Source organism: Hippoglossus hippoglossus, chromosome 3 (assembly GCF_009819705.1).
Source record: "Hippoglossus hippoglossus isolate fHipHip1 chromosome 3, fHipHip1.pri, whole genome shotgun sequence".
NCBI classification, from domain to species: domain Eukaryota; kingdom Metazoa; phylum Chordata; class Actinopteri; order Pleuronectiformes; family Pleuronectidae; genus Hippoglossus; species Hippoglossus hippoglossus.
Genome location: NC_047153.1, coordinates 25,936,975 through 26,081,153, shown reverse-complemented (window position 1 = coordinate 26,081,153; position 144,179 = coordinate 25,936,975). Strand labels below are relative to the sequence as shown.

Genomic DNA, 144,179 nt, shown 5'->3' with positions numbered 1-144,179 from the left:
CAAGTTCCCTCACATTCTGACAGTGTGAAGCGATTATCTTTTTGCCTCAAACTAAGAATTAGATCTTTTTTTATTTCAGGCTCCTTTCTCTCTATCATCCTCACTCTCACTCACAGTATTATCAGCAGCAGCAGCTGCAGAGTATCAGTGTATTTTATTTATTAATGACATGACTGCTGTCCCATTAAATCGCTCTTCACCTCCACCTCACTAACAAACACCTCGATGTCAGTGTCAGAAAGTTTTGCTTCCTCTTCTCATCGCTTCATGCCGTGACTCACGGTGGAAACCCATTGGTCAAAAGGATAATTTAATATACATGAGATGCTTTGCATTGACCATTCATGGTTGAAAGTGGGCCTGGAGAGGGGGCGGGATATGAGACAGATCCACGTACGAACGTTTCCAGGTGGACTGTGATATATATAAAGTGAACATTGTGTTTAGGTGTGCGTGCGCACGGTTTTATAAATCAGAATTTTCTTTTGCGTGCGCCATTTTTGGCTTTTATGCGCACGTACACTTTTAGTTTGAATCCCACGCACTGTTTTATAAATTAGGCCCCTGGTCTTTCCTGAGACTGAAGAGGACTAAGACATTCATAAAACCTGTTAATATCCAATAACAGCCTATAGCTTTAAGCTTTGACTTATAGGATGTCATATTACCCCAAAAATATCAAAGAATGAAAACTAAAAATGATAAGGAATTGACACCAAAAAGCAATTCATGCTTTTTGACCTTACAGAGCCACACCGTTGACATTTCCTCACAGGTCCTATATGTAAGGATGACCTGTATTATCTCTCCCTCATTATTTTTCAAACCACTTTTTGATGATTCAAACATCGCTTCGCTGTCGGTCATTCTTGTGAGCAGATGCTGCCCAGATCCCTCTATCTATTGCCATTTTCGTCTTTATTGCCAGCTGGCTTATCCGGCACTGATGGAATTGTTAAAAAGCAGATATGAGCAGAATCTAGGAGGACCAGCCTTTGTCAGAGCATGCGTTCCCATCAGATGAGAGCATGGCGATAAGAATCAGAGCAACGCCTGCAGGTCGTGTCACTCTATGCATAACAATCCCGGGCTGTGTGGCTGAAAGAAAAACACTCGGAGACAGGAGAGACGGCCGCCGAAAAGGGGTGCGTCAGTGATAAATATGTATAAGATGTCTCGACTCTCCTTTCTGGCAAACCTGAATGATCAATATTGCACAGCACTCTGTTTCAAACAAAGAGACAAATCAAGGTCTTGTTTGTACTGTCTGGAGCTATTTACACGTTGATAAGGTATTCATGTCTGCGTGTGTATCCTGTTTTAGGTCAGGGAAAACTTTCATAGCTAAGAGTATAAACCATAAATCATGTTTATTTACCTGTGAATTCATTGTATTTAAATACAATTACATGTTCTTAATCTCGTGTTTTTCTTCCCTCATTGTATATTTTTCAAAAACTAAATCTTATGTTAAACACTTCTGGGTACATATGTTCACAAGGAGCTATGAGCGTAATGACGATAAACAGAACAGAGGTCGATAAAGTCATAAGGATCTCTTTGAAATGAATATTTGAAAGTAAAAAACAGTACCTAACATTTATAAACAATAAAGTTGGTCATAGTTAACAAAAACTGTTAAGTCTCAGGTATTCAAAAAATCAAAACAACAAGCTGTATGAGGCTAGTTCTTCAAAGGGGTGGAACTATGAAGTCTCTGGGATTGTTACTGTGATCAGCCCGTGTGATCTTTTAGAATATAAAATAAAAACTTTGCTGCAGCTTCATGAACTTCAGTGACTATTTGAATTCAATAATTGCTCCTCTCAAACTTGAAGCTCAGACTTGTCAGATGGGCAATCCCCTGCAAAATTGCCTGTCAGTCTCAGACGGGGGAGGGACATGATGGAATGAAAGAATCTGAGTGGCTCATTAGGAGCCCTGTTGTCAAATTGAGAAAATATAAGTACCAAATTAAGAGACTGAGTCAGTATTCATTTTAGTTTTTTTAAGTGTCCACACCAGCATCAGACAGTGGCCCAACACATTATATTTTGGGCTGTTAGTCCATCCGTCTGTTTGGTACAGATACTCAGTTGGACTAAAGGATGAACTGTTTTTGTCTGTGGTGGTCAAAAGTCAAAGGTGGTCACTTTGACCTTCGAAAACAAGCTCTTGGTGTTTTGAATGCAATATCTCAAGAACGCCTTAAGGGACATTCTTGTGAATGTGATACATCTGGAACATACATAATGAAACAAATGTTCACTTGGACTCAAGGATGACCTGATTACAACCACAGGACATTAATTCTAGTTCTCATTCATCATTTATTTATTTGAACCCCATCTGTAAAGCTAGTTTACACCTACACTGTGAAGTTGTTACAATACACAGAGGTATTCTTCCAGAGAAAGAGATGGCTGTATTGTATTTAAAACAATTTTTTTTATAAAAATCGCATTGTTCACTCTCCAGATAACTGATGTATGTTTTCTAAATATGTTGAATAAATAAAACAAAGAGCTCTGTGATTCACTGACGACCTGTCCAGGGAGTACCCCATGTATGGCCACATGTCCGCTGGGATTGGCTCCACTCTATGACTTTCGAAGGATATGCTTTATAGATAATGGATTGGATGGAAGGAATAAAACAAAGGAATTGTTTAAGAAGTCAGCAGCAGTGTTTAAAAAGTATTTGGATTCCACTCGAGACTTCTTTACTGCTGAACACTTTGAAATGGCAGTAATGTCATTCTGACCTTTGGCTCAAGTCACCTCACAATCCTCCCTCATATGCAGGCGCTGCTATTTCTGGGAGGAAGATGCGAGCTGGCACGCCAAACACCTCTGAACAAACCGGGGCTTTAGCGCAGCGACAGGCCACACGCACGTGATCAATAGAGACAGTTGGCTGGAAAGGTCAGGTGGAGCTGTTGGTAAACACTGAAGTGAAACCTGTGATGAGCCTTGACTCTGCCTCTTGATCAGCGCCCGACACTCTGCTGGCCTGGTGCATTGTGCCTGGGGAGCAGTTTGCAGCGTTGCTGGATAGCTGTTGGCTCTTTTGTGCCGCTTGGTTGGAGGATGACTGCGGGGCAGATACAGACAATGCCAGGAAATAAAGACAAGATTGATTGGTTTTACTTTCGACACACCTCCACCAACCACTATCCCACACACACACACACACAGACCCCCCCCACAAACACACACGTTTGTACATACAGTATATCTTAATGAGGACATTCATTGGCATAATGAATATCATAGCACCTTACCCTAACCTTAACCATCAAAACTAAATGCCCAACCATAAGCCTTACCCAACCATACTAACCTAAACATATTTCTAACCCTAACCCTAAAACCAAGTCTTAACCCTGAAACAGCCCATTTAAAGGGGGTCAGACAGTCAGGACTGACCAAAATGTCCTAATTTTCCCCAAATGGTCCTCACAAAGATATCTGTACAAGTACTCTCACACACACACACACACACACACTGAGCAAACCTCCAGAAAAGTAGTCCATCTGAGTGGGATCACACACACACACAAGGGATCTTTGTTTCATATGAGTCTGTAATGTAGTTTCTGGCAGGAACAGTAGTGTTTACTAGATTGGGCTTACAATTGTTCTGTTCCTCGAATATCTTTTTTACTATCAGTGTAGAGTGACAATGCTTAGTGTGTGTGTGTGTGTGTGTGTGTGTGTGTGTGTGTGTGTGTGTGTGTGTGTGTGTGTGTGTGTGTGTATTTGTGTGTGTGTGTGTATTTGTGTGTAAGAGAGAAAGCAGGAGATTATGCTTTGTTTTTGTATATTTAAGCCTGGTTGTTCCAAACCTCACAAGGGATCGAAAGATAATTTTAGGGATCGTAATGACTAAATCAATAAGAAAAACTACAACATATTTTTTGCTGCACATATTTCAGTGTGGTTTATTTTCTTTTTTTAAATATGTGTATGTTGTCATACAGGTAAACCATTCTCACTGAATGTCATTAGTGATTTGTGTATGGCTATTTCTCCCCCTCTTAAAAATATGTTTTTCCATTGTGGGACTTTTGAAGTGATTATAGAGCTAAATAGCAAGAGAATAAATAGTGATATGAATTGTCATCAAGCTGCACATATTAAATTCACATATTCTTTTGTAACCAGATACTTTCTCAAGGGTCTGCTAACTGATTCATACGAGCACTGTTAAATACTATACAAGATGATCTGCCCCCAAAAGTATGTGGTATGTCATTCGATCCTTGGACTCTTAGGAATTTATTGTCATGGGATAAGATGTGTCATCTCATTTTCAAGGGGTTCCCAGACATTCAGAAATGGAAAGCAGAACAGTACAAGGGACAATATGGAACACAACAAACAACAAACAACAACCAACATCAAGAGAACAAAGTAAGTACAGAAAGAACAAAAGTTACAACCTAAGACTAGACAGAATCATTAAAAGGTGTATGTATAAATAAATAGGGAATGAAGGAAATTTTAACAATATTTGTTTTAACATGAGGAAACAAGATGAGAATAAATTAGATGGTAAAAGAGAACGGATATTTAAAGGTAACTTAGTCCAGAAGGATTTTTTACAGTTTTGTTTGCATCATTGACAAAACACAAGCTCCTAGTGGCGACTGGGGCCACATGCACAGGGAGGCAGCTGCACTGCTCACTGTTGAAACTGCAAGGACAACATGCGTCATCAAGCTTTTACATTTCATCCACACCTTGGAGCTACAGCCTGGCAGCCTCCAGCGCACACGCTCGTGGGACAATAACCGCCAACGTGTCCCCATAAACACATGAATGCATGTAGCAATGAGCAGTTTGTCAAGCTGTTTATTCGTTTTCCTTCCTTGTCAGGGCGCCGCGTGCCATGAGGCATCTTGCTGCAGGCAAGGCAGGCGAGCACTGGCTGGACCTATGTGCCTTTCGACATGGCAGCGCTGCACGCAGGTTAATATGATAGTCCCCTGCCTTATCTAATGTGACGAGGGGCCTTTCTTGGCCGTGCCACAAAGCTGCTTTGAAGCATCTGTCAATGCCCTCCCCTGGATAAATGTCATGTGTGGAATATCTCAGGTGGCAGCTGCTACACGGCAATGGCAACGGGAAGAAGCCAGAAAACAGCCCAAAGCCTCACACTCCCACACTTGGGACAACGGTGGAGCTTTCCTTTATTTTTCTGTCTTTTAGTCTGCAAGGTCACACATCAAGAGCAAGAAAATAAAAGATTTATTTGACCTCTATTTCTCTCAGACACAAAAACGTCTCGTGGATGTTTTCCAACTCCGCTACTCTCCGGTTTTTCAACCATTACTTTTTATTATCTTCTGGGAAAAAAATAAACTAAAAGATGTTTGTCTGCAAAACAAGACACTTTGGCATTTACAGATGTTCTTTCAAAATCACGGCATAGCAGGCATCTGTTTCTGCAGACATTTCTCAGAGGGCATTTTATTTGCAGAAAACCTTTTGTCCCCGCCATGATACCAATGGCTGCCAAGCCTTTAGCGGCATTGAGGCTCAGTGAGCTTTGCCTGCTCATTGTAATTCCTGCTTCCTACCATTTAGACTGAGGTGGAGACACAGAGGAAGCCTTGAGATTCTTGTCTGATTGCTTCACCCAAGGAGATGCTCCTCTTGCAGCTGGGCGACATGCACTTAGAGAACTTTCAGTTCTGCTCTCATTACATACTTAAATTGAGAACATCATTCATCTTCTGAGCCTGGAATACACTTTTTCCTCCCCGAAAGGAGAGACACATTCCTTGTATTGACACCATTAATACAATCTATGCAGCCTAGAATGTGGCCATGGCTGAAATGAAATCATCATGAATGGAGAATACCTGCTACTTTCCCTAGTACCAAACGTGTCCTTATAAACAGGTTGAGGGCTTTAGATCAATCATGACAAGAGAAAACATTTCACTGTAAACTCTTACATTAGCAGAATACTCCTAAGTTTCCAAGGTTACTTTATACTTACTGAACAGTGTATTGAATAATTCTAAAGGAAACTCAGTGTTGTGATGCAAGCTCCTTACACAGTCACCTCAGGTTACATAGAGAATGAAATACTTCTACCATCTACCTACTAATTCCACATACTGTACATCTGTCTGTATGTGGAACACTTATCTCTCAAACTGTTTATCATATTGGCTTCTCACTTGGCGTGTGTATTCAGTGCTGAGCAAGGTTGAATATTAAAGTGTCGATAAGCTAGTGACCAGCGCTCCACCACTCATTTTATGAAAAACATTGACTATACAATCTTCATTGCAAATAAACCAGGTAGGATGAACACAAAGTTTTCTAACTTCACTCTGCACCATAGACTGTTTATCAAAATCTCTGCACACAATGTCCAGCACATAAACAATAAAAAGGGACAGTAGATTGTAGAACTGTTTGAGGAGGACTCACTGGTGACATGGAATAAGAGGAGAGAGAGACCAGGAACACTTGTACAGCATCAGGTATCAGCTCTGACTATATTTATAATGAAAACAATAAGAGTATAAATATGTTATTAATGATAGCAGCAACAGTTCATATCATAATTAATTAATAATAATACTTATTGTAAATAATAATAATAATAATAATAATAATAATAATAATTGTTGTTATCCTGCAGCTCTGGAGTCAGAGATACCTGCTTATAAGAGAACTGATATGATTTCTTCCCCACGAGTCCTTGACTTGCATGTTTGAGGTTCACTGTGCAGAGTTTGACACCAGACGGCTGTTTTCACATTCGTCTACTGACGGAGGCCAGTTTCTCTGTTTTCATCTCAAGCTCATGGTCCAATATGTAACGTCCACTTGTTTGTCCTGTTAACTTTAAGTCCCCAGTGCACCAGCACCAGACATCTTGTGTCAAACTTTTGCATTGAATGTTTACACATTCACAGATTCTGATCTGTCAGCGGAGAAGAAGGGTCAGATGTAATTTTAAGATTAGATAAGATTAGGTAAATACGCTTTCTTGTGGAATAATTCCACACTGGTTATTGTTTTTAGCAGAATATCTGTTATTTGCCTTTAAACAGATGGAGTGAGGCATTGATCTGCAGCGCTTTATCCTCCAACACCTGCCTCTTGGCCTGCGCTGTAACACTGGGGCTGGGTTCTCCTCTTAAGGCTGAGCTAACCGGAGACACGGCCGTCTCTCCAGTTGGGTTTTCTCGCTTGTTTGCTTGTTTTTGGCAGAATTACATGCCAAGTAATTCAGCTACTTATAAAGACTGGCCAGCAATCACAGAAACTGATGAAAGCTGAGTCTTTTTAAATATCAAATAAATAAAACAACTATCAGCATGTGAACAGGCTGCTTAGCCTGTGTGTTTAAACATTTCAAAGTAGGGTTTAAAATGTATTCAAGAGAGATACTCATTACATTAAAGAGGCTGTTTACACCATGTCTTGATACAGACTAAATTCTACCACAAGGCCTATTGATTTCACTTTCATCTTCTCTATGCACATTATAATCATTTATATATATATATATATATATATAGGGATCAAATTACTTTTAAAAATAATGTGTTGTCCTAGCTACGGGGTCAACCACACCTCCTCACTCAGGAAAAAGTTTGTGTCACTTTCTTGCTTTTTCTACTTTTCATAAATCAATCCTAAGCTTGGACTCCTTGCTAGAATTTTTTTGCTGACTTGAATTTTACTTTTCATGCTAAGTTTGGAGCTTTCTAGGGCTTTTTCTCAGAGCGTTTGTGAATACGGCCCCGGGCTCCTCGGGTATGGCCTCTACCGAAAAGGGTTTCTAGCTCAGCAACATAGGATGCTAGAGATAGATAGCATGGAGATCCTCATCTGGCCAGACATCGTGTGGAACTTACCCACTGAAAAGGATAATGAATTGGATAATTTTATATTCAAGTTGAAACACGTGTTAGTATAAGTTAGTATAATGAACACATAATGAAGTAAGCTGCAGAGAAGACTGTTTCAGTGGAGGTAGTGGAGAGCAGTCAAATGATTTCAGCTCAGTGTCAATGTAGATTGGTGTTGTTCTACTCACCCAGTGAGGATGGAGGAGCCAATTCTTTCCACTCCAGTAAAGACTTGGATAATTGGAGTTTGGTATTAAGATTGACACCAGATGCAAGTTGGTTGTTAACACGGGGTGAAGCGTGGCAGATTGTTTATTAGAATCCTGTCACTATTTACAACCCAAAACGGCAGGGCCTTGACATTGAGAGTTCAATTGAAAGTGAGGCATCACATTGACATTCCAGCAAAGGCAAGTTTCGGCTGCAGACTTTGTTTCCCTGCTGCTTCTGAGATCGACTGACTCAAACTCAAAAGACCAGAATAAATACTATGAGATGTCAATTTTCAAAATCAAATTGCTATTATTTATCACAACAGAAGCTGCTGTGTTACGGCTCTGTGCGGGGAGGATAACGGTTTGTGTTGTAGATATTTACTTATTTTAAATTCAATCAAGGAGCTGGAACAGAGATGAATCAGCTGCCATCGCAAACAAACACCAGTGACATTTAAAGTAAGGTGAGGATGAAATAAAAGCTCCAGCCGCAAAACTGTGACATACACACAACAACAAAATACACATATAATGTAGCTCCGCCTTTGTTTTTGCAAAGAAATTACATTAGAACGCTTTGTTATAAAATACATGTCATCTTTCAGTTTTTAGGCATTTTTTCAGTCTGTGCTTTTATAGATGATTCTTAAAGGCAATAAAAAGAAACGGCATTTAAGACATTTTAATATTCTCCATCTATTTTTATACCAGTAATTTAACTTTGAGTTGTCCTCTGCAGTTTTCTGAATGTCACACAGTGTAAAAATGGAGGATAGAGCCCTCAAATCAGATATATGTGCTTCGGGGCTGTTGGGAGGTGTATAGGCTAAGCATACGTTTGCATGTATATGCACGCACCTGTGTGTGAAGCATATGTAGTTATGTATATGTAAATATACATGTATGTGTGTGCTGTATATTTTGTGAATACACGTGACTGTGAACAGTGTCTGTTCATAGTCTCTGCAAATCCCAGTGCTGTCTCACACAAGACAGGTTCCTTGGTGAAACTCAGAGCTGTCCTTTCTGTGGGGGGTTTGGAGAAGTAGTCAGTGTGTGTGTGTGTGTGTGTGTGTGTGTGTGTGTAGGTGTGTGTGTGTGTGTGTGTGTGTGAGGCAGGTGGTGTCTGGCTTAGTGGCTGAGCGTTGCTGCTTTACCATCCCAGTAAGTCAATGTGCAGCGATCTGCCACAGGTAAGCCAGGTCTGACTCAGTCTCTTTCAATTGCACCAGTACTGACTCCTTTTCTCATTCTTAATCTCTCTCTCTCTCTCTCTCTCTCTCTCTCTCTCTCTCTCCCTCCCTCCCTCACACACACACACACACACACACACGTGGAAATGTTAGAACAACCTTATCAGAAGCTCAGCAGCCTCCTAAAAACACCATGACATGCCTAATGAATCTGCATGGATTTGGCCGAGCAGAATCTGCCTCTACAGTATGAAATCACTTGATGTGTTTTGTACTCGCACTGTTAAATCTTGCACCATCCTGACTTGAGCCCAGCAGCTTCAGTTTCTAGTAACCGATGATGACATGAAGCTTGAGGTGCTGGCTGAGCGAACATACCAACAGAATTGGCTTATCTATCGAGCGATAGAGTAAAGATGTGCGAAAAAAAAAAATCTACGTTCTGCACCCCTTCCATCTCTCTCTCCATCTCTCTCTCCCTCCTTCACAACCACGTACAGCCGGGTTCCCTCTGATGACTGTTGAACAGAAATGGGAGCAGTGCTAAATTATGCACAATGGGGATATCTACTTTCCTGTTTTCTCACAAGATAGCGGCTTGTTGTTCCATCCTTTGTTATGGACGGTGCGTGCCCATGGGATGATTAGTAGAACAAAGAATGGGAGAAAGCAAACCTGCTTGTAGTTCAAAACAAGTTTCTCCGTGCCTTTGAAGAGGCGCGCTCACTTTGGGCAAAAGTGGGTTTGGAAAAGGAGATGTGTACGTTGTCAGATGTGCACAGGCGCACGTATTCCGACACATGTACGCAGCAAAGGGATAACCAGGACCTTTGACCGGCTCAATCCCGGGCCCGCCGCCTCACGACATGCACGGAGTAATTAAGGAAGTGCTGGAAAGGGAACGGATAGTGTGCTCCTTCAAGGTAAAGGTTGGGAGAGCGCTGTTTAGTGAGGATTGATCCATTATACATTGTTTGTGTCTACAGCTGGTACAACGAGAATAATAAATATTGTATTAGCCGTGGGACCTGCATCTCCGTCTCCCAGACAAGTTCATAACATTCTCGGCAGGGAGGGACGGGACCTCCTGTGGCTTTTTCCCCGTCCTCCTCTGATCTTTTCCCTCCTGCCCGCCGAGATCAGTGGCGGAAAAAGACTCCTTACAACAGGCAACATGTGCACCTCGTCGAGGCAATTGTCGCATTTTGGATTTGGCCAATGAGCGAGCGGAACAGCAGCATCAGCAGCTTGTTAAAAATGTTGATCACTTTGTCAGAAGTCAGACTGCTGCTTCCGTTGCCTCGCAATCCCTCTGAGGTTTCGCCATTCGGAGTGTTGGCTGTGCTGCAGAGTGAGCTGTGTGCTGAACGTTCAAATCACAATAAGCTGATTTTACCACAGTAAACTCTTACACTACATTGCATTACAAAGGGGTTTCTGTTGTTTTTTTTAAAACTTATTTTGTAAAGGACTAATTAGTGCTGTGATAAAGTTTGTGTAACTAGGTTCATTTTCACTTTCCAGTCTGTGTTCCAGTGACTGGAACTAGTGTGTCATTACAAAACTAGTGTGTCATTACAAAACATTACAAAACAGCTGGAGGTTAAGTTAACAGAAACCTAATGTTCGGTATTTGCAAGCTAGCATGCTTGTTCACTCGTGACTCAAAATGGAAATAAACAACTCTTTGGCTTAAATATTTTATGAATGTGTCAAAACTGACTGGCCATAGAAAAACGACACCATACGCTCCTATATTGATCCCCTATAAGCCTTGCTCTAACCCTGTTATTCTCTTCGCCACTAGGATGCAGGTCTTACTATAAAATGATTTACAGCACAAAAGGAACTACATCACCCATTGCGTAACCAAAACAAGGAAGGGAATAGCGTTCTCCTGAGATCGATCCCCAGCGATGGAAATGACAGACGGTGAAACAGTCAAATTGACAAAAACAATTCAACCTCACAAGAGAAAAAGATCCCTGTTGACGGAGGAACAAAAGACGGCGAAGAAGGAGAGTGATAGACAAAGAGATAAAACAAGAGTGAACCTCTGGCATTCGCTCCACTGAGAGAGCTCCAGGACTTGAGAGGCTTCAAAAACAACATGCAGTTTGCCTTCTTTCTACTAAATCACAACCAGTCTACTTATTATTACTAACGGACTTGAGGTTATTTTTTTCAAATTGGGACATTTATGTTTTTTGCTTTGGACAGAAGCAGACTTGCATGTTTTCACCTGCTTCTTCATTCGAAGGCCCCCCCGCTCCTCCTTATAGTCAACCCCTGCTTTTTTTACTCACTTGTGCAAAGCAATAATGTCACTCAAACTATGTTACTGCTATGTAATTCACTGTTTCGTTATAATAGCTATTGCCGGTTCGCACATTGCGTATAACATTGTGAAAACTTCAATGTACCTCTTCAGTGTCCTTCTTTCTTCTCCTCCATTATTTCCCAAGCAGTATATATAATTTCTGCAGTAGCCAGCTCTGAGGAAAAGTACGCTACCCGCATTCTTACTGGTGTCTTGTAACTGCAACGTCTTTATAACAGTGACCAAACAATGGTACCACCTGGACCCACTGGGTGCATACAAATTGTCTATTGCCTTCTAAACTACCAACTTCACCCAAGATTGTAAAATTACAGCAAAGACAAAACAAGTTCAAAATCTAACTTGATCCATGTGTCCCACAATATCCGAGTATCTGCATGTTCTAGACATTCAAATTAAATCACAGAAAAACAAATATTTCCGATATTTTACTTACTAGAATGTTGATATATTCACTCCAATAAAACAGAGTAATGCACCTTGAGGAGGGTCGGCAGGTTGTTTGAGTCCATGGCCTGATAACTAGTACACATTTAGTACACATTTACTACATTGTGAGCATAAACATTCGGATCTATTGACTATGTAAATGTGCTCTTTAAAAAACAACAATAGTCATGATATAATTATTTCAGCCAAACAGTCACAGTGAGATTGAGACAGATTTAATAGAAATAACATGTTCTGAGGAAGCCATTTGTAATGTCTTCATTTTTGACAGTAGGATTATGACAGCAGTAATCGTATGACTAAATATAAGCACCAATATATTAAATGCATGTATGTAGATGTGATTTAGTATTTTTTTAAGCCATGAGTAGTTTCTTCAAGGTTGGCAGGCCTGAAGTCACCCCGCGGAAACAACATGTAGAGTCGTCCACACAGTGTTTAATCACCTCCTCTACACCTACTAACCTGATTAGAAGAAAACAAAATCTATACCATTTAACTGATGAAACACAAATTCAGTTGATGCCAAAGTCAGACCTACTTACCACTTTATTTGTAAAACAGTGGTTTCAGGTTCAAACCGAGATACATTCTGAAAGAGTGTTTTTTAAGCCTCTGTAGGTTGGTCTTAGAAGTTGGCAAATGGTTTGAATTCAGCAGGAGTAATCCCCCACTCTGGGTGAAAAAGCTGAATGAGTCAGAAGATGTCAGAAAGTCAGTAATACCGCACTGGTATTTCCATCAAGTACAAAATGTGGCGCTCCAGTATCTGACCAAAACTGTGGAGAAATCTGTCACTGGGCAGGAGGAGAGGGAGAGAGGGAGAGAGAACGACAGAGATAGATTACACCAGTACTTACCTCCCTGTCACTTTGAGGGGAAAGCACCAGGTGAAGCTTTTTTATGCATGTATAATTGATTTGCATTCCTGTTGCTGTGATTTACAGTGATGATCACCACATTTTTTACCGTGCTTACCACCGCAGCAATAATTATACATCATTAATGCAGTAGTTGTTGTGCATATGCTCTGCTGTCGACCTGCATCTGTTGTCGGACGCGGCTCCTACATATGGTGGAGGGTGTTCACTATGTGCGTCGAGCAGGCTGCCGTGTTTACGGTGGAGTGCTAAGCCGTGATAAAGGTGTTGACACGGCTCCCTCGCTCTGTTCTCTCACCTATAAATGCCTTGTCGTCTAGGAGCAATTTCATATCTGAGCCCTTGAATAACTAGTCTGCTCTTATTAGCGTCAAGCCTCACACTGGACAGCGAGGAGGAAATTCGGCTGCAACCACTTATCATGCTGTTAAGAACAGCAGACTGGACGGTCACATTCAAGAAGTGTGAAGACTGTATAAAGAAAAGAAATGTCACTTTGTAAAGCAACTGTGAAATTTCCCATGAGGCACCCCTCAAAACAAAAAAAAAGAATATTTTCTGAAAAGTTTGCCAGAAAACCAAGCACCAAAGAAACGTGTTCATCAGCAACTCCTCAGTATATATGTGGTGAAGCAGCTTTCTGAAATCATGCACCAAAGATTTGGAACAAACTCCAACTACATATTAGAAATGCATCCTCTGCATACACATTTGAGAACTGCTCAAAACTTATTTTGAGAGTTTTGCATGTAATTCATTTTAACCATGTCATCCATGTCAATCTTTACAGTGCTTTAAGAGTTTATTGTTTATTCCTTTGTTTGAATAGGTTGTTTTTAACCTCCTGTTGTTCTGTTTTAACTAGCTTATTCATGTTAACCACCTTGAGCTGCATCATAATTATTATCATGATATTTATTATTATTATAAGTGATAATTGTTTTGGCCACTAACCACTGCAGAATGTAGGTTGTATTAATTTCTAATCTACTTTGCCAAATTAGCTCTTTTGCCAAAAAGTGCATTAAGGATTACATACACTGGATTTTATTATCATTATTATTATTATTATTAAATCTAGTCAAGTCTTTGTTTATACACAGCACACACAGTGTGTGAAATACCCAATGGCAATCGGGGTCCCCCTACCTAGTGCTCCAGTGTTAATCTGAACCCCTCAAAATATAACAATCAATAGTGACGATTATACTTTTATTATTCAATGAATGCACTAAGGCTTGTGTGGTGAAAAACTCTGATTATAGCCTTAAAAGTATCCAAGTGGCTCTGCTGGTAAACAAGTGACTCTGCTCCTCTGATGTTTTCTAATAACTCACACTTAGAACTGACCTTTTAAAAATCTGCTGAATTCATATTAATGTTCATGGATAAACATGGTGTCCCTTCTTCTGCAACAATGGAGTTAAAACACTGCATTGTGTTATAATCTGCGGGAAGAACTTCTCTGTCTGCAGTAGTGTGTGTGTGTGTGTGTGTGTGTGTGTGTGTGTGTGTGTGTGTGTGTGTGTGTGTGTATGCTCGTCTCTTTCGCTCTTCACACAAACTGACCATCACATTTATTTAGTTATTAATCGATGATGTCACATCATGAATCCGGATCGTTCCGGTCACTTTAACACTAATGTCTTGGCTGTGCACGTCACGTTCCGTCTTGTGTTGTGTGTTGTAGGTGACCTGCGTGTGCACGAAAATGTTTTTTTTTCAATGTGTTTAAATACGTGTCACATAAACTCTCGAGCGAATCATACAAACACAAAGTAAACTTCTGGGCTGTTCAGGTCCTAATATCTTCTGATTGGTGTTAGTGTTTATTGTGAGCATGTAAAGTGACTCCAGATCAGTGGGGGAGTGAGGAGGGAAGCTAGTGGCAGGGCAATACAGCACAGTACAAGAATCTGTGTCTGCCCCAATACTTCTAATAGAAACCCTGCCTACCTTATACTGGACATATTACTCTTTTAAAAAACATTTTAATGACAATTATTTAAAAAAATGTTGTTTTAGGATACAAGACCTGGATTTCACCCCATGTAGTGTAAGGTGTACACCCAGGCCACGCTGGAAACGTCAGGGTCACGTGTGCATCGCGGATTGTCTTGTTTTTCATTTCATTTCATCCCATGTGACCCATGCTGCTCTTCTAGAGAGTCTCGCCTATTTCCGTGATGCATCGCCGGGGTTTCACAGCAAAACAGACACTGAAAATGATCTTTCAGTTTCACCACAGTTTCAATGTTTAGATGTCAAATATGTCACAAACATAAATATTTGCAATTTTTCCAATATCAGTTTCAGTAGTCATACTAGAAACATCACGTAGCAGCGTCAGAGCAGACACACAGCAGACACACTCCCTGTGTTAACGACACAGATGCAAGCAAGATGCAAAAGAGCAGTGATGCAGCCATCACATGCTGCACACTCACCTAGACACGGACCTGTGGCCCAGGTGTTACTGAACCACCTGATAAATGATAATACATGATAAATCAGTATTTAGTCGAAGCACCTTAGGACCTGGTTTGTGATGCATTCCAGCCAAATGTTATAAAAGGTGAACATGTCTCCTTCAAGATGTTTTTAATAGTGTTATAGTTGAATCATGTCGGCAAGTTGTCAGTAACAATAGAGTCAGAAATGACACTGAACCAGGACTTATACTTTCACACCAGAAAAAAGAAGCATTAATCATTGGTTTAAACATTTAAGTGGATCTATGTTTTTCCCTGCAAGGATTTCTTGTGGTTGGACCAATAATGACTCTGGTCTGTCAGTAGTCTAAGCAGATGCAGTGTGACATTGTAGAGGAGTCGCAAAACCTCTTTTGGAGAATCCCACCTCCTACCAGCTGTCAACTTTGGCCATGATCTTTTCCTCACTTTCTGAAGGCACTGACAGTCTGTCATCCAAAACAGAAAACACTCTCACAAGTTATTTTGAAAGGCAATGACAAAACACTGCTGTAGTTTCTTTTAAGCTTGGAGCACTTGTTGTTTTATTTATACTTTCAGAAACACTAGCTAGAGTTTTATAAAAATCATTAGCAGTGTCAGTGACAACAGGAAATGGAAGGTTGAAAAAAAAAAAAAATTCTCCTAAAAGGTACTCTCCATATGTTGGTGCAAACTAGTGGCATATGAACGTTATGCAGAGATGTGGTTTAACTTGTTCTATTATAGTGGGTCAGTCTGTGTGAGCAGTGGACCTTTGAAAAGGATAGGAGCAAGTAAATGTCCTGGGTCATGTTCATGTTTCAGTATCCAAGAGAAAATCCAGGAATGTGGTATTTACCTGGGGTCCTCGTCTATATAAGATAAGTAAAATGTAATTTCCCTGTGCAAATATGTGTGAAATTAAATACACAAAAAAGGACAGCTTTACAGGCCCTGGATTTATCCTGACCATATTTATTTAGTACTTTATTGCATGTTCATTTCAAGAGAGGGAAATATCACAAATGATTTTATGACATTTCATGTCTGGGTGGTTCCGGATTTCTGTGGGGAGGCAGCTCGGAAGGAGATACGGCGTAAGTATTTCTCTATTGGCAGTGATATACTGCACCACTCCATCAGGCCGAAGGAGATTTGTGATTGAAACAAGCAAGAAATCCCCGTAAAGTACATTTTATATCGACGATAAGTTGAGTATGATAAACAGGTTGGATGCACTGCTTTTAAATCTCATCAGAGGTCGGGCGTGGAGCTTGCAGTCCCGCGCATGCCTCACAAGTCAAGCCACTTTACATGCCAACTTCTCCTGGTTTCCAATCCATTTTGAGAGTTTGTCACATTTCCAAGCCTGGGATCAGCTTGTTCTGCCCTGAGACTTTGCCAGCTACAATCAAACTGCCTCAAACTTTAACCAGTCCAACTATTTTCATAAGCTCCGTTTTCTATGTGAGGTAAAGAGTGCACTCATCACTTGAACCTTCTGGCGGAGTTTTTTTTTTCTCTCTCTCCATGTTTTTAACAATGCCTCTCAGCTTTCATAGCCAATTCAACTTCTTGAGTGTAACGGGCACCCGATTTCCAACCCTCACATGCTGAAGTCATGCTGTGGGTGGTTTAAAATGAGGAAATGTAAATCATTGGCTCCCATAAATACAAGCAGTTAAATGCTGCATAAATGGCGCATGGTGCTAGGCAGGCCTTCTCAAGTAAATCAAACACTTGCCTGGAGTGTTGGATAAAATCAATATACTCTGAAGAATCTTCCACATTACCAGTCTCTCAGACTTTTTCTGCCAATGAAATGTGTGTTTTCAGACATGTCTGTTTCCACCTCCTGAAGCCATTCTTGTTAGGGCAAAACCTTAAAGGATAAATAAGCAAAAAATATCTTAAGCATCAAGACACTGAGGGAAAGATGGTGCCGTAGAGCTCCAACAGGAAGACAGCTCAATAAGCACAACGTTGGCATCTATGTGTCTCATCCCCAAACAAAACAAAACTCCAAAGATTGAAATCACACATCTGCACTTCTTGGATTAATGCAGTGTAATAAAAAGTGATTACAGGCCCAATTTCCTCAGGGAACCCCATGTAGTGCAGTAAATATACAATTCACTAGATTGATCAGTCTGAATAAAAGGAAAAACTAATCAAACTGTGAATAATGTGGTATAACTCCCTGATGGAGCCATCAATTCAATCATTTTGTGTACTTCCCGACGTGCTTGACTTTATAGCATATACTTCTTCATAGGGAGCTGATGCAATACAATTACGCTGCTACAATCCTCCCTGTGCTCCACACAATGGCGTTGGCTTTGAAAATCAATTTCAACCAAGTTCATTTCACAAAGTTAACATCAGAGGTGCCAGAGATGGCAATACTCCAGCCTCTGAACCAACTGCTGGGCAGCCAATAAGGGTTAGCTCTGTATTAATGCATATATACATATATCAAACTATTTAGAATATGAATTGCCTTGATTCATTCTGGTTCCAAGCATATCTTAATTCCCTCAATACTCCCTGGTTCACGGTATTTTAGATAATAATCTGCAAAAGGAAGTATTAAGCACATGAAGAAAGATCCAAAGAGGTAACCCAAAGCTGGAAGCAGTTTTTCATTTTAATGTAGAATATACAATGTCAAGATCAACAAGGCAAAACTCTTTGGCTTGCTTTTCTTAGCTTACTCAACTGACTTACATCAAGTGCCAACAAAAGAGATTGTCTGTCTTTGAAATGTATTTTTTTTTGCTTGTTTTTCTGTACTAGTCAAGAAGCTTTGCAGGATTAAACCTAATGTCAACAAAGTCTCCACTGTACTGGAGCAGACAAAATCTACAGGAGACAGTGGCAATGTTGAGTCAACCAGATTCTTATAATTCGGATGTTTTCCTTTGATGCAGACGTAAACTTGTAAAGTTGTTAACTAAACTACAAACTACAAACTCCTCCCACAATAAAAACAGACTGGCAGGCTGTGATTAAAGAATTACATAGGACCAATAGGACAGCATCAGCAAAGTAATATATTACTTGTGACGGTTAAGTGTTAGTGTGTGTTATTGTGTGTGTGTATATGTGTGAGTGAGTGATTGAGGAAAAGCGGAAGAGAGACAGAGTGAGAGAATGGGAGGGGAAAAGGAGAAGGAAAGAGCAATTTGTACATCTCCGCCCACAGCAGTGCCAGCTCTGTGATGTGAGGGTCAGAGTGTGACTAACCTACTAGCTCTGGCTGGGCTGCCCTTTCTGTCTGGCTGCACCTGTTTCACCACATTAAACACTTCACATGTTCCTCGGGGTCCCAGCTCTATACTGTTCTTTACACTCATGCACACAGCCTCGGAACAAACGCTCTCACACACACACATAGAGGAGCGTAGGGCTACTATAAAATGGAGTGAGAATGAAGGTCGAGAATAATAAAGATGATGTATTGAGTAAAGGTTATCCTGTCTCCAAGATGCTAATTGTTCTGTCAAGAGTATTCATTTGCCAGGATTCCCAAAGGGCATTCATCCATTTTGTTTGTTCCAAGCAGATGGGTTCTCTTTCTCCCCTGTGTGTGTGTGTGTGTGTGTGTGTGTGTGTGTGTGTGTGCGTGTTAGCTCCTTGGTGATATGTGATTTTATTTACTCGTATGGTCTGTGTTTGTGGTGTGCACATATTAGCACGTGTCTGCGACCAAAGAGTGCAAGTTCACATCTGCATATGTTTGAATCCAGCAAACCATTTACACAACTCAAAAGAAAAAGGCGAGTCTGCAACACTGAGTGAAAAAGTTTGTCATGATGGACGGAAGTTTTTCAACGTAGACATGACAATGATGATACTGGAGCCTCCTGAGTACCTCGGCACTTAATGCTGTCCTTTTCAACAATCCAGTATGACCTCCAAAAATGGACAGAGCCAACATAAGAGTAATATTAGAAACTTAAAAAAAAAAGAAAAACAATGGCAAAGAAAATAAATTAAATGTTCCCTTTGAGGTTTCGGCAATTTATCGACACAATTTCAAAAACATTTTTATTATTGTAACCATGACAACAATGGTCCTCAAAGCGTGGCCCTTGTTGAGTTTTGGTGCCTGGACCTAACCAAACCATGACACATCCTGACCGCATGTTTATTGTTGGGAAAACAATGACAAATGTGTGGCGCTGGTATGTTCCTAGGGGTTGTACCATTATTCCTATGGCCTGGTCAAATGGTCCATATCCGAGAATAAGGAAATATTACCCATAGTGGTCACTTGGAAAAACAGCAGTTGAGGAAACATCAGATCTCTCGGGAGCGATGTGGAGACTATAAAGCTTCATAAAACAGAACAAATGCCACATAACCTAGGTTTATTTCCACAAAGTTGACGTCCTCCATTTGAGGTTTGACTGGTGCTTCTTCAACTATGTCAACTGGCTGCATCCTCGGCTTCTGCACCAGTTTATGTCACCCAACCAGAGAATAAGAGCCACCGAGCGTTTCTCTTGACATGACTCACTTCTAATATTTGCAAAACAGCAGTGGATGGAAATGTATTTTATTAAGTTCTTTTTATGGCTATTTTTCTGCAAACGGTTACAGTTTGCATCACATTTGGATGAAAACCTGCGTTTGACAGGGACTAAAGTTTGTGGCACTGACAACGTGTCGACATCCACGTAGAGGAAACTGAGGAAATCAGGTACAAGCGTGTCAGGTTCATTCATATTTTGCCAAAATGGTCTTAACTCAAAGTCCACAAACTAGGTTTCTGTTTTTACATTCACTGAGGTTTATAATAGAGCAGCTTTATCAATCGGATATAAAATGAGTGCTAATTCATATTTCTGCCTTCATTTATGCAGAGCTCTTGAGCTCGGTGACACCATCTGACCTGTTGAGTGGTGTAATTTAGAAATAGAAAACAACAGGTGCTTCATTGAAACATATTTGATTCACTCTTCTCTCACTTTTGCATGTTCATTGTTTTTCTTTTCTACATGAGTCTTAAAGGAAACTGGCTAACCTGTCAGCCTTGTCCATGAACTGAAAAAGACTCCAAGCATTATTCTGTAGCTTCATCAGTACAGCTTTCTCCTCTTTCTCCTAAACCGGCCATTATTGCTCAGGCTCTTTTTCACTGAACTTCTTGAAGATCACTTGCCAGTCAAACAGATAAATGCAATGACTTATTTGGACTGTGAGTTCAATTCTGTTGACTCTCACTACTTATTATATTCAATGATGAAAATATCCAAATACATGTCTTTTATTTCCTGAGCATCTTGAAGTTTGACCTAATCCCTTTCATGTGAAGTGAGATGATGTGTGGTAAAGAAAAACATTTGAAACCTGAATGCTGGAAGAAGAAAAAAACCCACTTCTCTCTTTAAAGGTCAATAGAATATATACATGTGCTCTACATGTATATAAATCTCATGGATACTTGAAGGAAAAGTGTGGAGATTAATGACAGTAAGACGTTAGGTTGAGTCTTCACGTTGACGGCCGAGCGTTCAGAGGCAGGGATGGAATAAATGGCTCTCGGTGGGAACAGTGGGTTAGTACCTTTGCCACAGGCTTGCTTTCAGTTAAAGAGGCTCCGCTGTCAGTGTGGCCAGTAATGAGGGGCACGCAGAGACACAGCTCACACTTACTCTCTACAGTCTTAAGGTTAAATGATATGACAGGCTCTAACTAAGTCTTTTTTGCCTTAAAGGTCAGCTGAATATTTTATTGCCAGCCAAGCCTGGCAGTGTATTGAAATGGTAATGTAAATACCACTACAGGACAGCTTCAGTGAGGGAGGTCCCCTGAAAGGTCAGCCAGTCTCCCAACTGCTGCCTCACACACAAACACACACACACACACACTTTGTTCACTACATGTAGATGCGCAGCACAAGGGCACATAAGGGAACACACAAACAAATTAACTTGTGCGTTTGTATGCGTGTACCCTTTTATCAGTTTGCTAATTTTCATTTCTATCACAATCTGTATTAAACTTCAGTGCGCTGGTTCATTTCTCGGCATCATTAGAGCACAAGATAATTTCCTGCCCAGAGTCCGGTCACGGACATGAAATGAAAATGAAAAAAAAGAAAAAATACTCTCATTGGCTGCTGCAAAAAGATGCGTAAGTTTAAGGCCAATATCTGAGGTGAGGCAGTCCTTTAATGCAAGTGTGGAGAGGGAGGGAGAGAGAGAGAGAAGGGGGGATGGGGTTTGCAGAAAGTAATCCTGAAGTAATTTTAAAAGCCACATTTCATCACAGTGGGAAGGTTTCAGTGGTTGGCAGGGCAAGGGTAAGGGGATGCAAATATAGGCTCAAATTACTTTTAGGTGTTCATGTGCTGTTGCATTATTTGCTGGAGCTGCTTGATCTTAGTGGTTCATTCAGTCTGACGGGAAGAAGCGATGACAGGCTCTAAATACTGGAGCAACAAGCTAGGCTATTAACTGGAGTCTGGAAAATGGAAAAAAAAACTTTTGGGTCCTGAACACACAATGGAGAGTGAGTTGTTGCCATACATGAATTCAATTTTGAGTTTGCAAATGTACAAAGATGTGCAAATTTATTCAGTAAACCTTCATTTTGCTTTTGCAGATAGTATTACATTTGCAATGATGCAATGATAAAATAATCAAAGTCCGTTGACCATATATGATATTCCATGAAATTGCATCACAAATGCATATATACTGTTTTTGGGGGGGAATGTAGGACAAGATGTTGAATATCTCTTCTGAATATGAATATGGTCTTCAGCACAATTTAGGATACCAACTACCAGTAGGTGTTAGTGGCCGCCAGCAGGTGTTAGGGACATACAGGTAACTGTGCACCTTAGCGTCATCAAGTGTTTTGGCCTTGTAATCATTGATACAGGCCGAACTTGAGGGCACACTGAGGCTAAAGGTAAATCTGACTGGCTACTGGCTTGTATGACAGTACTATGGAAGCCATGTGGCCGCTCAGTAGATCAGATCTCATTACCTCTATGCCTTTTTAAACTAAACGCTCATTTTAGAACATAGGACAAGATGGAGAATATTCCTTGTATGTTCTACTGCACTAGTTAATGCCTACCACCAGCTGATGTTATCGGATGTTAGTGAGCACCAGTGTATGTTAGGGTCATATCTACCTGGGAGTCATCAGGGGTTCCGGCCTTTTAATCACAAGACACTCTCTTCTAAGGCACACCCACCACAGGTTGATCAGACCTCCAAGTGCATGAGGAGACGTATACGACTGAGGGTTGGTTGGACAATAAGATGTTGATTTTTTTATTCCATGTATAAATACAAGTATACATGGATTCGAGTGATGAATGATTAGAAGAATTCTCACCCTGGCTTTAATATATTTATTTTGACATTAATTCATTCAGTCATAATTTGTTTACAGTGTATTGGATTTGCAAAGAAAAGACTATAAAACATTTTTTATACAGACTTACAGGTTTATATAATGACACAATCTCATAAACTGTACGTCTACATGCAGTGCAGCTCTGAGACTGTGATATATACATGAGGAGTGGATAAGTAGTAGACAGTAACGTGGTCGGTTTGTCAATAGACGGGGAATCATTAAAGTTTTACAGCCACATTTTAATCCTCTGAAAATGAAAGCCGCCACCTCCTCTACGCACACACACACACACACACACACACACACACACACACACAGAGAATTCTCCATTCTCCATCTTGCTCTTCATCCCTCACCTCCCTCCATTTGATTTTGTCTGGGGTCAGCAAAGCTTCCTTTGCTCTCTTCCTCATGGATGCATTCCAGACTGAGTTTCCACATATGCTAGGTGGAAGGGAAAGTTGCTGACGCTGGTGTAACAATGTGGAGCCCTGTAGAGCACATCTGTGATTTCAGCCCTCGCTGAGACCATGCAGTGCAGCAGAAATTAACCTCCTCTTGAACACACTGGTGGAAGGCTAGAATAACTGTATTTTTCAGTTACCACCAAGTTTGTCCGTCTTTTTTACATTAATCCTTGAAGCTACACTTGTAAAACTGCGTCACTGTGAAGGAGGGCTGCCGTGTTCCCTGTATGGATCCCTGGTGTCAGTTAAGGGCATCATTCACCTTCAGGAATCATTTAATTGAGTTTCAGAAGTAAAACTGTAACTGATTGCATTATAAACACAAACCTGAGCTTCCCAGCATGTCTGTTGTCTCTTTGGTATCTATTCACGTACAGCAGAATCACAGAGCAACTGGGAGGTGAGCCCGATTACACTGGCTTTATGGTCACACCACATTATTTTCTCTTCTTGTTTTTATACAGAAATTGTCGTTCTTAAAGATTCTGAGTGTAAGATTCAGGTGAAAGGGATCTATTGACAGAAATTGAATATAAAATAATCCTAGTGATGTTTTCACGAGTATGTTTAATCTAAATTATACAAATTGTTGTTTTATTTACCCTAGAATGGGCTCTTTATATTGAAATACTTTATATTTACATCAGGGGGGGTCCTCTCTATGGAGGCCGCCATGTTTCTTGTAGTAGTCCAGACTGGACAAACTAAACACCCTTTGAGTTTTTATGAAAACTGAAGGTTACCACAGGTTCTCTTTCATGTTTGGAAGAGGAGGGTGAGGTGAGAGGTGTTCAGCTGCAACATGAAACTTCACCACTTCATGTCACTAAATTCTACACACTGCAACTTTAAAATCTACCGGAAATGTTTGCTTTTTTAATCTTTTTTTGCCTCATAAATCTGCATGTGCACACAACTATGATAAACCAATAATCACCTATTCAAGAGCAAATGGTAATTTACAAAGGACAATTGATGTGGCATTGATCGCCTTTAGTTTCACCTTTAAATAAGTGCTTTGGATTGTATCTGAATTGTAATCTGTCAACCTGTCCGATTTATCTAAAACTGTTGAGCAGAGTAGCAGAATCCTCTTGTCCCTGCTTGTGTTTGATCACGAGTGGTGCTACGGAGCGATGCTTTCATGAATGATCCCTGATTTGTTACTTCTGCCAAGTAGGTGCGCTTCTTTGTTTGTCTGTTCATTTTTAGCAAGATTACGCAAAAACTACTGAGAGGATTACCTTGAAACTTGGTGGAAGGACGCAGTACGAAACCCTTTATATTTTCAGGCGGGTGTTTTGGGGTATTTTTCCCTCTCCAACCTTTTTTTCAATGTTTTCCTGTATTTCTCAGGTAATACTTAATATATCTTGATGAAAGAAATCAGGCAATTTGGTGCAGATCCAAATAAGAATCCGGATCTAGGGAATTTAAGCGTTATTTCACAAGGGTTGTTGGGCCTTGGTGGAGGTATGAGCTCTATTGGTTTGTTTCCTGGTTGCATATTCTCCCCATTTTCTTCAGATACTCGGTCTCCCTCCCACTGTCTTAACACATGCAGATTGGGGTTAGGTTGATATGAGACTCTGAATTGTCTGTAGAATGTGAGTGTGATTGGTTGTTTTTCTCTGTGAATTGGTCCTGCAATATGCTCCCAAACTGTCACCACGTACACACACTGTCACCACACACTGAAAAAATGCTGCTGTGGAAATGTTGCTGTTGATGGATCCACTGGATCACCACAAACTTCCTACGTTATTTGGTGTATGAAGGACACACTGGGTTCACCAGAGATTTTTCACCAGCTGCCTGCTGTGGTGAGAACAAACAGTAAAGCTGTGGAACAGAGCTGAGAGAAGTTTAAAAAACTGTGCAGGATGATGCTGTAGTCCTCTCTGCATTCATAAGTACAATAAACACTTTTTTATATTCATAATTTACAAGTAGTAGTAATAAATAAAAAAATAGTGATCAGCACGGCTTCATGGTAGTACAATTACACTAATACAGGTACAAAATTAACAACATTATTTACTTGTGATAACAATGAGTGTCCAAGTAACAACAGCTCCCAAACCTCTTCCCACTTGTGCCTCCAGACAGCAGCTCTCCTGCCACACATGTTCAGATCAAAAAGACAAATAGGAATGGGCTGAAAACAAAGAGTGTGCCGCCCAAGAACTTCATGAACCTATTTGTAACCAAGGCTTTGTCCATTGGAATAATGATCCCAGAGCGAGGCTGAGACATCTCCCCTGGCCGGGATCCATATCCCTGTTAAGGCCGCCACTGCCACAGCTAAACACATGCCAGGAGCAAGAAAATAACCCCCTGGCCTCTGTCACGTCTCGCACATTATTCAAACTCGCACCATGGGCTTCATCAATCTCCTGGGTGAGGGCGAGGTTGTTTGTTATTTTTAAACTCCCAAAACTTGACTTTATCAAATCTGATAAGTTCATTTAACTTTGGGGGAGACAGAGCACATGGCCGATCAGAGACAGCGATTTGGTTAATGTGGAAATAAATAGCACATATCTAATTCAAGCAGGAAAGTAAAAGTAAAAGAAGGAAGTACATTTTAGAGGAATGGCCTGATGCAAATGTTTCATTTATGCACATAGTAATGTGGTTTTCGGGAAAGACGAGGCACTTAAATATTAGCAAATTTGATAGATGGTCTCATCCGCTGGGGTCCCTATGAGAAACCAAACGCAGAAAATTGAATTACATACTGTAGGTTTTTGTCTTTATTTCCATAATATGGAACTTTAATGGAATTACTTCACTAAGAGCAGGATTTTCATTTATCATTTGAAAGTCAGATGGGTGCATTGTAGGGAAACTTGCTGACAAAATTGAAACACATAAAAGTGAAACACAAGGCTGCTTCACCCCATTTAATTAGAGGCAGCAGATGAGGACAGAACGAGAGAGGAAGCATAAAGACATTCACAGTGTGCTTACAGACGAATATTAATAATCACTCTTCTCTTTTTTTTTTTACAGTGCTGTGGAAAATTAAGACTAAATACTCTGCTTGATCTCTATTATGTCGCTATCATTTATGTTGGGGCAAACACACACTGGCAGACAAAGCTATTGGATTTATAATGCATCAAGCTAATATGGAAGCACAGTCTAGTCATTAAAGCCAAGGCCAAAGCTTTGACATATTGATCATGCAAGGATAGGTCATGGTTAATGCGTCTGCTTCCTCCTCCAGCATTCTCTGCGTGTATAAATTGGATCAGTTTTAATTGAATTGTTTGAGATTTAAGTGAATTTAGTTGTTTTCTGTCAGCACAACTTTGCTATGGGATGGTGCAAAAATGATTAGGGGGCGAGAGGTGATGTCAGAAGAAGGAGAGAGGGTTTGAGGAGGGTTTTAATATTTTAATTGCCCTTGGTTGAATTTGATCTCTTTCTGCATAGTTTACATTTACTGTACATGTATAACATAATATTTTCAACGCAATCATACAGAGTCAATAATGTAACACTAGTATGGCACTAATGGCCCAACTCTACAACCACATCGCAATAAACTCGATATGGATTTTACTTTTAGATCTGCACCAAATTACACTGATTTATAAATATCAATACTTTAAACATATCGGATTTTGTTTTTCATCAAGATCCATGAATTATTTTCTCTGTTGAAAATGTAGAAAAAACATCAAAGATGTTAAAAATGTTAGCAAAAGTGAAAGAAAAGTTCCTGGATCCACCCCCTGATCCCGATCTGCACCAACATGTAATGGGTTCTTTCCTGACCCATACCACCTCCTTCCAGATTTTGTGCTAATCCATCAAATGATTTTTGCATAATCCTGCAAACAAACAGACAAACAAACATATAAACTAACAAAGACGTAAACATAAGCTCCTTGGCGGGGGTAATAACCCACGTTTAGCACAAAAATGTTCCACTACTGTTATGTGAATGTTGTTAGGTGTGGGTTCATGGAGATTTACCATTGGTGACTCTAATTCTCTAGTGGATGGGAATGTACCTATAAATTTGAGATTATGGGGAGTTTTCTTATAAATCAAGAGAATATTACAGCCCTGGGGAGGGTTTCACAGTCACACACAATCAAACAGGAAATACTCAGCTCCCCCCTCATACACCTTGACTTGAGGACTGTGAGAAAATGATTTTGTTATGGTCAATAAGCCAATTTTTCTTTGCTTACATGTGGTAATGATGACTGCAGACACAAGCTCACCAGAACCACCGCTCTAAATGATGACTCTTTGGCATCTTTAATCATAGTTTTTGTCATAAAATGTATCCAGAACTTTGAAATGCACACATACACGGTGATGTATTAATTGCAGCGTGATAACTGCTCTATTCTGACAGGTACTTTGTATGTAGCAGCACTTTGCATACTTAGTCAGTTAGTAGATGTTCACTTCAGTTCTGCCCTGCCGCCTGCTGCAGCAATTCAGGGCACATCCTGCAGTCGTCAAAGTAATCATTTCATATTTCCACCCCCAACACACACACACACACACACACACACACACACACACACACACACACACACACACACACACACACACACACACACACACTCCTACCGCTGCATTTACAGACACTGTGCCATGTAGACCTGCAAGAACACAATTAGAATTTAATTGTGAGGCTAAACTCTTTGTGCTTCGGTATGTGTCACTTACCCTTGGACAATGATCACGGCGATGAGTGCTGTAATTCAGTCTAAAATCAGCGTTTGTTGGAGTTCTTCTTACACCTTCCCCAGCCACACACCCCCACCTCCCCCCCAGCTTTGGACAAATCATGGGACTCATCCCATTTCTTCTAAAAAGCAATCAAACTGCAATTATCACAGCTTCATGTCATGTTATTAGTGTCTGGAGAGTGTTACTTGCTTCCCTCTCGCTATCCAGCCCATTAGAGACGAGAATTTCTTTCTTTAAAAAAAAGGCACAAACTAAGATGATTTGCCGACTCAATCACAGACTCACTTCATTTTGAACCGAACTACAACTAAAGTCGTGAAAGGGAGTTGATATGAGCTTCTGCTGTAACATAGATTTGAACATGTACCTCTAAATGTGCAAATTTCAAGTGTCCAAAACATTGACTAAGGAAAAAAAACTTCCATCAACTAGTTTTATGCAGATGTTTGTTCAATGATATCACATGCAAGAAAGAAAATAAAGACGAAAAAGTCACCTGGATGCAGTGGTATGTGGTATTCAACGGAGTAGTCTACATCAGATATCATTTATTTGTTTCTGCACACACCATGTGGTCTTTTTGTTGACTACCTTCTTATCCTTTATGTGGTGCTCCTTCAGGCAAAGTGGAGGAATGTAGCTGTCGGGTGCAGCAGCAAACTGAGCCTGCAACATGTCACTTCATCTGTAAAATAGTCTATCAGTACTCATATTTCCTGTGCTGCTTTTCTTTCATGCAATGTCCTCACTGCACCTATCCAGCTAACGTAATGATTGAGTTCTTAACTTATCAATTCTGCTTGAATTGTCAACACTGGAGGTTGCCAGTGTTAACAGCAAGAACATTGTGATAATTCAGATCTCAGAGTTCAATTTGAAATGATGCACTGTTACGCTGCAAGGTGTTGGTTTAACCGCCATGCGTGTTTACAAAATATCAATGCATGGAATATTACTTTGGAAGGTCTCAGCAGATGGTTCGATCTTGGAGCTGATTTTTTAAAGGTTAGAGGTTAAGGTCAAGAGAACACATTCTCCACGATGTCATCACAAATAACAGCGCTACAGAGACAATTTATAGTTAATTTCCCAATAAAAATCCACCTCATTATGAAGACAGATAGTTACATCATATGATGTTTTGATGACAAGAAACAGAATTGAACCCAAGAGCATGACAATCTTAAGTGGAGAAAAGGTGGTTTATTCATCGGAGATCAAAAAGACTGGCAGGGGTCAAACCCAGGATATCAGTCCGTACAGCAAACAAATCCGAAGGGACAGGCAAAAGGGAATCCAATATCTGAAAGGGGTAGTAATCAGGTCAGGAACAGGCAGGCAGAATAAAGGAACTGAATGCTGGAGAGCTAGGCAGGAACACACAAGACGATCTGGCAGAGAGTGAATGCAACTAACCAGTATATATACAGAGAGGAACTAATGAGGGAGCAGGTGAGTGTGTGGGTGGGGAGACTCAGGAAACAACATAACGTGCCTCCATACTGCTCATGTGTTGTCATCCAAGTGTCCGCAAGCCCCGACATTCATATTTGACTGGAAACAGAGTCATCGACACCATGTTTTAGCCTAAATGTCCGCTGATATCTTCCTACGAGGTGCGTTCACAGACCCTCGGACACACCATCGTGTAGCTAAGTCTGCTAGCTTAGCCACTTCCGGTGGACTTGTAGGCTTAAAACACGGTGTAAATCAACTCGTGTTGAGTCGAATATAAATGTCGGGGCTTGTGGACACTTTGAAGACACCACACGAGCAGTATGTAGGCATGTTCTGTTTTCACTGTTGTTTTATTGCGTCTGAAATATAGGTCACTATTAACTTCAATTGTATCAGATTCGGCTGCTACAAAAGTTTACTTCTGAGACTCCAGAAGTGTTTTGTGGACTCCAACACTTCACCCACCCCTCCATCGGCATAGTGGTGAGTAGATGATGAGTGCATTAAAATTTTTCTGTGAACTATCACTATAAAATATACCAAAGCCATAGTTTAAGTTCAATGTACAAAATAGCCATTATTCCATACAAATATTCATTTTAAAATGCTGTGTAACAATAGTAAAGGACATTGGTGGTGAAGCTGAATACCTTTTTTTTCATTCACCTGTAATGGCCATTCTAATTCCAGCCTTGGCACTGAACTCTTTGGCTGGCACTTTGCCCAGAGCATAATCGCTGATGCAGAAAAGATGTGAATGTGACTTTTAAAAGATGAAGCACTTATCTGACTGAGGCTACACAAGCAGACATGAATGACTTCATGGTCATTTTTACATTTAATATCTGCTTCTTTTCACGCAACGTCCATGTCTACTTTTTTTTCTTGGATTTAGTATCCACAATAAGCATTGATCGTGCCACCATCAATCCAGTCTTTTCAGCTTTTTGGAAACTTTGAGCGAAGAGGGGAATGGGTTTCAGAGGAACACATTTTTTTTATCACCAACGCTTTTATATTTATACTCGATGATCACCATCACACTCCTATTACTCATAACAGCCTGCCAAATTGGCATCTGTCGAGTGGGAGCCCCACTCTTAGTAGTTTAGAGGGGCCTGTGTGCCTTTATTGCCGCCTTGAACTGTAAAGAAGAGAGCATGTTTTATTCAGTTTTCAAACTGAGGTGGAATCAGGTTCCCTTCACTTCCATCTGCAGCTAGCCAGAGATTGATGCACAATTAGGGGAGCAGGGTTTCAGTGTAGTGGGAAGCATTTCTCACTCTCTAACCCCTCCGTTTCTCCAAAAATCAGCAATGTCTCCTGCTTGTCCACCTATCTTTTACCTCTCACACACACATCACTGTAGATGGTTTCAGGCTGACTGGGGTTACTTGGGGAAAAGGGTCTGTGAGTGCACGCTGCTCATGTTGAAAGGAAACGGAATCAAGAGTGTCTATTACCTGAGAGAGAGAGAGAGAGAGAGAAAGGGGCTCTGGGTGTGGGGTACATCAAGAGTATAGGGGAGGAGGAATGGAGCAGAAACGATACAGGAAAGGTGGAGAAATGGTTTGGAGAGATGAGGAGAGGAGTGGTGTTGTCCCCAGGGATATAATTAGGTGCAAGAAGGCTAATCACTGGACATAAAATACAACCTCTCTTCCTGTATTAACACATAACCTCGTCCATTCACTGCCGGGGGGGACCAAGGACCCCATAATCATTTATCCGGTGTCATATCACTTCCAAAGAGCCTTTGCAGAGGCCTGGGATGAGGTAGTTTGAATCATCTGCATCAAAAGTATCTGGGAATCAAACGTATTTCATGGGTGGAAGGAAAAAAAGGGAGCTGGAGTAAGAAAGAAGAAGGGGTGGGTGGGTGGGTGGGGACCTATATGAACTGGCAAATTAGCAAGCCTCAGATGTTCCGTCTTCCTATGAATGAGTTTTGTGTCTCAGTTCCTGTGCTCCCCCGCTGTTTCAGCTGTGTGGTAGGTATCAGACATTTGCCAGCTCACCGGGGTGTGTTCAGTCGTCTCCTATGGCCATATTGGAAAATAAATGGCGTTGGGGGGTGAGAACATATTTGCAATGATTAAAACATGCAGCGGTTATGAAAGATTTAAATCACATTTTTGAACTTTCAATCCGTTTCATCACTTCACAGGAAATTAATCGATTTTAATGATGCATGGACTCGAGATGAGTCAATCAAGTGTTGGAGATGAGCTGCTGTTGACCTGAATACTGTCAGGGTCAACATAGCAGGGGAAGTGTAAACCTGACTCAAGCAGCTTTCTGTGTGTAGACAGCAACATTTGGCCTGCAATAACCTTAGCCCTCGTCCCCCCTCTCCTTTCCCCCCCTTGATATTTCTCCATCTCTGTGTCTGCTTCATTCTCTAGATACTTCTCTCCCCAGCTATCTTTCCCACTATCTCACCTCGCGGTGACTCCCTGTCCCTCGGCCCAGCCGCGTCTTTCACTCTCCTCCTCGTAAAATACAATATTTATCTCAGTCTGTTTGAGTTCACTCACCCTTATCATTGGGTGTGCTCCCCCTGGCTCTGAGGTGGATTAGTCTAGGACTCATTGACATTACATTGGTCATGAAATATGCATATCACGATCAAAGGTGATGGCAAGAGAGAAGGCATCTCTACAAGAGCTCACAACCTGGAGTTGATGTGCCCCCTCATACCATAAGCACCAGCGGATCACATTGTGCAATGCTGAGATGTTACAAAATTATTAATAACTTAATAATATCACATAATTTGAGCAGTTTACATTTTGTGTGCAGTGCAAAAGGAGAAAGACAGATGATCAATTCAGCCAGTTACCATACATGTGCTTAGAGTACTTTGATTTGAATTGAATGGCATTGGTCGTTTATAACAGCCCAGCCGGAGGATAGGTGCAGTCATCTTCTTTTTACCTGAGGCTTTGGACAGAGACGACTGCCAACGCTTTCATTTCCCACATCAAAACATTTTATAGGAGGATGATTAGGTTCAAACAAATAGGATTATAAGCTAAGGAACATCAATACATGCACAGAACCATTGAAAATAGTTTATAAAATTTTGTATACATCTGCCAATTCAAGGCCTGATAAGTAAAGAATGGTCCACCGTGATAGTTCATAGTCTTTTTTAATGTTCTGTCTGTACAGAATGTTTAGACAAAACTTACAATATCAAGACTAAAGACATATTCATATTACATCCATAAATTAACGGTCTTACACTGGGTTCTGCATTAGCTGGCGCAGTAGGCTATATACGCCTTCCGAACTACCTTGGTTATTGTGGTTTCAGTTAAAACAAGTAATTAATTGTCATTGTTACAATAGTAAACATGCAGCAGCAGTTTCCCATTCACACATGATGCACAGATTGTCTGGGACGTGTTGTCACCCACTACCGCCCTTTTGTAGGCGAGGGTGTGGCCTCTTGGTAGGGCGAGCAGTAGACCAGCTCTGTTCAATGGAGCTGCAGCAGAGAGGATGGAAACATAATCAACAAGCCGTGAATTCTCCAGACAATAACCGGCTCTATTCACACATCGGACATTACACAGCGTTTGTACTTGGGACCTGCCAGGGAAAGTCTGTTTAATGTCCAGTTCAACTGATGCCAGCATTTGACTTTACATACACAGCTACTCTGGTTGATGTCTAGAAAGTTTCAGGTTTGCACTACATGTGTGAAAGCAGCTTTAGACTGGAATGGCAGTCAGCAGAGTGCACATCTTCGCCAAGGCCTAACAGTCCTCTTTAATCCAATCAAGCTGCACTAAATTTCACACACTCACAAATATCAGTTTCCTAAATGTGTAGATTTTTTTTTTCAACTCAAAGAATTATTCCTTGGGTAAATGGTTAAACTGTAGAAAAACAGCTTATCTCAATGTTAAAGGGAGTACTAATTCTGGATTCCTGGATAAGCAACAACATTTACTGGGTTCTGCCCTGACCTATACTGCATCCCTCCACCAAGTTCCATTGAAATCTGTTCAGTTGTTTTTGTCTAAGCTCGCTTAGAAACAAACAACAACAACCAATCAACAAACGGAAAGGGGTGAAAACAGAACCTTCTTAGCGAAGGTAATAAAAAAAAGACCAACGATGACTATTGATTTTGAGCAGGAACAGTTGTCCCCTGTGTTTGGTGGGTCTGTTCTCCTGTTAACATGAACTTTGTTTCTCTAAGTACCCGGGTTGTACTACGGGTCATGATGAGCTGTCACAGATGACCTATGGGCTTAATTTCTACAGAAGCAGCTTTCAGTACTAGCAGTGTTCAAAACAGCGATCAGCGCAGCTGGGGTCAAAGTTCAACAAATCTGAACTCCCCTTTAAGTCATGCTCTTATTGTGGCTAACAAAATGAAGCCTCCAACAATAGAACCATTTCTGTGATTCCGTCTTAAATATTGAATTGTTTTTTAAATGAACACATGTGGACTGCCTATTACTCTTGTTTAAATTCAGTCACATAATTGTCAAAGAAAGAAAAAAGGCCTTTTTTGATTTGCTTTCCTTACAGTCAAAACCTTCTCTCTATGGAAGGGTTGGCCTACATAGCAAACTGCACCCATCTGTCACGTAAGTAAGTTAAACTGAAAGCAAAAGGCAGTTCTGAGCAGCTCTCTGGCAAAGAGCTTTGCACAAACAGACACTACAAACAGTTTGGAGTGACAGTGCTGGTCTAAGTCATTCTGGCCTCTCCATAGTGCTTCTATAGATTTTTGTCTTTTCTTCTTTCAGATGCTACTTTAACAATGACACATTGCTTATGTAGGATTTTAGGAGGCATTAAATACATTGGTTTCTGAACAAGATTTAAATGATGCTGAAGAGCACACTGCTACACACTTAGTTAATGAGCCAGTGTCTCGTGATTAGTTCCTAGTATCTGTGCATTACTGTACACGCTGACCGCTAGCGAATCCTTCCCGATTACCTCAGAATCTGCTGCTCAATGGCACATAACCAATAACTAATCATTACTTGCTTATTATGTACAGATTAGTTACTTTTCTGTGTTCCCTCCAGTAAAGTGCTGCATCATACTGAGCCGTACTGGGGAACGCATCATTACCTCATGATGTCCCTACCATTACTTACAGTTTTTTTTAGCCTCCCCCAAGAGGAGTGCCACCCGCTCTCATTCTTTGTGAACTTATTTGCTTTATTTTGAAGTGTTGCCAACAAAACACAAATATGAAACTGATGAATTATCGTGTCTCAAAATATTGCTCCGTTAAACAATCTACTAGAAACCAGGAGTTTTCATGGCAACTGTGAGAGTCTTCAAGCTCAGTGAGCGATCAGGAGTAACATGCTGGTTTGACATTTCATAATCTAATTAAGGTCTATTATGACAAACCAAAGGCTCCTTGTCTCAGCTTTGTCGGATGAATGACAGAAACAAAACAAGTTTGAAAGCAAAATATTGGTTGATTCTTATGAAAGCAATTTGAAAATGACGACTGATTAAAACATGATTGTCGGCTACAAGTGGAACATTCATGTGTGATAATTGTGAGTTAGCCTAAGTAAAATACAGAGGTACACACACTAACCTTGTCTGTCTGTGACACACTGTGGTAAACACTGCACTTCCTACTACTTTACTATAATGAGATCAAATGCCATGTAGACAATCAACAAATTCCATCCCCAATTTCTTTTTTGAAGGATAAGGTACAGATTCCCCTGAATGTAAAATGAATAACAGTTGATTACTCTTTATGTTGTAGTTTGTAAAATTCAAAATGTTGCCGTTAACTTCTGAACAGACATTTCTATTCAATGAGTTTTCAGACTTTCTGCTCTTTGTAGGCATTCCCTCCGCAGCAGCTGAAGTATTTCTCCACTTCGTTGATTAGTAGTTTTAAGTGCATATTCAATCCAATCCAATTAATAAAAATAACAATAAGAAGAACTTAATTTCGAAAAGTGCTTTAACTTTCCAACGTAAAGTACAAAGTGCTACACAGCAAGAAGACAAATGTTTAAAATACAAAGTGCTACACAACAGAAAACCAACGGTTAAAATACAGATAATAACAATAATAATAATAGAGATAAAAAACCTGAATAACCTGGCACCCAAAGTAAATTCAGGGATATGCCTTTTGACAGCATGTGATGTGTTATATTGAAGTTCATTATTCCAGAGTTTGTCATCAAGGCATCTCCACTCACTACCCCCAAACTCTGAGTGAGGATTCCGCCCTTGGTCATATCAGTCATAAGGGACAAACAACTTGTTTACTGTTACTAATGTAAATTCCCTTCTGCCAGATCTTCCAAACAGATAAAATGATGAATGCAAAAAGGTGAGACCTCAAGTGAGTGATTCTTTTAGGGGGTTGTGGATCAGCGGAAACAAACTGAAGCAAAAATATCTCATGACCCTTTTATGTCGATATGGCAAACCTGTCCGCATACGGTTGCCCACACATCCAGCAGATGCGGAGCAACATTGGCATTTATTCAGATCCAGTTTCGAGTTGACTGTCAGTTGTTATGTGCCGGGCAAATAGTAAACAGTGGGTTTTTTTTAAGTTGCCTTCAGCCGCTGAGAACCATGCTGCGAGAGTGGTGAGAGTGGCCCAAAACAAAAATACAAGGAAAAATAAAAAACGAAAGTTGGGGCGCTGCAAAACCAAAACACCGAGTTAAAACAAGATACAAATAAGGAGATAGCTGAGGGGGAGCTGCAAAGGTGAGACATACATTTGGGTCTGTCATTACAAGTGACCCCTGTCACACTGCATGTAGTGATCTGATCCATTATTAATATAGACATACTGATAAGAAAGCAGTCTCTAACAGCAGCATGTGTGTTTTCTTGTAAGCCCATGAGGGTTGGGCACACTGTGTGCATGACATGAAAATATGGTTTTCACATAGATAGATAGATACTTGGTCCCGAGGGAAATTAAGGAATAGCAATCGTATCACAGTGTAGCCTTAAATGTAACATTGGTTATTTAAAGACTTTGGGACATTTTCGAGAATACATAGACACTGGAATAAGATTTTAAAAAGGACATAATATGATCCTGGTAAAATGCCTCATCTACTCAGGATGCTTTCTCTGAAAAGAAAATGAAAAGAGGAATCCCACGATGCCGTGACGTTACTGTTAAGCAACCAGCTGTAATAACGTCAAACAGAGCAGTGTCAAACAAAGATTATCCACACACAGTCCCATGCATCTGCTCATGAGACTGGCTCTGTCGTCCAGCAGGGTGAAGCTTCCTTCATCCAGTGTGCAGCTGTGAAGGGGCCAGCCGGTTCAGGAAACTGATTTAGGTTCCAGACGTCATTTGGCTGAAGCCGAGGCAGCGGTGCACCGTGGAAACGACGGGACAGTTATGGTGCAATTCTGCCAGCTGTGCTGTCCACAAACAGAGGTGCTAATTAATGCTAACTGCAAGATGGGGGTCAATTACACACTCCGTGGTGCATGATTAGGACCATCGAGTTAGTGAGCATTGAATCAAAACAACAGTTATCATCTCTGCTGAAATCTCAACACAACAACGCACTGGTCTTGAATTAAAAGGTGTAATAGGATTGATTTTATCTTCTTTCCTCTTCCTTCCACACAAAGCGATTGTAATGTTGTCTCCAGGGGAAGGCCAGAGTTGTAACTCAAAACCAATAATTTGACAATTACTTGCATTTGTGCACAGTTTTCTGGCTTTCAAAACTTACTTTCCTGCCCGCACTTGTTTGGAATAATAACTTTACACCCACTACAATGCCAGAACAATAAAGTTCCTACGAGCTTCCACCTCCACCCACCTGCATTTCCACCTGCTCAGCAGCTGTGGGTGCTGGAACAAACAAAGACTAAGTAAACAGATACATTGTCTTTTTTTTTTTAACTAAACATGTCTGTTGGATTTGTGTCGCTGGTTTGCTTTCTCCTCTACATTACTAAAACATGTCTCTATTGTCATTTTAATTACAGGTCATATGCTGAGTAAACAGGCCACCAATACAAGTAAAGCTCTAACTGGATGTCAACGTTTGTGAAACTACCTTTGGAAACATTGTCCCTCATGTCAACACAACTCTGAAAACTGCTTGCAGAATGAATTCGACTGGCAGCTGGGACCATATGGTGTTTACGTGGTTTGGCGGTTCAGTGACCAATGGTGAGAACACAAGATTGGTTAGACCATTACGCTGATTCTTTTTCTGCACAGAACATGGGCCCCTGGAATTCTATGTCCATACTGGAAACAAACTTTGAGAGGGTGAGCCTTTAATCTTGGATGATTTTCATTATCTTTTGTTTAGACCGGTCCGGTTATTCCACTACGTACATCTTCACCTGATCACACTGTTTACTTTGATTTTCTTTTGTAGTGATGTTGTGGAACGTTTCTCGCAGCAACCTCAGAAGATCAAAGTGGACTAAATTAGACATGTAAACACTGTTTGATGGAACTTAATTATAAAAAAGTTACCGTTAAGGTTATCCTGCCTGAATAAGTTCAATCATAATGAGGGGAATAAATTCATATAATAAAGAAATTGGTTTATTTGCGAATTCTCTTGGGACTTTGTTATCGAGAGGAAAGGTAAGAAAACCATTTGTCTAAGAGAAATTTCACGGTGCCTTATTTTTAATACAGTTTGGAGAGGCTAATGAAGTAGCTTGAATTAATACAAAGTCTTGCTGAACAATGCTGCAAATTAGATTAAAGATATATAATTAATTATAGTCATTGTTGAGTTCCAGATTCGTGGTTTGACCTTCATATGGGAGAGATGTTTATTTGTTGTGCTATATTTTCCTTCTGGGCAAAAAAGACCCCTAATTCACCGTGTTTCAGTTAGATAGTGTTGAATTAGTTAGTACAAAGTTTGGGAGCATTCACAATCACAAACAGATCAGGACTATAAAGGGACTGTTCACACAAATCACAGAAATGTATAGGAATGTGTATGTACATGCAGACAGTTAGAATTTTATTCGCTGAAAATTCCAACATTGAGATATAAAAAAAAAAACGATGAATGTGGAAAAAAAAGAAATCACATGCTTCTACTATGAGGGAGATCTTTTTTCTTTGTTTTAAGACTTAGTTGATTTCATTTGATTTCAGCATCATCCAGTGAAGCTTTGAGGTTTGCACATTTCTTGCTCACCAGTTCTTTCTGTGGGCTCAAATTAAAAAACCAAATCAAGCCAAAGTAAAATAAATGATATGTCCAATCCAAATTTAATTATAAAAATCTAACAAAATGAAATAACATGTCCAAAAAGAGTTCAAACGTCCAAAAAGTAATTTTAATGTCATTTATAGCGGAGGTCCTAACAGTTATAGGTACATGGTCTATTCTTCCTGGTAGGCAAAAGTGTTCCTATCAAAATATCCATTATACTCTTTAAAGATGTGGCTATTAAAACAGGTAACAACAGAGAGTTTGGTCAATTATACTCAGTAACTGCCACATGGCCTATGGAAGAGATTTGCGATGACTCATTTTGCAAATGTAGTTTTTCAATACTTTCACCAACCTAGATTAAATTCACTATGTCCAAAAATAAGTTTGAACACATGGATTTGGAGCTGGATACTGCTATTGTAGTAAACATATAAAGAATGCATTATTAATTAACATTGAATTGATGTGAAAATCTAGTTTTACAAGCCTTATTACTTATGTTGATACTGTTCTTAAATGGCGCGTATTAGAAATTAGTGTTTAATCAAATTACCGGAAACTAATTGGCGCACAGCAAACCTGGGGCCCGGTAGAATTCCACCTTCAGGCAAAATATAATTAATCTGCCATGCAGTATGCTGTGTGTTTGATGGGCACTTGAAGGGGTCCAGATACACAGTCAGCTGGGATCCTCAGCTCATTTTTGCTGTAGGGCGCCCTAAAGGGGTTAATCTAGCCGTGAGAACAGTACAATGGTAAATATGAAAAAAAAGAAGAAAATATTATTGGGTGGGACAGTTTCAACCCATGATATTCATATCTCAAAATCCAGAGGAGAAAGAAGCTTTCTCAATTTGTATGCACCAAAGTTTGTTTGTAATTGGGGGCATCTCTGCCAGGCAACAGTAATTACAGTTTCTCCACCACGAGAGCCAGAGCCACAGGCCTGCCTTATAAAGTCTGGCACATATCAGCAGGCAACAACAAGTACAAGGTTGTCACCCGAGGGACACTTCCATTACGTGACAAAAGTGAGAAGATAATTTGATTTACTGTTTAGTTAGGCAACCTCTGTTAGACCTGCAGACATACACAGCAGTGGGGGAGCATGGAGATTGACTACAAATGAGCCGCTGACCTCCCGGGGTCGCACATTCCAGAAAACAATTTGTGCTAACATTTAGCGAGAGCTATCGGTGGGTAAAATGTGTTCCATGGCTGATTTTTGACTAATGGATCAGGTACATACAGATAGCAGCTACCAGGTTTAACATCACTTCTAATCCCAGAGGGCATGTGCATCTGAAACACCAACAGCACGTTTGGAAAAAGGTGGATGCACGTTGCAATGTGGAATCAGGTGATAAGATTTCTGATATTTCTGATTTCTGACATTAAATGTGTTTCATGTTTGTGACTACTATATTAATCAACACGGACATTATCCCTAGGTGTGTGTGTGTGTGCGCACTACAGGCGCTATATATAGACATAGTATTTTATGTCTTTGACTTCACTGAGGCGCAGTTAGTAATTGATTCGATCACAAGCTTTTGTTATTTGTGAACAACCTCAATATCAGATAAAGCGAACAAAAGTCTAATCTTTCCAGATTAACAAAGAGGAGATTGTTCAAAGAGGAATAAAGATAGGAATAAGGACTAAAGGCAAGAAAATGGGAAATTGCACGATATCTGATCTTTGCTAATAAAAATAAAATAAAAAACGATGACGGATGAGTGGGATTGCAACACAACATCACAATTTACATCCCAGACTAAAACAGTTACAGATGATGATGATGATGATGATGATGATGAAGAAAGTGATTCATTGTGACCATATTTTACTCATATATATATATATGACTACTATGTTCCCATCAGTGTGACATAGTCGATTATATCCTCCTAAAAGTTTTGTTTGTCCCAACTTCATGATGTCAAACTCACACGGCTCACTGTTAAGATAATATATTAATATATACTCTCAGCAAGCAACAGAAACTTTAAGAGATGAAACGTCGCCTTTCAATATCTGAGACATTTTCAAGCCAAGGAGGAGCTGCTGGAAAGGGAACATGATAAGCATGTGACACTTTTTTTCCCTCCAAGTTGATGCATTTTCTTATCTAGTTGCTGCTTTTCAGGTGCACTGTAAAGGTATAATAAATAGAATTTTGAGTGGGTTAAACCTCCATTTTCTTTCCACAGCATCAAGGAAGACAGAGGAAACTGACTGAAATAGTATTCAAGGAGTGCAGGGTGAGAATATGCTCAGTGACTAAGTGAAGAACAGTCTGGGTGATATAACGGTACAGGGTGGCTGTTGTCTTTATCACACTGTTTTATGACACATAAATCTGCCAGATGTATTCAGAGAGATTCAGAGCTGCCGTCCTGCTGTTGTGAGGACCGGTACAGTTGTGCTTCCTCCTCTTAGACTCTCTTGTCGAGTATTTTTCTCTGATGATCAAGGATTTTCTTTTTTGTTATGCATTGTTGCAGTTCACTCTTGTGGTGTATTCACTTTCAGTCAAACTGCTTTCTGTGAAGCCATTGAGCATCACAATAAACATAAATGTATTGCAGGGTACACTGCTGGTATCTCTTTTAGACAGGGTACTCTTGGGGCAATTTACAGTAGAACAGGATTTCCATGAAGCTGGGGGACTCGAGCCAGATTTAAAAAGGAGCGGTTCAAATCTGAGTAACAAAAGCCGAGGCTGGAGTTTTGTACCTACAGGTGAAGCTGCAAAAGCCCTCCATTCTACATCAACCAAAACGCAACCAATAACATCTTTTGTTAGATCCTCCATGACGTAACAAACTCCTGAGTCTTTCGGACTCTTTACACAGACTTTCTTTATAAATGCAGGATCAAAAACCTGAGCTCAGATAACACTGATGACATACCTATGACATCATCAGGGTACATTTCCAAAGCTATTTAATGAATGCAGGAGGGCAGGGGGTGAGAATCAAAGTATTTCTTTTTTTAATCTGGAGAAATCAGATATGAAAGAGATTATGTAGTATTTTTAACATCTCAATCAGCTTCTTCTCCTTCTTCCTTTCTTGGTTTATCACAAACAACAAGATGCATAATTCAGCTTCTATGAAGCCTTGTCAGCTGCAAGGATTTATTTTATTGTGAAAGCCTGCAACACCACCTTTGACCCCTTCATCTCAAGGCAAATAAAGCTGGAGCATTAAAATGAATGACATAAAGAAAGAAGTAGCCAGTGATTAATATGTTCTCAGTGGTTTTGCTGCTTGTAAAAAGTGCCACAGTGTATTAGCATTTGATAGCCGCAAGCTAATTATAACGTGGCAGAGGAAGAAAATAATGAGAGCTGCAGGAGCACAGGTGCTGCGACAATTCACAGGAACATAGGCTATAACCTATTTGATGATTGAGTGTGTCTGTAGCATGTGTGTTTAATCATGGGTGACAGGTCAGGTGGCGTGTCATATGTTAACGGGTCTGGATTTGACTTGAAGGTAATGGTATGTATTGGGTTTGGTCCAGTACAGAGTTTACGGCTGTGGGCGGGTGTGGATAAGTAAAAATGAACCCGTGCGGTGGATTGCTCCTTTAACAACATCATTTTATCATTTAATCTGCATTTTGTGTTTTCAGTGACACCATAGTTGAATAAGAAACCACACCCATTCACAAATATTTATAAAAATATATTTCACAAAGTAGGAAACAATACAGGGTATCTTAGATTACAGTACAGGGAGTAAATAATTGAACATACACATTTATAAGCATTAAAGCACAGTAGAAAATATGATCTGCATGTAGGACTATTCCATATATATTGTTTAGTCTACCGAGAACTGCCATATAACTGTATCAGTACAAACTGAGTATGCACGCAGCTGTAGTGCCATTGAGATTCTCATTATGTGCAAGAGCTAACGTGCAGAGACAAAACCTACCACCTCATTGAAAGCTAATGACGTTAGCAGTAACTCTATGTACAGTACAAGTCTTTTTTATCTGATATCATACAGTGTAAGCACAATATGCACATGGTCGGGATTCGTATCTTCATTTTTCTTGGGCTAATGCAATCTTTGCTAAATGAGATTTGATGTTCGGAGGGAGTCACATACTACAAGTAGGTATCAATTTGACTATTGTGCTCAGACGGTCACTGGCTGTACCCCAAAATATATTATGAGACATATTTTACACAGAATTAGCAAGTTATCAGAAAGGTCCCATTTCCTGCAGTCCCAATTAATTCGATCATGTGCATTGTTACAGTAACGTAGAGCTCTTGTTGCCTGCTTACATCTAGTCTATGTCATCAACTGCAGTAAATTCATGATAAGGTTTGGCTGTTATGAAATAGTGTTCTAATGGTCGAAAAACAGCTTAATGTGAAATCATCTAAACACACTCACTTGAAATTGTCAGCACAGAAAAAAATGATTTAAGAACAAATATACAAAAACTCAACAGTAATGAAGAATCAACACGTCTCTTGTCAAAAAACAGTAGATTACAATTGTATTTAATGTTGCTTCTGTAAAAAGAAGGCCTCAGAGTTTCTACATTTCTCTTTTTTGTCTTCATTTCAGTCTTTAATAGGCTAATAACACTTGCGACCCACACCTGTAGCATGTAAATACAAAGGGTTGTATAAAGCGAGCCCCTCTGGGCTTTATAAATGTGGCCACCAGAGAACATATCAAATGATAACAAATTCACCTTAAAGCCAATACTGGTTTGTCTTTTTTTTCAAATCATACATACATTCATTATTGTAATGTAGACCATATATTGCTTTTTCTTCATCGTTTCGTTTCTGGTCACCGATCAGTGGTGTGGCCTCGGCAGCCAGACATAAAACAAAGGGTCCCTCTGCAGCTTCTGCAGTCCATGGTGAATGGAGTATAGTCTCCACTCAAGCTTCAGAGAACCCAATAATACCCATTATTTCCTTTGATTGGGCAACAGCAAAACCAGGGTTCTTCTGCTACTGGCAGTCACAGAATGACTAATACCCAAAATACTGCTAGACACTCCACAACGGAATCTAAGTTACACCCCACAAGAATCATGGATCTCCTAATAAAGACATTGTTTGGCTCAACAATTACAATGCGCTTGACGTAGTGGATGACGACTGCTATACCTCACTCTAATAAGAATACAAAAAGGTGGCTTCCCTTGATATTAACTTTTTTTTTTTTTTTTGTCTTTTTAAACACTTCTAAAAGCCAGCAAATCCCCTAGCGTTTAATAGACAAGTATGTGGACGGAAAAAGAAAATCTCAAAGGTCTTTTTGTCTAACAAACCAAAGGTCAGGTCTCGCGGTCACTCTCGCCCACTGAGTAGAGCTCCCCAAGTCTTCTGAAGCGTGGACCCCACTCTCTAAGATAGTCATAGTTCTGGTCCGAGTCTGATGATGCAGTCTCCAGTGAGCTGAGGGAGCCAGCAATGGATCCACGGCCCTCGTACCCATAGATCTGTATGGAGTCATATGGCGGCGCTGTGGGGTCATTATCTGCCTCGTGGAGCCGCACGTTGATGAATTCGTCCACATCCACGCCATTGGGGCCTGAGTGCTGCCCAGCTCGGGGCATAAACTGCAGGTCGGGCTTGATGTCCTTGCGTGGCATGTAACCATTGATGCCGTCTGGGTTCTGCAGTGTGGCAATGTCGAAGGCCTCCGTGTCCTCCTCGCCGCCTCCTTCGTCGTCGTAACGGATAATATTCTCTCTCACGTCCTCATCATCCTTGATTATCAAAGGTTCATTCTTGTGTCTCCTCAAGGTGACAAATAGTACTACTATTACTGTGAGAAAGAAAGACAGAAAAATGGAAGACAGAAAGACAGAAACAAAGACACAAAGAAGAAGTCCAGGTCAAGCTGTGGATTGCCAGTCAGTACAAATATATGAAGGTCCTCATCCACATTTGTAAATGGAATAATTATGAAACAAAAATATACCTCACCTAACAGCAGTATGATGCAGGCCAGGATGGCAATGAGAGCTCCCATACTAAGGCCGATAGGTAAGACGTAGGCCTCCACGTTGCAAGACTGCACAACGCCGTCCTTGCTGCACCCACAGACCCGAATGGTCAGGGTGTTGGTGCTGCTCATTGGTGGATTCCCATTGTCAGTCACAATGATTGGCAGGAAGTACACCTCCTGTTTTTGTCGTCGGAAAGTGTCATGCTTGGCTAGAACACTGATTGAATTGTCTGTTGGGGAGAGGTAAAGACAGAGACGAATTTTGGTGAGAATATGTGGTAAAAGCCATTCATATTCATGGGGGCAACACACTGAAGTCCCATATATTAAATTGTGTGAAGATCAGTGCAGGGTGAGGGTAAACTCATTTCACATCAATCGTCACTGAGGGTTTTTAGCATTCTCGCAGAGTAGATGGATTTCAGCCACCTTCCCTTTTTCTTGACAGCCCAATTTGGAAATTCTGAAGAAAGGCAAGTCCGATTTTGCGCTGCCCTTTGAAAGCCGGAGAAATGAGGAGACCATGGCAGGAGACACTGACTTAGGAGATGGCACATGTCGACCCAGAAAGGTGCCAGCTGCTCTTTGATGGCACTTCTGTGAAGCTGTCTGCTCATTAGCCGGCTCTCCTTACCCTGCTCAAATTATCAAACACTTGCATTCCCATAAGATTCTACTCCTGCTGATCTTATGGAAAATGTACAAGATTTCTGATAGTCTAACCTTTGCCTCACCGCAGGAGGTTACAATGTCATGAAGGGAGGAACATGGCTCTGCTGATATATATACGCTGTGGAGAGACAGGCTATGTTGAAACTGCCTGGGTTCACAGAGCAAACTCCTTCGTATGCTTCATGATAAAAAGTTTGCTCTGCACAATCTGTAATTGATGTGAACATATGCTCAGATTTATTTCCTTACGAGTGCTGCCACAAAGTGGTTCGCTTTGCTTTGCGAGTACCAATGTGTCCCATTTCATTTGGACCACTCAGTGCAAGTATCAACGACAGTAACGCGTCAGGGCGTGTCCTCAAATAAGGGTCATCTTCTCCTTTTCTGGCAACTATTGATAATAAAAAAAAATAGAATTAAACATTTCTTGCTACAGCTAGAAAACTGTTATGTCGATAACCTTCAAACAGAATGAACTCACTGGAGCCTCGAGACTGCTTTTTTATTATCTTTTATATATTAGGGCACATTAACAGTGTTTCATCTAGTGACTGATGGATTCTGATGAAAACACTGTGTACATTGAAATATTAATTCTCACCATGAGAAAAGAAAAGGCTCATTTGAATAAGCCTTCTGCTATGAATAATGTAACATGTGGGAGGCTCCAAATGACAGGAGTGACAGCAGAAGTGACACTAACAGTGTGACAACTTTCCGAACTTCAGAAGTCCCTCAAGATTGTGAGTGACTACACACAGTTCATTTATAAATGCCAAACAAGTAGGACTTAAATGCCACTTAATAACATAATACCAATGGATTGGAAGAAGCATACAAATGCTCACTATTGTTAAGGTGAATTTGTATCAATTCCTGCCTACCAATGGATGAATATTACAACCTCTTACCACATTAAGTGTGTCTGATTTCTTTGCACCACTCAGTGTGTGCATATGTTAATATCTGCAGCTTTATTGTGCAAGTTCAAATGAAAGTGGTGCAGTTTTCCTGTTTTTATGCCAAACATAAACACAAAGTAATTGCTCTCATATGTTCTTATTTATCAACCGCTCAAACTGCTTAAAAGTATGTCCTGATGCCGTAATATATATTCAGTGAGTAGCTTTTCCGTTCTAATTCTAAAAGTGTTTCCTTTTTGCACTCAAAAATAATTACCAAATTTACTTTTTAATTATTACTTTTTCTTTCGGGACACTAACACAATGAAAGCAAAGCTATGGAAATTGTAACAGAAAAAAGACTATCCCAATTAAAATGTTATTTGAGTTATAGTGATATTTGCAGGATGTGTGTGGCACCAGACTTTTGGTTCAAAGACTGATTTACAGTATGGACACCAATGTGGCGCCGTCACGAAACTAAGAAATGTCTCTCTTCTGTCTTTTGGTGCAAATCACAAGCCTATGCGCTGTAAAAGAGACAAAAAGATTCCACTTCTCCTTCAAAATGAGTCCTATTAGCTTTTACTACACAGCAGCCACTGTTGCCACAAATTACAATTACAGGAAAATGCTAAAGGCTAAAACATGTTGCAACATTAGCATTAGTAGGGACGAGTCATTGTCGCTGACTCAGTAATGTCAGTCACAGAGCAAAGGTTTGCTGTCACCACACACAGCAAGGTACTGTCACACCAGACCAAAGGCTACAGCTGCAAATCCCTTCAGTATATTGATTTGAACAAGGATTATCAGGTTTTCAGGAAACTTGGTGGAAAAATGTGGTATTGGTCAGGCAAGAAACCATTACATTTTGGTGCAGACCCGGATCGGGGGGGGCGACCCAAGGAATTTGCTGGTTTTCAAAATGTTCACTGTTTCCCAAAGGACTAATTCATCGATGTTGAAGAAAAAAAAATCTGCCACATTTAGGAAAAAAAAAATATTTGAGTGTGTAGCTTGATTAAGATGTGAAGGTACTGTTTGGCCTATGCAGAGGTTTTCTCTCCAGTGAGTGCAAATCAAGTCGCTAATGAGTTCATTTTTCAATTTATATAAGGGAAATTGTTTCATTTTTGGCATTACAGTCACTGTTAGCACCGACAATGGAATACTCTCCTGAATGCGCACACGCCAGACTCCTCAATATCTTGAGCTATAGCTGGTCAGAAACTCCGAAAATGTTCCCCACCGAGGGCAACCCCTAACCTCTTCATTGTGCGATCCCTACAATTAGATTCCTCATCGCAAACAACGGCAGCACACAGAGGTTCACAGGCACCTGCCGCTCTTCAATGAAGTGTCTCCCACAGCTGCCCATTCAGATAGAAATAGACACTGAAGTGCTGGGGGACATGGTACGATGGGCTTCTTTCCTCTGTTTGGAATTAGCACTAAGTGGTTGTTGGTGGTATGTAATATACAGAGCTGAACCACAACACAGAATTACTTTGGTTTCAGGCAAGTGAAAATGCGAAGTTTTTTGCTGTTCAAACTAATGCAGAGCTGCGCTACAGCCTACTAGTGAATCTGTTTGTCTGTAACATCATTTTAGGAAACTATTAAATGTCCTTTTAACAAAAGGGCAGGGTTCAGGAACATTCTTGTATTGCCAGGGTGATCCACAGAGTATTATGCAGCAAATCTGAGCATGTTAAACAGCCTTTGCATTCCCTGCAGTTATTACACATCTCCTCCTACTTGCTAATGTACCTAAATAAAAAGTTAAAGGTTTTTGGCTTTCGTCTAAAGATACGTAGTCAAGTTGATGACCTGATTTTTTAAGGACTCCTTCCTCCTCCTGCAGTAAGTTAGCCTGCAGGCTCTGTGTCGAAACAGAAGGCCAGTACCATATGAAGATTTCTTGCCCCGAGCTGAAAACATTACACAACGTCATGATGAACACACAGCCTGTTCAAAGCACTGTATGGAGAGGATTGCAGGAGAATAGGAACTGGATGAACACAAGAGGGAAACGGCAAATAAACCGATGAGAGTATTTAGTAGATAAATTTAGTACCATCTGCCAGGCTGCAACAGCTCGTAGGAAGTCATCCTACATTGAGCTGCAAGACTACCAGGAAAAGCCATTTGGATCCCATTCATTTAGTTTCCCTCAAAACGCACTGGGGAGTAAAAAGAAGCCGGTGTCCAGACAATTTCACATCTGCTAATTGTGAGCTACACTGATCCACCAGATTTCATCTCCAGTATGGCTAACATGCCGCGGGTTAGAGATTGGACTGGAAAGCCATTGGAGAAATTTAAAGAAACTTCAGTCATTCTGCCACAAAAGAGATGCTGCTGCTCTGTGTTCCTTCTTTCTTTTGTCTCCCACCTTGGTTGTTTTTGATGGTAAAGTTGGGGTTGTTGAGCATCTCCGGGACGAGACGGTAGTCAAAGTAATGGCCTTGTATTGGGTCGTCTTTGTCCACTGCGCTGACAGTCTGGATCACCTGTGTTGAAAACAGAGAGACCAGGAGATTTACAGAGGAGGATTCAAAGCCATTAGAGGAGGCAGCCTATTCATTACTTTGTTTTTGCCACCCAAGATTGCCTCAGTGTAATACTGGCTGGATCACACCCGATGAAATATATGCTCTATTCATTCCTGGAGTTTGAGATTATTATCAATGAGGTCCTGTCTAGTCTGGCACACTTTCCAGCTCCTGGCTCTATCTGTTAATCTGTCATCATAGGTCTTATCGGGCCGTATGTCTTTATGATTGATTGGAAATTAGAATTCAGGCCCTGCAGGACAGTTTCTCTTTTTTCAGTTCCTCCTTTTTTCCCCTCCACCTTTCAATAAAGCTCCCTATTGTACGTTCGCAGGTCCCCTGAATGAGGTCGATTGATGAGAAGGAGAATGCTAAGTACTTATCCAGGAATTTTGGCTAAGGGAAGTATTGTGCCATCTGGAGGAAGACATGAAAGACAGTCTTGAATTATGATCCACTCTGATCAATCCTGACTGCTCTCATTCCCCCTTTGCTCTGCGCACACTGTGTCAGGGGAGGACTGTTGCAGGGAAACAGGACCGCACTCCCACCTCTGTAGTTTCCCAGTGAAATAAATAGGCTATAATTCACTGTGGCCAATCATTAGAGGGGAGGAAAGAGAGCGAAAGAAAGGAAGAGAGAGAGCAGAAGAAAGTGATAGATCACTTACCTGTCCGGGTTTTCCATTTTCACACAGAAAGGCCTCGTATTCAGTGGCAAATTCAGGGGCATTGTCGTTTATGTCCATAACTCTGATGGCAACAATTGCCCTTGATATCTGACTGTGATTTCCTATAGATAGATAGATAGATAGATAGATAGATAGATAGATAGACAGATAGATAGATAGATAGATAGATAGATAGATAGATAGATAGATAGATGAGGCAAAAAAGACAAAGAGAAAAAGACAGTGAGCAAAACATATAACTGGGAGAAAAGTACACAAAAAAAAAAAAGGTTACACATGAACTCCCAGGTAAATTCTGTGACCTAGTTTTAATTTCCTTTATTTTCCATCTTTATTTCTCCCTTCATTTCCTGAGCTGATGGGAGGACAGATGATAAGCCACATCAATCTACGTTTCAGCTGGTATCAGCGATGCAAAACAGGATTCGAGTCAACCGAAAGGAAGAGGGAGAGAGAGAAAAAAAATCCATTCAAAGTGCCTTTTGAAAATCCCCTGTACACGGCAATGTTTAAAACATGAGGGTTAAAACATGCATATTAATGAGTCATTGGTAACTGAAGTCTAAAAAGACAATAAAAGGCTATTTAGTTAGATTAGATTAGTTGATTGGAATTATTCATCGGTGGTAATTGACAGTCCCTTTCGAGAGTCCACATAAAGTGTTGTATTTATTAATCAGAGGTGCCAGATGCCAACTTTTAAAGCAATTATCAATTAATGTGGACACAACAAGGCTGAGTCACTACGCTGGTAAGGTTTTATGCAGGGCCATGCAGACACATTATGAGACTTTATATGACGTGTGATGACCGTAAATACATTGTTTTGATGTTCTGGACATAAACCTATGATCTCCTAAGGAGGGAGGCTCTCAGATGGAAAACAGTCGATATTTAATCTAATTAATCTGGATGGTCGTAGGGTTTAAAACTGGTTTGAAAACTAAACAGTGTTAATATGGTCATTATAAAATAAAATTTCCTAAATTCAATTGAATCAGCTGTTTAAAGACATCATGTTTAGAGATATCCTAAAATAAAAGTGGAGAGAAAAGAGAAGAGCAAATGGATATAACTGTATCTGCTTGAAAATGCCATATCACTGTATGTCTCTTACAAGCAAATAGTCATGTTCTATTTTTCTTCTTTTTAATAGAAACAACACATGCACACAAGATGTCCCGGAAACAAAAGACCTCCAGCGGACCTGGGGACGGGTTGAAAAAGAGGTAAGCAGTGAGGGGAGTGGAAATTGACAGTCTGATAGACAGCGTAGATGGATTAGGGCAGAGGGAGAGCGCGAGACCGAGTCCAACCTTCTGCAAAAGTGACTTTCCCCCAGCAGCAGCAGACAGGGAATAGAATCTGATTAGTCAGATGTCAACTGATGCGAGGCGGCAGAACGCGTCCCCGTTTGGGTGGCAAATGGCATCGGGACAGAACTGGGAACACATCTATTCCTCTTCACGCCAGAGAAGACACCGGCTTCCCCTCCCCGCTTGTGAAGAATAGCAAAACTGCCATATTTATTTTGGCAAATTCCTATTAGGTGTTCCCAGAGACGCCACTATCTCCAGCCGCAGTTACTTTGCCAAGAGGCATGAAAACGCACTTTAAATGTATGGGTGCAAGACATGACAAGGCATCCGGCTTATCTAACGAGACACGTTCAATTCCTCCAACAGGCTGCTACGATGGTGGGATTTGTCTGCGCTGCACGGCCAACAAATAATGTTTGGCCGTTCATTTGTTCTGACAATTAATGTGTGTTTCCTATGATTAAGGAAGGAAAGGGATTGATATAGGATGAGACAGAGAGACAAGGAGAGAGAGATAGAGCGGAAAAGGACAGTGGCAAAAGAAGTTACAAGCGGTGTAAATTTCTATTCCAATAGCCTTAAGGGGTACATTAAGCTTTATCACGACATACAGCCCCCCTGAAACAATCTGTATGCAAATAAAGCCTTACATATGGTTTGAGCTGTTGTATGTGGTGGCTGTAGCTCTGCCGGCAAGATTTTCTACGTAGTCAGTGAGTTTTGCGGTTCGCAGATGTTCTTTAATCTGTAATGGATGCTGGCATTGGAGCAATCCACTCCGGAGCATGTCTTTAAAACTGTTTATTTGATACGTCTTAATGTTCTTGCACTTCCACAAATTGACTACTGAGCTGTTTAATTCAATCAAAACTCAGCAAATTAACGTATTTAATGCCTCCGTGGATTCAAATGCTAATTGTTTGTGCCACACTCTTGGAGCGATTAAAAAGGGGCTGGTTTACAAAGCGCTGCACTGAACAGAGGATTGTGTGCAGCAGGTCAGTGATTCCTTTGACTGAGCCAAACCATGGAGTAGCTCAGAGGAAGAAGATATTGCTACGTTTCCTCCTGCAGCTCTTGATTTTTAAAACATGCGTGCCAACGAATGTCAGCAGCGCGCTGATTTCCAAAATAGGACATTACAATTCATGAGGAACGATGTGCGCAGCAAGGGGTGGGAGAGCAGCTTTAGTCTGAGGTTACTTACTGACTTCTGTGGCGGTTACTGTGATGTTGTGCCACATGTCTGTCTCTCGGTCCAGCGGCTTGGCCAGCGTGATCTTCCCGTCGTCCACGTTGATGTTAAACTGGCGCTCTAGGTCCGTGTGCCGATCGATGAAGTATCTGCAAAGACAACAGATCAACTGAAATTTGAGCCAAAACTCTTTCCCGACGGCACTGGCGAAGCATCTTTAGTCGGACCCTCGGGTGCTGTGGCTAACAGGCCCACATCCATCAGGAGGAACCTATAGATTAGTGCACATTTAAACAGTAGGAAATCAATGATTATCATCTGAGGAACAATTACAGGCTTCACATGAGCAGCAGGGGGCATTAAAGCCCGATTAGGTCCAAGCAGCCCCCCTCCCCCCGTCTCAATCATATTGACGGTCCCCTTCCTGCAAAAAAAAGACCACTCGAACATGTCATGTCAGGGTGAGAGATGGGGTGTTGTTAACCCTGTTTGGGCTCTGTCGACACTCAATGGCTCCCAGAGGCTTTGCATTAATGAGTTAGGACAGCATTGTGTGGAATGGGTGTGTGTGTGTGTGGGTGTGTATGTGTGTGTATGTGTGTGTGTGTGTGTGCGGGTGAATGTAATGGAATGATTCGGTGACATGTCATGTGTGACCTTGCATAACAGGAGACAAAATGATTGTTATCTTTTTGCAATTTATATGTACTTGTCAATAAAGCAGCTCATGTTGAAATGATCAAAACAGTTTCAAAGGAGAAATTTGAAAAAAATATATTTTCTTGATTCTATTTCTGTGCGACCCTGCCGGTGACACACTGATTCTTTTTATTACATTTTTTTGGAGGCGCGTACGGTCTCAAAAATACGGTGGCAAGACATAAAACTACCCTGTAAGAAACTCCAGCAGCGGGCATGAAATTGGAATGCACATAAAAGGGAATTTTCCGATGCAACTCGAAGCTGTGAAATCGCTCTTTCATGTTGCAACACGCGCAGCGCCAATTCTTGGGACGAGCCCACACAAAAACGGACTAAAAAAAGAAATCTGTCATTACGGGTCACCTTTGGTTTCACACATTTCATTAGCCTTTATGTGCGACTGTCACAAACATCCTACTCGACCAAAACACAAGGACGCTGTGATTCACGTGAGCTAATTACACCCGTGTGGCGCACAAGTGTTTCCATACCTCCAGGACAAACTGTCCCTGTTCCTCTCTCTCGCGCGCTCTGTCTGGCTCGCTTTCACATCCTCCCTCACAATCTCTTCCCCTCTTACTCACTAACAGAAACTTTTCTTTTTTTCTTTTCCATCCAGCTGGGTCTCAAGCTTCTACCCAATCCAATCACCCCATCCATTTTTCTTTTTCTTTTTTGTCAGACCAGACCCTGCTCCCCACACACAGACATCCCTCAGCCACCAGGCGCCCTGCTCACCCTGTCTCCCTTCCTTCCTAACTCTGGGTCTCGTACCATCTCGCAGTGGAACCGCTCATCCCTATCAGTGCGGACCTGTTGGCAGGAACCCTGGAGTATTTATATTAGAGAAAGAAGAGAGAGACAGGGAGGAAGGACAGCCATACAGAGAGGTGAAAAGGGAGAATAGAGAAAGAGCAACAGAAAAAGACAAAGTCACAACAACAACAATTGATAGGAAGGCGAGTGCTGCTTGGTAGGGAATGAAATAAATAAACCACTGGCCCAGATTCCAATTGTTGGGGAGATGTACCGAGCCGTGACATTTCCATTTTTGAGATGAAATGGTGTAAAATCCTCTAGACGCCGGGCTGAGAGAGGTCCACCAGGACCACCCCCACCCCACCCCCACCCCCCTCCTTTCTCTTTCTCTCTTGCCCTGCAGACGCAGAGCACTTTCAAGACAGGCAGACAGCAGCAAACCACCTGGGAGCAGCCTCTCTCCTGCAGACAGAGTGGATCCCAGTCAGACTCTGACAGCCTCACGTGGAAGCGGGAGACAGACCCTGAAATGTTCTGCCACCTGTCACTCAAACTGACAACGTGATGTGAAAAGAATTAAAAGCAAATAAAAAAAATGATATCCAGGACTGTATACGTGCACGGCTTTTCCTGAGTGTGATGTGTGCAAATGCGTGCGCGTGTCCGTGTGTGTGTCTGTACTTTTCACGAGCCTTTAAACGGCATTGGACTGACCTCAAGTCTAACAGTTAAACATCACGTAGACTCTGTTTGTGCCAAATATTTCACAGCAGAGTACCTCTGATGCAACTGGCATCTAGAAACATTCTGCCTCGATAAATAACAAACATAATATGCTGCCCAGAGTACGTCAGTGTGACATAAAGTCTTCCGTGCATAAAAAAACAAAAGTAGAGGCTGTAATCAGTGAGATTGCTCTTCTGTTTTTATTCTTTCATTTATGATTGTATATGACATTGCATCGATGTGGTGTCCGTGCACTGCCTTTGACACAGATGACTCGTCACTCAAACCGTGAGCAGGAAATCTTCTCTGTTAGAGTAATGGTGATCTTTTGTGGCCATCGAAGGTTTTCTCATCACATATTGGGTATTAAGTGGTTTCCTCCACTTTCTCACACAATCCATCAAATACCAGAAGTTATGGGGCGTGAGCTGCCGCCCAAATGAGGCTACACGCCTGTGCAGCGGCCCAGTTTGGATTCCGACCTGCGGCCCTGTGCTGCATGTTGTCCCCCACTCTCTCTGCCCCCCTTTCACCACTAGCTCTATTTCAAAATATAAGCCAAAGGCCCCAAAAAAATACTTAGTTATAGAAGTTATAGCCGCCATTGCTGTTGTTTCTGGCGCATGTTAATCACACGAAGCAACAGTGAGCATGTGTGAAGTAAGATATGATGTCTGTTTCCCACACTCCATTCAACATGTACACACGGATACACAGAAACCAGAGATTTTGAAAATCTGCACTTTGGAAATTTGGCACTCTTTGTTTTCCTGACTTAAAACGCTGTTTGCGTGTGGACCAGAGACCCAAACTCAGAGGAAAATATCGGTGGAGAAAATGTTTATTAAATTACATTTTGACTGATGTGGCGACACATAATGAACCAATCATAAGCACAACAACACAGTGACAATCCATAACCATAAGCACTGGTCATGTTGAGCCAAACTGAGAATGACTCATTCTACCAAGGAAACCCTGAATTAACAGACATGCTGATATCTGATTCAGATTGATTAATGTCAGGGAGAGACAACGGTTTCTAATTTGCTTAAAGGAGGCACGAGTGTGATTGCTAACACATTTGGCATCAGTTTAAACTCCAGCTGTATGTTCTGTATGCAAGGTATAACAAACCAAGGTAACTTTATAAATGTATAAACCTCACTGGATCACTGTTATCATGTATAGTAAGAAACTGCTGCATTAGAGGCCAGTGTCAATATGACACTTAAAAAAAAACAAAGACCCAATTTGTTTCCAGAAACATGAGATACAATATATGCATTAATAACCCTTCATGTTTTTCTGTTAAAACCACATGAGCAAAAAAATGCATCACAGTTCGCTACGATTTACATCTGGAAGGTGAAATGCATCATGGGAAATGTATTTTGTTTCGGATTTTTCGGCTGTCTGCGCTCACAGAAGTTTCAGAAATTGCGGTTCTGACATCGTCTGACAACCTGACTGAGGTAAGTGACATTGAAGCGAGTACAGCTGTAGCAGTTACCTGGATCAAAACAATGAAAACGACTGAGATTCAGACAAGCGTCAGGGTGCCCGCTAAGCTGCTCGCCCAGGCCCAGGCTGAGAGACGTGTGTGAGGAGGAAGGTTTTGCTGAGTAAGAGCCAGTATCACTGCAAGCGAGAGCTAAAGACTGACGTGACGCAACACTGTTACACGATCACTAAATTGTTTGTTTCTCAGCCTCTGAGGCTGCGCTACTTTTAGGATTTTAGGACCCAAAATGGAGCCTGGACAAAGGCATATAGATCCCATGAAAAAAGGTAATTTGATTCTCAGGTTAACAGTTGCTCTGGTCAACAGGTAGACAGGAAGACAGAAAATCCAAACCTTAAAAGAGGAAAGAACAGAGGTAGAAACGCCGGGGAGCTAAACAGAAGCACGAGGTCAAACTGAGGAGACGAACTGACAAAAAAGGACCAGGAGCACAGAGACCAGATACACAAGGGAGACAGAGATAATTGGACATGGGTGAAACACATCAGTACGGGGGCAGACGATCGAAAAAGCAGAAAAACTAGACAAAGACAGCAAGTTCAACAACCAACAGATACACAAGGTAAGTATGGTCAAAATAAAACAGGAAATCCAGAGAGTTCCAAGAGGCTGCCGATCACACCAGGAGCTGACAGAAACGTGAAAACATCTAAACAACAAAACATGTTTGGTTGATGTTAGGCCTGCTACTATGTAGAGAGTTTTTAAAAATGATTTTTGAAAAATCTTTTTCCCTCGCAGCCCCCTCAGCTAATGCGTAGATCCAGTGGAAGCAGATTAACAAAACTCCTGAGCGTATTAAATTGATTAGATGTGTGTTTCATGGCTTGTAAATTTTAATTTCCATTAGTGAAAAAGAGTAATTTTCTTTTTCTTCCTTTAAACGTTACATTTTAAATTGTGAAAATATGCGTGAAAAATAAAGTCATTAGTGCTCTCTGGTGGTGAATTTATAAAATAAAAATAAAAGAAATGTTTTTTTATCCATGTTTATTTATTGTCTAGCATATATACTCTGATATTTAAACATTGCACAATATCAACCAAATGTATTGCTCAGGCTCCAAAGTACGAACCATTGATTGAACTGCTGTCGCAGTCGTTTCCCATATGTGTGACAGCGGGTGGCGGGTTTTGTGTCCGTTACAGTTAAATGTGTGCGAATGTGTGCGTCTGAATGACTGAGTGCCTGTGCAAGCTCGGGAAAGAAGAGGTGAAAAGCTCAAGAACAAGTGCTTTTTTTTCCACAGAGAACAAAATGCCTGTGTGACATTCCTGCTTGTTATTAGGTCAGTAATTCCTCTGGGAGCATCACTGATGTAGAACTAATTTTTGCCGTCCCCTGAATGCTGACCAGTGGTGTTTTAAAGCTTTTTTATTCAGGTTGGATCCCAGGCCTTTTTTATCAGGGCGGTGATTTTCCTTGAGAGTCCGAAGTAAAAATAAGATTATCAAAAACAAAAAATCAGCACAGCGCAATAGGGGGCCCCGTGCCTCCCTGACATAAAATTTCCATTCATTCCAAAGCCATCGCTTTTACATGAGTGCTTGTATTACCATGTGCAGTATGTCAGCTGTGCTAAAACAACATAAGAAAGCCTGCAGAAAGAAACAAGCTTTACAGAATTCTATTACATCCCCACATATCCAAACAATAAAAAAAAGAAAAGAATAAGGAAAGAGAACAAAGACAAAGCTGTAAACCAAACATTTTTGAAAATTCTGGCACTGCTTGTCAAATTATCAATATTTTGGAATAAAGAATAGAGCCACAGCTATTCCATGAAATCCAGCCGTTCGTGCCAGACAGCTCCAGTGACTGCCAGATGTCACATTGCTTTTTATTTGTGATCAGTCAGGTAGAAAACGACAGAACACAGGCTCCAGAGAGAAGCAATACTGACGGAGTAATTCATGGAGTGCACCTGAAATGTTGTTGGTTGGATGCATTAAGTACAGCTAAGGGGCTGTTTGTCTCCAGAGTGCAGAGGACACGGGAGCCCACCAGAGCATTCGCCCCGAGTGGTTTTTTCAACTCAGACTGGTTTGGTCTGGTCCGGCTGGGGGGGGCTGATTGAGACGGGAGAGCGATTCTAATCAGAGCGCCCGACTTGAGAGCTCGTCCAGATGGTGATCAGCTCCCAGTGATGCTGCTATTACTGCCACCACTCCTTCACTTTCGATCTATTCTGCAGCTTTCTTTATGAGAGACCCTTCTCCTTCCAATTTGTTAAGCACAAAGTAGAAGATAAAAGAGAGAAGGAAAAAAAAAAGGCTGAGAAAAAAGACAGAAGGGAGGGACGAGGACAATTGCGGGATGATTAGTTTAATTTTCACCTACCACAAGTGTAAGACCAGCACCCTGCATGTGCTGCAACTGCTGTTTCCTTGACAGACCTTTAAAATATATATAGAGGCCTATCACTGATGAAGTGAGCAGTTTCGCAGCCAGAAGGTTTATTTTCAATAATACAGAAGTGTTTATGCATTTAGAGCAGCAGCAATAAGATGGTCATCTAAAAGCAAAAAAAAAACGTTTGCAAATGATTAAAAAATCCTGTATTTCAGACCTATAGTTTTGAATAAAAATATATTTGCAGCTTTTCCAGTTTGACGATTTGACAATCTTTTTTCTTTTTTATGTCACATATTGGTGGCCGACTGAATTTTAAATTAAAATTCTTTAGCTTAAAATAAAATAAAAACTGTGTTGCCTCAACTCGAGGATTCTTAGGAACTAAAGTGATTGTGCAATGAAAACAAAGGGATTTTAGTCCAACTGAAGCAATATCAAGCTTATTTCATTAGAAATGATTTTGAATTTTTACAAATTCGGTCAATTAAAAATTCTATCCATACTGAACTTTTCTTTTTAAGTGAAAACAAACCGCGTCTTTTTACAGTGTGTCAGGTCGAACAAAACAATACAACTTTCACTCTGGGAAATTGTCAGTTTCACAGTTTTCTGATGGTTAATAGAACAAATTATTTATAGAATACTCCCAAAAAAACAAGATTGTTCAATAATGCATATAATTGTTAGTTCCCTGTGTGTTCAACAAACTAAGTTTGTAAAGTATAAATATTTGGTTTATTGACTGCCGGAGCTTTACACTAGATTCTCCATTATTTACAACGTACTTGTGTGCTTGTAAGAGGCCTTATTGAGGCTGCAGCCTTCTGCTGGCCAGTATATGTGCAGGATTAAAATCTTCCAGACTGTAATCATTTTATCACCCGAGAGCTCAGAGTTAAAGCCCGGCCCCAAGTCAAAATCAAACAGTCTTTTGGTGAGGGTGATGCATCATATTAAGCCCTTCATGACAATAGTTTGTTTCATCTCATCCCCCCACAAAGAACACACTTGACATCTGTGATAGATCACGCTCATTTTGAAGATTTGCAGGGGGGGGGATTGAGGGTCTGGTAAAAAAAAAAGAAGAGAAAATCACAGAGATAAAACAATTTGTTGTGACAAAATGCAAACTGGCAAGTACAAGTCGGGTTGTGTGTGTTATCTCTGGGCAGTTATTTTCCCTGACGATCAGCAGTTCTTACTGGAGCTGGCAGTTTACTAAAGCAACATTCTATTAGCTACTTCTTGTCATTCATTGTCTTTCTCTTGGAGAATGAAATTAAAAGTTTGAGAATGCAGCTTGAGTTAAAAAAATCGCAACAGCTCTTTAGCACATTTGGAAAAAAAAAGAGGCTCTATTCTGTTTCTGCAGTGAATTCATTCAGGGCCTGACAGTCGCACAAAGCCCCTGAGCTACAATTCATTCTGAAAATAACAACCCCTCCACAAAATTATAAAATTGGTGATTAAAAGCATAATGAACACAGAGTGTTAAGTGAATGACCTCAGGAAAAATGTGGAAAAAAAAGGAGTGGAGAGAATACGACTGCCAAAAACGGCAAATAACCTGGTGCATTGAAACCGCCTATGACTCAGTTTGCTTTGTATCACGCTCAGAACATTTAACAAGTGCCAGGATATGGCAGGATGTTGATATCTGGACAGTCTCATAGCAGAGAGTGTCTGTGCGGAGAACCTGTCAGCAGGAGGCTGCCGTCTGTATGCACACTCATTCATTATTTAGTCGCGTTTTTTTTTGTCAATAATGATGCACTAAAGGAGCCACATAACAAGAAAGAACAAAAACACAACAGCTTATACTGCACACTCAGAAAAATAAATGCTATTTTGAGATTAACAAATTTAATGATGCACTGGAGTTAATAAAACTTATTTTCTAAAAGTGGTTACGTTCGCTTTGTCTCTAAAACACTTGCCTCGACAAACACAGCAGCGCGATGACATGATATAAGAATAGAGAGGGGGCAGGAGATGTCATATGTGAAACAGATGAAACATTTCTCTCTTTAATGGGGGAGGGACATTGTGCAACCTCGGGGCTGAATTCCTCCTGGCAATCTCATCACTAAACATGAGGATGCCACCAGAAAAAGAAAGAAAAAAAGAAAAATAACGTAAAGCGAACCAGCCCTGCTCTACAGCATCAGCCAATCTATGAAACCCAGCCCGCTCTCTGCTCGCCATGCAATTACACACAACCTGTTGAGTGTTGTCCCGGGAATGCGGTCAGCAAGTCGCTGGAGAATTAATGAAATGCCAAGATGGAGGGAGAGAAATTGCCTGTATAACCTATCCACAAGGTGCCCTTGTGGTATTTCCAAGAATGAGTCACACAAGAGGAGAAAACAGCAGGGCTGGTAACACAGTGCAGGAGAAAGTTGTGCTGCCTTCAACTCATAATCTTTTGTCTTTTTTCCCCCCCTTTTTGTACATCTGTGGAAATAAGAGCACTCATCGAGTCACTTCCTCACTGCCAGAGACACAAAGCACAGCCTCCAAAGGTCACAGGCAGGCATGAAGGGATTTAATTGCATGCCTCAGTGTCGAACCTTTTATTAAAACAACTCATTATAGCCTGAAAAGACTAATTTGTTAACCTATTCTCTCCACCACTTAGAGTTACACTAAAGAGCTTTTTTTTCCCGTCTCAAGTTTTGTATTGCTCTGGTCAATTAATAGCAATTGGTTAATGAGGAGAGTGGGGTGTTTCTCAGTAGCTTCGCTGTTAACGGCGTTCACACTCATACCTGACAAGGCTCCCCGGGCCGTCCGGATCCCTGGCGGTGACTGTGCCTATGACCGTGTTGATGGGGGCATTCTCGTTCACCTCCAGTAAGTATATGGGTTTGGAGAAAATGGGAGGCTCGTCGGAGTCTTCCACCACGATCTTCACCGTCGCTGTGTCTTTGAAGGGGCCGCTGCTGCTGCTGGGCTCTGTTTGCATGTTGCCGGCCTCCACTTTGAGTGTGTACGCCCTCTTGGTCTCGTAGTTTAAAGGCTGCATGTGGGGACAAACACGGGAACGACACATCACACACATGTAATATTCCGAGAAGCGCGTCAGTGTGTATTCATAATGCACTCACACTCCTCATCTTTTACTTTACAGAATAAACACATGAGCAGCTCATGAACTACGATGCTTTGTTATAGATTACAGGGTCACTCCGCAGATTTCACACAACATTTTCGTGACATTTTAGCGGATCCTGTCACCATAATAACCTTAAATCAGCTTAAGAGACGACAACAAGAAGAAAGAAGAAGAAATCCTGTGATATTACCTAGCTATCTGAGAGATCTGGGTGATCACCAGACAGGAAGGATGTAAGGAAAGACACTTTCAAGTTTCATTCAAGTAAGATCTAGTTATTTTGAAGTTTGACCCTCTCGATGGGGCTACAGGTATAGGGAAGGATCTTGGTCTCTTCTGCTTTGATGGAAAAAGATTCTCAGGCTGGTCCACCATTATATAACCAACATAAATAAAGTGGGAAAAGTTATGAGATTATTCATTTCTATAAACAGATTCTATATGTGAATATGCAAAGTCTGGAGGCAAATGACAAAATGTTTCGGGCCGGAAGCCGTCGGGTTACTGTTTTAGTTTGACCAATCACGTTTGAGCAGGCTTTGGTTGCTCGCAGGTAATTAGACTGTGTGGACTGGGATACAACTACTACTGGCTTTTTGATATATATATATATATATAGTGATAAGCCAAAATGTCACCTGGACCCAAAACACCAACAAAGAGTATTGCTGTTTGTTTTTTGTGTAGAGAGACGTTTGAGACAATGTTGTTGGACCGTAAACAGTGTACGGAACAAACAGAGTCTCGGCCTGGATATCGGCTGTCTACATCGGCGGCCCCAAAACAACACTGAAAAGGCCAATGCACACCTTCAAAAATACAGTGGACAGGTGCGTAGGAGTAAAAGAACATGGTGGTGAGGAGAAGAGGAAACCTGCACACTGTCCTGTAATTGCAAAAAAAACTTTATTAAGTGTACAGCGTTTCGGTCCAGTGGTGCTTCAACCACCTTTGGTTTACCTGATGAAGGTCCACAGGGGCCAGAACGTTTTACACTTAATAACATTTTTTTTGCAAGTACAGAACAGGGTGCGGGTTTCCTTTTCTCAGAGGCCACAACATATTGACAGTTTCCACCACAGACCTATTTGTCAGCAGATGATAGGTGATAGATTGGAGGATTACAGTAGAACAACGCTGTGGGACTACACCATACGTCTGATATTGTTTCTGAAAATGCTCCTATACTCGTTTTCTTTTTTTAATGAAACAGGTAACGGAGTATTTTTTACAACTAAATAAGACTTTACGTGGTACCAAATTATTTTCTTTCAAAAATCATGCCAAGATAATAGTTTAAAGAAACTAAAACTGTAAAAGGAAACACACTGGGTTTTAATCTCAGGAGAGGGAGTTTGTGAAAGACTGTGATCACGTCACGTCAAACAGAAATTATTTGATCATCATTTGGATTTTTAGTCAATTGATCATGATAATTATAATTGTCAGAGCTGCACAACCTGAAAATATTTCCCAGCCTTTATCGGCATGAGAGAACACAAATCTCCCTGCTAATGCTCTCAGTGACAGCAGATTATCAGAGCTTTCACACTGCTATCACAACCAGCTCGCATAAAATAAATGAGAACAGGTACTTATTCAAGACGATAAAAAAGAAGGTGTAATTTTCCCCAAAGAGGAGTAAAAACATTTTGTGCCGTACATGTGGCTGTGTGACTGACAGATCTGTTTAATCCCTGTTTTCACTCGCTATACAGTCGTATTTCCTTTAAAGATGGCTTGTCATTAATATTTAAGAGAAAGAGGAGAGCCACAATTTTACTCTCTTGGCATCTCCGAGGACACCCCAGACTGTCACAATTTCATTCTGTATCACCTCTGGTCGCTCTCATACTACTAGAATAATGGGATCACAGTCACTTCCACACTCCATAACCAGGATTTATAGGGAAATCAAAAGTGGGCCTTGCCGCTTGAGGGGATGTGGAGCTGGCTTGGGGAAAGAGACGGACTAAGAGGAGGGAGATGAACAGAACAAGAAATGTATTGAGTTAGTCAAAGAGGGCCAGAGCAAGAGGAGCTGTCCCAGAGGAGCAGCGCTGAGAGCTCTGGTTCCAGCCGGAGCAGGTGGGTGGAGGGGCGACCGGGGGTCCGGCTGTGACACCGTATCAGCAGCCGGAGGGGGCGGGAGCTGGAGAGACGACCCGGGGCTCTGACTTGCACACTCCCACACTCCTGGCATCAGGACACGAGTAGACAGACCTAAGCCCCTGAAGCCTCTCCAAGCCCCACTCCTCCACGCTCCGAGAAGCTATTGGGAACACTTTCATTATTAACCTCCCCCTTCATCTCCTCCTCCCCCTCCTGCTCACTCCTGACACCCAACCCGCCTTCCAATCCCTCCTCTCCTCGCTCTCTCTCGCTCTTTCTCTGATTGCGCTGTGCCGTCTGTGCTGAGAAAGTACAGAGTGTGGCCGGACCTCGAGCCAATGGATTACACTTCAATTCAGAGGGTGGTGGGGAGTAAGAGGCTGTAGAAGGTTGTTGCTGGAAAACCAAGACCATTGACTATTAATAAATAAAATGTATATGCATTTGCTATCTTTCTCTTTCTTTCTTTCTTTCTTCCTCCTGTGCGTTCATAGTTCTTTCCTTCCTTCCTTCCTTCCTTCCTCCTGTCTGTCCAACCTTCTTTCCTTCTCCTCCTCCTTCCTTTCTTCATTAGTAGCTTCACGAGCTAAAGGCGGCTGATCCAGAGTCAAATGATGAAGTGGGTTAGTTCCGTTAACTGACCACTTTCACGTTGCACAGGTTTGCAAGAGGTTTTCGTGTTAAATGATTTTCACCTGCACTTATAAGTAATATAGGAATGATCTCCACATTTAATTCATGTGGGAACACAGCCTCACATTGCTCTGCATTTCACTTGTCAAACTCCTCCAGTGTTATTCCGACTTGACAGCATGCAGAAACAACTCATTATATTTGTTTCCAGTGTCCTAACAGAGAGCTGACAGGGGAGGGGGGGAGGACTCACTGTTACTGGCATATTTAATTACACCAAATCCACTTGAATGCTTTGAGGGAAACATTTTGGCAAACAGCTTCTTTGATGGGCCGAGTTAAGTTTGATTAAAAATAATTCTCAATATCAATTAGAAAATCAAATGAAGCATCTACACAAGGCGCTCAGACGCTGTTTGTTGTCCTCGCCATGGAATCTGAATGCAAGTCATATTTTTGACCTGTTCAAATGATTAATTCAATAAACGCACACACTGCTTTGAATGAGTAATCCAGAGAGAGTCACTTTGATTTGTATTGGTATGCATGGTCGTACAGCTATTGTTGATTGTTAAGAGACTCGAAAGTGTAAAGACAAAGTGGTAGAGCCGTCTTTCTGGAGTCAAGGTTGCACAGCCAGTTTACATTCTTGTATCTTCCCTGAAACCACTGGGCTGTAGTGAATGAGGTTAAGCCTCTAAACAGAGACAACATACTTAGACTCAGTGACAAAAAGACATGCTTACACATGCTAACCTCTGCCCCTCAAAACATACACACACATACACAACCCTGCTGTGTCAGTCTTCTGTCCCTTTCAAGCGTTAGCATCAAATCAGTATGTACACAGGCCATTTAGAGACTTCAAAGTTTAGTGTTGGCTGCAGGGGTGAAAGCTCAGCATCCCACTAACATCCCTCGACAGGCCTGGGGGCTGGCAGATAAAAAGCTTAAACCCAAACAGCAAAGAATCTCTGCCCTGGTTAGCGCCTCTCCAGGCTCCGTCAGATCAATATGTTTTAACCTTGCCGCAAAGGATCTTATAATAATTTGAATTCCACATCAGATGGCAGTTTATAGACACGTACAGCTGTTAACAGGGACGGGGCGTGTTGGAGAAAGAGTTACTGACTCCTTTCTTCTGTCACCTTGGTTGTTGGATAAGAACGGTGCAGATTCAGAACAAAGAGAAAAGGCACAACAAACTGCTGCTTTCAATTTGTCTAAACTTGAGACGCCGCAGTTTAGAAGGATGTGAAAACACTCGCTGTGCAAATGTCATGTTACTTTCTCCAAACATTATCATCTCTCTTGCGTTAGCCATGTAGGCAATCATCGCAGGGCCACCGAGAGAAAGTAGAGCAGACATTGGGGCGACGGGGGGGCTCTCCGCGGGACAGGGAAGGGGATGTTGCCTAAAAGACTAACACATTTGACATTTGCTTTGTCAACAGCTCGAGGTTTTATGACTTTGTGTCGAGTTTGTTCTCCAGCGCTGGTGTTTTCTTCGGTGGCAGTGAACTGCAGTCCCCGGCAGATTGCCTGCGCTCTTATGCATTCCACCTCCCACACAGTTCATTGTTCACACTTTGACAAAGTCACACCACATGTCCTTGGGGTAATGTCGTTTTACATCACCACACAATGGCGTTCCATATTTTGAGTGATGCATAGCTGTTCTCTCCAGACACTGAGCCAACCATGACTCAAGACATGAGAACGCCCATCCATCAATAATGTGTATGATTCAATAAATGCAAACATCCTCTACCAAGTCGAGCTTCTGTAGACTTATACAGAATACATACACATATAACTTTTTTTAAATAAACTACAGGCGTCACTTACTAACAATACTAGCAATAGTAACAATAAATGTGACAATTTGCGAATAATTTTAATTTTCTTTTTTTAAAATAAAATAATGCACTATATTTTCAAAAATAAATTCTTTGCTCCAAGATTTAGAGCTAACAGTAAACAAAGAATGACTTAAATGTGCACCTGCATGCATGTTGGACATGTACTTGGTGTAAATTGTGGCACCTTTATGGCCCCTGATTTGAAACAATTCTAGATCCACCACTGGGCCTGGCATAATCAGTGTGCCTTAGCCTCTGTCGTACTTTGGAAATCATCTGACAATTACAACGCTGCTAATTCCAACACTTGTTTCACCAACATCACATTGTGTCATGTCATTACGTGCTAATGTGTTTGCCTCGAGGTAAAAAATAAAAAATTAGGCTTCATGACGGGAATGTTTGCCTCAGGACGGGTTTACCTGGGAATATCTTGATTAACAAATTTAATGTGTTTTGTCTGTTTTTTATCGGAACAACCAATGCCAGTGTACCCTTGAGCAAGGCAATTATCTAGCAACAGCTCTGATGAAGTTTTGTTCACAGCAAAAACTCCAGAACAAATATAGGAATGGCCCATCTGCTGTTATGTGTTTGTGTGTGTGTGAGTATGTCAGTAAAACAGAATTTAGAATGAGGGCTGAACACATTTACAATATATATGTTTGCCTTAAGCTAAGACAGCTACAGCTAATCAGGAGCATTATGTGAAAATAAGAGTGGGTTGTACGAAAGCAAGCACTCTGCACTTCTTATTTTTCACATAGCTTTTGCCAGATTTGTTTGAAAGTCTGCAAAGTGAAAGTCCAGCTAGAAAAAAACACACAGTGTGACAGTTTTTTCTGTCATATGTTTTTCAAATGGACAAAAATAGGTTTTCAGGAATATTAACAGAAAAGCAAACGTTCCTTTAGCCCCCAAGCCACTGCGGGGGGGTTAGGCCACAGTGTTTTAATATTGAATGCTATGCTTTTAAGTGAAGCCTTCTCTCAAATTCTAAGGCACAGGATTTCACCAGAAGTGCTTCAGAAGAAGTGGGCAGAGAAGTTTGGCCTTTTGAGGCACATTAGTAGACAGTATTTGCTTATATCTTAAAGTCATGAGCTGTGGCTTCTTGATGTAGCTGCTACGACTCTTTTAGTACGTTTTTAGCAAACTATGGGGAATGCACCTCCCAGCTCCTGCACCCTGTAACCCGTAGGCCTTGTCCGTCGGTGACTTACAAAGAGAGAGCTTGAAGAGCCGCCTTCCAATGAGTTTCATGGTCTTACCTTTTTCAGTCGGAGAATCCCCTCTTGTGTCTGCGCGTCCGTTACAATCTCAAACGTGCCTTGGTCGTCTCCCTCGATGATGCTGTATGTTGACTTGGCATTCTCACCGATGTCTCTATCGTTTGCCTTCACCTTGCCTCCCATCTTTCCTATCGGTAGGTTTTCTGGGATCACAAACTCATACAGACCTGGGGAGAAAGAGACAGAGCTCTTTGGTTTCCAGAAATGTTGATCAAATTAGACTGAAAGCATATTACAGTACTGCATCATCATTAGACATTACAACATTTAGAGGAATTAGTTTCCGAGGAGCCTGTTTGATGAAATTTACTAAATAACATTTATTTTTGCCAATAATGACCAATCAGAGGTTGAGTCATTTAGAGCAGCAGTAATTTGTTTGTCCTCATAATTTGATTGGGGATGTTTGAGGTCCTGAAGTTACTTACTTTTGGAAAACTTTGGTGGATTGTCGTTGATGTCCATTAGCGTGATGGTGACTGTCGTAGTTCCTGACAAGCCCCCCATGTGACCCCCCATGTCCTTGGCCTGGATGACCACCAGGTATTCCTCTCTCATCTCGCGATCCATCTCATGGAGAGCAATCTTTATGGTTCCTAGAGGTGGAAACAGTTCATTACACATTAATGCAATTATACACATGACTGATATACTCTGCACATCATTTTAATGATGCACATGCGAGTATGCACAAGCACGCACAAGAAAAAAGCGAGGCATACAGTAACCTTGACGCCCACCTTCTCTCTGGGTTACTACATGCATTATTTCAGACCATGACTTCACAAAACAGGGACTCCATACCAAGCAGAGATAAAGAATTCTCCGCAGGTTTGTTCTGTGAGAAAGCACAGTCTGTGTGAGCATAGCAAGGTGGTCATGACTGAGCTAGTTCCAGCCCTTAGAATCAGCTGTGTTTGTTTTCAAATGCGTTGTTTCGCTGTCTGCAGTCATTTGTATTCTGATTGAGTGTGAATTATGCTGTCTGTCTTGTATAATCTTGAATATTGTATGCAGAATGGACCTTATTGACTCTGCCACAGCGCTGAATATAAAAAGGGCTCAGCACCGGCATATACGGATAATCCACTCAGGAAACAGAGGCCCGCAGGATCATCAAATGAATATAAAACCCCTCATAAAAGCCAAGCTTTGGCATGACACCCTGCCTTGGTCCTGAGCTGCCTCAGACAATGAGAATATGTTTGGCTATGATGAAAAACATGTGAGCGGATAGGACGCTGTCTGTCACTGCATTTTCTATAGATTCTTCCTTTGAGATGTGGCCCGATTTCAGGTTGTGTTTTGCTTTCACACGCACCACTGATGATGTGACAACCGAACAATGTAAAAGGAGAGGAGTTGGATATTTTAGTCAAAATAATGACCTGACCTCATTGCAGGACAGTATCGTAGGAGGAAGAAGCAATAACCTTTGAGTTCAGATTTCTTTTTATAAATATGTATCTTATCCAATACAACAAGCTTTTTTATTTATGTTTCACCAGGCTTGGGGCATTTCTTTCCTCCACCATAAGAATTGTATGTTGTTACTAGCTTCATTCCCTATAAGAGTGGATCACATTGCAGCCATAGACCACAACTCCCAGAACCAGAAGCATGTGAACAAATATGTCAATATTTAATGTTTTTTATCTTGCCAAAAGAAGCTATTTATTGACATCCATAATGTACAACCCATAAGCACTTTTTGGGGGACAGCATACTATTATATGGACTTTTCATTTTTTGTCAGCTGTTTATTCATGCTGCAAATCTTATGTTCTATCACCTCACAAAAGATTTTCTATGGATTCACATCTGGTGCCTGGGGAGGTCACTGAACTCACAGTTGTGTTCATGTTCAGATGGTATATTGTGGCTATAAATTGATGCACGTGGTCAGCAACACTATTCAGAGAAGCTGTGACATTTAAACAATGATTGATAGGTGTTCAGGGCCCAAAGTGTGCCGGGAAAACACTCACCACCCCCAACACACTGCCACCACGTGGATGGAGTATTGACATAAGGCAACTCTGGTCCATGCACGTTGATGATGCCAGATTGTGACTCTACCATCTGAAGCCACTGCAGAAAACCAGATTCATTAGACCTGGTTTTTCAGTCTTCAACTTTCCAGTGTTGATGATACTGTATCCATTGCAGCCTCAGATGTCTGTTCTGCTGTTGTAGTTTCCCCACCCCAAGGCTCAACATGATGATGATTTTCTGCTCATCACAGTTGTAAAGAGTAGTTGTCTGAGTTCCTGGATCCTTTCTGTCAGCTTGAGCTCGACCAGCAATTTGCCTCTGACCTGTCAACAAGACGTTTCAGTCCACAGAACTGCTGCCCTTCTGGCTGTGTTTTATTTTCACAACATTCTGACTAAACTCTAGGGACTGTTCTTTGTGAAAATCCCAGGAGATCAGCAGCTTCACAAAAACTCAAACCAGCCTGTCTGGCAGGAACATTCCCAGTCCTGGTGTTGAAGTTGAACTTTAACCAGAGCTTCTGACCTGTATCTTTATGATTGTGCTGCCACATGATTTTCGGATTGAATAATTGCATGAATACACAAGTGTACAGATGTTCCTAAAAAAGTGATCTGAACATTCCCTGTATTACAGCTGCACTCTGTGACACTACAAAAATAATTTATTTTCTGTAGTGGACTTATTGAAATGTCATTGGTCTGAGATCAATTTTTAGCACATGTCATACACTTATGAATAATTATCTAGTATCATGGTGGTCGACTGTTTCCAGCCGTCCAACCAGAGCATTGGACTATTTTCAGTTTAATTATCCAAGACACAGACAGGCTAAAAGGTGCTTTAACTACATGCCAGAAGCCCAGAGAGGTTTAATTAAGCAGCTCTTGGAGAAAGAACACCTCACAGAAAATGACATATTCTTTGAGCACTCTTGTAAATGTTAGAGGACCAGTGTATAGGGCTTAGTGGCCACTAGTGGTGATGTTGGAGATTGAAACCAACTTAATACCTCTCCACTCCCCCCTGCCTTCTAAAGTGGAGGGAGAACCTTAAGAGGATTTGCTTTAAAAAAGGAAAAGGCCCTCTCTTGAACCAGTATATGGTTTGTCCACTCTGGACAAACCATATACTGGTTCAAGAGAGGGCCTTTTCCTTTTTCAGTCGAAGAACCCAGTCTCATTCTTAATTCTTGTTAACAAAAACACAATAATTCTTACTTTGACTTGATTATACACTAATGAAAGCATGATTATTAATATACTATATTTAATTTCTGCCCATAGATACCAATAAATACACTGATTCTCTAAAAATGTGATTATGTTGGTTTTATTAGATTTCAGGACAGGTAAAATTCTTTTAGCAGCACTCTATACTGGGCTACATTTCCTCCATTGTACTGTTTGTACACAAAAAGAAAGTCTGAAGGACAAAGTGAGCGAACATCGACACAGCATCAGAAGTAGAAAGTATTCATTGTAAAACACTGCCTAGTTACATGAAGAACTACCTTCCTATTCATATTTCTGCTCTGCTCACAGGAATCCTGCTGTGCAGAAGCAATGTTTAGACTCGACATATTCTATTTTGTCACTAGTCGAAGCAGTAAATACTAATCGTGGGTCTGATTTTACCAAGGTAAGCTTACCTCCCTTCCACTCACACAAACAAATGAGTCCATAAATAAAATGAGCAACAAAAACAAGTCACACGCACTCACACACACACACACACACACACACACACACACACACACACACACACACACACACGCAACATTCTTCAGTTACCCTCCTAGAAGCAGTGCTCTCATCTCTGTTGATCATCGTTAATTATTCAAATTAATTCCTAATCACTGAAAAGGGAGGATAGACAAACACTAATTTCCATAGAAATTTGCCTCGATTTTTTTTTTCACCGGCCATTAACCAAGTGATGAATTGGGGCATGATGTTTATTTATTTGTCGAATGCTTTTCATTTCCAATGTGGCGTTGTAAGTGTCAAATGCATTCTAATGGTTGTTTTCCCCTTACCTTTTATTTTTCATTAACATTCATTAAAACATCTGGCTCACTTGAATGAGCCATCTGCATGTGCTCCGCAATCACACAGAGCATGAATGCTAATCCTTAAACTGTCCGTTCAGCTCGTCTTCCACAGACATGTTCCTGCTGCAGATGCTCCGGGTTCGCGGCGACTAGAGAGACGATGGCGAGCGACAAATTCTATGTGTTGAACTGAGTGCTCATCCTAATTATGTACATAAATTTGGAGACTGCCTTTCTTCCAGCTTGTTTATTGTGTGCTGTTTTCCAAACTGTGAGCAGCCGATTTCCATCTCATTTCTTATTAATGTAATTTCACTATTATTTAATCATATTGCTTACAGACACATGTTAAAAAGTCAGCTGAAAAAGCAATTAAAGATCCAATCTGGAATCTGTTTTGAGATAACTTTATGCATGGTGACGCTGCTGAGGAGTTTGCCTTGTGAAAGAAGGAAGTAATTATTATTATTATTTTGAATTCATAACCCAGTGGTGTTACACAGCAGCATGTGAGTACTGGCCCCATTTATGCATTCAGGACGACCAGTCAGCTGATGAAAACACACAGTGAAGCAAAGCTCAGCTCATATGATTCCTATAATTTCTTAGTTTTAATAATGAATTCCGTGCAGCCCATTATTGAAGCACGGTGATATTGAGTATATCACTGACGATCAGATGACCTAGTTAAACCAGGACAAACATAATCGAGGAGACATTGTATTTGTCTCGATGTATTCCAGTGATAGAGGCATATATTTCTTCCTCAGCCCACCTACATGTGCATGTGTAGCCTGAATGTGCGTATGAGCCTCACTCAGCTCCATCCGCAGTAGATCATTATAAGGGCCAAGGTGGTTTTATTATGCAGATTCCAATAACCTGGGTGTAATATTCTTTGTATGAAATTATTTCCATTCGTGGTGTCCTTAACTGTTGTCTGATTAAACCTGGTAAAGATCTCTGTGAGGCCTTGTTAAAATTACAGCCAGCCACTAAGACACGACAACAAACTTATTTCTGTTTCACTCTGCTGTGTGGGTGCTTATATTTTTCTTATTCAATATTTCTGTTTTCTTACCACATCGTTGCATTATTTCACGTTTTCCTTAAAGCTACACACGTTGAGTTTTAACTATAGCGCCCCAAGTAACACACATTTTGTGTGTGTGTGTGTGTGTGTGTGTGTGTACTGTTTATGTTTTGAAACACGGAGTTAGTGTGCAGCTGTAGAGGAACGGGGTAGAGAGGGGAGCGAGCCTGCGAGCCTGACTTAACAGCAGCATCATGCAGCGATAATCTAAAAGCATTTCAAAAAACAGATGGGCCGAGTTACCTGAAGTCCTGTTGTTGTTGTTACACAACTTTTCAAGCCATAACCAACACTGTCAGCTCCCTTTTAGGGTGCATTTTGTAAAGCTGTCCCCCCACAGGCTCGCTGAAATGGTGGGGAGGTTACATAATAGCGTCTGCATATACATAACAGTTAACTACACTCATTAACACAGTTGCCATGTGGTCTTCTGATAAGTGCTTTTTTTTTTTTCTTTTTTACAACAAACCCCTTTTTTGTCCTTTCGGAATTTATACGCATTTTAAAACCTAATGCACCACAACAGAGTGAGATTACCTCAGGTGGGCCAGCAGGTGGGGAAGCTGTTGCATTTCTACCTGCTGGAATCTCTGCAACTTGTAGCACCTGCAGGCAGCTAACATGCACATTGAGGAGCCACCCTCCTCGCTCGCTGATGTCACCTCAGTCTTTCATTGAAATCCACTGTACTGGCAGCACGGAGACCTTCATCAGCTGCCAAGACTCAGACACCATTAGAAATTCATACAAACTGAACCATGCATATTAATGATATTTTAATGAATTATAAAGAATTTGTTTTAAAAAGATACTTTAAGCAGGAGGACTGTACAGCGGGAGTGCCAGCGGGAAATGGTTTCCGTAGATATACAGCCGAATGTTCATGTATATTCATGTAATCAGGATGTTGATGTTTCAGCTCGTGTTTAGATGTCACAGTTTACCAAGTAGCCCCAGACTTCAGAGCCAAAAAAGCAAAACTGATTTCCTCGTAGATCAAACCTTGCGTCTTCGAAATTATGTTGATATAGTTCTAAATTACCTCACCAGTTACAGCGCGGTGGCAGCATAATCGATGTCTGGATTACGTTCGCAGGCAACATCATTTTTGAATGAATGATGGCTCGCATTGATTATCAGCAACAGAGTCGCCAGGAAGTGGCTGGGGTGGATGACAGGCAAACAAAGCCCTCCTCCAGCCCCTTTCACACAACCTGTTCGAGGCGTGACTGCCTTTATTACGCTTCACTGTTCTGTGTTAAAGGTACACACACGTATTAGGTGCATTGTTTCTTTTTTGCAGAGAGCCGCCGTTGTCACACCTGCTTGTCGAAGGCTGACATGCCTCTGATTCTGGAACGCCGCCATGCTATCTGAAATCACACACTGTGGCGGCAATATGTCGGCTCGTATTGCAGGGCTTGCAATAATTATCCAAGTGATGAATTGGGACGTGATGCTTATTTATTCATTAAATGCGTTTCATTTCCAATGTGGAGTTCTAATCATTCCCCACTGCTCAAAGTGGCCACAGCTGCAATCCAAACATCCAGGTTTTTGCTGGAGGTCCCGAAAGCTTAAAACAGGCTTCAGAGCTGAGGTCAGAGCTCACACTACAAATTTGCATCAACGTATAATAAGTCAGACACCTCTAAGGTAATGTTATTCGTGACTGTCATTTCGATGTACTTACCCCGAGTCTTGGTCAAACTCTGATAGCCCACTACTTGACCTGAGGTGACCTTGTAAGCTCATTTATCTCAGTCGAGGCAGGTAATGAAAAAGGACAATGTTTAAATACTAAAAGGTTCTGGCCTAATGTGCTTGGCCCCTGTCTGGAAGAAAAAGACTATTGAAATAATCCTTAGATGTAATCACTGTCTCACTGTAAAGCCAATTTCTTCCCTTTTCTTCCCATTATGGGCGTGGCGTCCATTGATTACATTTTGTAATACATTATGTTCTCCATTGGTTAGAAACAGACAAAGCATTTGCACACTGTATTAATAGCTCTCATTAAATTTAATGAAGCAAAGTTTCGATCTCGCAGAGATCTTCTTCAGGCTTTGTCAGGCAAACAATGAATAACAGCACAAAGAGCTCTGTTGGATAGTCTGCCCCACAGAGGTGTCGTCCTTTTGTGTCTCCTTTTTTAAAAGTCATACAGGATTATATTGGTCCCCTCTATTGTTGAGTGCAAAACTCTAAAACACCAAACTACTGTACTTACCAAAATTAGCGTCTACGGAGAAATATGGTTGCCCCTCTAATATACTGTAGACCAGTTTAGCGCTGTTTCCATACACTGGATCGTCGGCATCTGTGGCTGTTACCCGGGTAACTGTGGTACCTGTGGAACAGAGAGAGACAAAGTTATTAACTGAGTCATCTATTCTTCACTGGGGACTTAGATGAGACTATTTCGCTCTATGTGCTTTTGATTTGTTCAAAAGTCCAGTCTCATCTGTGCCATACTTTGTTGCCAATTGTGCTGCTCTAAATAACAGCAGCGTACAGTGAGTTTCATGTGTAGTCTTTTAATTTTAAAAGCAAGGGGATTCATCAAAATCCTAATGACGGAGAGAGCATGCCGCTACCGCTTGTGCACTATTGTGCATCAGACTCTCGCTTTGATAGAGAAAATCTTAAACACCCTCCCCCCTTATATTCAAAATAATAAAACAGGGCTGAATTGGTACAGCTTGTTCAATCATAAAATATGAATGTGCATAAAGAATTTGAATCTGTGTACTATTTTAAACTTAATATGTAAATTGAATAATACATTTCACAATATCCAACCATTTTCCATGATAAATTATTGCAAATAGCCCATCCCAAACATTGCAGCCATTCTATTTTTGAAACGAGAGCCACTGATTATTTATGACCGTCGTCAGTGAGTAAATGAGCTTGGCACAGGTGGAAGCTGTGTGAAATAAAAAGGCTGAAATAAAACATAAACTTTTCAATGCCCCTCTCCTTCCCATATGAAAATAAAATCCTACTACTTCCCCCTTCTGCAAAATAATAAACTACTCAACCCCTCTCCCCATAATAACTTTGTGCAGTGCTGAACCGAAACGGAAAAAGTTACCAATTTAACGTTTCAGTCTTCTTGAGCCGAACAACATGATATTAAACCCGGCATGTGTAGCTGGTAATGTGCCCTCCTTTGCCCTTAATTTGTCTCCCGATTGTGTGTGTGTGTACAGTTCTGTCGTCAAAGTGTCAATTACTTGTGGCAAATGTGACATGACTTCAGATGAAATATGTTATAACGGGCGTCTGGCCTAACTGAGCAAACCAGTCATGTCGGCGCTGATTAGTCATCTAACCTCTCGTAATGCTAGCCTCTGCTGGGTACGTTAGCTTGTGTGCAAATCAACATGACAGTGATGGATGTGTCACACACTTATTATAACACAGCAGGAACCGTAACCGTATGTACTAATGGCCAAATTATACTTTTACAAGATCTCCACCGCCGCTGGTGTTCCATAGGTAAAGAATGTGAATGTGCACAGCAGCAGGTGTATTGTGGCACCTGAAAACCCTGTTAAAGGCTACAAGGCAATCAAATGAACAATATAGCTGCTTTCAGACCCGCACTGAACCTCCTGAGGGGCTGTATGAGAGAACAAAAGTATCCGAGCCAGAGCCTCAGGACTTTCTCCAGAGTTTCTCCTGCCAGCCCCCCCAGTCAAACTCCAGATAATGACCAGATTCGACAGATGCAAAGATGAAAAAGAACTAATCAAAAATGAAACAGATATTTGAGCATGGAAAAGTGGAGCCACACACGTAGGAGACACTGACGGAGATGTCAAGAGAGCTTTTGGTGATAAGTGCCGATGACGATGTGTGGATAAAAACACGTGATCTCCGCTGCAGAATTGATACATTACATCCCGCCTCTGCCTGCTGCTCAACCCCTCGTCTGAACACTGAGCGGAGAATCTCCTGCTGAGTTGTTCACGTGTGAAAGGAAACCTCCGGAGACAGTCCAGACCCCCAACGTACGGACATTTATCTCTTAAAACCGCTTGTGTCTCTGAGCCCCACACATCAAGACATAAAGAAAACACTTTTGCCTGCGTAGAGAGATTTGTCCAATTAAAAGTTTAGCTATGTTAATGTAGGTGTTGGTACGAGTATTTAAAAAAATGCTAATTTAATATCACCACTCCTTTAACACCAGAGCAATCAGCCATTACTCCCACAGCAACAGTACTGTATGTAGCAGCAACAAGGTTTTCTTATTGAAGCAGCTCTATGAGGTTTGCAGGAAATGTATGCAGGGACCTTAATCAATATACTAAGTCTCAAACGCTCAAGGCAAATCAGAAAATAGATTAGTGTCAGTTCAATCCGCCATTGACGGCTCCATTACAAGGTATCAGGGAAAAACTGAATATAAAGTGACTATTAACTAATTAAACGTATCCCTTTTAGTTCACAGTGACCCGGCTCCTCATCTGTCTCAGTGTGAGGGAGCGTGTGTCGGGGGAGAGGGGGAAAAAGACGGCGAGAAAAGATGCTGACACGCTGACAGTGAGCAACGTGCGAGCAGGAGGCTACAGATGGTATGGTAATTGTTTCAGGGAAAGATGTTTAGAGGTGTTCTGACAACAAAGGGAGATGTCCCTTGTCGCAGACGGCGCAGGTCCTGCCACAGGCACCTAAGTCTGTCCACCGCAGAGTGCAAGAAAAAATAATAAAGGCTTGTAGTACCAAGTACCAAGTGCAAGTTTTGGCTGTGACACTGTGATTCAGAGGTTCCAGTCATGAATTAAAACATGAAAATAAAAAATGCAGTGCCAGATGTGACAGAAACACAGTCCCTGCAAAGCACACAGTACTTACAGTGTGTAACCCACAAATCAGACATCTGTATTCTGTTGGCATATCGGCTTTTGCTGGCTCTACAAGCACCGAGACAACCCCCAGCTGACCGGCTGACGAATGTGGAGCACAATGATGACTAAAGATACATCTAACCTACAAGGAATTCAAAACAAACTCAGGGAATACATATTTTATTAAAAAAAAAAAAGAGGAAGAACATTTCAGCTCAGTGTAACCACCGCAAAACACAAAGGGGCTTTCATCAACAGGACTTCACCATAGATGTTTTTTCAGATCCGCATGGTGTGTTTGAACTTGTCTCCCTCTTTATGCCGTCAGCTACATGTGTCCACCGCTGATTAATAGTCACCACTGTGTCTGTGGTCCTGTAACAGCAACACAAAGCAAAAGCCACCTTTACTCTCCAACTGGAGTAGGAGTTTCACTGTTGCAACCCAATTATTTCACAGTGAAAGAGCCTCAAGTGCTCCTCTGAGACAGAGGTGTTCTAGTAATTCATACTCTTATGATGACCTATGCTGTTATGTTGCCAGAGCTTACCTTGTAAATTTCCTACCGCTTGTTACAACCCATGCCCGCTGCAGTGTTTGGATCACAGCGGATCAATGAGCCCTTTTTGTTCCTGCGTTTCTTCTGTCTCTCAGCAAAAAAAAAAGGGGGACATTAAAACTTGATGTCAGCTGCTGATAGACCTGGAATTTTTTCTGCTTTAATCCAATAAACTCACTCGCAATTTACATGTGATTCAGTTGTCACATTTCACAATAGGCATTAGCGCCGCACCTCGCTGCAATGACTGTACACACCATAGGCTCAACACACCAGATGTTGGTATGTAACACCTGAGTCGACTGTTCATAGCTCTGCCCGAACAAGACATCAGTACATGAAAACTTCTCAGAAATGTGTTAAATAAGTAAATAGAATGTCCAATAAATGAGCTGAAAGAATGGAAGGAAACATAATTATATGACTCTTATCCTACAGATGTGTGCAATAATCCAAATTGGTGTACTCATGCAGAAACGCTGGAAAGCAAATTATACCCTGCCATAGGTGTTTGCCAATTGTCAAAATGAATAAAATGAGAGACAGCTAAGGAAATTGCACCTCTTTTTTTCTGAGATACAGAGCCTTATCTGTCTTAAAGTTAAATTACTACCACTACATAGGGAGAAGGCAGCCATCTACGCATCCCTAATTATGAAAAGTACCTTCGCACTTCTAAAAGGTGTCGGACGATTGCAAACAGGCTTTATAAATTCAGTTACACTATGGATTGGAGTGGGGGTAGTAGAGGGTAGGGAAAAAAAAAATCTTCATAAAAACAGTTGAACCAGTGAAGCATGAAATGGCTCCCTCTTCCTTTCCCTCCCACAGGGGCAAAATGCTCCTCACCACCCATGATAAAAAAAATGAGGGATTAGGAAAGCCAGTGTTTTGGTCCTGTTTCAAGATTAGTTCATCCTTCCCCTTGATAATGCACAGAAATTCCAGGGACACTGCAGAAATGGAAGCAGCTGTAGGGCCATAAGCTCAATTGTAGGAGGAATATTGTCTCTGGCTTTTATTTGAAGCCTGTAGCATTGTGGCAGTTACAATAATAGCATCACAACACCTATAAACTTCCAGGGATAGAAAAAGCTGAATGGCTCCTTCATAACAAAAGCTGCGCATGGAGGAATTAGCCATGTAAAAAGCCTACAATGGAACATATCTTCACATGAAATGCACATGTAGTCCTGTGCGCTCTACGGCTTTGGCAGCATACCTGAAGTGTTACTTACAGACTATTCTTGGTCAACCCTGTTGGAGATGTAGAAGGACAGTCAGTGCAATCATGCTATTTCCAGACTAAATGGATTCGTCTCACTTGCCCAGACACTGAGAGATTGCATGGATCCTTCTCCTGGGAGAACGACTCTCCCTCTGTTGGTTTGGGCAGTAACCCACAGGGTGACACGCATCAAGCATGTATGAAAATACAGCCTGCATTTACGGTTGTCTTCCCACACTAAGTGTAATCTCATTAATCACGTCCGGAGGTTCACAGGATTTAATACCATGCCGATAATTCAAACACACATCATTTTCAAAGGTGCCATTACTGTATATGAGGCACTTACATCAAATTTACAGCTGTAGTTTTTTGGTTGAAGGGCCTGTGGCTCCTGATCGGGCCCCCGGAATAAAGACATGGGGGTCTAGCTTTCTGTTTTTATCAGGTGACACAAACAATAGGCCACACACTTCCTATTTACTCTGTACACTGGCTCAGTGATAGGAAATCAATAGGAATCTCCGCCGAACCAGAGAGGGGATAAATCGGGGGATGCAGCCCAATGTGACACACCACGGCTGTGGAAGGACATTGCAGCTTATTTCTGTGACACACAAACCCGCCACACAGCTTCATCTGCGTATAGCCTGCTTATTTCCAGAGAAGTATTGCAAGGATAATGAAACAGTGGAAGGTCATAAAGATGTAGGTTTGAGCCGGAGCGAGATGCTCATATGCAGACACTTAATGTTCACTGCAGGGTGGCCGGGAGAGGAAATTAATTTGAAAATTAAATACCACACCAGTCCACAGCTTTATCTACAGCTAGATATTTTTGGAGGACTTGTCAGGAGGAAATCTCTACCATTAAAAATGCAACGTTTTATTTGACAAACATGAGCATGATAAAATGTGTAAATGTAAAAAAATGTTAGATGTTCAACCCAGCTGGTGGCATCAAAAATGCTGCAGGATGATAAAGAGAGAACGAGGAACACTGCATTTTCTTGGCAAATTAACACCATTGTTTGAAACGGTGATAGGAGACATGCGATGAGCTCCTCCACAATTAGGAGAATCAAACTAAATGGATGAAAACAAAACATCATACGACCGCAGAATGCCAAACACTGCATGCACACAACTATTAGAAAGTCCTCATTATAACATTGACACACACACACAACGCTTTTTATTTTCTAGTTTATCTAACAAAACTATGAGCTCCCCTGTCACACAGATGCATCCCCCACCCACCCTATTGCCCAGAATTCACCCTTAGCATGCTTAGCACAAGTCAGCAAACTGCACCACAGGGAGGTACTCCCAGCTCAAGCACCATCATACCCATAATCACTCAAAAAGAATGTGTCATTACAGTTCATTTACTATCGCTGGGATACTACACTGTCTACAATATCCTTACGTCCAACATGCAAGGCAGCTGTGTAACATCTCAGCTCTGCTCGGCTCAGACCAGCTCAGAAGCGTGAAGGGTATAAGACAGGGGGCATTCATATGTATGCGGGCGCTCAGCCATGGAGAAGGGATAAAACCGAGGCATGGGGAGAGCTGTGGGCTGCATCAGGCGTGGGGCTAACAGTGCCCCGCTGTGAGCGCTACCCGGGTAAAACAATACTGTTTATGTCTGACTGGCTTTACACTGCAGGGGTTGAAAGAGAGAGGCAGGAACGCTGGGATAAATAGAGGGAGGGGGGCAGAGGGGTAGAGATGCAGGAGTGTGCATAACAGCGCAGAATTGTGGGTGGTTTGTTTCTACAGTAGGGTAAGCACAAAGCTGATATTAGATAAAACAAAGTTGGAAGAAAAAAGGGAAAAAAGTGGAACACACTCACTCACACACACACACACACACACACACACACACACACACACACACACACACACACACACACACACACATACACACCCCGTCTGGTAGCCTACAGCTATTAGTCAACAGCGGGTGAGAGCAGCTAAAAAAGTAAAATGTTGGCGTCTCAGAAGAAGTGTAGCTGTTTTTGATCATTTCTTTGAGAAATAAATGATTAAATTGCTTTTATAAAATGTCAGCTTGTTACATACAAACTACTTGGTGGTTAAAATTTGCACACTGCTATAAAAGCTACCATAACGTCAATGTTTTGGGTCACTCCCTTCACCCTCAGTAGATTCCAAGCTGTGACCTCTGGATACCTGGCCAGCAGAAAACATCAGAGAGACAAACTTATCCACTAGCTAGTGCACACGCTGTAGCATTTACAGGCTTAAGAGGCAGGCGTTCATTTCAGGAGACTGTGGAGACCAAAACAGAGCTAAAATGAGAGAGAACAGATTCAATTCACTAGATTAATTGAGGCACTACTGCAAAATGAATGCTAATGGTGGCTCCATGTCTGCTGGATGTGTAAATTGGCAACAACTTGCTAACAAGTTGGGCCACATCAAGGTTTTCACGAAGCAAACTGTTATTGCTCTGCCCTAAGTGGTCAAAGTAATCCCTTCATTCCAATTGAAAAGTAAAGACACAAGTCACAAAATAAAAAAAATCTGTTCTAATAATATCACAGCTTCATTTGAACAATCTATTAATCCTTCACTCCACCTGTGTCAAAGTCTTGTCACTACCACGGCAAACTACAGAAGGCCTGACACCAAACAAGTAAAGGATGTTTGTGAGCTTGCTCAGCGCCTAAGTTCTAAAAGCACAGTCATGATGCACCGTGCACTGTGTCTGATGCTAAGTTGATGCTGTGGCAGAATTTGTATTTTTCACATAGTTTGTGCCTCTCCTCACCGTCTCTGCTGCGTCGGCCATATATGGCTCATTTCTAAATCTGTTTCTATGTACACTGTCTGAAATGCAGAAACACTGCTGAGCCCCTCACTTCCATTATAATGTTTTCCCTCAGGTAAATTTGACAATGTATTGGAAAAAATCTTCCGAGTGGATGTTTTCACCCTCCATTTGCTGTCAGTGGTAATTTGATTACTATGAGCAAAACTAGACTTTTTGACTTTGGAGTGACATGATTAGATGTGAAAAGATAGTCTATTATTCAGAAATTGCAAACCTCGGAATGCATTCATTGGCCAGTTAGACAAGTGTTCGATGAAGCCATGTAATAAATTATGTATACTGCATGCTTACTGTCTGTCTGTCTGTCGGCTGGAGAACATTTTTTTCTGGTCTCGTAGCGATCACTTTTCTTTCAACAGCACATTGCAAACTAATTAAATAAAGTCCAGCTTTGTAAAATTATATAATGCATCCCATGACAGTTTAAAGGAGTCCAGCGTTCACCTAGCCACTGTTCAACACCATCACACTTTCTAGGTCAGAAAGATTGGCGTGCCAAACCCTTTTTTCTAAAATGGCTGGTCTATGGGGCTGGACTGTCCCCTGATAGCGCCATTGCGGTGACAGGAAAGTGATTATGTATTGATCATGATCACATAGACACTGGTGTAGCTCTCTCTCCTGTCTGTGGGCAGAGAGGATAATAGCTCATGATCAGACAGGGAGACTGACAGCACATCTCTCCAGGCAGTGCCGCCAGCACTATTTTTGGAGGTTTTTTTTACCACCTATTTGATTGAAATGCATGTTCACACACAGGGTACAATGCAAGAATTAAGATTAGCTTCTACATTCGTGTTGCCGAATACAAAGTGTATTGCTGTGCTGTAGTGTAGCAGGCCAAAGCTCTTGATAACACAGAAACGGTTGTAACGAGGTGGGGAAACAAGCGTGTCGAGGCATCCTTTCATCCATCCATCCATCCCCGTCCGTCTTTTCTCTCAGAGGAGAAGATGACACACTTGGAGGACCGCCAGTTGATTTTCCTACAGTAGTCAAAGCCAGTTTTAGATTCCAGAGCTGCAGATGGGCATTTATGGCAACACTGCAGATGGGCATTAAGGGAAACCCTTAAACAAATAAGCATGCTCATAAGCAACTGGCACGCGTGCACCTTTTGTAGTTTGCCAGCGCAGTCTCAAACCTCCCACCCCTTCATTTGTCACCATTTACACCAAACACTCATGATCTACAGCTCGGGCGCTGACTGAGAGTGGCCCTCCTGTATGATGATGTTTTATGTTTATATCAGGAAGATGTTAGTATTTCAGATTACAGGGAGCCACTGTAAATAATTGCACAGCAGGGAAAAACATGGTCTCCCTCAGCCCATCAGTCTTCATAACAGACCTAATGCATAGTCGTGCTAAACTGCATGTTTCATCTGGTCTGCAGCTGAGGAACAGGGCAAATGAATGAGAAACACCCAGCGGAGGCCAAAAAAGAGATGAGGAAATATGTGTTTATATCAGGCCGTAACACACTTTTCAAAATTAGACTTACAACACAGGCCAGAGGAGGTCTTACAAAAGGAAAAAAAATATATATCTTCAAGATGAGATATGGTTGTCAGCATCCAAGAAATTGTTCCCCAGAGCCACAGATGGATAAGGGATGCTGCGCTTTTGAAGAGCAAGGGGACCATCACACATAGGCACTTACATTGTCATTGTTGTACTACAATTACTAGTATTTCATTAGACAGAGAGGAAGCCGTCACAGAGAAACAGGGGACAGTGTGTGTGTGTCTGTCTATAATTGTGTGTCTACAATACGTGTGTGTGTGTGTGTGTGTGTGTGTGTGTGCATGCGAGGGTACATGACATCCTTTTTTTTTAAAGATTCGGCTACTGAGTCTGCTGCCTTGACAAGGCATTTACAGGAACGGCAGGAACAAAATAATTAAGAGGGTCCTTTGTTCCCCACTGATGGCCATGACATATGCCACCATTTTAAAGGGTTGTGTCATTGATTCACTTTAATTAGTTCATAGGAAATGTGTGCAACATGCAGATAGAGTTCAGGACTGGAAGCCGAGGACGGAAAATTGGGCACTTCACATGTTTAATTGCTCCCAAGGCATTTACAATGGCAAGGTAATAACAAAGAATCAGGCAAAGTATATTTTCTAATGAACAACTTCATCATGGCTAAATGAAGAAAATGGAGCTTAATTTGAGAACTCTGCCACAGGAGCAGGGGTGTTTAATGTGAATTATGCATCCAAAAAAGGCAAAAAAAAGAAGTTTCAGCATAATGCAAAACTGTGGTAGGAAATGAACTTGCGGTTCATATTTACTACATCAGCACGCGCTCATGAGAGTGGAAACCAGAGATCAAAGTTATTAGTTAATACCAGAAATGAATTACTTATGTATACACTCGAGCCAAAATGCCCGTAACGAGGCGTGCAGCCCAATACTGTTCCAGCCGAGCCACTCGGTGGCCAAGAGCAGAAAACCCCCAGTGTGTGTGTTTACTTGTTTCTGTGTGTGTGTGTGTGTATGTGTGAATGCAGAGCCACTGTGCACGCTACCACAGGCGGTATAAAAGGAAACAAAACAGGATTACGGCCATGCCAAGCATCGAGAGGAAACCCATTACAAAATGAACAATGTGTTATGATAGATTGGATCCAGTAATACCATATGCTTTTGCTGGAGTTACATTTTTTTCATTAGAAAACACACACAGAACAAAGTCTATGTTGAGGTTAATCTGACAGAATCATGACAGAAATAAACACCATGGGAAGATACTAGTGGACAAAATTCGCAATATAAAAATATATATGTATATCAAGAAGGGAATTAGAAAGTATCATGTTCTGCCTACTTAAAGATTCCTGTTCAGCCATAAACTGCTCTACTTGCCTCCTGGTCTCAGTGGAGTGGTTCCTCAGCAAGAGTAAGAGGAAGGAAGAACACTATCAACCTACAGTCCAAGAGGGAGTCAATTTTCAAAAAATAAAGTTGATCTTGGCTTGTAATAATCTTTAAAGACCCAGAGACCTCACTCAGCTTCCTACTCTAATTTATGGAGTCAAAGCTAAACACCTCAAATGACCCATCCCTGCCCTGCCTCTGATTGGCCTACTTGGATATTTTTCATTATTCTTAATCATGGGTGTTGGAGTTCTCCAAATCCATAGATTGGTTCAGACATTTTTTGTATTTTTTAAATATACATCTTTCCTGAAAAATAGAACTGTAAAGTTAATATTTTCAGTGTTAGACTTAATAACTGAAGTCTTTTTTTCAAAAATTCTAACTTGAATTGTTCAGTCATTTATTTCATATTACTAAGAAAAAAACTTAAATGTTTTAAATCACTACTATAATGAAGGTAAAGTTCAAGTTTATTGGTTAATGTAGTCAACAGTACAATGGAAAGTGTTGGACGAGAAATCACAGGTCAGCTCAGCAGTGCAATAAGAGCAATAATAAAATTTAAATAAAATAAAGTAAAAAAGTCAAATACAATACTATAATACTAGAGGATGCAAGTGAAAAACCAAAGTGAACAAACAAAGGATAATCTCTGATCTGACTAGTCTTACAAAGGCAGATCTATCTCCACAGCTCTGTATCAGTGCTGCAGAATGGTCTGGCTACAAACATCATTCTGCTGAGTTTGCACAAGGTCTATGCGAACTCTGTCATTACATCAGCTAATTCCCTGCAAATGAAAGACTACAAAAAACCTGTCGACTGTATGATAGCACAATCGAGTTCTTGCTATCTTCAGCGTGTAGGTTGCAGCTCGGAGGTTGTGGGTGTTTCCTGTAGAGTATTTTGAAAATGGAAACAGGCCAAAGGTGGAAAGAAGGAGAACACCATGAGGCACAGTGGCAGGCTTATACCTGCAGCCTGCATCCGCTGAGTCAGACTATGATCTGAGTAACATGACCTGTATGTGACGACAATTTGACTAAAAACTAAAAATAACGCACGAGAGAAGGACTAAATTCAATCTAAAATTTGTAAAACAATCTCTTAATATTAGGTAGATTTCATAACACACTGATGTGTTTTACAAAATAAGTTCTTACCAAAAGGGGTGTATAGTCAATCCTTTTTATTTCCTTTTTCAGCTGCGAACAACTTGGAGCAAGCATGATCAAATGTGTCCACATTCTGGATCGTTTCTCAGCAGTGACTCCACCAGGCTAGTGCAGTGCAAAAACATTTTGTCGACCAATTACATATTTTCTATTCTTGCAGCCTGCAGAAGTACAATAAAACCTCAAGCCTCTCAATGACAGTGGTAGCACACAGCCTGTGGCCCATAACTCCAGCAATTGGCCCATCTAAAAGCAACGTGTGACAGAGGTCCTTCACCTCCCACACAACTGCATTAAGACGCTGAACTCCACTGAATCCAGCCATGCTGCAGGTTTTAGCGACGAGCACCTCCTAAGTAATACACTCTGTCATCTGACAGGCGTCCTGGAGTGAGAAGGGTTAAAGCGTTTTTTTTTTCCCCCCAGAGGAATGTTGAAACGTAGTACGTCTACGTGACTGGTGACTTAATGTCTCCGTCAGCCGGCGAGAGCGGTGCTATGCTGCCGCCTGACAAGCAATCCATCACGGAGAACACACAGACAGAAAGCGGCATGCCGCCACATAAAGTGTCCGTGCGGCAGACATGCCAACACACACATGCACCTGTATCCGTGATGGAGATAGACACACACTCCTCCTCTTGTTAACGTGAAACCACTCATAAAACACAGGAAGACAGACAGAACGCACTCCAGATTTGGAGCAAACACCTAACACAGCCTTAAACTCTCCAAGTGGGCGGCCAGCGCGAAAAAAAGAGAGGGGGAGTGACAGGAGAGAACGACAGAAATAGTGGAGTGTGGATTTACTCCCCTAGTAATCCCAAGGTTTGTTTACACCAGAAGTGAGGTGAAATTTTAAAGGGCTATCTCTGCAGCGTGCTGGAGAGCAGATTCACCCAATTACACAGCAGCCCCCAGTGTGACATAGTAAACCTGCTGTAGGATTGACTGTGTTTGTGTTTGTCTGGTGCCTTCGTGTGTGTTGGTGTTTGTGTGCGTGTCGTTGTGTGTGGACACCAGACTGTGACTGTGGTAAAACCACAAACTGACTTAATCCATACTGCAGTGGTGAGAGCTGCCAGTGTTCCCGTCCACAAACAGCCAGAGCAGAAGAAGCCTGTGTAATGCCACAAATCAGCCCGCTGCAAGACAGCAGGACAGGAGGGTGAAGCACAGGGAGTAACCAAACCCGAATGAGGTATGAGTCTTCAATAAAATACATAAAACAAAACAATTCAATTTAAAGTAATACCTGAACAAGAAAAGAAAAAAAGAAAAAGATTACAAACTAAATTACAAGCAAGGTAATAAATTCTGATGACAAAATAAAGGCAGTGGCAGCATGGCAGACGAGTCTTTTTTCTTTTCCTTTTTTTTTTTTCCTTCTCTTTCATTGTATCAGACAACTGAGGCGTGGCTGCAACTGTACAAGCCAGGCGAGGGCTTTAGTTAATGGGGACAGACATCAAGAGGAGGACCTCGGCTGTATAGGAGATTTGATCCTTTCGTCTTATCAGCTTCTTTTTCAAATGACCTTGCTGTGCAGACTTTTATGCCTCTCCCCTTTATTCTCTGCTGGTGATTGGATGGACCTCTCTAGTCTCAAATCTCTGCCACCTTGATGAATGTGTTCCACCCCCATTTATGTTGCACTGACCAATCCCCTCCACTGCCAGCTACAGAACGCCACATGAATCTTGCGGCTGTAGCCACTTGAAGCTGTACTCACACACATGCACACACACGGCACATAAAGACCCTTTTTTTTGTCTCTTGTTATGTCAGTTCTTCTTTGTTTCTCTTGCTGTTAACTGAAGCCTACATGGTCTTTTGTGGGAGCCAGAGGTAACTTTTAAAAGTTAATGGGATGTTTTAATGGGATGCAATCGCTGCTTTTAATTTTAGGAATGAGTGCCAGGTGCCTGCAGGGTCTAAATAGCTGGGGTTGGTACCTCAGACAATTAATAATGCACACATGGAGGGATGAGAGTACGGAGGATCCTGTTCATGCTGCTCGATGCTCTAAAACCACCTCAAGCACCAGGAGGGTGCGCGGCCTCCAATACACAAATCCCACATTCACATTGACTTTTGGTAGCAGAGCTACAGAGAGAAAGAGTTCTCACTGTATTTTTTTCTCAAGCCAGAGTAAGTGGGAATGAAGTTGTGAACAATCCATGGTACAGTGATACAGAGATGCAGAACAGCAAAGAGGAATGAATGCAAAGCAGGAAAAGTGTATCAGAAAAGGCACTACAACACTACATTAAATATCTATAACTCTCCTCTTGAATAATTAACCGCCGAGCCGTGGCCGTGTACTGACGAATGTGTGTGAGAAAGCACCCTGGCATCTTAGCAGATATGAGTAAGCATTTGCCAAGTTGGAGGTGCGAACTGGAGCCCTCCTCATTTTGCCTGCTATAGGGATGATGCAGAGCAGACCTCCCACTCACCAGCATGACTGCAAACCATCGTCACTGGTGGCTAATGTAACACACACACACACACACACACGCACACGCACACACACACACACACACACACACACACACACACACACACATACACACACACACAGGAACAGTTTGATTACTTCCCTAAACAATGTAAGTAGAACTTTTCAAACGTCATATTGGAGGAATCCCTGACAATATAAAAAAAAAAGATCCTCCTTTCAACATGTTGTACCGTTCAGCAGCATGCATAGAGAGGTAAAGTGAATGATCCCAGATCAGTGTGTCAATAAAACATGAGGGCAGTTATGCAATTAGTGAGTAAGTGTATGACTGAGTGAGTTTCAGTAGATCTATCTCCATGTGTGGAGATGTGTGTGTAGTGAGAACACTCGTCCTTCTGTTGAATTCCACTGAGAGATAAACAGTATAAACCCTCAGGAGCTGCCACACATCCTTCTCACCTCTCACAATAAAAAATATGGAACCACTGTCCTCAAACCCAGAGAGGCTGATTGACATGATAAAAAAAAGAAGAAGCCGGAAGTGAACATGCTTTGGCATTTGAGCGTCAGCCTGATCACAATCCAAGTAAAGGACAAGACAAGGTTAAACAAATAACTAGTGAAACAGAGATGTTCATTTCTTCAAAACCATGAAATATAGCGTGCAAAGGAAATTGATAATTTATCAGAAAAATTATACACATCATGATCAGTAGACTTGCCCTCTCTCTCTCTCTCTCTGTCACACAGACATGTTTTTCTGAAGTGATATGACAATGCTATCCCTCCTTCGCTGAATTACAAATATTCAGTTATCCCGCTAATATAACTCAGTAATAATTTAAACTGAAAATTGGTTCCCTTCAAGGCGATGGATGATAACTGGAGATAAGTTGCAATTTGTGTGTGTCAGGGCTGTTCTCACCCATAATGCAAGCCTACCCGTCGGTTGATAAAAGAGCTGACAGCCCTTTGTTCCTCTGCACTTTTGGCACTAAACAAATCTAAAACTCTTTCTTTGAATTGGCTTTTCTTTCGTTTTCCTTCTTTCCAAATTCATCTCGTTTTGGTCTTTGTCCTTGAAAATTATCTTGCACCTGCTCACCAAGCCTTTCTGGTATTCTTGCAACGTTTGTGTTGCAGTCAACAAAATTACTTTCAAGGTGAGACTCAAGTCTGTAGAAAGTGAACATATCCGAGTTGTATCTGACAACAACAATGATGGGCCAGAAGGCAGCAACCACAGGTCAGTCCTCAGCAGAAATCCTCTTTGACCTTAAAGATCTGCTGCATCAACCCTGGAGTGACATCACCAGGTCAGGTGATCAGCCTCATAGACAGACCATCTTTGCTTGGCAATGGCTGTGTCCCAGGGAGAGAAAGACCATGAGGGCATCACTGTGGGTCCAACTAACAGGGGTCAACTCAGTGCCAAGATAACGCTGCAACGGTAGGTGAAACTTCCCCTCTGCTGACTGTGATAAGAGCTGATGTTGGATTGTGATGCTGAAAATAAGGGATCAGTTCATTTTTTCTTCTAATATCAATTTTAGTCATTTGACTTCTTTGTCATGAGTTTTAAAAAAGGGGCCAATTCCGATCCAAGTGTAGTATATGACACTATTGCTGTTAGCACTTAACAAGCTAATAACTAAGTTGCTCAGGCACATACACACTATTAATGGATGCAACTCTGTGTTCCGCAATTAATTGTATATGTGAAGACATTTTATTTTGTCATCATCATCACTGTGGATGATAAAAAAGTCTTACAGTGTGCCATTTATTGGGGAGCACAGAATTACATACAAGCAACCCATCTGCTCAAAAAGCAAGAGCTCTACATTTGTGGTGACTTGTAAATTGTATAAAGCAATAACATACTCAAGGCCATAGTTTACTGTTTAGTGCGGGTGTGCTGGGGTCACAGGCTGAAGGCCAGCTGTTGTACATCACTGTTAGTATACTACATCTGTGTTTCTGATATTGTTGCTGTTGAGGGCCTATGTGCAAAAAAAACCCATGTATCTACACATAACCGAAAAATGTACACCAAATAAGTCAAAAACATTAAAGATGTATGGCCCTTTAGGTGGTTTTGCTCTGTGTCAACTCAAAGTCGTCCACTCTCCACTGTGTCATCAGAAGGGCACCTATTATAGGGTCCAACTCCAAGCTGTGGTCAGTGCACTCACAGTATAACATACTGATAGGAACGAAGGCTAATCATGAACCAGGGCATTCAAAAGAACAGTACGGTCTGCATGGAAACTCTAGCTGAATGAACATTTATCGTGCTGAGGAGTTTCATGAAGCCTGAGAAAATCTCAGTTGTAATTTCTTTAACCAGAGGCCTTCATTAGGCTGAGTGTGGGTTTCAATAGGAAGGTGTTAACCAGGCAAGAAAGTGGAACAGAGAATCCAGTAGATCTTTCTTTTGGAGATGAACCAAATAAGGGACTACAATCATGATACCCTGCATTGATTTTTACCACTATTTTTATTTTTTCATGTGTCTTCTTTGACTTTGCTCCTCATTTGGCTGCAGAAGCCTCTTTTTTTTATAAATGAAAACAATTTACCACAGTGCGCTGAACGTCTCAGTTTGAAATTATTCTTTTAGTGTGTACCAACTGTCTCTGCACTGTACTGCCGTCAGTGACTGCTCGGGAATGAGCAGATTCAAATTCAAAGCAAACAGATAACAAAACCTTTACCACCCATTTCAACACACTATAAAACCAGTCACGGTTACTATCTTTGAAAGAACAAGGTGACATCTTTGAAATGGATTTTGGACTGTTGGCTGGACAAAACAAGCAAAGCAAGGCAGCATGTATTCACAACTGAGAGGCTGGAACTATAGTGAATGTTTGGTAGTTTTGCCCTGAAAAATGAAAAATGTTTAATCAATATCTTATTATTTGGTTATTAATCATATTTAGATTACAAATCAATCAGTCTGGTTCAACCTTAATCTACCTGCTAATTCCATAAAAGTCTTTCTGTCTGTCTATGTGGAACGCATATCTCATTAACCGCTCATCTAATCAGCTTCACACTTGGCAAGACTATTGTAAATTTCCTGGAGGAATGTAGTGCAGAATCTGGGGGAGGGGCAGTGTGCCTTTAGTCTGAGGATCGAGTTGAACATGTCTTCTTCTATGTCCTCATACAAACCACAGCAGCGGTTTGCAATATGAAGACTGCGGCCAATTATATCTGTCACCGCCAGATTATTTGCATGATTTCATGATTTTCATTTCACCGTATCGGACTGACACAAGATTTACTGGTGCAGATCTCTGTCATTGGCAACACCAATCACACAATAATTTGCTCATTAGCATGTTGTCTTCAGAGTAAAAGCACAACGTCCGTTTTGCTGCTGTAAAGCTTTATATCGAGCTGAGTTGAAAAGCTTTTATTTTGGTAATTTGTGTCACTTGCTCAACAGCTGAAATAGCCGACATGCAATGTATGAAAAACTGTTCATTAAATCATTCACACTTATATATAAGCCACACCAGTAAACAATAGTTCAGCAAATTCAGTTTCATTTTAGGTAAAATCTTCATTGCAGATTCACCAGGTAGGATGAACACAAAGTTTTCTCCCTTTACTTTGCACCATTGACTGTTTTTAAAAACCTCTACACACAACGTTCAGCACACAAACAATAAAGAAGTGACAATATATTGTAACAGCCACTGCACTAGTTAATTAAAATAATGCTTTGTTGTCTATATCCGTCCATCCTACGTCACTCACTCACTCATCAATCTGCCCACCAGTGGCCATTAGAGGACACTGCAGTGTCTTCGCTGTGGGAGCGGATCACTTCCTGTCCGCCCCTGCAGCACCGCTGAGGTGAGGATGCAGCGTCCTTGTTTTCACTCTCAAACTGATTAACTGACCTTGACACAATGATTAGCAGCGTCTGACAGCATGACCGTACAAAATGAGACTCAACATGCATTTCAAAGCTGTAAAAACTTAATTTAACAGAGAAGTAAGCTGGGATATCGCTGGTATTTAATTTATTAATTCCAACACTGCAGCTATTAATGTTTAAAAACTGCGTAGAGCCAAATAACTTTAATTTTCAACTTGAGCTTCCCCAATGTCTCATTGTACCACTGTTGACCCTGTTACATTAAATCAGTTTAATTCAACAACTCAGCGGTACACAGAGGGTGGCCTCAGCTTTCACATCCTTCTCCTCATCACTGCATACAAACAGACACAACAGCTTGCACACATGCTCTATAACACAAATACACACACTCCTTTTCATGAACTTTGTTTGTTATTTACCTCCTTCCTTTTCATTTTCCTTCTCTTTCTACTTCATGGGCACAGAAAAAAAGAAAAAGAAACAACACCGTGGCTACAGAAATCCTGGAATTTTTTTTTTGTCCTTAGACTCATTGAGAGTCTTTTGCTATTCATTGGGGCAAGGCAGCGAGGGCAGCAAGGGAGGCAATCTTATGCAGATCACATTGAAGGGCTTCATTACCTACGAGCCAGCTACTTTTTTGTTCTCCCTCAAGGGAAGAGTGAGAGAGAGCATTAGCTTAGCAACAGAGAGAGCGATGGCGAGAAAGGGAAAGGCAGAGCGAGGGAGGGAGAAGTACAGAGAGGGAGAAAAAAGTGTGAACAAGAGGGAAAGTGAGAGAGCGAGAAAGAGAGAGCGACAAAGATTGCGTCTCTGTGGACTACACAGCGGAGCAGGGACAAATTACAACAGCAACTTTACAGTGGCAAGGTGGCTGTATATGCTACCATAGTGGATATATGTGCTTTAGTACATATGTGCACTCATATCCACTTTTGCATGTGTTCATGAGCTATGCGTTCATTCACATGTACATGTGTATGTATATCTGCCTGCAATAAAGCCCCAGGAGGCTCTAAAGGGCTTATATTACTGTATCTAGATCTATGACTGATGATATTACATACATAATTCAGAGGTACATTGGATGATAAATAACATATGATGAATAGGTCATACACATTTGTGTGTGTGATGTTGAACAGACTGTTTGTGTGTGCGTGTTTGATGCAATTTTGTGTTTTTTCTCCTCAAACAACATGTATTTTTGGGGAATACCTGTGTTGCCATTTTTTTTCCAATACGGGCGATGTAATGCCTGAGTGTGGAACAAAGAGAAGCTGAATTACCAGTGATTTTCTTCTATCAGCAGCTGCTACAGCCACGAGCAGTGAAGAAGAATGGATGCACACAAAGAAAAAGGAGTCGCTGGGTTAGTGACATGTGACAAGTATCACAGACACAAACAGAGGTGGATCAAAAAAACAAGCCTATAACACCCACAAACACAGGAACATACACAGATGCACAGGTGCAGATGCTGTAGCCAAATGAGGTGAGATAGATCGGAGGAGCAGGTTATTTACAGAGAAACTCCAGCATGTCAGTTAAATCCTTTCAGCCTCGGAGGCCTGTCCTATCCCCATTTAGCACGGCCACAGCAAAGGGCAGGTTGGCATGTGCGCTTTCTGGCAGTTAGACAGGCCTAAGAGAGTCAGAGCCTTGGCCAGGTTCACTGCACTGACCCCCTCTGACCCCCGCTCAGCCTGTGAGGCACCCACCACCATCACCACAGCCCCGGTCTGCCACGTCCCTGCCCAGCCCAGGAGCCTGGTCGTCAGATGTGCCCCAGCCCGGCACTGGCCCAGCTCTAGCCCAGCTGCCCACTATGTTAAAGGGCCAAGGGCCCCCTGCCACTCGGTCCATCTGCCAAGCTCCAGACCAGAGTCTAGGATCAGAGAAGAGAGAGACACAAACACCAGACACTCACGCTCTTAGCTCTCTGCTCAAAGCTCAACAGAGAAATGCAAGAAAAAAGATGCACTATTAATGTGCTTCCTTTACTCATGTGGGTTGCTGTGACCCTGAAATACTGCTAGGGTTTAGAGAAATTAAACTGCATTTAATGCATTCACACTCAGACTTTCCAGAATATGTTCAAGATTTAATACGGAGATCAGCAAAGTACAATCATATTTTTAGGTTTATCTAGGAAGGGGATTTTTATAGAACATCTGGCCCAAGTGGAGCATGAAATGCTCTCAAAATAGCTCAACTTCTCTGTATTGATCTGAAAGATGGTGAAAGTAAGAGAAGAGTAATATAAATCAGTAAAAGATGGATAGATAGATAGATAGATACACATAGAGACACACACAGAGGGTTTCATGCTTTGATGAAACACACAGTTGTACTTAACAATGTTATCCTTCATGCAGGATTATGTTTCAGTGTATCACTTATAAAACTATGTGGATTTTAAGTCACCAGCGATCACAGTGAGCGTTCTGCTGTTTGAATGTTAGAAGCATGAGACGATCAGCTCCGATAAAGGTCTGCATCTCGCTCATTTCCATACGTCTCCTCTTGATCAAGTCTGCTCATTTATCGTCCAAATCTGTGATGACAAGCCTTTACTTATTTTCCCAGCTGCCGGTGGTGATGAGAGTGTAATCAGAAACATCATTAAGGCCCTACATAGACGACGGAGCCTGTTAGTCCTGTTACCCACACCCATAATAACTCTGAAAATGCAAATCAGCTCCAGGTAATCTATTAATGTCACTTCAGTTTTATGTCTGCACTCCAATTTAGCAGATCTTGACACATTTGGCGAGGATCCGCGCATCCGTACAGGTACTCATTTTGGTCGGGTTTCAGAGAGCACGGCCCATGCGAAGGGGAGACGGGCCATCTGTCTACACGCCTGTTTATTAATCGCCCTGATAATGAAGCTCACTCACAGCCCAACGCTCCAGGGGCACCTCTCGCACGAGTTTAATCCGCCACAACAACTTTCAGCAAGTTGGTTTCGCAGCGTTGCAATTATTGTCATTTGCAACCCCACCTCCCCCAGTGCACGGAGGAGGGACTAGCGACCTCCTCCTAATTACCTGCGGCGTCACTTCAAGACTTTGTTATTTCCAACTACATCACAACCCCCTTGTTAGCTGCAGAAGGGTAGCAGAGCCCCAGAATTTGAGCATATGGTCGACGAACATAAGGTGTGAATTTCTCAGCTTGTAGTGGCCTTAAAGTCGAAGACCCCAATAACGTGGAAACAGGATCCATGAATCCTGTGAGATCTGTGCAATCAATGCAAATGAATTACAACTCAAATCTTGGCCAGGCCTGCACAAGCAAGCAACATACTAGCTTTTAATGGAAGTGACAGTGAAACATAATAATCTAATGAATATACTTATGAAACTGAGAACACAAGAGCGATGTGCAGAGGTATATCAACTATTCACTTTATTAAGAGGATTGATAATGATTTGGCTTTTTATCCTTCAATTAAAAGAGGGATCACATGCTCCTGTACTTGCCCTGAAGATTAGAATTGGAGGAAATTAGACAACCTCTGGATTTGTAAGACATTGAAAAATCAATTAGATAATAAAAAAATACCGCAGATGATTAAAGATGCACGAATTAAAATGCATTAGTTTTGTTTGCTACAACATTAGCATTTAAATTTTTTTACGGATATTGACTACAAATTACAGCACAAATGTAAGTTCAGTATAAACTTTGTTTCCTCGCCAATAGCTGTCTCCAGTGGTGGAACTCTAATGTTAACTGGATGAAAATGAATATCTAAACTAGCATTAGATTTAGCTCAGTCAAAACACGGCTATCTCAAGTAACTAAAGTAACTCGACACTGTCCTATCAGTTTATCTAGTTGGCTGTCATGGCAGACAGTGCAGTATGTGTAGTGACAAGTCCTACAGCACCCAATTTACCAGGCCAGAGCAGTGACTGCAGCCTGCAGTGACACAACGCCCCAATGCAGCAACTGTGCGTAGCCAAAGAGCATTTACTGAGCCTCATGTCCAGCAATGGCAGGTGGCATTTTTGGCAATTAGTTTTTGCAGAAATGAGCTGCAGTTAGCATTTTGTTTTCTTGCATAAAGACAAATACAGACCATAGAGTGAAAATGTATATGTATATATATATTTATATAAATATATATTTATATATATTATTGCTAATATATTCACCACATAGCCTGTATGTGAAGATAGATGACATGACTGCTACCCAAAAGTGAAGCCAAAGCATCACAATTGAATATGTGGATGGGACATGGGCCAAACTAAAACTTTGTGTGCATGTTAAATAAATGTATCATTTAAGGTCATTTTTATCACAATGAAAATTTAATTTGTTATTTGATGAGTGAAAAGACGGGATAGGCGGCTGAGACATGTGATTGGTCCGCGAGACCGGATACCGTTCCCCAATTGATCCTGTGCAGACTCTGGTTCAAAATGCAAAAGATGGCAGCGTGTAACCAGGATATTTTGGTTTCATTTGTGAAGATGGGTTTTCCTTCTTTATGTACAGTCTATGAATCACAAAAGTAATCTAAATTTTGTGTTAGATTGTTCCACTGCCCACGTGAAAGTGCCAAAACTCTATTGGCTTAAAAAAAAACATATTCTAAAAGTTAACATTTGTTGGATGGATTTTTTTCCCCCTTGACCAGAGCCCTACAGAAATACCAATTCAAACAAAACAGTACAATCTTAAGCCTCATACTGGATCATTACAGTAATAAGATCAAATTCTGGGCCTCTCTCCTGCAGCACAACCACCACCTCTGCTCTCCACTTCCTCTCATCGTTGCACTGTACTTTGAGAGATGATACACTAAACAATCAAAGCGGTGGTCACCTTCATTTTCATCAATTTGGGGCAATGAAAGTCAGAGAAAAGTCAGAGAAAGCCACACGTCTTATCCGACTGGCCCTTTTAAAGGAAGAACAAAAGGTCTTTCTCCTTCATTTCCCATTAACCTCTATGCTCCTCCGCACACAGGAAACGTGGTGACCTCAGCGGCCCATGTCACATATCTCATCCGGCTGTGGGGACCGTTTCCTATGGGGGATGGTGACATTCAATGAGGGGGGTTTCTATCTCGCCGTAGTCCTTGACAGATAAAACGTGGGTGTTGATATTGTCCCTGGTCTCACTGATACCAAGCGGATACACTCTTGATAAGTAAGGAGCTGGTAAGACATTGATGAAGTCTGGAGTGGAACTGACAAGCTCTGTAAGTGGATAACATCGTCAGGAGAACCAGCCTGTTACGGTGCGGATTAGATTTTTTGATTATTCGATGCAGGTGGGTTCACGCCGAGCAGGAATACATCAGCATACTCAGCACTGTCTGAACTCAATACCAGATGTAATGCGGCATTTCATAGCATGTGCCATAATTACATTTTAATGCTTCCCAGTTCCTCGCCGCTGTGGAGATTTGCTCATACGCCGGCAACTTCAACAACATCCGTTTATTTTACACTCCCTTTCCTCTGGACTTTATTAGTTATCCACTGCTCAGCACACTTCCACTAATCCACTGAGTCCTGAGCACATTCTCATTTCAGTGCGATAAAGATGAAACACCACTGTAAAGAAACCCGTGATTTATGAATATGAGGAGAGAGAGACGAAAGACTTATTGTTGGTTTGTCCAGAGCCTCTAATTCTCCCAATAATTCCACAGCACATGAAAACTTAACAAGAGGGAAACTAGTTGCTAAAAGAAAAGCCTTTCAAGCAAACAACTGAGCATTCGTGAATGTTTAATTAATCAGTAGTGACAAAAGGGAACAACAGTCAACAAAGAGATTTTGATTTCCATTTCTTATGCATTATTCCCACTGGCAAATCACAGGCTGCTGTCAGCTACGACTTGCCTGTCTAGCCCATCACTGTGGCTGTCCCTGCACTGCACAGACAAAACCCTTTGGAGAGCTACAGTACATTTCAACCGAATCCAAATCTATGAGCTGCAAGGATCAAGCAACAGAGCTCAGACACCAAGAGTTCACTGTTATTCTGTGTTTACATGAATAGTTTTGCGTTGTGTTTTGTACCTTTTTGCTCGCACCCGCAGCAGCAGCCAATAACAACCAGCGACATCGATCATGACAATCTGAGGCAAATCGCTGTTACGTCGAGGAGCTGAAGCGGAGGGTGCATCCCACAGATGGGATTTAGGGAACAGATTCCATTACATACCTAACACCATCTGCCCTAGCATGTTTTGTCAGCTTCGTGACAGGTAACAAGAGGAAGCTCAATGAGGAAACACAATAACAAGTGCTTGTCGCCCAACAACAGACCCTGGTACCCTCGCTCAACTCCTCCAATGTCAAAACGGCATAAAGACACACTCTGATCTCCTTCCTGCTACTGATGGAAACATTTTCTACAAGACTCCTGCTGCTCTGGGGTCAGTGCCAGTGTAAAAAAATAAACAGTATACTGATCCCCTTACAGGCCTCTGCCTATTCTACATGAGCTAGACATTTGAATTATGTGACCATCACACACTGGCCATTTAAATACATGGATGCGATAAGAATGTGAATATATGAATACATTGGCATACAGTGAAACAGAAAGTGTTTGCAGTGGTTTGTGTACCAGTCTGTGGGAGCTTGTAGAACGATAGCTCGTGGCAATTAGCATCAGTCAGTGTCGTCAAGCTAAGTGACAGGGTGGTGCTAACAATTTGTGTGTTGTGAATGCAAACCTTTTATGTGCTTTTATTTGGCTTCTTCTACTTCCTCTATGATTATACTTAAAATACTTTAATTAAAGACTTGGAATGCACATATTTATACAGTGAGATACGTTAAGCTGCGTTAGGCCCAATTCATGCTTCTGAATTGGGCTACGCGTCATAGTTGTGCATAGGTGTGTGTGGGTCATGCTGCAATTACACAGCCGCGACGCTAGTGGCTGTAGAGTTTCTATGCTGGTGTTGAGTGTCTTCTTGTTTCTGGTCCACTTATTTACAAATTCTCTGTCATCTCTGTCAGAATAATAGTGAATGTTACTAAGTGGATCGTGTTGGAGTTGGAGCTGATGTTTTTGCAGAGCAATTACTTTTTCTTAAAGAACTGCAACGAAGAAAAGTAATTTATGTACATTTGTCAACTCAATTCAAATTAGCGGCGAGTCTGCCTGAAACGTGATGCTACCAAGCAGACCAATCACAGCTGTTGCAGTCTGCGTCGCCTCAACGTGTCGTTATATTTTTGGGGAGGTGCATGTCAGGGTACAGCATAGGGCTCTGGGTAGGGTAGCTTCGCATGAATTCGGATTTAGGAAGAAAAAATGTTCAACGGCCAATTCTATATTCTATATACTAAATAAGGTAGTCGATAGTGGTTTCTATTGCTAGTCCCAATGGTCTACAGATTTTGCCATCAATAAAATATTACAGTCTGGGCCTTTCTAAACTCTCCATGAATAATACTTGATCCTAGTCATCACATAACTGACTGACTGCACTCATGAAAATGTAAAGAATGCAATAAAAAAATTAAAAAAACATATTCCCAAATGGTCTACATCATAAGGCAGCATGACCCTTGACCCACACAAAGAGGAAAATAGCATTTTGTTATGCTTGCCAGAAGTGCAAGTGTTGTATCTACATATGCTGATGTTGCTGTAGCATGTCTGAAATGTGCTAATACTGCTCCCCCCCCCCCCCACCTGCACAACTCGAGTTGTGTGTGAAGAGCAGTAGGAGCATTTCCTGCTCCCCCAGTGTTGTGAGTATTTTCATCTTACAACATACAGATTGTTTGGCTCGTGTTGTGCATGTCACTTCTTTGTGTTTGTAGTGGATGTAACATTTGCATCGCGCGGCCGTGCTAAGCGCGTGTTGACTTGAAGTTGCAGCACTGAGCTATGGGTGAAGTTCTAGTGATTTGATTTGATTTATCATTCTTGTATTTCCATTTGCGGAGACAGTCGTAGCGGGCAGGCTTGTAAATAGGCATGCTCATTTCCTCTTATTCTTATTCACTCATTATTTTTATGCAGTAGCCCATTATAGATCTGCCGTCTCAGGAATCTCACACACTGATGAGTGCTGCGTGCGGAATGGACCAGAATTTAAGCTTGTCTATTGTGACTCACCAACAGCAGACATTTCTGGAATAGCAGCTCTGTACGGGCCTTCGATGAACTGTGGGGGATTGTCATTTATGTCCTGGACTTTGATGATGAACTCGGACGGTGGCTCCAAGGGCTCGTCTGTATCGGCATTAACAACCTGGGCTGTCAGTGTGTACTCTGCCTTCTCCTCGCGGTCCAGCCTCTTCATGGCGTGGATGTCGCCAGTTAACTCATTGATGGCAAAGATGGTGCCTGCCCCCTCGCCCGCTAGGACATACTTGATGTTCTTGCCGCCCACATCCAAGTCTGTGTGTAGCTGCAATGGAGAGACAAAGTAAAAAAATGTAAGTTTAAAGGTGCAGCAGAGTCAGTTTGATTCCACTGTGTAAACAGAAAAAAGAGGGTAGAGGGTGGGGGGGGATATAATTAATGCAACTTGATAAGCTCAGCACATTCTGGAACGTCTCGCCGTGTAAATGCAGATAAGTTTGCAATATGACTGCAATGTGTTGTTTTTGCTGCTGTGCTTGGTGGCAACTAGTGTAGCAGGGATACTAAACGTGCCTCAGCATAGCCTACACTTTGCTAAATGAGGCCCGCTGGGGACAATAACTTTATAAGTAGCACAGGAAATGGACCTTAGCCTACATTGTTCCTTGTTTTTACGTCGCAAATACATCATAGAAACACACAATGTGGGGGGATATTGCTCCCTACAGTCTGAAATTCACAATACGAAGATGCTAGAAGCGTTCTGAATGTGCATTCCACAACACGGCCAGAACAGAAAAGTATCAGAATCCATGAAAAATTAAGGAGGAATCTGTGAGCACAGTGGTTCATGCTCACGAATAACTAGCCCCAAAGTTACTGGACTATACTGCATGTTCCTCATTATTTTTGTAATTACAGTTTCATTAGTTCACTAAAGCTGCATTACGTGCTAGGCTGACTGGCTGGCTCCCACTCGCCACATGGGCTGAGTATAACTAATGAGTCTTACAATGCTACACGAGGCCGTGGAAACATCTGTGGACAAAAGAACAGGCAAAAACCGTCTGCCGTTTCAAGCTAAAGAGGTAAATTGGAAGGGCAGGAGATACAATGGTGCGAAAGAAAGAGGTCATAGAACAAAAGAAGCACCAGGGCTTCATGTGTGAAGCTGAGGACCTTGCTTTCTATTTACATGAACAGAGAGAGCACTTCTTTCACTGTAAGTCACCTTTCAAATAAGCCTCTTGATCCCCAAGGTGAGTGACTTTCAGAGCAGAGGAGAGAGGCACCGAGCACAGCAAGCAGAACATTTACAGATCCAACGAAGTGCAGTGTAGCTGTGACACAGCTGGCAGCCGTCCTCTCTTCAGCTCGTATTTTTGTTAATATACGCGGCTCTCATAAACACACACACACACACACACACACACACAGCCGAGGCATTCATCAAAACATCTGTATTCAGCAGCTTTAATTTCATTTCCTGCCTCAGTCTTTCAGCAGCGATTCCTGTGGGAGCGTGGCAAGGGTGCAGAATAGCAAGGTAAAAATCTGTCGGTGAAAATCCCGACCTCTAAACCCCCCGCAATGTTTTTATAAGCCGCCTTTTATGCATATACCGTCTCTGAGGTGTTGTTTGCAGACACTGACAAAGCACATTCACTTAAATTGTCACACCTTGCACTTTTGTTTTCCTAATTGTGCCATCATTTCACATGAATGATGCAGCTCATTAACACAAATGCCTCACAACATCCTGCACACTGAGAAACTCTTTAAATGAGCTCAAATTAATGATGGTCTGTCATTGAGTTTTTTTATCCTATGTTGTGACTTCTTGTGTGAGGCGGTGTGCCCGCGGCTCGGCATTACAGTACATGACAGCATGTGGCTGGTTTCCCTCTAAGAGTTCCAACTTGACTACTTCAGCTTGCATATTGGTTTTGGTTGCACCATATATCACGCAGTGAATATTTTAGCGAGGCAGCTACAATTTAATCCTGGTGTGCTTGGCACTGACACGCCACTACTTCACTTGACACTAACGCTGTCAGGGGAGGTCACGCTACAAAGCCAAAGTCTTACAACATGTCAAAACAGGTATGAATATCTTCATTCTGGATCTTTTGCTCAAGGTCAGAATGAACTGACAGGAGTGTTTAAACACCTGCACTTCCATGGCAACGAGCAGATGCCGATGAGGAGTTTGCAATACAATCAAAAGCTTCAGAGTAAAGTCAGCCTTACGTTGAGGAGGTTTTGGCTCCTACTGTTTTCAAGGTCAGTAGAGAACATCGTGCACATTTATATTGATGTAGTTGCATAAAAAATATACAAGCTTTTTAAAATGAAATGTTTAGCTAGTGTCACCTTGAATTTAGATAATTTTACTACAGTTAATCTTGGTCTGACTATGAGTATAAATCTGTATATTAATATATATATATATACATATATTAATTTGGTTGTACTATGGCCGTGTAGGGTCTCAGTTAGACTGTGTTGCCCTCTATTAACCCATCAATAAATGAAATTCAGTTTATAAATTATATGTTCAGTCCGACTCAATATGCTTTAAAGCTGGTGAACAGCTTTGTAATAAAGTACAAATACAAATGAAGACTAATGCACACAAACAGAAATGGTAAAAGTGAACCGACAAAACCACTAAAATAGATGACAAACCCTAAAAATCAAAAGTTCAGCAGCTTAGAAAGAAAGAAAAAAAGCCTGCCTTGCCAGGACTGAGGGTTCATTCAAGTCCGTCAAAGCGACCAGACCATGTAATGCCTTATAAATTAGTAATTTCACCACTCCTGACGACGACCACACCAGAGGCCTCCTGCAACTTCTCAGTATAGGCTTGATTTTGTCCCTTATACCCTGCGCCATAGATCACTGCGCACAGAGCAGCAATAGATCATCTGGGCACAGAGCAGCTGGCTACTTTATAATGCTTCATTTATGCAAAGTTAGGATGTAAAGTCATGCAATCAAGTGGTGAAACTGTAACATTTAACTGCAAGGATAAACACAGGGGGAGGAAGAGCTGCCTGCAACTGACAGTGACAGTAAGCTGGTGCATTACTTCTGTCTTATATTTTCCACAGAAAGAATCAAGACTTCATTACTGTACATAAAATTAAAATAGCTGTTATCATTACGGCTGCACTATTATAAACAGAACCAACACTAGGAAACTGCACAAAAGGACTGTCACTGTGTCTGGAATTTTTAGGGCATTGTGGACAGCTCTAACATTTCATATTATAATTAAGTTAGCACATTGCATAGGTGTCTGGGTATAAGCCACGGTGCATTCTGGCTGACACCTTAACAAAAACTGTAGGTGGATGAATACATCCTCTACCTGCAAAAAAAAAATTGGCACACTGTGTGCTTTCTTTTCAAAACGGAAAGTCAAACATTCAATCATCACTTTGCTAGAAAGTGGCACTTTAACTCCCGATTCCCTGAAAGTTGAGGTGAGTCGGCTGTAACCAGCTGCAGCTCCCAACACTGATGTCTCCCCTAAATGCCCTGGTCGCCCACTTCTTAGACAGCCTGCGCACTGGAGCACACACACAGTCATCACAGAGTACAATTACAGACGGGAGTGGGGGGTTAAAGGAAGTCTGTCACAGGTCCCTGTCATTAGCCGAGTTGCCTGGGCAACTAAAACATCACCAACAATCAGTGACATTGACAGTGACATTCAGGAAATGGGCACATAATGGATAACAGCATAGTGTACTCATGATGATTATGTGCTACAATGCAGAGTGGAGTCACAAAACATCAATAGAGTATTTTGAGCAGAGTGGAGGCTCTTTAGACCCATGGATCATTTTGTTCGGACTGGTGGAGAGAGCGACACCTGGAAAATTATTGAAATGTTGCCCATGATGTGCAGTGTCATTCTAGTTGTGACCAATGTTAACAGTTATTGCATTATTTCATGAATGCAGACAGAGGCTATCATAAAGAAGTAATAAAACCATCAGTGAGTGCAGTGTGTGTATATGTATATATATATATATACACACTCAAGGAAAGTTATTATGACTTAGTCGCTGTACTCTGGCTGTTGAAAAGAAAAGACATCCATATATTTTGAGGCTGCAGCTCAGGATGATGAGGAGAGCCTTGGCTGACTGAAGAAATTATCCCATGGCAGTACTTTGCAGTGCTCTCTGCTCGGTGCCAGTCCTGTTGTGTGCATGCCCCCGCTCACACATGTACGCGTACACACTCGTGCACACCTCTATTTGCCAGCCACAACGCCCAATCAGGGGCTGCATGGGACTGCTTATCCTGTCAGCGGAGGAGGAAATATGTCAGTCCCTGCTGAAAATGAGCTTTTATGGCAATCACTTGAACAATCACTGTGTCCTAATGAGGAAGGTTCCACAGATTCCACTCCCCACCACCACCACCATCCCCGTCACCAGCACCACCACATCGAACCTGGGTTCCACATGGTTAATGTAGCCCTACAGAAGGGAACTAATGATTTTGCTCCTTGTCAGGGCAAATGTTGGATAGGACATGTTCTCCTCCTATGTATGTACCAGTAGGACTGGAGGAGGCAAGGGAGACAGAAGCGGGAGCGAGGGGGAGGACATGCTGTCACTGTGATGCCGCTTGTCAGCCACTGTCTTCTAGAACAGACTGCACACAGTACGTCGGACTGCCCTCTCCCCAAATCTGCCCCAGATAGCCCTTGATAGGGGTCAGAGATGACTTCTCTCCAGAGATCACTAATCTTAGGAAAAGTCAGTTACATAAAGACGTGTGTAGATGTTATTTCAGTGGTGGAAGAAGTGATAGATTCTTTATTTGAGTCACAGCACCAGTACTACAGTGTGAAAACACACTATTGCAAGTGCTGTCAGCAAAATGTACTAAAGCCATCAAATGTAATACTCGTCCTGCAGAGTAATGGCCTCTGTGACTCATATGTTATTACATGTGACATTACAAGTTTGTTAACACTGATGCAACAACGAGTAAGCTGCTTTGTCTGGATAATGATGACTTTTGTGAATCTTAAAAGTAACAAGCACCCGGTGAGAATAATGGTGTGGAGTAAAGAGTGCAGTGTTCCCCTCTGAAATGTAGGGGTGAGAGTACAAGAATATAAAAGTGCAAGTAGTTATTTAAAATACTTGAATATGTAGTTGCTTTCCAACACTGTTATTTATAATAAGACAGTGTGTAACACTAGATGACATTTACTGTAGCAAATTATGTAGAGTGGCAAAGACATACTGTAGAGCAGCATGAAAATGTGCTGTATAATGCATCACTGTGTGGACTCTAAATGTCATGTTTAGCACTATCCCGATGTGGCGGATATGACAGGTTTGTTTAACCTAGGTTGCATGACCAGACCAGACTGGGGGGGGAAATGTCTTGTTAACCATTAAATATGCAGCAGGCTGCGTGTTGTTATGTAAAATGTATGGGGACCCCAAGGCCACGCGCTGCATGGAATAGTTTACATAGCACCCTTTGTAACAGCCAGATGTTGACCTTCTTCTATTCTGTTCGGTCCCTTTATTATGGCTCAGTTCCTCATCTGGTCAGTGTGACCCAGTCTCACAGTGATCCCAAAAAATCATTTAAGAGGGTTTCATTTTGCAATGAGGGATCAACAAGGGCTAATTCATTGCCAAAACTGATAAAATTAGAGCAACCATTTTTTTTCTCTTTCCATCTGTACACCCTCAGGCAACCGCAGCCTAAATAGTTACTCTAGATAGATTCAAACATGTCTGCAAATGAATAGTAGTTTCCTCCCATTCGGTGGATTTCGACTCTGTTAATTACACCTACATGAATAATCTGTAATTCTAAATATTGCAATAACATTTTGAATGTACGGAACAGATGGTGCGATGCATGATATATGATACTCTTAGCTATTCTTGGGAACATTTTCCCTGCAGTCTGTCTCATGGCACGTAGCATTTTATCAAATTGGACTGAAAAGTTCCCTTCTGGTGCGAGCCACAACAGACCTTAATGGAGGAAACCATATAATGAACGTCCATGTCGCCGTTAAAAAAAGAAATTCATTCAGAAATAATGTAGCCTTAATTTTTCATCACACAAATAAGGCCAATTGTAAAGGTGTTATCTTAATGCTGATGTAGCCCTAAGATTAATTAATCTTTACTTCTCTTGTGAGCTAATACAGATTTTTCTCAACTCAGTTAAAATAAAACTCTTGAAGAAATTGAGGTTATCTCTTATTATTCTCCTGCAGCGGCCACGGAAGAATAAAATCCACGGGGATTTGTGGGCTTCGGTCGCAACAGAACAATAATCAATATAGCTGTCCTGAGAGGTCAGACACAGTATTCATGGAGGCCAAAAAAAGGGGGGAAAAGAGAGCCTTGCATGTTTTCCTGTTCATTTATTGTCAGTGCAGACCCTGGGAGAAAGAGAGATGGTGTCATGACCCACATACAAGCCAAGGTGATGGTTTGTAATTGAAGCCAGCGCCACTTGGAAAAGGCACCGTAATTACAATCAGCACCGAGACTCCCAGCATTGTGCCTCCTCCACACGGCTTTTGCGAACCGAATCATCGGCAAGCTTTTGCCTTCTGCTTCCATTCTGTTTTATTTTCCCCTTGGACAATCGCAAATTAATGAGACAAACAACAAACGAGACAATTTGCACTGGATTTGTGTGCTATCTGCACCAAGGTCAATCAGGGCTAATGTGTGCGCTGTCCATCCCTGCACTTTGAGCAATGGCACATGTGCTGCATTCACAGCCACCGGCGCGTTATTGCTTCTGGAGAATCAGTCAAAGCAGCTACCTTTGGTAGATATACAAGAGGGCAACACAATTAGATTTAGCCACCCATGAAAAGCCCTTTGTTTGTGGGTGTGGATGCACAGGAGGATGCATTTTAATCACGGGAGGATACAGTGTCACTGCAGAGAGAGAATAGGAAAGTAGGAAAATAAAGCACCCGGGCTTTCAGCTACATCAGCTCTCACTTCGAGAATGACCTATTGTATGCAAGCAATCTCCAGTATAGATTTGTACCACATGCCCATTACACCCTGTTGTAAGAACGAGAGAGCATTACATATTCAGTCTGTTCACTGTCGTGTGCCCGATACAGCCCTCAACTCCAAAAAGCAAAGGTAAATAAAAAAAACTAACACACACGACTTCTGGTAGAGTGGATGGGCCCGATTCATGGCAGCTCTGCATGTATCTTGTGAAGAGCTCCAGAATTAAGCCTCTCCCAGAACAATCTTTGGTTGGAGCGAAAACAAACAAACAAAAAGGAAAGAGAGAAATAAACGTTCCAAACAATAAAGACAGAGAGCCGTGAAAGAGTGTAAATGAGCTCAGCTACGGGGGCTGTGGTGCGCACGCTGCGTGTTAAATAGAGGGAGATTTTTTTGCATTAACCTCGACTACTGTCATTACCCTACCTGTGGGCCCCAGACTCATCGGTATACACAGCATGCCAGAGGCGGGTGGGTGTGGAGGGGCGCAAAACAAAACAAGCTTAATCAAGGAGCACAACAGTTTTCTCTTTCTTCTGTGCGGCTGACCTAATCAAATCAAGGAATGAGATTGATTTCACGAGGTGCAGATGGATCCCGTAGTAAGTCTAATTCAGTGTGCCAGCTCTCCACTATGATGTGTATTTTCTCGGTCCAGATGGTGCTCGGGTTTGTAATTCATATTTCAACATTTTACTCCCCCCTCTCTGCTCCGCTCCCTCCCTTCCTCACGCACTCTTTATTTCACTCTCTCAGGCTTCTTTCTTTTTATGCTGGTGGTTTAACCAGCGTGAGCGTTGATGTGAGTATTAACACAAACTCTGTCTGTCAAACATGTGATTCTGTGATCTTGTTAAATGTCTCAAACAGCACATGGTGACGAGATAAGTTTCATGGTCAAAGTGTTGGAGCTCATGTGTGGGAAAGTAAAGTAGGAAACGAGGGGTTGTAGCTACTGTGGAAAAAGTTTGCTACAACATTTGAAAGTAGCACTGCTGGAAGAAGAACTCAGATTCTTTACGTTATTAAAGAAGTGTACACAAAATAGAATTTAAAACATAAACATATACAGTGGACCCCAATTATGTCAATGAGTGAGGGGTTTGTTAATGTGCAGATGTACTAATGTAAAACGTTCATATATCATAATTAGTCATATAAGATTTGATTTTGACATATTATGCGGTTGGTGTTGCAATTATTTCAGTCAAGTGGACAGTTCCAAAAATCGGTTGTGGGTGAAACACAAGTTTCACCCATAAAATTTATTGTGCCATGATTTAAACAGCAATTTTACATCATTAAAATATCCCATTACAAGTAAACGTTAAATTTCTAATTTATTCTTTGAGATATCAGCTAAATATAAAGTACTCAGGACAGCCCTGTACCTTGTAACTTTGCTTCTGTCCCTGTCAAACAGTGAGAAACACGAGACACTTTTCATATTAAATCATCTACATTTGGCCCCGTATGCAGGAGCACAGATTGTAACATCCACTGTGAACCTGTGATGAAGTTAACTTTAATTACAGTCATTAAGACAATTGTTATCAAACCCCGCAGGGGATTGGAAATTCCATTCTGATTTTCTTTGCATTCCCATAGGTTTCAAGAGGTGTTTCATATCAAGAATATATATAGACATGCACACAATTTCCATAATTGGAAGACATGCCGTGTTGGAGCCATTATTTGGGGCTTATTCCTGCATACTAATGCAGATGTGCTCCACAGTGCCTGTTCGAGCTGTCAAAGTCATTGTTCTCTACCTGAGGAGCCCTGCAAATTAGCCAGATTCAATGCCAAGTGCCACTGCTGGAGAGGCATGCCTTGTTGCTGTTGAGAAGTCCTGCAGGTGTACAGCAAGTTTTTCTGTACTGGGTCTTGAATAATGGACTCTGGCAGCTTTGGCTAAGCGCCTTTGTTTGTCTTATAGCAATTCTCCACAGTAGGTCTTTTTTCAGCATGAAACTGCAGGCTACAGCACTATTATACTAAAGGGTAATGTTCAATTCATTTCGATCAGTCAGATTTGTAAGTTTGAATGCCACAACATCTAAGGCCAGATTGATATGCAGGGGGTGAAGTCAAAAACAAACAAACAGGACCTTGACCTGTATGTTTAATAGCAGCTCTGATCTCATCTGCAGCAGGATTAGCAGCTTATAGCAGCATCTGCACTGACTCCGAGCGGCTTTGCCTGTACAGTATCTGCTGCAGTTTTTCCACATTTAAAGCCAGCTCATACCTCTCAACAGCTTTTAATAGGCAGGTATTGGAAAACCGTATTTTCTCGGGCCTAAGAACAAAAGTCAGTATAAATGAGGGCTTCATTCGCTATATTAATAATCATCTGTGCCTTCTCCTTTGAGAGGCCTGTGATATTGAGTATCATTAGACATGCAAATAACAGCTCCATTTTCCCCGTCCCTGGGATTAGGAAGGAAAGAGAGAAAAATGAAGAAGAGGCATGGCTGTGGCAGAAACAATTAAGTCGTCCTCTTCGCGGAAGCACTTGGCAGCCGGCTTCAGACTGGTAAGGGGAGGTGGGGGGGGGGGGTCCTTTTGGCGAGGCAGCGACGTCAACACGCTTGTCTGAGCGAATGTGCAATTGCCGCCGAGCATCGCTTTAAGATGTCAGATCACCTTGGAGTGGACGGCTGCTACAAGCACAAGCACTCTTTCTGTGTGTCATGATGCCACTATACGTGTTTCACACTCTGTCTCTGGAACACAGGCCCGGAGACGGAGGGTGAGGCAGGGTGCGGGGGGGGGAGGGAGGCAGGAGGGAGAACAAAGGAACAAGGAGCAGGCAAAAAGTAGACAAGGGAGAGGAGAGAGTCGTCTCTGTTGTCTCGCTCGGCGGACAGCGATGACATGCTCCTTTTATCCCTTCCCTCAACCCACATGGACGACCATCGAGTGCATTACCATGTCACTTAGAGACAACCCAGTCCCCCTCTGCCACATTAGACAAATATCCACGGCCTCCCTCACTTACATAATCGCATCCTTTGGCTAAAAAGGGTCGACTTTTACAGCCCGTTGCACCACTCCAATAGCACAAAAAGCAAGAGGCAGCATCAGAAATGATATCAAAGCCGTCATGAAGTGCCACACTGGAGACGGAGTACAACAAAATATTTTCATACACTGAAGTTAAAGTCATTTACTTTTCCCCTCGGTGCTTGGAAAGGGGGGAGTGGGCATGGAAATTGCCTCTCATAACCCATTTCCCTGATTCCCTTGTTACCCTCACTTCATTTTCAAGTTACCTGCATCTTCACACTTCTTTCCATCACATAACAAAGCTACCAGAGCTGGGGAAAAAATCAATCTTTGTCTGTTAAAAGGTTGCCTAAAGAAAAGTAAGAAAACAGGTTAGGCCTAGAGGGTATTAGAGCTGTAAGATGCAACGACTGAATTAAAGTGGCTTTTTTAAGACCAATAAAAACAGGTAGTCTCTCTGTCAGCCTATAAAAGAGGGAGGGGAAAAAAAGAATCACTAAACATGCCAAATCTCCAAATCTCACTGAAGATGAAAGCATGTGGCCCGCTGAGCTCAGTCCATCAACCTGGAGACAAAGACACATTGTAAGTCAGAAAGAGACAAAAAGTCCAAAGTGACTCCCTGAGATGCTCACGTCTCGTCATATCTTTCTCTTTCGCTCCCCTTCCCTCTTTATCACTCTGTCCCTCCTCTCCTGCTCTCGCTCCGTGTTTTTCTAGAATCGCCCGTCAGTAATGTCAACAGAGATTTCACGGCACAGTGCCGGTGCATCAGCCGGGCTCACATTTCCCCTACCTGTGATTTACATCAGAGGAGCGGCTCATGGGGGATTTTCCATGCCGCCGAATAGGAGAGGAGCGGCTGTGGGAGTTATGACGGTGGTGAAGGGGATGAGGGGCGCGTGGAGCGGAGGGGGTGGTGGAGCCAGTACCCTGGGGCTTGACAGAATAAGGCACTCTAACAATGGTGGCGTGGACCACCCGGCTGAGAGATGCTTTTACTGCAAAGAGAACCTGCATGACTGCATTCAGGTACTGCTCCGTAAATGTCAGCATGCTCCCGACACAGCACACAGGTCGCCGTGGGTTCCAGCACAGTTTGGAAGAACAGGACACGCATGTGTGCAGGACAGCTGTCATGAAAGCCTGGCAGATTTTAATGTTGTTGTTTTTTTTTCGAATTCATGTTGTTGTGGAAACAAACACCCCTAGAGCATCATGTGGGGTCAGAAATCAAATATTTTATGATCACCAGCACAGACTTAAAGGGCTTGTCTAGTACAACTGTGAAAATATAATAAATAATATAATGTACATTTGGTAAAACAACTATAAGGAATGTCTTTACTATTGTTTTTGCTTCTTTCTCTGCAATAACGACAGATAATAATAATATCTATTGCACTTCTGAGCAGGATCCCTGACACGTGGCTCTCTCTGAGGTTTCTATGTTTTTTCCCCTGTTAATATGGTTTTTGGGTTGTGTTTCTTTACTCTTGTCAAGGATTAAGGGCAGAGGATGTCGCACATTATTACACCCTATGAGACAAATTGTGATTTGTGAATATGGGCTATACAAATAATATTTGATTGATTGATTGAGAGGCAAAATATAGAGAGTGACTTGATGCCAGATCCACTTTTTTATGTAAAACCACAAATAAACTGTTTTCCCTTTTCAGAGGGAATCTACAAAATACATGTAAATCTGAGTCTGTCCACTTGATGCTAAATGACTACTGAAACAATTACAACCTAACTCCCCCCCCCACCCTCCAGACAAGGTGTGAAGTTGCTCTTCAAGTGGAACATGCACTCTGTCGTATACGCTGTTAATAAAAATGTATATTAAAAGCAATTTGTACACAAGATCATGTTCTGGAAAACTCAGTGTGGAGAGAAGGAGGAAAGACGCAAACCAAAATTTGCCATGTAATACAAAAGTTTAAATGAGGTTGTATATGCAGTAATTTGTAAATTCTGTATTTCTAAAGATGCAGTGAATTGGTGTAAGGAGGTGTTGAGAATACTAACTAATGGCAGCCAGTCACAGACAGTGATCCGCTCCTAACCGGAGTTAAGTGTGTGTAGTAGTGTCAGACCTGCTGTGCCTTTGTCTGTGCTGAGTTGATTGAGATGAATAGCATAGCTCTTTATGCATTTTGAGCTGGATGGAAATCAGAACCATAATGAAAACATGAGCTAGATCAAAGATATGTGCAGTCATGTTCATCCATGCAGATGGTGTCGGTTGGATTCGCTCAGGTTTGTAGATATCTATCTCTGAGATTTGGGAATGATTGAAATTGCGTTTGTGATAAACACTGTAATGAAAACAATTGCACACAAACAAAAAATAATCAAAAGCTAAATCTATTTCAGGAAACAATACTCCACTTATTTTTGAATAATCCTCAGAAAGCTCAAACATAAAAGATCACTGCTCATTAACATTTATGAGCATAACGTTTTAACTCATAATTGAATTAATAGCTCCACGTAGAAATAATGGTATGGTTCGAGACCTTCATGCCATTAGAAATGACATTGACAGTCTAATATCTATATGTTTTTACTCTAAACTAATGTCTGCCTCTTATATGATATGTATCCCACTATGTCCATCCCCTACAGTATGTTATTTCTTTCATTGCACAAAATAATTGCTTATTTGCACAACTTGCTGCTCACAGCATACAGAGCCAGTTGACTTGTGTACATGCTCTCATGGTGTTGGCAATTAGTGTTTTGCTGAAAATTCTCCTTTACTTTCTTTTCACATACTATACTATGGTACAGTATGGAGTATCCACCACCATAATTTAAGTGTTTTTGTTCGTTTACTTGTCCATTTATTTTGGTTGTCCTCCTACGTATAGCTGTATGTCTATTTCTATGTAAGTACTAACAGCAATATTAAACATGCATCAAATTACTTGTATGTGTACACATACTTGGCCAACAAAGCCAAATCTGATTTATTAAGGACTACATGTAAAATCCCAACTTGTGGGTTTTGCCCGTGCAGCCAACAGAGGAGGACACAGTTAAGTGAGAATGTGTCACGATGGTTGTCATGTCCGGTGCTAACGAGTCAGGATGCAGCGTAGGTATGGCATTTGTCTCCCATAATGAGACCTGAGAGTTAGCAGACGTTTGAAGGAAGTCAGCGTTGCCACAACGACTCCTTTCTGGAAAGACACAGTGGAGCTTGCTAGGAAGGCAGTCAGTATTGTGTGTGTGTGTGTGTGTGTGCGTGTGTGTGTGAATAAATGTGCACATACTTGCCTTGCTTGCTGTCTTGTGTGTATTTGACAAGATATGTGTGTGCATCCTTGCTTGCTAAAATTGGTGGAAGACGCAGGCTGCACTGTGCATAGGTTTGTGTGTGTGTGCGTGTGTGTGTGTGTGTGTGTGTGTGTGTGTGTGTGTGTGTGTGTGTGTGTGTGTGTGTGTGTGTGTGTGTGTGTGTGTGTGTGTGTGTGTCTGTTTGTGTGTGTGCTGACTAGTAGATGGATGCTGGCTGTCACACCTGCCTGACTTTGTTCCTGCCAGATGCGGTGGGGTCACAGGGAAAGCGCCCAAATACTCATCAATCTCAACCATTGTCCAACATTCTTTCGGCTCCAGAAACAGCTTCCAATATCCATTTAGCCGCTCCAGATGCTGGCAAAACTGCTTACACACACAGAAACGGGGTGGCCAGACCTATTGACCTGCACTGTTGGTACGGGTGGATGAAAAAAAAAAACACTGTACGTCACAGGATCAGGAATAATGTGAGAGGGAGCTTGTGACAGATTAAAACGTTTAAGTTTGTATTTGCTCCGTAGGGTCGTCGGCGTCATTAGGCTGGCAGTGACAGTGAAATTGAATTTGGTGGCATCCCCAGAGGGAGCTGTCGCGTGTGATGCTGCGAGCAAGTGAGGGTATACTCCCCGCAACCTCAGGTCTTTTCATTTAATAACATGGAAGCCAAATGGAGGAGCGTTGGAGTCACTTTGGAGGGCGAGGCGGAGGGAGAAGGACACAGGTATAAAACAAAACCATCCACATGTCATTGTCGACCAGCTCCAGCTGAATTCTGGAAGGATAAAAAGTTTGGCCGCGCATCCAAGAGCCAGATAACGTGCGCCGCTCCGGTCACTTTGCCTTTGTGAACACACCAGACTCAATTACATTTGAAATACACTCCTGGCCTCATACAAGTGCCACACAGAGAAGCCAAAAAAGTAATTTCCATCATTCTGGCTCGTACGGAGTTTTCGCAGCTCCCTTGACAGGGAAAAAGCACTTGAGTAGCCAATCCGCTAATGGGAGGGAGAGAAAGGAAGATAGAGTATAAACCTGACAAATAAATTTCATTTTTGGTTCGTACCGCTCAAACAAAAATGTTATTTGATGAGTCTGTGGTGATTGATATATTTATGGAAGAATATGAAGTATTGGACGCAGAAGAAATGTCTGATGCTCCTGGGTAAAGACAAGCCACTGTAATGACTGTGAGTGACGCTGTGGGTCACACAGTCGTATTCCAGAAAGATGTTTTCATGCAGCAGCACATCGTTTCTTTAACATGGCGTTGCAAGGTGCTAAAAGTAAAAGTGTGAAAATCCAGCTCCCTCACACTCTCCCCCTCACTCTGTCTCAGCTACATCTCCTTTGGTGTCTTTTCTACATTTTCACCCCTCAGCCTTTTTTCTGCATTTGTTTAATTCCCCCTGTCCTCTTCTGGGCCTCCTGAGGGTTTGGAAATAATGTACAGAAAAATAACAAACAGGAAACGGGAGGAGCGACGGCGTTGTTTACGGGAGAGAAGAGGGAAAAAAGAAACAGAGTATAGGGGAAAGAAAATGGAGAAAAGGGAAGAAATAATCACAGCGTGTGTTTCCATCCCTGCACCCATTTTAATTGCAAAGAAATCAGAAAGCTGGGAGAATTGCCCTCAGTATGCAGATGCACTTTGATGCTGTCACTCACACGGCATGGGGCTTTTGGTTAGGCCTTGTCGGGTGCACTTGAGGCTCATGACCACACTTGGGGACCAGGAGCCATTAAAATCCAGAGCAACTCTCGCTCTCCCTCAGCTTCGCTTCGTCTCTTTGTCACTCTCCCTCTAACTAAGTAACCCACGGTGAGAGACTTGATTCTGAAGGTAACGCTGCTAACGACGATTGCTTGTAATGAGGAAGGGGGGGTGTCAGAGATGAAGCTGGGTTTTACTAAATATAAAATTCATACTCATAATGAAAGAAACCAGCATGACTTACTCTCTCCAGAGACAGTGAATGTCGTAAATGCTTAAACGCATTTGCTCAAGACAGCGGCAGATCTGGAATTTTTCAAAACCGGGGGCCATAAAGGGGCCACAATTTACACAGAGGGTTTAATTATATGTCCAACATCCATACAGAATATCTGATTCAGTAAGGTGGCCATTCCTTATTAACTGTTACCGCTATAGCTTTGAGTGAAGCCACACACGATTGAATGTATTTGGAAAATTGTTCCTAGATTAAGCACATTGTGTTCTTTACAATACCACTGATAGACCAGGGGCACTTAAGAGGCCAATCAGATGGAAAAAAATAAGTCAGAAGATGAAATTAGGGAGAAAGAATTGAAAAAAAGAAAAGAACATTTAAATACAAAAGAATACAAATATAATATGTAAATTAAAAAAATGTATGATAACAAAATACATTAAAATAATAACAAAAATATATGTGCTTTTAAATATACAGATACATCGGCAGTGTCTTAAATCGGTAGTGAGTGGGCATGGCCAATTTAGATTCTATGGAGGGGGCAGCAGGGCTTTCTCTTTAATGTGATTAATGCCAATCAGATTTTAGCTGCACACCTTTCGTAAAGGAAGGGCAATGTAACAGTCTCGAATGTTGTGAGACCTCGATAAGCAGAACAGCACTGACAACTAAAAAAGTATTCATATAATTCTATTCAATTTATTCACAGCAGAGAAACAACAGTGCTGGAGATCAATGTGTTCTCACACATATGAATCCACACAGGGACTATGAGTGAAACCTTCAAGGTTTGGTATCTTTTTTTCTGGTCTTTTCATTTGTGCTGCTCCTCACTAACCCCCCTCACCCGGACGTTTCAGTCCTCTCGTTGGCAACAATAGGTGCTAAGTTGTTGCAACAGGTTAAAAACATTTTTGTGTGAGTGCACGTTTAAGGAAGCGACAACATGTCTAAAGATACGGCATCCATGTGCGACAGACAGACAAGGAACCACGGACAGAGTGACACTTGCAAAGAGGATGACACTTCCACTCTGCCGCCCACTCCTCAGCGCGACCACACTTCTTTCTGTGCCTTGCCCGGGGACATCTTCCATGCACTGGGTGTCACAGCAGACGGATGACTAGCTGCAGTCGCACCAAGCCATTTCCCCTTCTCACACTAAACTGTCCCCCCCCCCCCTCCACGTCTTCATGGCCTGCTGGGCCTTACTGCCTCTTGGCCTGAGATTCTCGATCACACGAACATTCATTCATGCAAGTACAAACATTCATGCCTTTCTCCTTCTTTGTGTGATTTACACTCAGCAGGAAACTGTGGAGCCCGTCACAATCATCCAACGAGGCGACTCCAGGAGCTAAGTGAGTAACTCCACCAGATTGGATTAACACTGTAGTGGTAAAGGTCACATAATCAGATTTTACTATTACTTGAAGTTGTCAGAGTTGCATTGGATTTTTAGCTGAAAGGGTTCATTGTCACCAAATGTTGCAGTAGCACCAGCATCTCCAACAAAAACAAATTCTTCGTCGATAACATCCCTTTGTGCTCGGACCAAGCCTCTGGGATCTATGGATGTCCACAAACACAACTGAATAAAGTCACTATGTACATAAAATGGATCCGTCTCATTGGTGCTCCTGTCGGGGTCTAGGCCTCCATGTGAGGTGCTGTGGTCTGTGTGTGTTTCAAAAGGGCACCGCACTCTTTACAGGACCTGCATGGTGGCTAGCAGCATAGTTAGCATGGCAAGACTCGTTGGTATACCTGTGACGTGCTGTGTGTAGCACATAGGCTGTAAAACAGTGTGTGGGGCTGCTGTGTTTCTGGTTTAACAGGTGAGCAGGTTGACAGATGTGTTTGTTCTTCTTGAAGTTGTGGTAAAGAGGTGAAAATGAGTGTGTCGTGTTTACATCGCAGATCAGAGCCGGAGCCATCTCCATTCGTAAAGCAGGGAGGGCCAACTGTTTCATAGGGAAGGACTTAAACCGCACAGAACCAGCTACCGAAACAAAGAGCAGGATGCCATTACTCCACTAGATCGGCTGATATATAATATTTAAACTTTCAAATGACTTTATATGATAACAGAATGCTATTTTCAGTTGCCAAAAAATCTTTTAAATCTGTGTCAACACCCAGTTTGGTTTACAAACGGAACACTCTTGACCCCACATGACTGTTGCAACAGTTTATAAAACATAAATGAGAGATGTTGAGTGCAACAAAAACACATCCAGTCCTGCGTGCACTCACACCCTTGAGCTGTGTTGCCCGAGCGGCTTCGACTACCAGTAATTATTGGGACAGTTGCAACCACGGCATTGGAAATTATCATAAGCAGCCTTTTGCTGCTTTCTCTGCATTCCAATGATTGGAGAAGAAACTGGGGAAGAAATAAAAAGAAAAATCAGGCATAAAACAAATGCTACCCCCAAGACGGCACACAACAAATGGAATATTCAAGAGAGGAGGAAACGATGCAGAGGGATGGAAATGTCTCGCCCCAAATAATTCAAGATTTGCCAATGAGAAAAACAGCGCACTTTTACAAGTCAAAATTTGCTCCCTGCTTTTGAGGGTTCTGAAATTAAGCCTGTGGCAAAACATTACAGCAGTGGAAATTAAGGCTCTACAGGCGCTATGGATTATCAATTATTCTTATCAATGCTCATGTATTACAGTTCATTTGCAAACTGCATTATGCCGCCGGTAAAATCTCCTCTGTCTCACCTTTAAATCGCTCATAAATCTCAGTATCCCTCCTTCCACCAGTGTCATTGCAGAGCACCGCACTTTTTCAATTTCTGGAGTGAGAAAAGGACAGGGGGTAAAAAGCCTCTTCCAGTATTACATCTTTTCTACTTTATTACCAGTCTTCTGGGAAAATGGGGGCAGCTTTGCAGGCTGGCTATCTGTTTACATTTTCTTTACAAGACTATATTGGAATTATAATTGTGTTCTATGGCGCCTTCTTTTGGTGCCTTGCTCTGTTTAAAGGTCCTGTGGACCTGGGGAGATGAAGAAAAATGGGACCCTTTTGAGGGATTCGATTACTGAGAAAGAAAATGCAGCTGCACACAGGCCATTTTTTTTCTTTTCCCTTTTTCTGCCTTCCTCCAGGTGCCAATCTCTTGGGATGCTCGATATTAGAGCCAGAATGGTGCTGACACAGACACGCCGGCATCAGCGTGCGGGGAAACAATTTCTTAAGGTGGAAACAGACAATAGAAAATACAGCTATGAGATGAAACATTAGAAATTAGTTTTTGTGTTCAAGGTTAGTGGAGGTCAAAGTGTTGAAGTGCACCATGGTTTGGGTTGTTTTGATGATGCCTTAGAGCTGAAATAGTCCTTTGCTGAAATCTGGCCTTAAGAAAATAGTTTAATGCATTTAGATAGCTTCTGAAACCAGCCTTTGATTTATAATTCAACAGAGGGAATCTTGTTGAGACAAACTGCACACGGGTGTGCTGTAACTAAAACATGATGTCCATCTAAATAAACTGTGAAATCCTCCTCACCTTATCTTTCCACTTCTACGTATACTGGAAGTGCAGGACGTGCTGCTGAACGAGCAGTTTCTGTTTATTTAAACAAACTGAGAAATTGATTTGTTTAAACTCTTCAGTTTCACCATGTTAAGAGTTTAAAAAAAGCCTTTATTACTCATCTCGACACAATGTGACATTCAGTTTACACAAACATGGCGTAAATATTCCATCACAATATGGATAATTGCTGATATTCCTGCAGCTCAGCTACATTGCATAGAGCAGCGGAGTGAGACAGTGAATTTGTATCCTTAATAATGTTTGGAATTAATTAAAATGCAAAGCGACGAGCCCAGAGTGCAACCACAGGTGGTGGTGAAGAGAGCGCAGTGAGAACAAGCGCAGCCCCCAATAACTCATGTCCATTTAGCTGATGATTTCTAATTTTATTATTGTTATTCATATGACTTTTTGCCTCCACTTCAATGAGATGACTTTGCCATTTTATGCAACAATTTCCTGTGTAATATCCCTCTGTCAATAAGTAATTACTTGCTTGGCAAATTGCTGTGCAAAATGTTCATCGAAGGGGAGAAGATCCATATCAATTGTTCATTTGCATAATGCAAATGAATCCACAGAGAGGAAAAAAATGCCATCGCTGACAGTTGGTTACCAGCGCTGCTGCTGGAAAAGCACAAGTATCTTTTTTTTTACTACAGATCAGCACAGAGGTCTACAGCTTTTAGCTGCTAGGAGCAGGAAAATAAAGTGAAGCCTGAGACTGACGCAACATTTTTTTTGTCTCTATTCAGCTGGCAGAACAAAAAAAAAATGCTACCAATATTTGACAAGTGAAGCAGAGGTTTGTGAGCAGTTGTCCATTTGCTGCAGCTCAGGCATTAGCCGGGGATGAGCTCCCTGCCACTCCATTAGGCTTCCCCCCTGATAGAGTAACACCATTCTACCCCCCTGTTTACTTACTATGCAGGATCCGGCCCCTTCTATTTGCTTCCAATCAACTGATAAGACGAAAGGCCTTTTCTAAAGCCCCTGGAGGATGAAAACCAAACTCCTAATGGTCATTAGTAGCAATTATGTTCCGTAACTGGCACACCCCACTCTCCTTTTGCTGCGTTGGCTACTTAGGTGCGTGTGGATCAGATGTGAACATAGGGGACCCTGAATGCAGCTCTGTGTCTCAGGATAAACTTCCACGAGCTGAGGCTGTCCATGGCTCCTGTTTAACGATGAATGAGTTCAGTTTCCTGTCTGATTGCCTGGTGATTGGGATGGGGGTTTTTTGTGCCACACTTTTTTTTTCTTTTTCTTCTTCCGGATTGAAAGAATTCTTACAGTGCCTCAATTGCTCCATGGCTCAAAACTCCCCTCTATTCTCCTCCACTCTGAAAGCATCATTAACACAATACTCTGACTTTACTGTAATTGTCACGTTGTCAAAGGCATCTTGAGGACACACGGAGCTACAGTGGAAGTCTATGCATGCAGCAGCACCTCCCAATTAGCTAACTCAGCTCCTTTGCTACAGGATTCAGGAGACTTGTGATTTTTATGCAAAACCACAGAGATCAAACAGCTTCTGCCCTAATCCCCGGAGTCAAACCTGGGGAGTGTGATCCTTATCGACAAACGGCGAGCCCGTGCAGAGCACCATCCAATTACGTATTCACTGAGACCTTTTTGACATCCATTCTCCCTCCGCACGAGTGATGCAACAAAGGCAGGAATCCCGCTCTGATTTTTGCATTGTAAATGTTAGCACACATATTGTGTGTGGAAATCCTGCTCGAGACATCTGATGTGAATACTAATACAGAGCACTCAGGTATCTCAGCTCAGTTAAATCCCTCCATCCTAATTTCATCTATGTGTTGGACTGGATATGATCCATTTATGAATCCCGAGAGATCATTTCTAAGAAGTGGATGAATAACTGGATAAGAAATGGGATATCATGGATATTCTAACTATTGTTGAGCTAAACCGACATATAAATAGAAGCAACATCACACACTCAATCCATTTTCTTTATCAGATGTATGTGAGCAGCTGCATGAGGAGTGTCTGTAGGATTCAGCTGTGTAAAAAGGACAAGAGAAGAGCATCACTCACACTTAAACATGGGCAGACACACACACACACACACACACACACACACACACACACACACACACACACACACACACACACACACACACACACACACACACACACACAGCACTCCGTTGCGACGAGGAAGGCCATTGTCAGAAAACTAATAAAGAGGCAGAGTGCTGCCGTGGTGTGGTAATTACATATCCCAGAATATTAGCATGGTATTTATAAAAACACCGGGCATCAACAAAGAAGAAAAGGTCATCAAGACAGATACAATGTTAGCACATATTATGTGCACACACATGCACACCGACAGAGAGGCACATGCACATGTGTATGCACAGGTACACAGTCGCACCAAAAAGATAATGTCATGTTTTCTTATCTGGCCACTCAATGAGAAACATAGACAACGTGTATTTGCGCTTGGATGTGCATCTGTGTTTATGTGGCCGAGTGCTACTGTGTGCGGAGCGGGACACTGATAAACATACCACATCTTGGCAAGTGGTGATTCAAGCGGGCGCCGGCTTCTGTAAACACTAAGAGTGTGGCACAGATTGAGATGCAGGGAAACGAGGACCTGTGTCTCTGCCTCCATCCAGATGGAGTCTACATTGGCTTTGGGGCTGGCCCAGGTCGTTCTCCCCCCGATGACAAACCAACCGAAGATCTGAGGAGCCATTCAAATACCGCTGCCTCACCGCAGCTGCTCCTCGTCCTCATCAGCTATTAGCGACAACGCGGCGTCATGATGTAGATAAAGTGCAGAAAAGCAACATAAAAGGGCACCGTGCCATTTGGCAGAGTGTTCCTCTTCTTAGAGGCGAAGAGTGTCATCTCATGAGACTCGGAGGGGGTTTCCCTCCAAGATACAGCTCCCTGGGTTTTTTTTATGTGTGAAATATAAAGTATCTTTACTCTTCTTATTTTCACCGCTCTGTATCTAAAGAGAATTTCCTCAAAGGATAATATTGTTGACAACTTTGGGTTTTGGGTTTTTATTTTGTTCAACGCGTTACTGAAATGGCATTCTTAAATGCGTTGACTTAAGAGTGACTAACACATCAAGCGTTTCTTATTATTTTCACTGTAACTCAGTTGTTATTTTAAAAAAATGGCTTTAAAAATAAGCAAATAAAACATTTAGAAATAAATGAAGCACACTCTTATGCCCGTGTCTGCTCTGGTTTCTGCCCACAGGCAGCGTAGGTGAACTGGAAACTCTAACTTGCCCATGTGAACGTGTTGCCTGTATGTGTGTTGGAAGATGTGCCCTGCCTCTTGTGCCAGTCAGTGCAGACAGGGACACGCTCCGAACCCCCTGTGACCCTGATAAGGATTGGCTTAGAAAAAATATACCTTTTTATTACAATAAGCATTCGTCAATATCCATTTATTATTATTATTGAAATGCCTTGGAATTAAATCAATTTCATTTTTTTTCCAAGCAGTCAGAATATCTTGTTTTATTTTATTCATTCCCCTACAGTGACAGTGACTTTTCCATCAATGGTAGTAGCTAGTAATTGGTAATTCAATTCCATTGGTGCCAGTGACTCAGCAGGTGTTCATTTACCATCGTCCAGTTGGACTCTCTGCTTATATGCAGCAAAGCAGACAACACAATTCAGTGTGTTTTAATATTGCTAAGGTACTGACGGAGAATATGATGTTTTCCAGTGCTTAGGGTAAGGATCCCCTCCAAAGTATCAGTTTCCTGCTGCCATGGGACGTTGGGGCTTCGATGCAATTTCAAAAAATATATAGAAAAATGTCTTTTATCCTGAAAGAAAATCATTTTTGATGAGAGTAATTCTCTGAAGTCTTAAGCAATCGACCGACACAACGTTGCTACACTTTTCTAACTAAGTGTTCACTCTCCTCCAACATTACACCAGTCCAGCCTTTCATCAAACTCATCTGTGATAATGTTACACTAACTGGATGCTCGATTATTTATAACAGGAAAGTTGTTTTGTTCCTTGAAGCTCTGCATTTAGTTAAAAAACAATAAAGAAGAGCGGGTGTTAGTAAAGATTTGTTAATATTTCATCAGATAGACCATTGCTGCATGTCCAATCCACAAGCACAACAACAGGCGGCTAGGATAAAGGCAATTATCTAGACTTCAATAACAGACGGCTTCTAGCCCCTAAAAGCTTTTCACATGTTTCTGGCATCCTCCACTCAGTGTCCCTGAACACCTCATTTTGTTGCCATCGAGAGAGGAGAGAGCAGCTGAGAGAGGCAACGTAACACGCCGTGTCCCTCGTTGTGCACGTGGCGCGCATACACCGCCGATTCTTTGAGAACAATTTCAACATCCTGCACGCTCGGCCCTGATTCCCATTAAGCATTCATAATTCATCTGGATTTTATATTATAACGTTGTGAATTTTTCATGCATCCAACCCCCCTCTCCCCTCCACATCCCACCCTCTTTTCTGATCCGACAGGGAGAAAAAAAGAAGAATTAATCAAACATTGGAGGAGTAAAGAAAGAAATATCTAAAGTGTCACTTTCACACACACACGCACGTACACACACACACACACACACAAAAGCTTGTTACATCCCGGGCTTTTCTTGAAGTCAGTTCATTTGTAAGGCTCAGGCTGGATGTTTCACATGCGTCTTGGAGAGACAAACACGAGGATGAGGCGCTATTAGAGGGATACAGGTGTTCATACGTAGAGTGTACATAAGGTCGTAGAATAAAGTAAAGGGTGTGTGTGTTGCCCATTTTTATTCCCCTTCTCCTCCCTTGGCTATTATTTCAGTAATCTTTTCATTCTTCCAGCAGAAGGGATCATTAAACCAAAATAATTCATTTGTGAGAAAGGTCAAAACCACAGTCTGTTGGCACCCAGATACCAGAGTTAGGAGTGGTTGCATTGAGAGAGAAGAAAAACACTGGATGGAGCCATTGATTCTTCCTGGGCTTTCTTTTCTGTCAACTCCGTGATTGAGGTGAGCAGCCCGCTGCCTTTGGCTCAGCAGTGATGATAATCATCATCTTTAATACCTGTTATAGGTGAAGACACTGATCTCCAAGTAAATGTCACATCCACTGTTTACTGAAGCAGCTTTGTTGTTATTATGTTATTTGAGGCGGGTGAGGAATGAAGGGAGGACGCAGGGAAGGAGTGAGGAGGGAACGTAAGGAGGCAGGGGGAAGAGGATTGAGGACTGTCATCTTTTAAGTGCCAGAAATAGGCACTCTCTCCAAAACTCCCTCCCCATTGTCTCCCTGGCTCCAGCCCACATGTGCTCTTTGCCTAACCATGAAGCCAAATGCACATCCAGCCGCACAATAACAACATCCATTCTTAACAAGATTACTCCGCCAGTCCCAGTTTGGCTGATGGGACGTGTATGGGAGCAGAGGCGCAGGGATAAGCTCCCTGCAGCCGCCTGCAGCATTTCACATATACGCTGGGCTCTATCTATAGGAGAGGAGCTGCCTGGGGAGAGGAGCCAAACATCGAGCCCAAAAGAGCGCACTGGCACTGGGAGCAGGAATCCTTAGCTGCCGCTGCTGCTGTGGCTTGTGCCTGCACCCACTATGTCAGAGGCAAGGGCCAATTAGCAGGTTTCAGATAATCATAATCTTTTGATTTGAATAATCTGATTTAAATAACTGTAACCTCATTTACTGCTACTGATGCTTGGCCGGCGTCTTTGACTGGAAAACACAGGCCAGATTTTCGAGTAAACAGAATGTCCAACATCAGGCTCTTTAATGTTGACTTAATTTAGTCGTCTGTCACTGCCTGTTTAAAATATGATTATACACGAGCCAGTGTTTTGTCTGAGAAATAAACAATCATTTGAATGTCAGCGCAGCACAAAAGCCGAGAGGTTTAAGCCTGTTAAATTGCAAATGCGTCTCCTTATGCTTTGAAAAAGATATAATCCAAACTAAGAAGAAAAAAAACATTATTTTCAAAAGAAACCCGAGTAAATTAGCCCAAGCTGGCACGAGCCAAGCTTTTCAGGCGAACTGCTTTAATTCCTATAAATTAGTTAGAGCAAAGTTCAAGGCAGAGTGCCAGATGATTTAGCCTGCTAAGCGCTCCACCTCCGCACATCCAGCCCAGGCCAAGCCCGGTGAGCCAGGGAGCGTGAGGGGAGGCAGAGAGGAGGGAAGGGCAAAGCACTAAAAGGGAGGAGGGGGTGGGGGGGGCAGTTTGACTTAATGAGAGGTGGGGGGGCTTTTGCCGGATTTGCACTCTAAGACTTTGACACTGTTGACTGACAAACACTGACATGGGACAGAGGTAATCGTGGCGTCGCGGTCCAAGGTGAAACCACAAAAGGGCCATTTGCTATGAATTAGCCCTGATGTAGAAGCTCAGGAAGAGTGGGCCCCCGCGTGAGCGGCTCACTGTACAACATGGATTTAATGATTCGGAGCCGCAGATGTGAGTGATGGCAGGGAGCTTGTTATTTTGCTCAGGGACTCTGAAGCCGTGTGAATGGATGTGCTTTCCTGTTAAATTATTATTGCAGCTGATGCATGTACACAGGAGAGCTTCCAGGGATGGCGGACAAGACGCGTCGTGTGCCTCCTTATGATACACTGAACTGAAACATGATTGCATCTCCCTGATGAAAATACACACGGAGAGAATACAGTATGTGATTTAGTGCGCAGCAGTCGTGGGGTGCATGTGAGAGGGAATGACGGGACATTGTGAGCTGCGTGTACGCCGGGTTTATACGCGTGGGTGTGTTTAAAAAGACATAAAGGGCGAAACGGAATGAGGGATATTTGAAAAAATGACACATGTGCCAATGGTGAAGTGTGAGTGCTCACTGTGGTACTTCTATAAAATGATCACTGACAGCCTGGTTGAACAAAAAAAAAACTAAATTACTTGGCAATAACAGTTAAGATACAAGCAATGCTGGAAAAGTAATAATGTCAGCGAGGTGGTCACCTGTAAATTTGAAATACCACAGATTTCAGACTGCAATTTCTGCTTAAAACCCACATACAGCAGTTTAGGGAGAAACCTTTCAGAAATATGGCCGGCGCTGACAGCCCTGCAAATGTTTGCAAAGATACACCAGCTATAAAGCTTCGTGGACACACTGTATTTACTGTTGCCCACACAACCCTCGTGTCTAAATATGCTCCATCCAAGCCTGTGTCTGCTCATCTCATCCTGGTCTGCTACACGCCAGAATGGACTGTGCTGCTATGACACACACATGCACACACACGTAACGCAGCTTGTTAATAGGAAGCAGGACGACAACAGAAAGCCGTGGACAACCTGTCAAGCTATTCGAGGGCAGCACTAATGTGATCTCACAGCTCTATCAGAGCCACCGCTGGGCCCAGTGTTTTATTACAGACCGGGAGGGACAGACACAGGGAGAGATTGGAAAGGAAGAGGGAGACTGTGACCATGGCCCATTGATATACTGGCCCTGCCGGCATTAGTGATATACTGTACAGGTGAGCCATGCATGGGGAAAGAGAGGAGCGCAGGAACAGAGGGGAGAAGAAGCGAAGGACAGACGAGTGTTAGCGGGGTTTTTCTAAATTACACAAGCGGAGGGAATGGAGATCTAAGGCCTGCGAGACGGAGGAGCTGCTGCGAGGCTGCAGCTCAATATGGATCTTTGTGGTGCTGCCTGAAGAGAGATTACAGAGCTGTATTCCAGGAGCTGCTGTGGGTGTGAGAACCCAGATGGAATGAAATTAAGTCCAGCAAACATTGACAGGGCCTTCTTTTCCTGAATTGAATGACAGCTTTTGCTTCAACCCTCTGACTAATGCATGGGAACCTGTGTCTAATGTGAGCTATATTTGAGAATTTATTATATCCGAGCCAATGCGTGTAATTTGTGTGTCATAATGACTATCAATCACTAGCAATAATTCAGCTAATATTCTCGTTAACTCCCCCTCCTCATCCATCAATCAAAAGCCAAGTCTTATACCCACTCAATAGCTACAGTATGTATATGTATGCAGATTAAGGTGGAGGGGTCCTACACTGGCACGACTCAGTTAAGGGGGGGGGGGGGGGGGGGGGGGGGGGGGGGGGGGGGGCAACCTCTGATCTGTTGTAAACCAGCAACAGTAGGTCGCTCTGGCAGAAGGTGGGAGTCTCAGGCTGCCCTGGCAGCTGCATTCAGGGCTCAATCCTGCTTAGCTGTGCCTCGCTGCCTCGCACCACCAAAGCCAAACACTTGGAGAAATTTTAACAATGTCGTCGTACCACACCCCGTCGGCCCCCGGAGCCAAGCTTACTCTGGCTCAAGAGTCACTCTCTCCATAATCGCCCCCATCACAGAGCGAGAGAGAGTAAGAGAGGCGGAGGTGAGGGGGACAGAGACAGAGAAAGGCATTCCAGCCGAGCAGAAGTAGCTCTCGCATCAGTATTTATAGACTGATGTTCCACATCTTGTACTCACAGTCCAAAGTGCAGAAAGCAACAAAAGCAGCAAAGAGGACTAAAGTGAATTTGGAAAACTATCCCAGATAAAAAGGGTTTATTCAGGTCCACGTCAGGGTGGTAAACTGAGCCAAAACAAAAAGAAACTCCAACCTTAAATTATATTACAGTGAGCCGTTTTTTTTCAGCTAAATGTAGCTCTGAAAGGGAAAGCAAGAGAGAATGATTGAACCATTTCAGACAAGCCATACACTATCATGTGTGTGTGTGTGTGTGTGTGTGTGTGTGTGTGTGTGTGTGTGTGTGTGTGTGTGTGTGTGTGTGTGTGTGTGTGTGTGTGTTACGGAAACCACCTCTGCTTGTAGCTAAAAGCTCTGCATTCTTACATTACACCAGCAATCTGATCCTGCATCGGTCCTTCTTGTTGGGAATCCTGTCTAACAGCTTGTTTGGAAGAACAAAGCTTGTCCTTCCTTCTCCCCACATACACAAAGTTATCATTTCCTCTTTTTTCCAACAGATATATCCCTTGTCTTTTCTGAATCAATAATCAAAGCCTTTTTTCTTTCCGTGTCGCTGTCAGTCCTTTGCAATCTTGCAGTTCAGCCAGAATCGATGAATATTAATGGTTGATTATCAATTCTCTTTGTGGGGAAAAAACACATGATGCTGTGGCAGATAAAAGTGTTGGACAATGGGATGAGGCACCAGTGAATTTATCACATCTGCACTACAATTCGGCAGACGTGAATCCATCATTATTACACACCATATACTAAATGATGGCCAGGAAGTAAAAGGAGTCTGGGAAAGATACGTCCGAGGCTGTGAGAAATTCCAGCGCTAACTGCCATCAATCCGACTAACGCTACAAAGGAAACACATTGTGCTTTCTCTTTGGTGCACATACAGCAATTTGTTCACTGTTTGTCTTTTGTTCTAAGGCACTGTTTTGCCTTTAATGGCCTAATTTAAATGAGTTGCTTCTTTGTATGTTTAAATAATTGAAATAGCTTTGATTGAAGCGGCAAACTTTTGGGCTAACGCCGCAGAACGTCCGGATTGGACAGAAATGAAGAGGAGTCTGAGACGAGGTTACAACCTAGAATTACCCAAATCTCATTTCATTTTAAAAGCCAGGCTATACTGGCAAATCAAGAGCTGCTTTGCCTAAAATTACCCTCACTTATCCTTCCAGTGGTCTACATGAGAGTCATTACTCGTCGAAGTGGTATCTCCCACTCGTCGTCAACAATGAGCAAACGTGCGTCACCTAAATCCGTCGGTTCAGGGCCTATCTACCTTCACACACCATTTGCCTATTTCTGCTCCTAATGACAGGTTATTTCTGAACCGTCCCTGGCTCGTGATGAGTAATCCTCAAAATCCCTTCCAACACCGTGTTCGTTTTAAGCTACAGCTGAGCAACAAGCTTTCACAGCTGTCTCCCCTGCTTCACTTTAACAGGTACTGCACGCCTGCCTCCCCGGGACTGACGGGGGGGCTGACGAACGCGCCGCTCAGTGAATCACAATGTCACGAAAACGACGCGCTGAACAAGAACAGTGAAAGGGAAGGGTGCTGTCACGCCTTGTGGACGTCCTTCTCACTCTTCCCCACCTCCGTCTTCCCTCGCCCCCCTTGCTTTCCTGCATTTATGCTAATGGGGTGCCGAGAAAGAACACGGCAAACAGCACGTCGTTGAAAATCGATGGCACAATCTCTCTCTGTCCCTCTCACAAACACTGTCTCTCACTCTCAGTCCCAGTGTTGGCGTAGTTGAGGGGGAGCCCGGTCACCGACAAAGATTGGGGATGCGAGTATAATTAAACCTCAGAGTGCACCAGCAATAAAAAAAACTATAGGATGGAAAGAGTCCAACCTTGGCCTGGACTTCCTTGACAATCAGCCCACAACCACAGATAGATGCCGCCTCACACAGCGGAGGAAATTGTGCAAAATAAAAAAAAAACACAGAGGGCTGTATGACCCATTGGAATCACACCTCCCACCCATTTGATTCATTTTTTAATTAAGTGTGAGAAACTCAGAGAAAAGGGAAGCAAATTAGACAGAGGAACTGGGAGGGAGAGAGATTTATTCTCTTAAACCAATAGTTCCCATCTGGGTTAACATAGGACTTATCTTAGCTCTGCCAGGCATACTCATGAGCACTTAACCTCGCAATGAACGCAACCCATCATCATAGCCTCACGAACGGCGAGCCGCGTTTTTTCTTCACCCGCAGCTACCCCCTCTATCCTGCGCCCAAACCCTTGCATGGTCCTTCAACAGGAAGATGCTTAGACCTGTGACGAACCCTGCTCCACACTCAAGTTTGTAGCAAAACATTAACTAAGACCTTCAGAGAATTTATCCATCTTGTCTGAAAACAGCTTCATTTTGTGCAATTTTGTGCAACCAATTCTCTGTTGACAGTCTGCAGAACCATCCACGCTCCGGCCGGAGGCACACAGCACAGCACAGTGCGCGTGAGCTTGTAGTTACGAAATCAAAACTCTGTCATGAACGTGTTCTTGGTCTTTGACTGTTGCCTCATGGTTTCCATTTGTGCCTGTTTTACACTTTTTCAGGAAACATTTTCAGGTTAAATGTCTATAAACGCACAACATTTCGCCAGGTGATCTGTCTTATCTTTGATGCTCAGTGTCTCACAGCTAAAATCTAACCTTCAAATACCAATCTCACGTCCGGTCACAGAGGCCCCGGTGAGTGTTTGTATGTTTCAGCCTTCTGAAGACACTGTCGAATCCAGCAGAGGCTGCCTAATTGACTCGCCTGAAAAATTAATGCATCACTTAACAGGATTTTTGTGTTTGTATGGTATTTAGAAAACACAGGTGGAAATCCCGCATGGTGGCAAATGTTTAATTGATGCAGCCATATGACAATGCTTGAGATAGAGTAAGGACAAACAGGAAAATAAAAAACAAGAGGAAGTATAATTTAAAATATTTACTTGGACTACAAGTTCATTCTTTTTTTCGCAACCAAACCCTTTTGCTTAAGTGCCATTTCTGAGGGGTTGAAAAAAAATAAATATATATATATATATTTAATACATCATGATGGAAATATGTCACAGACAAGAAAGGCATACCCACCAATTATCAAATGTTAGGCACCAAAACACTGTTTGCAAAAGCTATGACTGAACAAGATCAAATATTATGCTTGATGGCCTGCATTCCTGCCCGTGCCAGAGTGGCTGGGTGATATTCTAGGGGAGGGAAGTGAACGTGGCTGCCAGGCTGACTCTCCCCAGGTGAGTCCCAGCAATGAGCTGTGAACAAGCTGCTTTGGCCGGGCTGGCCAGTAGCCGTTCCCTCCCCTGAAACCTGCCTGACACTTCCACACAGGCCAGGGAGCAGGTGGCCCTCAGCTGCAGGAGTGGCCCACAGTTCTGTTTGTTACAGAACCGTAATGGAGAAACTAACTATAGCTAAAGCAGCCTTCTTTGCACAATTCCTGTGTTATGCCTATTCAGGAAAAAATGGACGTAGGGGAAAGAATGGGAAATTAAAAAAAAGTGGGGTAAGGGCATTTGTTGTCAAGTGTTTTATGTGGCAGAGAGTGAAAAAAAACACACAACAACCATCTGTGTGACTGCTAAACAGATTGTTAGATTCTTTGACATCCAAAAAAAGAGACAAAATTTCACCACTGTTATTCGATGGGAGTTTAATTATTTCCAAAAGCATTTTGTGATACCCCCTCTCAACCACACACACACACACACACACACACACACACACACACACACACACACACACACACACACACACACACACACACACACACACACACACATACCCTCCTCCCCTTGCCTCCCCCTCTCTTGTCCCCATATCTCTGCTTCCCCTTGACAACCAAAACCCTCCCGCTGCCCATGGGAAGAAAAAGAAAAAAAAAACGGAGGGAGCATTCAAATGGCCGAATTAATGTTTCCACACGATAAGCGAGCTTAATATAATGCTGACAATCACAGCACTCACCCTGCCAACTAGAATTGGATCTGGTCCAGAAAATTCCTCCAGCACAAACATTTGATTCCAAACCCATCCTCTCTTGGCGCGGCTCAGTAATCTTTGTCCTTCGCCAAGACCGCTCGCCACTGCTGCGGACCCACCAGTTTGTATACTTTTGGACTGGCCTACGATAGGAGTCGTAGACACACGAGGAGCACAAGTAATCCACACCAGCAGCAAGGACATCCACAGATCCATGAGCATCTCCTCAGACCGCTTTGGCATCCTGTCGTCGTGTGTTTTGTATTTGTTTGTTTAACGAGACTCTTCTGTCTCTGCGTCTAGTTTCCCCCACTCTCTTCAGATCAACAGCTCCTTAGGTAACAAGAAAAGGTTACTTGTGTCCTCTTTCAACGGCGGAGCTTGCATTCATGGTGTGATAAAGGTCACTTGCATGGTATGCCTCCATAGCGATTGGTGAAGGGCTGAGGCACTCAGCACAGCATCCATTTGGCGTTATTCCGAGAGGGAGACCTATGAGGGAGCAATCACAGTTTGTTAGCTGTCTTTTCATTCTGCGACGGGTTGTCAGTAGGTGGAGATGAAAGGGGGAGGAAGGAATAAGCGACAGGGGTCAAATAAACATTTGAAAAAATCAGACGAGACAAGAAGATAGATAGACAGAAGAACAAATCTGCTTTTAGGGCAAGAAAACAGATAAAAGGGGATTAAAAAAAATAACAAGACACCAATTCTTGTTATAGGACAAGAAGTCAAGATGTCACTTCATCATCACGAGTGATCTATCTGGAGCAGCCGTGACCCTTTATTCCGATCTTCTTTTCATATTATCCTGCTACAATTGAACCACAAATGGGCATGTCTGCACTCTGAGGCTATTCAGCCCACAACATTAGATTGCCTTGCTTTAATCTGTTGTTCTGGGGATTATCCTGGAAAGATTGTAAGCAATTACATCTTCAGTATGATTAATGTTTTCACATAACATTTTTGGGTGAAATATCCTTTTATGCCACGATCAGATGTCTTAGACATCCATGCGTGCATGCAATAATGTCAGCTCCAAAGCGAGAGGCTGTTTGCAGGTGAGCTCTACAAAGTCAACAGCGCTGCAGCTCACGGATACAGTAATCCACACATTTGTGATTAAATGTGAAGGTGTTCACAGGCATGTTTAATCACTGAATCAAATATGTAATGTTACATTGAACAACTGTTTTCTGTGAAGCACTGATATACACAAAAAAAACGGAAAATAACCAAATTAAATATAACAGAGTGAACCTAATGTAAATGTTGCCCTTTAATCAAAAGTAGTTTTAGCCTAACATCCCTCTCACCAGCTCAGTGGCTACAGTGTTCCACACTCGGATGTGCATTGTTCACCAGAATGCAAAAAACCAAAGGCAAAAAAGCACAGACACAAAGACTTGGCTTTGAGTTGTCCCCAGATAAAAACTGATGCAGGTGGACATGCTTTCACAGCACCGAATGGTTTGCTGTCAGCACATGTGTCAGTGTTAGTTTTGATAACTTTTCACCACACACAGTATGTCACTGTGTGTGGTGTGGAGTAAAGCAGGGATCCAGCAGCGCAATTCCAAGGACAATAAGCTGCAACGTATTCCACCTGAAGGCAGCTGCAACATCACAAAGTGCGGAGAGATCCGAGGTACTGTGACAATCTCCAGCTATAGACACCGACCTGGAGACTGAGGGATTAATAATAATAATAATTATAATAATATATATTAATTTAGGGGAAACGAATGAGAGGAAATTATAAACTTGTTAAAATACAAAATTGTAGCACTGACATGAAACAGTAATTTCCCCTCGTATATTTTATTTCATCTTTTATGATCAAGTCTCAGTGCGTGCGTAAGCAAACCGGTTTCAGCACCACGGGGTAGAGGACAGCTCCCCGCCGGAAAGCCGCCCGGGCTGGCGGCTCTGCAGAGAACCGCGCAGCGGCAGCGGAGGAGCTGTCCATGGTAGAAACTCTACAGAGGAACAATGCGTTTTTGAATAAAGAAGTAAAACCACAGATTAATCCATGAAGTTTGAGGCTGCCTCTTGTCTATTTACACGTCTGAAATAGTCTGCAGCACATACCACCAGTAACCAAATTTGTCCTCTCTGTGAAGTTTTTTTTTTTGGACCCTCAGAGGAGACAGTGTGTCCAGTCAGTCCATTTAAGTGCATGGGACGTGGGGCTGGAGCGCACACGCGTAAAATGTAACCGTACTGTATCCGCCGTTGTGTATATATATATATATATATATATATATATATATATGTATATATGTCTATATGTGCGCAATACACCGCCGACAAAGGCAAGTGTAATGTGAATAAAGGAGGCAGCCTAAGTTGCGGAGCTGTCTGTGGACTTGCTCCGTGTCACCTCGCTCCTGCAAACGCGCCGGGAAAGACTGACTTTAGCCCCGCGATGGGGAAACAGGGACAGGTCCTGTTCAACCTCTGCACAAAAACACTCATGCACAGCACTGATACCTGTTAGGTCTTGCATTATGGCGGGCTATACTTACTCGTGAGACTTGCATCCTTCTCCGCTGCTGCATCATTTCACCATTTTCCCCTCCCTTCAAAATACGCAACAAAAAAAAAAGTCAACGGGTTTCATTCGTGACGGTGCTGGGAAAAAGGAGAAAAATGCCAAAAATTGAGAGGGAGGAGGCTAGAAATCCTTCCTGCGGGGTGTCAAGGCGGAGTGACAGTGTTTGTGGGCTTGTAGTTGTAAGAGCTCCGACAGGCTTGCTGGCTGACTGGAAAAGTGAGGAGGAGATGGAGGAGAGATGAGCGGCGGCGAAGAGAGCCTCCCCTCCGCGCGTTCATTGGGTTGATGAGGAGCCGGTTCAACAGGCGCACAAATGAATGCGCGCTCTCCGCTCCGCACCGGCACGGACGCGCAAAGGTTATTGTCTCACATTGCTGTGTGGCTGTAGATATTAGAGCAGGTAAAATATTCCGATCCGTTTTTTTTCCCTCTCACATTCTAACTCTTCTCTCTTCTCTTTATTGAGGCATTAGTTGGCCCTGCACTTCTCTTTATTAGTTATTAGTGAAATGAAATAGCAGGCCGGGCGAGCTTAGGCTGCTCGTTTACACTGTCATTTGATAGGGATAAGCAAGGAACAGATGGACACACACACACACACACACATACACGCACGCGCACACTCTTCTCCCCTGCTGCCAAAATGGAAAGTAAAAAAGTATTCTACACAGTCACTGCCTCACTTTCTCTCTTTACCTGACTTTACACTGCCTGTTCAATGCCTCGGTCGATTTGTATGCTTGATACATGAATGCACACCGGAAGAAAGTGTGTGACAAAAACCGACAAGGAGCGGAGAAAGAGTTACACAGGTCTTATTAAGACAGTTAGTGAAAAGGTCATGTTCATCATTGCATCGTAAATTGTGCATGTGTTGTGCGCGTGCGTGTGAGTGTGCGTGTGTGAGTGCACGAGGAGCAGCATGAGTGACAGCAGACGGGGTTACCCATGGAGAGAGCCCTCTAGTGTTTGTGTGGCTACTTGGCAGCAGCAGCCAGCCAGGCAGGCCTTTGGGGGCGAGCAGCAGCCGTTATTAGTGCATGTCTAGTGCACCCCTCCGCCCCCCGCCCCCCCTCCCTCCCTCACACACACACACACACACACACACACACACACACACACACACACACACACACACACACACATACAAACACACACTTATCTCTCTTCAGCTATGACAATGTCTTCATGAAACTCACTACACTCGTCCTCACCAGTCCTTTGTTTTCATGCTGACGTCACACGCAATCCACTCAGCCCAGCGTGTGTCCACTGACAACACTTGGTAAAAAGATTGCTTTCAGACCTACACTGAACTCCGGATAATCTCCTGACATTCTCCGGAGGGTCTGTGGGTGAAAACTCAAACGTTAGAGTGAGAGGCCTCCAACTTGCTCCGCAGTTTCTCCTGCGAGTGAGATGAGTGAAAATGATGCTGTTTCTAGCACGTGACAGATGTAAAAGGGAAAAATCAAGTAGAATACAAACATCTTAAGATAAAACAAGCAGTGCCATAGATGTAGAAAACGGCAAAGAAGAGTTCAGTAGAGCTTTTAGAGATAAGGGCCAATACAAGTGTCAATGTGCTCTGAACAAAAACACATGCAGTGAAATGAATAGATTTCTGTTTTGTCGTGAATGTGAGTGAAAACTCTGGAGAAAGTTTTCAGGTCTGAAAACGGCTAAAGAGTTTGTCTGAGAGCATGTTGTCAACCTTCCCACTTTAACACAATAGCATTGTTTCTCTTAAAGGCTGTTGCCTGGTGGAGGCCTTTTGACCCAAGTGCCAGAGATCCCAATTAGCAAAGACATCAACTCTACCATTATTTATTTCTGTACCATTTAATTTTCCTCCCACTTAGGCTTTGATGTTGCAGCTGCGTTTCAGAAGGGAATTCTCCAATCATCTTTCTTAAAAGCTCCTGCTGCATAATACATTAGCCTGTAAATGTTGAGCTGTGTGTCTCGTGCTCGAAATGAAGATCTCACTGACAGACATTCTGAGCGTATCGGGGATGTATCGATTGAGTTAAATAAGTAAATAAAAAAGTCCTTGCTCAGTCCCTAAAGTGAATAAACAGAAAAAGAAAAGAAAAAGCACACGGCAGTAACTGGAGCTCTTGGTAAAGCACAATAATTATTTACATATATATTATATGGTATAAGATATATTATTCTCACACTGTCACACACATGCACAGTCTAACACAACACAGTTAAAGTGTCAAGCTCTAAAGCACAGCCAAAATTCATGCTTAATACAAGAATATATACTGTAATAAAAATGTGTCAGCACCAATGATATTCATGTCTCTCTTTTAAAGGCAGGATAAAAGCTCCATTTGACATCAGGTGAATCTGTAACTATCTAATCATTCAAAATCTCCTTCTGTGAGCCGAGTTTTGTGCAAATGAGAAGGTTTCAGCTTTAAATTAGTGATTAATTCCACTGACATGGCCCCTGCCAGTGATCAAAATATCAGATGGCTTTGTAAAAGGCAAAGTAAGTGAAGGGGAAATGGTCTTTAGAACCCAAGCATCCTCAATCGATCATTAGTTACTGCTTTGTCAGTGGTATTAATCACAGAGATGGAGCAGCGTGCGCCGCAGACCTCCACGTCTGAAGCTCCACACAACGAGTCACCACCGCAGGGGCTGTTGCTGTGTGGAGGTTTCACGGTTTGATTTCAATTTTTTTGCATGTTATTTGTTGGTTGTCTGTTCATGGTTCATTTGAACCCCAAGCTTGCCCACACTTGTGGATTTTCACACCAGGATAGTTCTCAGTAGCATATACGGGCCTGTTAGAGCAGGTGTCTACACCCTCAAAGACCCGTTAATGCAAATAACCCTACTGTCGCCACCACCCCCCTCACCCGGATTTGGCCAAGTTTCCGACTCAACACTCATCTTGATGAGCAGTCTACCTTGAAGCAGCGTCGCAGCCTGAGGTTGGGATGCAGCAACCGTGAAGTGTGTGTTTTAGCTTAATGTTCCTTCTTTAGTTTGCCTTACTTGTCCTTCATCGCTGTCATTGCTGGTGAGCCCCCGCTCCCACCCCCACCCCCGCTGTGTGACCGCTAGCCTCGTCTTTGCAGGTACAATTGGCACATGGCTGGCCGAGCTCATCCCTGCTCGTACATTATGTGCTGCAGGATATTTGATACGCTCGGAAAAGGGGCCCGCAATGACATCAAATGGCATCAGGATCATCTCTGATTCTCAGCTGAGAAAAATATTGAGTCAGTTGTTGTCATTGTTTTCAATTCAGAAACGTTATTAAGTGAGTCACCTGCTTATCTTCCGGTTAGCTTAAATAATTCATCCACAGTCTTGAGTCCATTATGCACTATAAATGTGTTTTAAGAAAAGAAGTGGCAGCACATCTAACTAAGTAAAACTATGCAGTGTCTCATTACCCCCGTGTCATATTACAGCATCTTATTACCAGTGTTACCCCACGGCTGCACCAGCTTCCTGTCAAACCTAGATCACTGTGTTCACCGCTCAATAGATTCACTTGATTCAAATGTATTCAAATGCTTTCATTGCTTTTGTAACTCTGAGAGACTTTATGACCCCTGTTTTACACTTGAATTGGAGCTGAACCCCAACAATTGTTTTCATTATCCTAAATTAGTTTGTTATGTCTGTCTGAAAGATCACAAACATAAACAAAGCTTTACTTATTCATTCTCTCAGAAAGACAGATGGAAGCATGGTATAGTTTGAAGCTGCACAAACCTAGTGTCGGTACCAGAGACAACAGCTCCCATCACCTACTGAAAGTCGACACCGATCCCTCACCAAGTATTTAGAATTGTCTTAACTTAATCAGTCCTTCAGCCATAAATTGTTTTGTTTGTAATTTTCTGTAGAGTCATGGCTTGTTTTGGAAGGCAAAAAACTGTATGTTGTCATACTCCATTGCAGTGTTGTTTTGTTATTGAAGCATGAACATTGTGTACACACAATTGTGTACACATGTAGACCAAAACTGTGTAATATCAGTATCTGGCCCATCTGGTGCAATGTCTTTGCTGAGAACAACAACAAAAAAAATCTCTCCCTGCAGCTTTAAAGGAAAATGGGACCACTGGGACCAATGCTACATGGATTCCCCACGTGATCAAGCGATTGAAACTACAGTTATTTCCCTCCAGTCTCAAACATGACTTACTAATGTTTGGGCCATTGCTACATTCATTAGGGCAAAATAAATTAAATATCAATGCGTTTCAATGCATTTTAGTTGTATGGTGGTGGTGGTGGCAGACAATTAAAAACACAATTGTCTAAAATGACCAGTGTGTTCTACCTCTTCGTATTCTTCCTCCTTGTCACCTATACTCCCCTTGTCTCTGTCAATAAAGCATTAAAATGACATACCTGTAAAAGCACTCTATAAAATACGTCTGTGGCTGGTGGACATGAAAGACTCAGAAATACTCATTGTTCTTCATTGTCAAGTGCTGTCCTCTCCATTTGACAGTATAATGTTAACAGCACAATTGAGTACCGAGGCTGGTTCCTTCGGCTCGGCTCCTTCAAAACCACCGCCGCGGATTTTCAGGCAGGTTTTTAAAAAATTATTTATCTGAGCTGCGGTGAATGGTTTAAATGTCAAAATATGCAAATCACTTCTGACCTCTTTTGAATCATAAAACACAGCATAAAATCTAACTTAAATTCGAGTCTTCGAATTCTTATCCTGCTTTAAAATTTCCTGTTCAGACAATATGCGCACACACACACACACACACACACACACACACACACACACGCGCGCGCGCGCTTTAGGATGCTGAGAAAGTTTGTGTGACGTCTGTGTTGGAGCGGGCTGAGATATAAGTGCAGCATGTGGCACATTAGCATTCCTTAAAGTCACACTTTAATTGGTTGCAGATTAAAGTTAATTGATTTAGCTGATAGTTTTTAAGCTCCTGAAGATAATTAAGTGCAGTGTTGAGAATTCTGATATGTTGACATTTTGAGAATGAACAACCTGTAACGTGTGGGTACAACATAGCATTAACTAACATCTTAATCATGCAAATTGAAAAACACGGCAGATTTAATTATCACCGGCCGAATCATTGGTCCTCATTAATTACATTTGGCTTATTTATTCACATTCGCATATCTATTCCACTTACTTCCCAATTATGCAGGACAGTCCTCAGACCCCTGCTGATATAACAAACAGTGATTCCATTCCCGCTTCATTAAGGGATGCATGTAATAAGACACTGAGGGAACAAAGTATCCAGATTGAACAGCGGCAGCAGCAACAATTCAGAGCATCAGAAATTATTATTAGACTTTATTAATGCTCATATCTTTATACATAGTAAGAGCGATGAAATGTGTGGTGAGAAGGTGTAACTTTCATCTCATAAGTGAATTCAATTAACCCCCACCCACCCACAAATACATATAAAAGGATGATTATCTGCTTTGCTAAAAAGCTAACAGACTCTGCCAGTGGTGGGTAGTTCTATACAGTCTGTTATATACAGTACTGAGAGAAACACAGTAAGTGAACTTTAGACAACAAGGTGGATCAGCAGATGGCGAATTAGGCTATCTGAAGCAATAATTACCTACCAATTAGTGAGCAATACTCAGATTACATTTGTTTCTTTAGGTAGTCACAGAAAACAGCTGCTGGAAACTAAAGATTGTATCAACTTTGCCTGTAGTGTGTGTGTGTGTGTGTGTGTGTGTGTGTGTGTGTGTGTGTGTGTGTGTCTGTGTGTGTGTGTGTGTGTGTATATGTGTGTGTGTGTGTGTGTGTTGGTGTGAAATGTAGTTTTTTAGGTCAGGGTAGAGTTTTTTGCAACTGTTGGATTTAACATAGGTAGGAGTATAGGGCCACCAAAAGGGAAATAAATCTGAGATCTTAAGAATAAAGTCATAATATTACCTGAGAAAAATTTTAATTTTATGAGAATTTACTAATTATATTACACCAACAAGTCCTAATATTAAAAGAATAAACCGCTAATTTGACAGAATCAAGTTGTAATATGATAAGAATGCAGGAGCAAAATCTGAAAATCAGTCGCCAATGACTTTAAAATTCAAGATTTTGAATCCAGAATCCAGAGTTTTTCCTAAAAACTGAAGGAATGACTGTTCATATAGTGTTGTAATAATAAATAATAATATCATTATTACCAACTTTAGGCTCAGTACTCAACACTAGTATGAAAGCACCAAATTACAAAATATTAACTTAGGAGGCTTAACTTAGCCTCCATGACCATTTATTAAAACAGCAAAGTGTGAACTTTGAGAGAAAGGAAACAAAAAGGATTTACATGAGCTCATTTTAAGGCAGCGTTAAAAAACTGGCATCTCACAATCTTCAGTTTATAGTTAAGCATGCTGGTATTTGTAAATAGCACTAAAAGCAAAATAAAGATTAGATTGATGGGAATGTGATTGGTTTTTGAAGAAGTGGATGAAGCTATTTTGTTAATGGGAGTAATTTATTGGCAGTCCATCAAGCAGTTGAGCCTTTTCAGTTTGGAGCAAAGCAGAACAGTCCAACTGAGTGGCTGACATCACCAATCTGAGAGCTTCTAGCATAGCAAGACACTGACCCATTGTAAAAAAGTCTAATGGATGGAACTGTTGTAACCAGTGTGATGATGTGCAGCCAATCAGGTGAGAGCAGGTAAAAAAGGTGATGCAGATGGATTATCACGAAACCACTACATTTCGCACTGATCCAACTAAATCAATAGATCCAGGAATTTGATTTCACTTTCACGCAGAATTAATTCAATGTCAGTAATAGAGTTGCACATGCACACACACACACACACACACACGCTCAACAGATTCTGAGTGACAGGTAGACAGACTAAAGAGTGAAAGAGAAGTTCTCTCGTGAGGGAGAGAACGGCACTGCATGCAACTCGTGGGAACAACTGCAGCTGAAACTATGAGGTCTCACTGTCTACGTAGATGGTAACAAGTTAATGAACGATAGAGCGGGGGAGCACACTGCACATAACACTGCACACAAATATGAAATGCAGCAATGGATCGAAATGTTAGACGTAATAAACACGACGTTTATTTACTTTTAACGGTTTATTCAATTTAACTCCCCAACTGCAATACACCATTACATTTCCGCCAACAGACAATACACCCTGCATGCGTGACCCGTGGTCAAAGCATAGGGTCACAGGGGAAGACTCCTTTACCGTAAAGTACAGAGTAGAGGGGAAATACATGTTGACACAAAACACCTAGTTTGAAAACTCTTGAAACCATGAGGATGTAAGAACATAGCAGGCTGCCACAGTCTATATAGTTAATGAAGAGCGCTGCTTTGACAGTAAATGTTTGGTAAGACTGTTCATTCAGCCCAGTACAGTACATTCAGTTCTGAATCCAGCCAGCAACTAGGCAGTTATTTATGGCAACTTTAAAGGGTAGTTCACCCCAAGATTATAATTCACTCATTATCTACTCAGTATACCGATGGGGGGGTGAAGTGGATTCAATGTTGAAGTGGATTGTGACTACTTCTTCATGTTGTCTGCATTCACATGTTGATCACATTTAGGCTAAAAACGTGTTGTAAATGACGCAGTTTCAAGTCAAATTTGAATGTCAGGGCTTGCGGACACTTTGATGACACCACAGGAGCAGTATGGAGGCATTTTCTGTTTTTTTCTGTTTTTGTTTTCGTCTGAAGAAGTGGTCACCATTTACTTCAATTGTATTGGATTTGGCTGCATTTGGCTGTTTACCCCTGAGACTCCAGAAGTGTTTTGTGGACTCAAACACTTCACGCAACCCTTCATCGGCATAGTGGTGAGTAGATAATAAGTGAATATTCATTTTCGAGTGAACTATCCTTTTAGCACGCAAGAGAAAGTCACATCAGAGCTGCATGTGAACCAGCTCTATTCATTAACACGAGCCTGTCTCTCCATCTCTGTCGGCTGGCAGGTGGGACACTTTATGAGCATGGGCATATAATAGCAAAACTGAATATGGCAAAAGAGAAGACTTTTGACATTAATGTGAGAGGGAGGGTACAGATGAAGACAAGTGCTCACAGAAGAGCTCTGAGATTAAATGAAGACAGACATCAATAGACATTGATGGTTGTAATGAATAGACAGAGTGCTGCAGTAATGACACTTTACCTTTAATAGTGCTCATTATGAGGGTTAGCCACTTGGTTAACGAGGATGAGCTCTGCCATTTTTCGTCAGCCCACAGACAGAGGGAGGTCCTATGAATTTCCTTTCTGATGAGAGGTTAAGATGAATTATGGATGCTGCAGGGCTCTCATCGATGCGAGCAGGGGCGCGGGTTTGAGTGAAGTTTTACATTTGTTTAAGCCAACATTAAATGGTACCTTATTAATAGTTGGATTTATACTGAGTGCAAGAAATGGCAACTTTAGGTATTATGAATTGATTATAAATAACCACCAATTACATCTCCAAAGACACATGAACAAAAAGCAATGGGGTTTTCGGCACAGATCATAACTAAATCTTTGGGTTCTTCTTCTTTTGTTTTTTTTTAAATTGAGGTGCATGACAAAATAACTGACAGCGCAACGAAGAGAAACGAACCAATGAAGCTCGTATGTGAGCTCAGTGAGGAGCTGCAGCACTGGGTCTGTGTCTCATTTCTCCAACTAGCGGTGAAGTTGTCCCATACAGAAGAATTCCAATAAGGTCACAGCTGAAAATTGGTGATCAGAGGAGCTGAGGAAACACAAACACACACCATACCTGTCATATTTTGTTAATGGCAGTGACGTCTATTTGTGGCTGAAGTCTGCTTCAGGAATCACTGAAACACTTGTTTGTGCACAAGGTCCAATACCTGTTTGATGAGACACCAACAACATTAACGTATACTTTCATTGAATGTCTCTGTGAGTTTTTGCTTTGATAGTTAGAATAGACACATTCACTTAATAATACTGCATCTGCTTCATTGATTGCCACAATACTGATTGATTATTGACTTTTGTAAAGAGTTAAGAGACATTCATGATTTTTCTTCCTGACTGGACAAAATATTGGAGTTAAAAATGTCCTGATTGATTTATGAGGACATCAGCTTTATTATTGAAAAAGCACTTCTGTGAGTCTGTGCATGGAAAAGGGACCAAAGAAGAATGTCTCTGTTTTCTCCATAAAATGTCCAAAACAAAACTTAGATCAACAGTGTTTCATACTTTTAGACTAAGTAACTATAAACTTACAGTTGTGTCTCAATCCTGGTCACAACCACAGCAGTTATTACAAAACTGTAGCATAACACACATGAATACACATTACATTGTAAAGTGTCTGTTGTGTTTTTTATAATAACACATCAAATGGTCCAATGCGAAAATAATGGGTTGCTCGTGATGATGAACACATCAGCGAGCTTATAATTCATTGTTTGGCTGTTTAGTCCACGACTGTACTGTTTTGATGCAAAGTATTGTTTTCCACCGCAGCAGGCGGCTGCTCTACGTTAAAAAGGCTCTAAAACCCCACTGTGCACCACCTGCAAAGCACAAACCGACAGACAGACAAACTCAGCAACTTGCTCGTGATCACAGTGGTTTACGAGCCCAGTTTTCCCTCAGGAGTTGGTAGAGATTACAAACAGAGCCAAAAGACGGTGACTGTCGGACTTCAGGTGAGCAGATGAATGATGTCATCGCTCCATGAATGTGTGAACTGTTGATGCAACTAAAAAGGCTCACAACTTGTTTATGTTGTCCCCAGGTGGCTACACAAGATATTGCAGGTTTCCCATGATCAATGAGTAACTGTGATGTTGACTTATTTCTGTTTCTGGGTCACTTCTTGTTGAGCCACATGTTCTTCTTACATTTAGACTCAATACAGAGGGCCGCCACTCTCCAGATTTAAAGAGGCCTTTAAGACTGTGACTTGTACTTTGATGCAGACACAGGCTGTTAAACAGCAGGTTAATGTCACAGTATACACACACTATATATAATCTGGGTGA

At 41.9% G+C, this 144,179-nt stretch overlaps 1 protein-coding gene across 2 annotated transcripts; it reads right to left on the bottom strand.

Moving 5' to 3' along the window:
• Window positions 1-42,325: 42,325 nt before the first annotated feature.
• Window positions 42,326-134,595, bottom strand: cdh8 (cadherin 8). 2 transcript variants are annotated; one of them, XM_034580488.1, is made up of 12 exons: window positions 134,134-134,595; window positions 131,588-132,094; window positions 100,254-100,548; window positions 74,438-74,557; window positions 67,495-67,662; window positions 67,046-67,233; window positions 60,821-61,071; window positions 51,997-52,133; window positions 49,450-49,571; window positions 48,620-48,737; window positions 44,626-44,877; window positions 42,326-44,464 (listed from the first exon to the last, which is right to left on the bottom strand). In XM_034580488.1, the coding sequence occupies exons 2-12, from the start codon at window positions 131,843-131,845 to the stop codon at window positions 43,971-43,973; spliced, it is 2,403 nt and encodes an 800-aa protein (XP_034436379.1). In that variant the 5' UTR covers window positions 131,846-132,094; window positions 134,134-134,595; the 3' UTR covers window positions 42,326-43,970. The 2 variants fall into 2 exon arrangements, with proteins under 2 accessions (XP_034436379.1, XP_034436384.1); XM_034580493.1 differs by having other exon boundaries at window positions 42,326-44,458.
• Between the last annotated feature and the right edge of the window lie 9,584 nt (window positions 134,596-144,179).

What these genes read in the sequence shown, in the direction of transcription:
- cdh8 (XM_034580488.1), bottom strand. Translation starts at nt 131,845, where the DNA reads ATGCCAAAGCGGTCTGAGGAGATGCTCATGGATCTGTGGATGTCCTTG. An exon ending in TCCAGAAATGTCTGCTGTTG is followed by an intron (nt 74,558 to 100,253) that starts GTGAGTCACAAT and finishes TCTGTTCCACAG; the next exon opens with GTACCACAGTTACCCGGGTA. An exon ending in CTCCGTAGACGCTAATTTTG is followed by an intron (nt 67,663 to 74,437) that starts GTAAGTACAGTA and finishes TTCCACCTCTAG; the next exon opens with GAACCATAAAGATTGCTCTC.